Genomic DNA, 105,125 nt, shown 5'->3' with positions numbered 1-105,125 from the left:
TGGCATCAGCCGTGTGGAGCCAGGGGCTGGCTGCTCCCTTTCCGGCTCACTCCGCTCGGGCACCCCATGTGCCTGGCCCGCACGTGCCTCTGAGCTTTAGATCCCACATCAAACCTACAGTTACTCTCCAAGATTTAGACCCAGGGCCACGTCTGAGATGTTGCCTTTCCCCTGGGATAAGTTATCTGTTGACTAAAATATATCAGGTAAGTTTGGGAGATCATGGATCCAGATGTAGCCATAATTTTATACAGCACATGGAACCCAGTAGGTGTCCCACACAGCAGCCACGTTACTAGCGTGCGGAGCTATACGTGCCATCAGGGTGATGATAACTAGGTCCATCAGTGAGGTCTGCAGTTTGTCCTCATTTGAGATTTGTCTTTATTCTCAACCAACATATTGTAGAACCCCAAAGTTGCATAAAGTCAGATTTCGTACTAGATTGTTTCTTTTAAGGATGACGTACCGTATTTTGCCGTGTATAATGTGCTGCCGTGTATACCGTGCACCCATGGTTTTGGCCCAAACCTTCAGGATAAAAATCTTTTAATTTTTTAAATTCAATTATTTCTTTCTTTCCTCTCTCCTTCCTTCCTTCCTTCCTTCCTTCCTTTCATTTAGATACTTGTTTTTTGTAGTATAAAAGAATTTCAGCATTTGTTTTTTAACATTATAGTACCAGAAATTATATATATATATAAAAAGAAATTATATATATCAGTTACAAAATACAAGAACAAGTAGAAGGTATTTCAGGTACTACCCATGTATAATGTGCATCCTTGTTTTTCCCTAAAAAATTTGGACAAAAACGTGTGCATTATACACAGCAAAATATGGTCTCCTTGTGCCTGGTCTGAGCCCTAGGCTCCCGCCGATACCGTTATAACTATGGTATTTCCTAGTAGTCAGACTTGGCTTATTTTTAGCGTTCATTCAATATAATTGCTACAGATAAGAGCTTTGAGAGCTTATTACGTGTGATGCTGTATATACAACACAGTTGAGCAAATGTTAGCTATTGTCTTTTGGGGGAGAATGGAAGTGGGTTTGTCTGCAGGTGCAGAGGGACAAGTTTTTCTCAGGGGAGTTCAGACAAAGCCGGTGCTTGCATGGAGGGGAGGGTCAAGGGCGGCAGTATTGTGTTCTGGCTGCCACAGGAAATGGGGCCCGGGGAATGCCAGCTGGGTGGGCCTGCCTCGCCTGGGCATTAGCACGTTTCCCGGGATGACTGGAGTAGGCAGTTTCCTACCGACCTTTTCGTCAGGTCTGCAGTTGTCCGTTCACTTGAGTGAGTCCCCTTGGGCCATTTCTGGGAAGACGCCCAGCTTGGAAACTTCGGAGGACTGCTTCTGAAGGTCTGCTTGCATGTCGGGCTCACACGTGGATGTTCAGCCACGGGGCTGTCCATGAAAGTTGGGGAGGCAAGAATTGGCTCCTCCGACAACCAGACGGACCTCTGCTTGCCAAGAGTCCACCGGCCTCCAGTGAAGCTGCAGACGACCAACAGTTCCCATCTGGGGGTGGCCTGGGTCTTTCTTCGTTGTTCGTTTAAACTGGTATTTTTTAAATGTTTTATTTATTTATTTTCAGACATACGGGAAGGGAGGGAGAAAGAGAGGGAGAGAAACATCAATGTGTGGTTGCCTCCCATGCGTCCCCCACTGGGGACCTGGTCTGCAACCTGGGCACGTGCCCCAACTGGGAATCCAACCAGTAACCCTTTGGTTCACAGGCCAGTGCTCAATCAGTTAAGCCACACCAGCCAGGGCTAAACTGGTATTTTTTTTTAAGGAAGTGATAACCTACATATGGTGCGACGGTACAAAAGGTACAAAAGGTACAAAAGGTACACGGTGAAAAGTAAGCTTCCTCGTCCATCACCTTCACTCCCTGTCCCTCAGGTCTCCCCCGAAGCAGTCACTGTTTCCAGCCTCTTTTGTGTCCTTCCGTAAATAGTCTCTGCATCTGTGACCGGGTGTTGACTGAAAGTTTCACCCATGAGGATGTCTTCATGAGCAAGGCAGGTCATCCAGATTGAAACTGGGGTGTGAGGTTGATTTATTGCTTAAACACCTTAATTACCATGTAAACATGCACAAATATTAAATAAAATACTCTCTCCCTGGCTGGTGTGGCTCAGTGGATTGAGGGCCCGCCTGCAAACCAAAGGGTCACGGACTCAATGCGCAATCAGGGCACTTGGCTGGGTTGCGCGGCCAGGTCCCCAGTAGGGGGCGTGTGAGAGGCAGCCAATCAAACGATGTTTCCCTCTCTCCCTCCCTTCACCTCTCTCTGAAAATGAATAAATAAGATCTTTTAAATAAACTATTCTTAGCCCAACAGAAATAGCTCAAACAACCACATCCCAATTCTACAGCAGGTTTTCAGAGGTCTCCTCTTATGCAGTAGAAGTCTCTATTTTGTTAGTACTGTATAATTTAGGGGGTTTGCTGACTTCCTCTTTGAAACAGGAGCTATGAATGAAGACTTGCAAGCAAACCCCAGTCCTCCCACTTAAAACAGCCAGACTTTGGGCAGGTTGCTAACATGAGCCTCTTTTCCCCACCATGGAAAATGGGTTTAATCTCTGTGTGAGGTATTGTGAGCGCTGCAGGAGATCGACAGGTGACTCAAAGCACCTAGTTCAATGGCGCGCGGGCGTCACGCATTGGTGGCTGCCCACAGCCCACGTTCCACACACCCCTGCTGAGCAAACAGATAGGGCAGCGGCTTCTCCGGTAACTTCCAACCTCAGATCAGCTTAGAAGGAGCTTTACGGCTCCGTGGCTTTGTGATTCTGCGTGCCAGTTTTTATTCACAGGGCTGGGCTTGGGAAAAGGGGGTTCCTTGGGGGTTGCACTGTAGCGGCTCAGTCAGCTCTTATTAACTTCACCCCACAACAGGGGTGGCCTCTGAGGCTTTTCCTGGAGGAGTGGTTCTCACACTTTTGGGGCTGAACACCCTGTTTGCACAGGAAAAAATCACTGAGGACCCCAAAAGCTTACATGTATATGGAGTTTATCTATCACATAATTTACCATATTGGAAATTAAAATAAAATCTCAGCATGTAATAAATCCAAAACAGGTTAACAGAACTAACATTTTATAGAAAATTACTTCTTTTCCAAAATAAAAGAATGTAGTGAGAAAAGGGAGAGTGAGTTACATTGTTGCAAAATGTCTTGATGTCTGACCAATGGATTCCTACCACGCTTCTGCATTCAATCTGCAGCGAGATCCTGTTTTAGGGTAAGCGGAGGAAGAAAGTTCAGCATCACACACATTGGTGGTTAGGAAAGGTGGGCCCTCACGGAGGGCAGAGAGAGTCTCAGGGACTCCCCAGGGGTCCTTAGTCCATGGCCTGGGGTCTGGTTTATTCCCTGAAGTAGAGTTTAAGCGCCTTGCAGGCAGATATTTCTTTCTTTGGTGGATCACGGAATCCTAGTTCCTGGCTTTCCCTACAGTTTTCATTTGGACAGTGTGATAAAATGTTTTTGACAGATTCACTGATAGAGGGAGCTATTGGCCAATACTAGATCACAACTATGATTCTGAGAGTAAGAATTTTTCTCATTTCACAGAGGACAAAATAGAACTAGTGCCTGAACAGCCACTTCCCTGTGCACCCTAGCATCTGCTTCTCCAAAAGGCTGCCAAGAAGGCAAGACAAAACTTAAGACTTAATGGGATCGACTTAAAATAAAATATTTGCATCGATTTAAGAAACGGGAAAAAATCCACAATCGTTAAAAAAATGAAAGCGACACAAATATCCATTGATAGATGAACGAGAAAACAAAATATGGTATATACGGAAAGCAGAATATTATTCAGCCCTGTGACATGCGCTACAACATGGATGAAACTGCAGGACATTATGCTAAGTGTATTAAGCCAGACACAGAAAGACAAATGCTGTATGATTCCACTTACATCCGGTATCTAGAGTAGTCAAACGGATAGCAATGAAAGGTTGGCTGGTGGTTGCCAGGACTAGGGGAGGGGAAGCGGGGAGCTGCTTGGTGGGTCTGGAAAGTTCTACAGACAGTGCGCGCAGCGCTGCGAATGTACAAAACACCACTGAACTGTACACTTAGAAGAGTTAAGATGGTAAAATTTAGGTACCCTATGTTTTACCGCAATTCAAAATAAATTTTAAAAAAGAAATGGGAAGAAAGTAGGGGCAAACTTTTCTCTCTGCTTTAGCGCTGGCTGACCTCCCCTCTTCTTTACTATTCCATTCCGTTCCGTAGTACAAGCAAGTGCTCATTGAGCACGTTCTGCATATACGCGCAGGTCAGCTAAACAGCGCCTGTTCTCAGGAGTTTGCCCTCGGTTAGAGGGCTGGCGAAGACACACACACAAACAAGTCCGATGCCACGAAAGATGCACTAACAGAATGAAACCGGTCTTGGAGAAGGAGGGGCTTGGACTGGAATTTGAGGACGATGGAATTTCTGCTGAGGCTGAGTTATTGGGGAGCAGTATGAGCACAAAGGTGACTGACTAGTTTCCTACCTTGTCAGTCAGGTCAAGGCTTGGGATCATGTTTGAAGAGTTGGTACTGATGTTAAAGATGGTCGGTCCAACTTCGTGTGTAATTCAAGAACCCATTTGACCTGATGAAGACAGAAATCAGGGGTAATGGGAGGGGAGAAAGTGTGACTACTGCAGGGAAGCATTGGATTTGGATTATAGATCAATCTGCTTTCCTTCCTTCTGCCTGTGAGCTTTGTCAAGCTCCTTAACCTCCCTGAGGATTGGTTTACTCTTCCTTTCCAAGGTTGTCTCCAAGGTTGCTGCATGCCGGTCATTAACATATGTGAGAATTCTTGGTAAGCAGTAGGTACTCCAAGTTCACTTCATTATTCTGGCTAATTCCTCTTTCAAGGCTCAGCTCCGGACTGGCTGGGGGTAGGGGAAAGTCCGACACCACTGTCCGCTGTACCTTCACGCTGCATTGCGTGCCCCACGCAAGCCCATCTCCTCACCAGCCTGTGAATTCCCGAGGGGGATCTGATTGGTCTCTGCAACCCCAGGCCCTGGCACAGTGCAGGAGACATGCAACAGTGCAGCAGATAAGAGCTCCAGCTTTGAACATCACACCATAGGCGTGGGTATTAACGGTTCTGGCCCTTACTAGCTTTGTGGCTTTGGGCAAGATCCTTAACCTCTTCCCTGGGTCCTCGTTTCTTCAACTGCAAAGTGGGGGTAACAGTTAAAACTACCCGATGGGCTATAGTGAGGTTTCCAAACTGAAAACTCATACAGGAATTTGTAACAGTAACTTACTATTGTTAAGAGCTGCTGCATAAAAAGAAGATAACGCTGTAAATAGCTACAGTCTTTTCCTAAAGGGTCTCGTTCTTATCAGAAAACTTTGCTGAGCCCCTGGTGACTTGACCCCTAGCTCCGGGGCTCTGGGGTGAGTGACGTCCCTCAAAGGAGCAGTAGCCCCAAGACCCGCCAGGTGGGGGCGGAGCTCTGTCTCTAGGCCCTTGGAGGGGCGGGGTCCAGACGCAGGTCACGTGGGGGCGCGGGAGGCGGGTCCTTGCGCGCGCTGGTCACGCGGCCCGGTGTTGACACTTCCGGGTGGGACCAAAGTACGACGGTGGGACAGGGGCTGGCAGCCATGGCGTACAACGGCCTGACAGTGCCTTTGATCGTGATGAGTGTATTCTGGAGCTTCGTCGGCCTCCTGGTCCCCTGGTTCATCCCTAAGGGTCCCAACCGGGGGTAAGTGCGCCAGGCCCGTCTGCGGAGCGGCCGGGAGGGGGAGGGGGAGGGGACGACCCCGTACCGCGGGGACCTTGCGGGGTGGCCCCGACCCGTCTGCAGCCCCCGATTTCCTAAAGGCAGCAGCTTCAGTGACCCCTGGCCGGAGCGCGAGGAGGGTGACCTCCGGCGGACCATTCTTGGGAAGGAGTTTTAGGGGAGCATTTTTTTTATCACGTTCTGTGTGGGGACGGTGTAGTCGGAAATGGGTTTATACCAACCCAAGGAGAAGTTGGGGTTCGGCTTTAGACGATCTAGCCTTGCTCTCCACCCAAATGAGGCCACATCTGCCTAAAGGAACGGGCCGAATAAATAGAAGAGAAATTGCTCTCTGCACTTCACATGTTGTCGCAGTTGCACAGGACCAGGTCGTGCAGCGACGCACAGCTCAGGCCTTGCGTCTGGTGGGCGCCCGGAGGTAGCTGGGGCGCGATCTAAAGCGAGCTGACGACCCAGGAGCAGGAGGTGTTGTTTAGAAACCCCTGCGTCATTCCGTTTGGAGGGCGCTGCTGCCCTGGAGTGTGAGTGTGGTGAGCTCTTAAAATGATAGGTTAAGATACTTTTTCCCATGTTAAATAGAGCTTAATCTATTTTGTAGGTCAACTTTTATAGATATCTTCAAAGGGGCTTGAGCACACTTTTTCTTTTCCTTTTTTTTTGCCTTTTAGTTCCTCTTTTGCCTTTTAGTCATTTTTTCTCAGTGCAAGATCATGTGGGGTGAAGCTTAAACTGAAGTCACAGATTGTCAGAAACACCCTTTTTTATTCTGACATTAATTGGTGGCCTCACAGCGCCTTGCCTGCAGAGTAGACATCCAGCAAATATCTGTTGAGTGGACAACTCTGTTGCCTTGAGTAAAAGAAAGAAATTGCTCTTATTTCCTGAACCCCTTTTGCTCTCTGAAGTAAACTTTTATCGGACCTGTTATTTCCAACTAGTTTAAAAAATAAAATGCAAGTTGTTTAAAAAGGAAAAATGGTGCATGAATTTCTGTCACTTGGTAGCACTAGCTCCCCCTTACCTCCCTCCTTCCCATAAAACAGCAGTCATGTAGGGCCATCTTTCCAGCCTGTCATGGACAAAACAGTCAGAATTCAGGGGCTGGTGAAACGATTTGTGTGAACCCAGTGTAATGCCTTAGACTTGCTTCTCATCGTGGAGTCAGAGAACAATGAAGTACTTCTTTGCTGTGTTTCTGTCTTCAAGTATTTCATTACCTTACTGTCCGCCTTTTTTTAAGCATTTATTAAGGTGCTGGGAGCACTGACCCCCTCCTTTCTTAAAGACCCCCATCTGGGGCCCAGCCTGGCAGCCTTGGGACTGGCAGCCACTGCTGTCACCCAGGCTAACGAGTGCCTCCTGTGGAGGGTGGCTGCTCAGCTTCTGGCCCCGGTGTTACGATTCAGGTTTGACCTGCTTGTGATATGTTATCCAGGTCTAAGCCACAGCCTCCACCCTGGTCCTCATATTTCCTGTTCTTGGCAGGATCAAGCAGGTCTTAAAACGCAGTGTCTCCTAGGAGTTCCTGTATTACACTTGGAGGAACACTGCCCCTAGCTGGGTGTTCCCTGTGACCTTGGACAAGTTAGTTAACTTTCCCACATTCCCGTTTCCTCATTGTAAAATAGGAACATTAGTGCTAGTTTCCCTTTACCTCCCAGAAGGACTGCAAAAAAAATTTTTTTGAAGTACATGAAGGAGCTGAATTGCCTCAAGGACTATTGTGAATTTTCCAAACAGGAGAGCCTTTTTGATTTGAAGGATTAAAGCACCTTCCCTGAGGAGGTAGTGAAGCACCTTCGTGAAGGTGCTGCAGGGGAAGGGGAGAAGCAGGACTCTGCTGTTCCTTCCTCCTCCCTGCGAGAGCCCTGCACATGCGCAGGCAGACCTTGGGGCGATGAGGTGTTCAGGACCTGTGAGGCCGGGAGAAGGGAAGGGCAAAAGGGAAAACTTCTGAACCTTCGTGTAACCCAGCGCCCCTTTCTCTCTCGTTCTTCCCTGTGCCTGGAAGAAAGGAGGGTGAATCCGTGCCGGATGCCGCTTTCCTGGCCCTCCCTGTTTTTTGTGATTTCCCTCATTTCTCTTTAGGGATCCACACATCTCTCAAAGCCTCCGGTTTTTGACAGGGGCTCTCCTGGCAGTAGACGGACTGAGGGGCTGCAGAGAGGCGCAGGGATGGGTGGGCCAGGAGCGGGCAGCTCCTTTCTTCAAACGGGCAGAACATTGTCAGACATAGAAGAGCGGAGAGGGTGGTACAACTGCTGTACACCACCACGGAGGTCCAGTAATGGTTACAAGTGCGTAGTTGCTTTACCTTTGCGCACACGAGTGCGTGTGCACACACATCACACAGCACACCCTTATCCTCCTGTCCTGCTGTATTTTCCCATCTGCACTGGCTGACTCTCTGCATACGGACGGACGGTAGATCGATCGACCCGCACACCTTGTGTCTTTACTGTTCTCGTTCGTTGACCGTCTTCGCCACCGCCCGCAGACTTCACCGGGGCAGGGGTTTCCATCCGTTCCCTTCACTCCCGTCTCCCCAGAGCCTGGGACGTACTGGGCACTTAACGGAAATCTGTTGAGTGAATGAATGGACGTGCCAGTATATGAACCATAGAAAATGCGCACACTGAACTTCTAAAGGAGGAGTTAAAAATGGAAATAGGAGTTCTGATATTTGCTTAGGGCATGGACACGTCTCCTTGGACACCGCCCTTACTGATGGTGGAGGCCCCGAGAGGTGGTGAGCTGCAGAGCGGTGGGTGAAGGGAGCATTTTAGGAAGACTGGTTCAGGGTCATTGTGCGTAGAAAGGAAGGACGGAGGTTTTGACTTTGCTGGCAGTCAGCCGGGCAAACCTGGTACATTTCGGTGCTACGGGTGGGACTGGGAGGGAAGAACTCCACGCAGGGAAGGGTGCTCGAAGGACTACCCACAGCATTCGTGACTCAGGGTGCAGCGGGGGCTTGAGCAGAAGATGACCGATTTGGGGGTGGGCTGGGTGGGTGGAGCGGCAGAGCTGCTTCTGGGGAGCAGGAGGTGCCGGGGGGAGCCTTTGGAAGGAGAGAGGGGAAGAGATTAGCATGGGTCCAGTTCTAGAAATGTTGACATTCACTGGGTCCGAGACCCAGGCTTACCCGGAGATGGGGAGAGGTCAGCACTAGAGAGTCACGTTTTTGGAAGTGTCATGTCGTTTTATGGTGGTTACCCATGAAATGGGTAGTTATTTGGGTGTCAGAACTAGTTGTCACTGCAGCTTTTGTGTGTTCGGTTTCAGATGGGATTGGATCAGACCACTAAGCTGTGGCATAACCATGTAACCCTTTAAATACAAATAAATGTGTAATCATTTACTCAGACCCCTACCAAATGCACCCCAGGGTGCGCTGCAGCCTGCGGGTGGGTGCCGGGACAGAGTCAGGGGCATTTTCTGGGGGCACAGTCCCTGCTGGTTTGATCACTTGGGAAGAGGACTTGCACCGTCCTGCAGTGTCCACACAGTTTGCGAGTTACCTCATCTCTTTTTTTTTCCAGAGTTATCATCACCATGTTGGTGACCTGTTCGGTTTGCTGCTATCTCTTGTAAGTATGTTTCTCTCGTAAGTAGTTTTTTCCCCAACACCTTAAGCATTGTCGTTGGCATTTACAATGGGCCTGATGGAAAATGAAGTCAGCGGAGCGTGATGGTTGTGAAACTCTGCAGCTTTGTTTTTCGAAGCTTGTTCCTCGTGTAGCATCTAGAACTGGGGTCCGGAGAGGGACAATGGCACACTTTTCCTGTGGTCACTAGTTATATAACTAAATGTACAGACGGTACAGATACTCTCTCCCCTGTCGACGCTAGTACCGTGTGTCTGGCACAAGGTTAGAGCTCATCATCAGCCAGAGACTGTCACCGCAGTGCTTTGTATTCCACTGTGGTGCGGTGTTTGGCCTCCTCGCTTCACGCAAACATCTGACACCGCAAAGCCATTCTCTGTTACGACGTTCGTTCATCAGGTCAACAGAAGTTGAGCTAGAATGCTAATCAAGTAGAATAAGAAGAGTTTTTTAAATTAAAAAAGTTTTTAATTTAAAAGTATAATGATCAGCATCTGTTGGCATAGATTATGTCATTTACACAAACGGTGGAGTGAAAACTGTTTAAGGTCATCCCCCGCGGCTGTTTTGGGGATACCGTTCTTCCCCCTAACAGAGGTCAGAACTGCGTGGGACTGTTGGAAAGCTGCCTCCAGCTCTTGTCCACTCTGCCCGCTTCCGTGGAGAGTGGGGTCAGTCCCACTCCGGGGAAAGACTGAGCGCCATTCCAGGAATGGTCAGTGTGTCAGGGAGAGAGCCGTTTCAGAGAATTTGAAAGCCTTATGATTTTTCTTTCTTTTTAAATTGTGGTCTATTTCACACACCATAAAATACATCCTTCTAGGGATTTCTTTTCAGGGTTTTGGACCAGTGATTCTTTCCTCAAAGAGAGCTTTCTAGCTTCCTGAGACTCCCTTGCAGGAAGGTACTGGTGTCGGCCAAACTAGCGTTCGGTGTGCGCACGAGGCAGGAAGCGGCGGTCCGGCCCCATGGAGAGAGGCCGCGGCTCTCTGCGCCTCCGCACCTGTGAATTCCTCTACCTGCAGACTTTTCGCCGAGGTTTTTTTATTTTTATTTTTTTCAAGATCTTACTCATTTTCAGAGAGGGGGGAAAGGAGGGAGAAAGAGGGAGAGAAGCATCAATGTGCAAGAGCATTGCCTCTCGCACGCCCCCAGCTGGGGACCAGGCTCACGACCCGCGCGTGTGCCCTGACCAGGGATCAAACCAGCAACCTTTCGGTTCTCAGGCCGGCACTCAGCCCACTGAGCCACGCCAGCCAGGGCTCACTGAGGTTTTTTTTTTAAAACATGAGGGTGAGCCACTCCAGTTTTGGGCATAAATCAAAATCCACCCGCAGTGGTTATTACCGTGCATGTTGACTCTGCGGCCAGCCCTCAGCCACTCGTTCAGGTGTGACCCGGGGTGTTCAGAGCGGAGTCCCAGTGGCCCGGCGTGGCTGACTGATGGTGGGGTGTGCCTGCTCAGCACCAGCACTAGCGGATGAGACTCCAGTTGGCTGGGTGAGGCTTTTGTGCTGACGGGAGAGGGAAAGAGGCTCCCGGGGGAGATAGGTCAGCCTCCGGAACGGGAGCGTGGCGGGTGGCGTGTGGAGGGAACCGGTGAGTGTTCATGCTCACACCCGCTGTGTTCAGCTCTGACGAGTAGGTGGGAGGGAGGGAGTGCCTCGTCGGGACTCTGTCGTGTTGGGAGGGGCGGCTGAGTGCCGAGTCCCGGCCCCACGACTCATGCTGCGATCCCAGCTCGGGAGCCACGGACTAGCCCTGCCGCTGAAAAGGCTTTCGTTTTTATTTCTCTGAAGATCTCTGCCCCCTGAGCAGTAAGGTTGGTGGTAGGGCCTTAAAAACAGGAAAAAAAACCCCACTCATTGTACAGAGGAACGATTTCTGAGCAAGGCAAGATGGGACAAAAATGTTTTCTGACTTTCTCTTTCTCCATCCTTGACATTAGTTAACTTTCATGATAGCCTCTTCAGGACAACAACAAAAACACTTTTCCAATCGGCCTCATACCTCTCGTTTTCATTTTCAAGTGTAAAACAAGTATCTCTTTGCACCTTTGTGACTCGGGGGGGAACTGTCCATGAGGCCGTACCCCTCGCTGTCGAGATGCTAGACCATTTTTGTCTGCGTTCCAGTGAGCTCACGCCGGCCGTGTTGACAGTGGGTTGGTGTTGGCATCGGCGGCATCGGTGTATCCGTGAGGGCAGCGCCCGGGGCCCCGACACGGGCCGCGCTCCTGGAGGCCGCGCATGGGGCAACGAGCTGGACCATATAGACTTCCTGGACTAGTTTTTTCCTTGAAACCCGATCGATCATATATCCTGCTTAGCAAGGTATCCGTCCGAAACATATGGGCGGAATTCAAGCCCTTTTACATACTTGATTCCACAAAGGGGTGAGATTCTATAATAAATTAAGTTAGAAACTCAAAAGGAAACTTCACTGTTTGGTAGTAAGTATACGGGTATTTTCTTGAAAATGCCTCTTTTGAAGGAAGATACCCCCCAAAACTGGATATCCTAAACAAAGTCATATTTTGAAGTACATTCATGGCCTTTTTTTAAAGAAAAAGATTTTGTTCATTTATTTTTAGGGAGAGGGAAAGGGAGGGAGAAAGAGAGGGAGAGAAACATCGATTGGTTGCCCTTTGTACACACCTCAGCTGGCGACTGACCCCACAACCCAGGCGTGTGCCCTGACCAGGAATCGAACTGGTGACCTTTTGGTTTACGGAACGACGCCCAACCAGCGAAGCCACACTGGCCAGGACTACGTTCATGGACTTTTAAATTGCCTTCTGTTCGTGGCAGGGGTTTTTTTGTCTGTTTTCAGTTTGTTCTAGCTGAAGGTCAGAGTCTGTGGGGCGTGACATGTTTGAGCTCTGAATAGGCCGGGATCTCTGCCAGTGTGACCGGTTTGTGTTAATAGTTGAGCAGAGGAAAGTCAGTTTCAAAACAAAAATCCACTGGGGGACAGGCCGCGATTGGCATGCTGGTAAAACTTCTCAGAGATGTCACGTGAGGGACTGGACACCTAAGGGGAGGTCTCTGAGGCCAGGGGACTGCCGTGTCCTATGGCAGTGGTGGTCTACTGGGGCAGAGGCTGGGTGCTGCTGTGCATCCTACAATGGCGGGGGGGCAGCCCCTCCTCCCAGCAAAGAACCATTCAGCCCCAAATGCCAGTATTGCCGTGGCTGAGAAACGTGCCCTAAAGGAAGGCTGGAGCGAGGAGAGAGGACGGCCAGCACTTAGGTGCACAGATGAGGAGGGGCCAGGAAAGGGCACCCCTGACCTTCCCCTGGTGAATGAGGGGGAGTGGCCAGAACAGATGAAGGGGTCAGAGGGCAGTGACACCAGCAAGCGCACCCCCCACAGGGGGGGTCAGTGCTCCCCAGGAGGGGGAGAGAAGTGTCGGGAGGCGGCACGGGGTGGGGGGGGCCAGAAGTCAGTGCCCCCACGTGCAGAGCCCGAGTTCCTGGACTTGCAGGAGTGAGTGGCGACTGTCTGAGCAGCGACAGAGCGTCCAGCGGACGGCGGAGGAGAGGGAAGGGCGGGATGTTGGGTCAAGCGGTGGGATGAGCAGAGCACGTGGGGGAGGAATTAGGGTCATAGTAGATGGCCCTGGGAGGTTTGGGAAATTTTTTTTTTTTTCTGGAAAACATCGAGGTAAACGAAGACCTGAGATGTGTTGAGCTGAGTGCTTATAGTCCTTCCTGTTAGGAGGCTTCCCACCGCGGCGGGACAGTTGGAGGCCCTGGCCGTTAGGTGCCTGCTTCCCCGGGCCACCAGCACTGGAATGGTGGGGTCGGGCCTCGTTTTGTTTCAGCAGTTTCGTTTCCCAGGACACTGCACCATTGATTGCTGCGCCATTGATCGAAGACTTTGCTTTTCTCCATTGAATGGCTTTGGCATCTTTGTTCGAAATGACTTGACCGCAGATGAGTGCGTCTATTTCCAGACTGACTCTTCTGTTCATTCATCTCTTTGTCCAGCCTTATGACACTGCCGTACTCTCTTGGCTGTGGTGGCTGTGTATTGAAGTCAGGGAGTCTAAGTCCTCTGGGTTTGCTCTTCAAGATTATCTGGCTGTCCTAAAATAGCCGTATCAATTTTAGAATCAACTTGTCAGTTTTTGCCAAAAAAAAAAAAGCCTGTTGAGATTTTAACTGGGATCGTGTTCAGTCTATAGGTTGATTTGGAGAGAAGTGATATTTAAACAGTACTGAGTCTTCTGCTCATGAGCACGGCGTAGCTCTATTTAGGTTCTCTTCGTTTCCTTCCTTCTCCTACTTGGGGCTTAACTTGCTCTTTCCCCAGCTTCTTGAAGTAGAAACTTAGATCACGTATTTTATATCTCTGTTCTTTTTAAATGTAAGAAGTTAATGAAATCCCCCTCAAGCGTTTCTTTAGCTACAGCCTACAAATTTTGATGCTGCTGTGTTTTCATACTTAGCAGTGTGGTGTTTAATTTCCAATATATGGAGCTTTTCTAGATATCTTATCAGAAGGTACACTCTGTAAGATTCTACCCCTGACAACTGGAACGTACTCACGGCTCAGCCTTTGGTGTACCTCGATGACTGTGTCACGTGCACTTGAAAAGATCGTATATTATGGAATTGTTGAGTTTTGTGTTGTGTAAACGTCGGGCCAGGGAAGTTCAAGTCCTCTATATCCTCATTGGGTTTTTTGGTCTACTTTTCATTAATTACTGAGAGGGGGTGTTCAAATCATCAGTTATTGTGGATCTTTTCTGTTTCTCATTTTAGTTATTTTTATTTTGTTTTCATATGTTCTGAAGCTCTGTTATTAGGAGCATACACATTTGTGATTGTTTTGTCTTCTGGGATGAATTGGTATTTTTATCATTATAAAATGTCCCTCTTTAATATAAGTTAAAGGTAACCTTTACTTGATTTTTGTTTTGTTTGATATTAATAATCATACTACCTATCTTATGCTCATTGCATCTGTATCCTTATATAATTAGAGTGTGCCTTTTTGCTATAGCTCAGTTTTAGTTTTTTATCCATTCTGAAGGCCTTTGCCTTTTAATTGACCAATAGATATTCATATACAATGAATACAATCATTGATACAGCTAGGTTTGGGTCTACTATTTTGTCAGTTGTTCTGCTCGTCTCATCTGTTTTTTGTTCCTGTGTTCTTCATTCTATGCCTTATTTTGGGTTATTTGATGAATATTTTTAGTATTCTACCTCTATTCTTCTAAGGGCTTTTTAGCAAACCTTTTTTATATTTTTCTTTTTAATCTTTGCCCTAGTGATTACAATGCTCCTTCTTAACTCTTCAAATCTGCTTAGACCTAATACTGCGCTACTTTAGGTAAACGTAACAACCTTGCCTGAATGTAATTCTGTTTACTCCCCATCTTTTGTGCTGTTGGGGTCATATGTTTTACGTCTGTGTATGTTGTAAAACGCCTACTGCAGTGTGTCAGTTTCTACCTCGAGGAATCATATGTCTTATAAAGTAATTGAGAGAAAGCATATTTTCTATTTGCCTACCTATTTACCCCTTTTTAGTGTTCCTCGTTTGTGTTTTTGTAGATCTGAATTTCCGTCTGGTGTCCCGTAGCCTAAAGAAAAGAACCTTCTGTGGGATTTGTTGTTGCAGGGCAGACAGGTCTGGGGCAAGTCCTCTCGGCTGTCACACGCCCGAAATTGCCTCTGCCGCACTTTTACTTTCCAAGGGTCTTCCTCCTGAATGCAGAATTATGGTTGGCAGGAATTTTTCACGCATTCACACAGTGTTGAGATGCTTTCCAGTGGTCTTCTGGCCTTACTGTTCCTGCTGAGCACTCAGCTCTCATCTGAGTGTTTTGCGTTCTTTTCCCCCTGGATGTCCTTCAGGTTCTCTCTTTGTGTTCGATTTTCAGCAGCCTGACTGCCGTGTGTGGGGGCATGGTTTCACTGGAGTTTAGTCTAATGCGGATCTGCTGAGCTGCTTGGGTCCGTGAGTCAGTATTTCCCTCCAAATTTGAGAAAATGGCAGCCTGGTTTTTTTCCTTCTTTTTTTCCTGCTGTTCTTTTTCTCCTTCTCGGACTTCAGTTACATGTATAGTCGGCTTTTTTTCTTCTTTCCTCAGATTGGATGGTTTCCGTTGACCGGTCTTCAGGTTTACGGACTGCTCCTCTGTCCGCTCCGATCTGTCAGTGAGCCCAACCCAAAGGTTTTTTCCAGTTTGTATATTACACCTTTTAGCTCTAAAATTTCCATTGGGTTCTTTTTGTAAAGTTTTATTGTTTGAGATCCCCAGTCTCTAGCACCACCGCGTAGCTGGTGCTCCTGTTCTGTTCAGAGTTTATTGTTACCGTCTACAGGGCGAGTTTGCTGTCAGCTCCTCTGCTGTCACCGGAACCAGAACCAGGACCAGGACCTCACCGATTGGCTATGTCATTTTCAGGTCCTACAGTTTTCATTTCTGTAGAAGTTCTCTTGCTTGTCTTACAGTTTTGTGCGCCTCCTCCCTTCTTCCATCCCTCACTCCTTCCCTCTCTTAATTCTGTCTCCCTGCACGTATTGTAAGCTTATCTTACTTCTTAAGACAAAGTTTAGTTATAATCTGTGTCCGATAATTCCATGTCCAGACTCCTTACATGCCCGTGTCTGCTCTCTGCTGCCTCTCACTTCGTGTGCCTGGTTTCCACTTGTGTTTGGCTGCAGCCGACCGCCCGCGGTTCATTTCCCCTCTAGTTTTACACGCGTGCCTTCTTCCAGGTCGGTGTGCAGGGGGCTCCTCCCAGAAGGGATTCCCGTCGCTCTGGTGGAGGCCCAAGGCCATCACTGAGGTCCCACAGCCGTACTGGCAGTTGGTCGGGGGCTACCCTGGGCCCCCAGAGGCCACCACATGTGCTGTGTGGTCCCCTAGCTGTCAGAGCCAGTAGTCCTCTTGTCCTCCAGCAGTCTGAGTCTAATGAGGAAATAGAGACCACATGGTTTATATAAACTGTGGGGAAAGAGTGGAAGATACAAGGGAGCTCTCTAAGGTGCTCCGGGGCCAAGGGAGACCCGGGGCAGGACAGGCTTGGAAAGGATTCAGGCCTCCTTGGAGAAGGCGTGGTTCGCCTGCCTGACATTCCAGAGGCTTGCTGGCCTGGCTGGGGTGGGTCTGGAGGTGCTGGACGAGCAGGAGGCCACCTTCCGGAGTGCAGGCAGGAGAGCAGGTGGCCAGTGACATGGCTGTGTAGCGGAGTCCCTGTGTGCAGGAGGCCTTCGGGGCACGTGAGCCGTGCAGGGACTGGCTCTGGTGTCGAAAGGGCTGCAGGAAGGTCATTTCCAGGCTGAGCCCACAGGACCCAAAAGCAACCTGGTCTGGGCCCGAGCCTGCCCAGGCCTCACCAGACGTCCTCACACCCACTCCGCCAACTCCCTGTCCCCGCCTGCAGGGTCCCTCCAGCTCCCTCTGCTGAGACCGCCTAACAGCACGCTCTCCTTAAGGAGAGAAGAAGGAGTTCAGTTGTTTATCGTAGAGCATGTACTAAAGGGGACGTTCTGAGCCAATCAGCAGGAAATTCGTAAGTGACACACACACTCCCAAGGCCTTTGTCGGGGAGAGCCCTGTCCCTTTTAGGGGCTCAGCCAGTTGGGTCACATCTACTCCGGAGGGCTTCCCGTTCCCGAAGCCAGCTGTGTGTTACACACTGACCACGGGGTGGCCGTCCTGCTCACTGTCTCAGGTTCAGGCAGGGTGTGTACGCCAGGGGATGGGTATCTCGGGGGACACAGGGGAGGGGGTCTGCCTGCCCCAGCAGGGCGGGGCGGGGTGGGAGAGGAGGTGGAGACGAGGCTGACTCAGAATCACATGAGGAATTGGTTTGCAGAGGACACAGGTTGTATTTCATTCTGTGCTTGACTGCATGTCAGCTGGCCCACGAGAAAGAGAAGGAATAACTAGTATTTGTGAGGTTTCTATTTGTAACTACTCCACAGAGTGCTTTCATAATTCGGTCTTTATTTCTTCACATTTTGAGGCAGGGACTATGACCTCATTTTACAAAAGGGGAAATTGAGGCTTGGGGCTGCGAGGCCACTTGTGTGGAGACAGACAACTGATATTTGAGGGGCTGGAATTAAAGCCCAGCCCTGCCTAGTGTGGAGCCCCATATTTTCCAGGAGCGTCTGATAACACGTGGCCTTGGAAGCATGTGTGTCTTGGATTGGGAGGAGGGCGGATGACCGAGATCATCTCGGTGGAGAGAGGGCCAGTTGCCTTCAGCATCTCAGCTGTCTCTGAAGGAGTCCACTGACAGAGGTCACTCCTGTCACGGCCCTCCCTGGAGGGACAGTGGGTCAGAGGAGAAGTCCTTGCCAGACTTCCCCATTCCAGCAGGGAAGCTGGGCCTGTGTCCGCGTGAGCTGTGTGTCACTGGGAAGTAACCACACCTCTGGTCCCTGTTCTCACATCTGAATGTGAAACTAAAGAACAAGGCAAGATTTGAGCCCTGGCTGGTGTGGCTCAGTGAATTCAGTGCCGGCCTACGATCCAAAGGGTTGCTGGTTCGATTCCCAGTTGGGGCACATGCCTGGGTTGTGGGCCAGGTCCCCAGTAGGGGGCGTGCAAAAAGCAAGCACACGCTGATATTTCTCTCCCTCTCTTTCTCCCTCCCTTCCCCATTCTCTAAAAATAAATAAATAAAAATCTTGAAAATGAAAAAAAAAGGCAAGACTGAGAGATCCAGGGATAGCCTTTTTGGTGGTGGTGGGGTGCTTTATGCTTGGAGAGTTCTCATAGCCAAGAGCTGAGCTCATCACGAGTGGCCAGAGAGTGTGCGTAGAATGAACCCCCTGCCCCATGCGTGTCTCTCCCAAAGCACAGGCCACTGCTGCCTGGTCTGTCTGTCCCAGTCTTGGGAGCCCCTCGGGGGCTGGCCTCGCTTCTGATCCCTCTTGTGCATCCCCAGAGCCTGACGTGGAGTGTGGCGTTGGTGATGGTTGTGGGATAAATCAGGACATTTGTTTCAGCCTGGTCTAGTGGGACTCGGGAGCCCTGGGTCCCCACCCAGCCCTATCACTGATTCGCTCTCGGGGTGTTATGCTCCCTAGGGCCCAGTTACCTCGTCTTTAGAATGAGGAACGTGGGCTTGACTTGGGGCCATTCCAGCGCTGCAGACAGATGTCACCACGCCTCAGCAGCCCCGGGCGCTTGAATGATCTCAGACGGTTGGTTAGTAGGCTCGGCCTCAGGTTATGGGGACGTGTGGAACAGTGTGGGCGAATTGGAAGGGTACATTTCGTTCTCTGCCCTTGGACACATGAGGTAATAGATTCGTTGGAGTATGACCTCTTCCTCCACCCATTTCCATCAATTCAGACTGGATTTTCCCCCCTCCCAGTTCTCCACCGTGTTTCTCTGCCTTGAAGGGAACTTTCAAGTCAGAGCGGGGTCAGGAGGGCAGGCACACAGCTCAGCTGCTCGGAGGGGACAGTTCCTCCCTGAAATTTCAGAAGAACTGGCCGGGGCTGTTTCCCAAGGAACTTAGTTGAACTGTGGTTTGTGAGTGTTTTTAAGTGAGATGTTTTGCTTGAATCGAACCATTAAAAATAGTGTGTAAAATTTAATTCAAAAAAGTTTCTCAATATTAATCTGAGCAAGCCCAGTGGACTTCCTTCTAGATATTTTCCCCCTCGGGTACCCAGTGAGTATCATGGGTTTAAGCAATAATCAGCAGATGGATTCCTTACTTCCTTAACCCCCAGATGAGTTTAGATTTTGCTAAAAGAAATGTCAGTACTTTGGAAGGTAACTTCTGTTGTGGAAACATTAGTTTGAGGGGATTCCTGGGTCAGGAGCTCCTACCACCTGATTAGCGTTGGGACCACAGGCAGGTCACCGAGCCTCTCTCTGTCTCAGTTTCCGTAACTGTACTGTGGGGGAATTCAGAGGAAGGTCACCTGTTTTGAAGCAGAGCACCAGCAGTTGTGCAAAGCTCCCAGGTGGTCAGCGAGCCGTCGGGGTTGGGAACTGCTGCTATGCAGCGTCTGAGAAAGGGCGGGGAGCTGGTATCTCGGGCAGGACTGTACATTTTTGGTGAAGACAGGGGACAGAGTCTAGTCCAGGTTTAACCTGTTTTTTATTTCAATGTCTGAGCAGCAGCCAGCTCTCTCAGACTCTCATGAAGGGATGGGCGACGGCTGTGCAGCCAGCTTCCCTCGTCTGCTGTGATTGGGGAAGTCCTGGGTCTGTGGAATTTTCCATGACTCGCAGCTCTGCACCGTGAGTGTCCGCCACGGTCACAGAGCTTTCCAGTGTGTCTGCCCGCGCCGCCCCCCTTTCTGTCACTGCGGTGTCAGATGGCTGTCAAACCCCAGCTCCACGCCTGGGGATTTTGCTGGTGTTTACCCCTCTAGTCCTCGGGCTGGATCAGAGGATCTCATCTGAATTAGCTTTTTGTTTATAAAGTGAGTCGGCCAGAGGTATCTTTTTTGGCCCGGTTTCCTCGGGTGTCGTGTTCCCTGTCACAGAACCCCCTTCTGTGGGGCGGGGTGGGGAGAGCGGGTGCACTGTTAGTGGAGGCGCGAGCTTCTGGTGTGGTGCTGGCCACTGGCGATCAGAGTCGGCTTTTTGATCCTTTGTTGCACAGGTTCCAGAAATGACAGCAAATGAAAGAACAGAGATCCAACCAGACGATGCCCCGGCTCTGTTTGGCCAGTTCCCTCCTTTAGGGGAATTCAAGGTCCTAAAATTTCTCTGCTTCGGCTATAGCTCGGCAGTCCTCAGACTTCATGGAGTATGTGAGTGACTATGTCAGGTGTAAAGCCCCTTGTGAGCAGAACAAGCAAGCGTTAAAGACCGTCTGTGTGCCGTTTTTCGCATCTGACCCTGCAGTACGTGTGACACAGTGGGGCTTCCTGTGGAACTGTCCGTAGATTCTGAAGTGGGCAGGGGGGTGAATGCCCGTTTGGTTCGGCGCGTCTGTGGCCCGAGTTTGCGTGGCGATGGTGGTAGGAAAGGGGCACTCCATTCAGTGGGAGAGTCTGACGGGGGGCGGGGGAGCTGGAGTGTCACCTGGCTGTGCCAGTGAAAACACGGGTGTCCCATGGGCCGCGGGCCTCGGCATTTGGAGAACGGGGAAGGCGACAGCTGTTTTCCCTGAGCGTGGGAGCTGTGACGATAAACTGAGATTGGGTAAAAACACTCTAAGGTAAAGATACGCATATGAGTTTGGGAAATCTTGGCTACTCAGAAGGAAGGAAGTGGGAAAAGACAGAGAGAGCAGCGGTCCTGGGACGAAGCCTCGCCGCTTTGCAGCGGGTCGGAACCGCTGGGCGTGCCGGGGGGACGCCGGCTCCCGGTCGCACAGTGTGTCACGAACTCGCGTTGAAGGCCGGACCGAGCAGTTTTACTGAAGCTCTTTTCTTTCGCTCTAATTGCAAATGGTCCTGTTCCCACATGATTTCACCACTTTCTGTTGTCGTTCCTCCCCCACGATTCTTCCAGCTGGCTGATTGCAATTCTGGCCCAGCTCAACCCTCTCTTCGGACCGCAGCTGAAGAACGACACCATCTGGTATCTCAAGCACCACTGGCCTTGAGGAGGGAGACCCGCAGCCCAGGGCTCAGCCACCGAGGTGACTATACACCCTTGACCTTGCACGTCGTGTCGTCAGTCACTCACCGAGAGCTCGCCGTGACTCTTTCCCAGAATTTTTGTGGCATTTTAACACTGGGCGAGGGCAGGCTGCCGGAAGCCATCGTGGTCTGAAGAGCAGAAGCAGATTTGGAAGTTAGGTTGGTTATTTACTGAGGGACTTGTCCACGAGATTCTTTTAAATTCTGCTCTTCCCCTGCCACTTCAAACACACTTTGATGTACAAGGTTAAGTTCCCATGCCGTCTTCCAGACACAGCTTGGGAAAGGGACCGCTAGGGTTGATGTCACAAGACTCAGCAGCCTCAAGAAGTGGCTGGCAGGTTTGAAACTGAGTGCGTTTCTGAATGCTCTGGATAGAGAGCGAAGGGTGCTTTCCTGAAAACTGGTCTTGAAATTGCAGCTTTGATTTGGTTCTGAGGATTGGAGGGGTGAGGAGTGCTGCGGTGGACAGACTCGGTCACTGGCCGAGGTCGGACACCCTGTCGTGTAGTCTGCTCCTCTGTTGCCGTCATTTCGATACAGGGAACACAGCGCTACGTGCTTGGCTAGGTTCTGGGCAGCTTTTGGGCAGGGACCCCCTTTGGGGCTGCCGCCCACGAGCCTCGCGCTGCCTGTCAGGGACACGCGTGTGCCTGGCCCTCCTCTCTCTAGTGGTGCTGGGGTGTTGGTGGTTTCAGGTGGTGACGGCCCGGCGCTCCATTGCAAAGGGCTCTGTCAGCCTTTCATCCGGGGATTCGATCCTGTGATGAGCATAGCCTGAATTGGGAGTTTCTGTAGAAACTGCAAACTGGTGATTTTCTAGTTTTGTTGTGGCTTCTCCATTTGAGTAGATGAGCTCTCTCTAATAAAGATGAACTTGCCCCCGTCAACTAGGGTTATTTAGTAACCTTGAAATATAGGTCATACAGGAAAAGCAGAATACATATTTATTTTTTTTATTTTAATTTTCAGAGTAAATTATTGGTGCTCAAGTTCCTTCTAGGGTGTCCAGTGAGGTTTTCTTTTCTTTCCTTTGTAGTTGTGATCGGTTACATTCATTGTCCTTTTTGTGTTTAGTTGTTTTTCTTCGGCCTGTGGGAGCCTGTCTAGACCGGCTTCTGTGTCCATCGGGTGCTAGTCTTTCTGTACTTTCCGGCAGCGTCAGGTGTCCCCGACCCCTCGTGTGTGTTTCCTGGCCCCGGCTTGGAATCAGCTGGCCCTCCAGTTGCTTTCTGATTGCCTTCTGGAAGGACCCTGGCTCCCTTGTCGGTTCCCCGGCCCCGCTGGCCCTGGTCTCTCTCAGTGGGGATGGCATTTAAAAACCAGGAGCCGACTTCTGTGTGCGCCTGTTCCAGCTGGGGGTCGTTGCTCCTAAGCCTTTACACTGGACAGAGCTGGGATAGTTGTAGGAAGAGAAAGAATCATGTGTGCGTGTCAGTCTTTCTAATTCAAACTTAACATTATAGGTTTTTTACTTCTTTGGTTTTATACTTGGTGTCCTTCACATATGCTGACAATCATGGTCCCTAACGCAGTCACTTGATTACTTACTTTCATTGTCCTACAGGACATGTAAAAGAGTTTTTCCAAGTAGCCCCAGTGTAACGACCAACTGTAGCTTTACTGGGTGCAGTTTGGCGAATCTTTCCTGCTTTATCTGTCCCTAGAATGAGGGAAGAGCAGAACGCTGTTTTCCGAGGTCACTTGAAACAATTTTTTCTGGTGGTTATCAATGTGAGATGTAGTTAGATTAAGTGTTATTTTGTGTTCAGTTCATAGTGGTTTTTATTTATTTGTTTGTTTTTATTGCTGATCTGTTACGGTTGTCCCAATTTTCCCCCGTTGCTCTCCCCTGCCCCCCCCACCCCCTTGTTCCCATAATCAGTCCCCACCCTGTTGTCCATGTCCACGGGTCATTTCATTGCAATTTTTTAATTTATTGCTATTTTTGAATATGTAAAACATATTCCCAAAGTCAAAATTATGAACAAGATATATTCAAAGAAGCCTGTCCTTCCTTCCTTCCGGTATTTCATTTTGCCTAGGATAAGCAAATCCATGCACCCTTGTGTGTGTGTGTGTGTGTGTGTGTGTGTGTGTGTGTGTGTGTCCCACACACACACAGCTGGCACGGGAAAGATACATAACGCATACTGCTCTACGGCTGGCTTTCCCGTGAACCCCGTAGCCTGGAGATCGCTCCCGTCAGTGGGTAGAGATCTTCCTGATTCTTTTTGTAGCTACTGCTGTCCTTCTGGACTGTTTCTGGTCCTTTGCTATTGTTAGTAAAGCCACAGTGCCGTCCTGTGCATATGACATTTTATATTTTTGCTAACGATCTTCAGGTTAGATTCCCTGAAGATGAAATCTCTGGTTAGAGGTAAAACTGCTTCTACTAGAGGTTACCACATTTCCTTCTCCAGGGAGTGTGCCATTTTTGTATTCCCACCAACAGTGTATCAGAATGCCTGGTACCTCACAGCTGGATATTTGCCAATCTGATAGGTAAGTAGTCAGCTATTTTTCCCCTCTTTGCCCAGGGTGTTTTGATTTCCCTCTTACATAACTTTTTTAATCTGATGCATAAGATTTTTTCCACAACGTCTCCTGATTTCTCTCCTTCCTTTTAGTCGTAGTGAGTGTTAGGGAGGGGTGTTGCTTGGGCTTTAAAGCCGAGGACTTCAGCATTGCCTCTCACGTCACGTCTCCGAGCCTCACTTCCTCGCCTTCTGATTGGACGGGTGGGCCCTTTGGTCCTGTGTAACCCCGGGTGTGTGGGTCTTCTCTGTCTCCTGTGTATGCTGACCTAACTGGTGGAGTCCTAACGTTTGCATTCTGGTCCACAGCACCTACTGGGGCTGCTGCTTACCACCCCGTGTTAAAGGTTGTTCCTTTAAAAGCGAAAGGCGAGGAAGTAGGAGGGCACCACCAGGTGAACCCTAATTCTGAGCACCATGGCACGTTTATTCCCCGTTTGAGGTGGTGACCCCAGAAGCGCCAGGACTCGGAGCCTTTGGAGTCACCCCACCCCGTCAGGACATCTCAGGTGTGCGTAGCACTGGAACACGCCCGCACCTCACTCTTCTTGGTGGTTAGCTCAAGACACTGAGCTAAATCCCCCTTTGAACTCGGAGCTTTTACACAACCGTGGGATGATCAGGGGTGCAGAGCCCAGGTGTAGGCCTGTCTTCGTCCGGTAAGGAAAAGCGTGTGATTTTATACGCGATTTGATGAAGCGCCCGGGTTTGGAAAGTAGGAGACGCGGCGTTCCGCAAGAGGGAAAGGAGGCACGGTGGTTGGGAGCTTTAGACGAGTTTGATACGGGTGAAATCGACTTGGTCTGGACAACACAGTTAAACACCCACCTCATGCTTCTCTCCCTTCATCACCTTACCTGCCGCGGTTTTCTTCCACGCGTGAGGGTCGGTAGGCTGCGTGCTGGCACTCGGCCGTCACGGGCGGGGAGCCTCGTGCGTACCTCTCCGAAGGGGGCTCGCGCCATCTTGGCCCCCGCCAGCCTTGGTCCCCTCGCTGCGGGACTGTCACATCAAGGCGACTGTTCTTGTCAGTGTCCTGCTTTCCTGCAGCCTTGGGGATGTCACGCTGGCGTGTCGTCTCCTTGGAGATGTCTGGCCCCAGAGCCAGTGTCCTGTAAGCTGGCTGGTTTGCCACGTCATCGTAGTGTGTCGCATGAGCTCACGTGGTTGCCACGGTTCCGAAAGGCAGACGCTCTGTTTTCTGCAGAGTCTGGACGGGGGGTGGGAGGGAATAGAGGGTGTTGGGAGTTGGGCTTCTGCCCTGGGGGAGCTGTTTTTCTCTGCATTCCAGAAATGTCTGAGTGCTCACAGCGGGCACAGTCCTGAGTGGAAATTTTAAGGAAGGCCCCGAAGGGGTTTCCGATATGGCCGAGGTTGAAATTAAGCCATGCTTGTGACAAGTTCAGCGGTGCAAGGTGTTTCTGGTTGGAAAGCTTGTTTTGTACCCTGACTTGGGACTGGAGAGCCTGCTGCCACTTCAGGCCCAGTCCTGTCCCCACTGCAGTGCCTGGTGGCACAGCTTTCCCGCCACTTCGGGTCAGAGCCTGTCGATCGCTTCTTTCTCCACGCCCTGGAACCCAGTTGACCCTGGTGACGTCTCTGTGTCCGCTTCTCCTGCCGACACCCTCGTTCCTGACCCCCGTCGCTGCAGCCCCGAGTCGCCCCAGCGGCTCCTCGGCAGGCCGCCCTGCCCTTCGGTCGGTGTGTCTGCGAAACCCCGGCCTGTCTCCCTCCCTGCCGGAGCGCTGCCTGGAGCGGCCGCGGCTGGCCCTGCACCCGCGTCCTTCTCCGCGGGCTCCAGCAGGGCTTCGTGCCCAAGGCTCCTGAGTTCAGCGGGTGCGGCCCCTGGAAATGCTGTGTCACGTGTCGTAGGCACAACCCACAGGAGATAAGAATGACTCATCTGCGGGTTCTGTCAGCTTCTAACTGGCGGTCAAGGCCTTCCCAGGCGGCCCTCAGACTCGTTTGCTGCCTGTTCACTCCTGCGGGCCCTGTGGGTTCCAGCCTCACTGTTTTCGTGTTCTTGACCTAGTTAGCTTTACTTACCTTTTCCTGCCTCTCGCCACCTGCAGTGTTCATTCATTTAGAGAGTAGATTAGTAAACACTCTTATTTCCCAAACATTCTTCTGCCCTATTCCACTCCCCGTTCCCTTCCCTCGGAAGTCTTCCAGGTGCTTTCCCTGAGCAGCTAGCTTGCAGGGCCTGGCGCTTCCTTTCCCGGCCACTTGGTTTCACAGTGATTTCTTCTCTCCCCGAAGGGGTTTACCTCCCCAGTTTTTGCCCTTCATTCGATGCCCTGCCTTGTCTCGTTAAATGCACATCTTAGATTGCTTAAATACCCTGGTAGTTCATCTGCTACAGGAAGTACGTGCCCTACACATAACAACAGATAAGAAATTATTTTGTGAATTTGTCTCAAATGAAAAAATAAAGATAAAAATAACATCTATCTTTGAGTGAAAAATACATCCACTCATTCTTCCCTGCAAAGATTTCCTGGCTCTGGACTTCATGTTTCCATGTTGTCCGCATTCCCAGTTTCATCGGAAAGTAGCCTCAGTGACTCCCTTGTTGTACAAAGTAGGAACATAGACCCTTTGTTGAGCTGCCCTCCCCGACCCCCGTCCAGCCAGAGAGGTGACTGGAACGTGCATCTGCTCAGTTCACTCCAGAGTCAAATGGCAGGTCTGTGCAGTTTAGCGTAAGGCTCACTCACGTTTATTTTACACTGGGCGTCGTCGCGCTGGAGGGAAAATTGTCCCCAGTTTCCATGTGGCTTTTCAGAAGGGAAGGCCTGTGCTTTTCGTTTTGTGATATTTATTTGTCCAAAGAGGCCTAAACGATGAGGAAGCCTAACCCGTATGTTCTTCACTGAAAACTGCCACACAGAACATCTGTGTTCACCAGCCAGGCTTCTCGAGTGAAATTCAGAAGGGCCGGCACTGGCGTCTGCAGAGAGGCGCTGTCCGCTGGCCGCAGCGGGGGGAGAGGAGCGGGTCACCGGGTTAGGGGGAAGGTCTGTGAAGCTGAGGGCTCGCTCCAGGGACCGCCCCTCTGCGGCCTGGGTGTACGCATGGTCCCCTGGTCACATCTTGAGCTGAATGTACCTTGTTTGCAGTGTCCCGCCTTAGGGTCCCAGCAGCCGGTGCTTTCCACACCGAGGGCGGTCGGGCTGCCCCGGCTTGCACCAGTCCCGTCCACTGCTGGGCACCTGGACACTGGGCCTGGGGGACCTTTTGTCACATTGCACTGGGGCTTCTGCTGCCTCTGCCCACTGACCTGGAAAACCTCGAGGGCCCATCAGATCTCTCTGCCTGCTCTTCAACCATCGGTCTTGGCAGACCTGCCTGCCACAGACCAGTCTCCTCCGAATTTAGCCCATCCCACCTGCACTTAACCCTCGACACGCTGGCACTGTGCGTCCCCCCCAGCGTGTTATCTGGTCTGTCAGCTCAAGGCTCGTGTGGAAATTGCCTTTGAAAGACATTTTCTCTTTATTGGCTTTTTACCTTCAGGAGCAGCGCACGTGGCCTTATTTCCATAGGTGTCCGTAGAGGACTCACGCGACCTCTGGTAGCAGCTGGCTGGGTGCAGACGCCTGTGCTAAGTGCTTGCCAGCGCTGCGGAGGGGGTGCTGCAGCTCGAAGTGTCCAGCGAAGAAACTCACGTGTGTCACCTACACTTGTGGTGGCAAGAACAGGGAGCAAACTAGGAGCAACTTCGAGTACCAGGGGCAAAGAGTCAGCTCTCTAGGAGTGTGACAGAAAAGCTTGCCACACCTGGGGGACCCTCGCTCCTCGCTGTGAGCGGCGAAGGGAAACAGGCGTTCTTGACACTGAAGTGGCTCCCCAGATTCCTGTGTGACCGGTCTTAGTCACTCCGCTCTTCCTCTTTCTACGACACAGTCAGACCTGCTTTTGATCTACAGTTTAGCGTGTCCTTGGTCACGGGACCTCTTGTCGCCGCCCTGCAAAGCCTGCCCAACGTGCATGTTAATCGAGCCCACTTTGCACCCCAGCGTTTATTGAGTGGCTATATAGTTTAAGGGACTGGCCTCGTTGGGTTTCTTGAGGCTCACCTCTTGCCCTCGCAGGGGCGGTGTGAGGGCCAGTTACTAGAACGGCTTTGTTTTGCAGGTCGCGGAGAGAACTCCTCTAGACGCAAAGCCACCTCCACACCCAGACTGCCTTCCTTGACCCGCCTGTGTTGGCCACCAGCTGCCTTAAACACTCGCCCCACAGTTGAATACCTTATTCTACAGCGCAGTATTTTTTCTTGTACCTTTTTTACACTTTGATGAATTACGTGCCTCCGTGATCTCAGCTGTGCCGACGACATAAAATGTGCATGCACTCTCCTGAGATAGAAGGTGCTAGCCTTCTGAGGAACACGCCCTCGCCCCTCGGAACCTGTGGATTTGAAGGCGGCTCCTGCCCGCTCACGACGTGGGAACCCGCGCCGTGTTTAAGACTGTCTCGGGGCAGTGAGGTCGCAGGGCAGCAGCCAGCAGGAGCGCATGCTCCAGGGGGGCTGTGTCCCAACAGACCGCACCAAAGTCTATTTTCAGGATAAATTTCTTCTGCCATCTTTTGGAATAAATTATTTTCCTGCTTTCTATGGAAATGTGGTGTTTGTGTTTGTTAAGCTCATTTTTATAAGCTTTTCTTCTCTAAACAATGCCTTAAAAAAAAAAAAAAGGCACCGCATTTCAAACTCAGGTTGGATGAAGGAAACCGGCCGTGTAGTTTGAGGTGCCCGAGGAGACTGGTAAGTACTCGCCTGGACCGTTCAGTAAGCACTTGAGTGCCTGCTGCAGCCCAGGCACTGGGGGGTCGGGCATGTGGAAATGGGGTCCGTGCAAGTTCAAGAGCCATTACACTATTTGGAGAGGAAGGTCAGTCTACGTAGAACTATAGAACAAGTTCATGTTTGTCCATAACAAGTGTTACGATGGTGTGAGCAGGTGGGTCAGTACCAGCCACAGGGACAATTTGGAACCAGTGGCTCATTGTACCTCCCGCCCTCGGACCCGGGACTGGAGAAACCCAGGGACTGAAAAAGCCTGGGGCAGGGGGCGGTAATTCTTGATAGCAAGCCTCTCAGTAGCTCGCTGTTTGGGGGACTTCATTCGTTTTAAGAAATTGAAAATTAAAATAGACCTACATTTCTGCCGGCCCACGGCTCTTTGACAGCCAGCCAAGAATGGATTTCCTGTTTTGCAGTTCGCACTTTTCTGTCCCTCCCGAACTCTCTGAGCTCAGAGCCCTGCTGTTCTCACGAGCAGAGAGAGTTTCGAGTTGAGGTGACTTCACTTCTTCCAGTCTCTGCTTTCGTTCTGAACGTGAGGCTCTGCTGAGCGTTAAGGTGTCCCGTACTTCACTCTTCCAGCAAAGGGGCTGCTCAGCTAAGGTCACGGAATCCATAAAGCAGTGACAGCTTGGCCCCAGAGGGACCCTAGTGATGCGTGCTAACTAAGCCCACTATGTGCGGACAAGAGATCTGTACCTTCAGTGCAGCTGGTCAGAGGCGGGCGGGGGAGTGGGACCCATTCTCTAATTCCCACTCTGGAGTGCTTCCTGCTCGCCACCCTGCCTGGCTCAGAGTTGCACTGGCCCGGAGCCAGCTCCGGGTCTTGGGCAGGAGGGGGGAGTTCTGCCTTTGTGGGTGCAGGCTGTCTCACATTAGAGCACCTTGCTTGGCCCTTAATTGATACTTGTCATCCAAGAAAGCAGTGCCGGTGTTTACTGTGGCTACGTAGGATGCCATGGTCTTTGACCCGGGCCGCCGAGGGAGGGGTGGGGGTTGGCTGAGACTCCAGCACAGCTGTGTACCTGGATTTTCAAGTCAGGCCTGCAGTCCATTGTTGCCGGGGATCAGTCTGAAAGCTTCCCCACTCGCACCCTGCACCACACCACCGTGGTTTGGGGGCTGTGCCTCGAGATGTCCCCAGTGCAGTGGTGCTCCCTCTGAGTGCGGCTGCTGCCTGTCCTGAGTCCCGTGCACGACAGTAGCTGCTGAGGAGCCCACAGACGTGTGACCCGGCAGACCTCAGCTGCGGCCTGCTTTCAGCAGAGTGGACGGCCGCTCGGGGACTCTTCTCACTCGTGATCGTGGAGTGGCACGTTTCCAATGTAATGGCATCGTTGAAGGCAGAGGTCACCATCTTGGCTGATCCAAATCCCTGGGTTCCGCCTCTCTCTGGCACCTTGTACTAATCCATTTGTCTACCTCTCCCTTGCTCTAAGTTGGACCTCGGGAAGTAAACTGGATTACGTTGCTTTTCTCTCTCGGGCCCGCTTGCCGTTTGCCAGGATCTGGTTCCCATGAGAGTGTCAGGTGTCGTAGGAATCACGGTGGGAAACACAGGCCTGGTGCTGCACCGGGGAGGTTTGACCGTCCCCCAGAAGGGGACATCTGGCTCAGCGAGCCCTCGAGGGAGGGAAGAGTCCCTAATGATTCAGCAGCAGCTCAGGCCTGAACCCGGAAGGTTCCCTCCAGACCCTGCTGGAACTGACTCCCATGACGACTGAAGGGACTCAGCACAAGGCCTGTGAAGAAGAGCTCGTTTTCCAGCCAACTTGATAGATCAAAGACCTTCCAGAAAGACGGATCGCAAGCCCTTCAAGGCCAGCTGCAGCGTCACCACCTGGCCACCTTGCTGTTGTTGAAATGAGGGGCTGGTGAAATCCACTCAGGTGTTGTGCAGGAGGCTCAGGAAGCTCCCTTTGCCCAGGGCCACTTAGTCCTTGAGCCTGTTTTCTTCCTCATCTAGGACATTCTTGAGACTGTGAAGTGCACTGAGCAGGTAAATTCAGATACATGTGTTCTCCTCACCTCATCCTTGAGAACTGGACCATGTTGATACAACATGACCCAGCCTCTGAGGTGGGTGCTTGTGAATCGTTTCCTCTGACAGTCCCCTTGCTCCGAGTTCGCCAGGGCTCAGGTCGGGGGCCCAGGTCGGGAGGTGCCCCACCCAGCCCTTGCAAAGGATGCTGGAAAGATCCCTCCCCTTCAGAGCCTCCCCAGGTGAACGTGGTGTGGCCTGGTCCGGTGATCCTGGTCCGGTGATCCTTAGACTCGGAGAAGCCCTGGCTTTGCAGTCTCCTTCCATCTCTCGGCAGCTTACGTAACTCGGGGCAAGTCATTTCCTTACTGAGCCTTCGCTTTTTCATGTGTGAAATGGGGATGATACCTGCACTTTCTGCTACACTAGGTTGTTACCAAATGAGATGTTGGTGGTGAAGATGCCTTGTAAATTATAATAATAAACAAAGTGTATTTTCCAAACAAATTATAAAATCCCTTGGACCTATTGACGGTACTTTTATTTCTTTTTTTTTAATTTTTTTTCTTGAATGTACTTTTCTATAAAGATAGGCCCCGGAGGGACAGCCAACTGATCTTTTTCTCCCCCTGCATCTGCTTTCCCTTTTGATTAGCCGGTTGTAATTGGGTTACAAGAAAAGCAGAGGTGCATCCCCAGCTCCGGGCCTGAGCTCTGACAGGGCGGTGGATCTCCTAGAAACAATCACAGATCCAGTGTCTGGACCACATCCTTCCAGGTTCCACCAGCTCTTTTGCCAGAAGTGGGAGTATTTCCGGCATGCTTTCGAAGATGTAGTTTGCTGGGTCATAGGTTTCTTACGTGTTTTTTTGTTGTTTTCTTTAAACGTACAGTGATGTCTGTGCCCTTGTCACTGGCCTAACGATTATGACATCTTTCTTCGGTGTTGCTTCAGAAGGAGCACCTTTTTGGTTCATTCCTTCTAGCCACTTTCTCTCTCTCTCTCTCTTTTTTTTTTTAAAGCAACGGCAAGAGTCCTGCCATGCTGAAGCAAATTTAGAACTGGGGAATTATTTTAAATTGTTGCTCAGGCATGAAAGAGCTGGCTCTGGATTTCATCTTCCACAAATTGGAAGAGTCGATCGCTCCTTTATTAACTTTATTTAAGTTATATTTTTAAATACGGATCTGGGCATTTTAGAATGGTTTCATTACCCCATTCATCGAGGCAAGAGCTCTCCCTGTTTGGAGGACAAGTGTGTTTAAAAGGGAGATGCTTCTTAAAAGTTATGTTGCCTTCTGCCCTGTCCTTCTATTTCAGCTTCCTCTCAAGAGTTCAGTGGCTGCAATTAATTGTAGAAAACCCATATTTTTCAAAGGAAAAAAGCACAATGAAAATACCATTGTGAAAGATAGTTGTCATAGTGCAATGAATGGAAAGCACCCTTCGTGCCCAACATAAGGAAATGCTGGAAGAAGTCACGCCACACCCAAATGAAGGAGTCTCGTGGGGCCTTTAATGACTTTTCCCCCAGAATACGTACCTACAGAAGAGATCAAAGAGACAACAAAACCATTAACATTGCCTGTAGATGGTAACTACAAATGATTTTAATAATTTTTTTTTGGCAGTTTCTCCCATGGAAATGTAATACTTCAGTAAAAACAAGCAACAGTAAGAGTTACTTTACTAATGATATCGTGCTTGCTTCTGCAGCACGTATACTTTGCATGGCTCCTGCACAAGGGTGACAAAAAAAAAGGGAGGGAAAGAGATAATAGAATAAAACAGGAAAGAAAAAGGGGTTTTAAACTTGTGTACATAGCAAAAATCCTGGGAGGAAATAGACCAAAATGTTATGATGATTATTTCTTTTGCAACTTTGTGTGTTTTCCAAAATTTCCACAAAGAGTGTGTAGTATTGTACTATTATAATGTACTATTATAAAACACCATCCCCCCCGATGGTGTTTTTTTTGGGGGGGGAGGTTGGGGGAGACCATTGTCAGAACAGTGTTAGTACTTCCTTCAAACATTATATAACACACCACACACATCCTTTTTTAAAAAGAGTAATTCAGGGTCAGGGGAAGTGAAGTCAGCTAGATTTGTTAAAACACTGAAGCTATTCTGAGTCAATGAAGATTAGCGCGTCCACACAGCAATTCCGATTAACTGTTTCCATTGTGCAGGGCGGAGCGGCAGCACCCAGCGTGTAAAACTGGCCTCCTTTTGCATAGGTGCTCATAGGGACAGCCCCGTGCAATGAGAAGGGAGCATTGATTTGGATTCTACCCACATGGAAAAGTGGAAGCCTGGGATATTAATGCTCTGGGGTGCCGCATGGGTCAGAAAAAGCCCCACTGTTCTTCCACTCCCAGCTGCTGCAAGCAAGTCTTTCATTCAGGCTGTGCCGCTGCTTCGCTTAAAACCCCTTGTGAAATGTATTGGCCCTTTTTTTTTAAACCAAATTCTCCCTGCTTTCCAGGCTAACTCCAAGCAGGAGTATGCTAGTGGCTGAGAATGCTCTGCCACTAATCCCTCCTTCTACCCAGAACTCCTCGCCCCCTTCTCAATTCAGCCCTCTGATCCCAGACAGCCTGGAGGCACTGTCTCACCAACTCCCTCCGCACGTGGTGACCCCGAGTTCCTGCAGCACCCTTTATTTGTAATCGCTACTGTAATTCATAGGGTGTTTTCCCCTGAGGCTGCAGAAACCTTTGCTGGGCAAGATCTCCGGCTTATTCAAGCGTTTGATCCCTGCAGCCTTGCGCAGAGTAGGTGCTCAATGAGTGTTAATTCGCTGCAAGTCCTGTGGGAGGCCAGGCCTTCCTGTGGAGCTGACTGTTGGTAAGGGCGGCAGGCAGGAGCTGCAGCCAGCTCGCCAGGACTCCTGCAGCCAGCATCCGCCGGGCTTGAGCCTCAGTGGCACCGCCCAGGATGGCAGGGAACAGATGCCCTCAGGTGTGTGTGGAAAGGCAGGCAGCCTTGCAGGAGCCCAGGTGGGTGCGGAGTTACAGGGGCTCAGAGACAAACAGGGCTTCCCCCTGCTACTGCCCCTCTAACGGGAGAGGATCCACAGGCGGCACTCGGGTTTGTCCCTGTGCTTTATGTGGCACTGGGACTGGCCGAGGAACGCAGGTGCAGCGTATCGCACTCTTGGGCTGGGCCTTGTGAAAACAAGACACCTCACAGCTGGGGGGCCCCTCCCTGGTTTTGCTGTAGCAGGAGGGAAATTGATGACCTTGCGAATTTCTGGGGTGAAAAAAACCTTGGATACAAAGGGCCCTCCAACTACAATTTTCTGAGTGTTTTTTTTTTTAATTCTTTACTTTAGTATTCTCTCTAAACTGTTGCCTTCCTTGCATGGAAACCCAGCTTCACAGTTCTACCCGGGATCGGGCCCTTTGGAGTGTGTGTCCATTTATTTGTACTTCAGCAAACTGTTATCATGGCTGCACGTCTTGGTTCCTGCTTCTTATCAGTCTGTTTCTCCACTTTCTGTTTTTATCTTCTCCTTCTGGCCAAACCAACAAGAATGTCTTATGGTACCTGCCCTCCGGGAGTCTGTCCTACAACAAATGCTAGATTGTTCTCCCTTGGCTTCCTGGTTTGCTATCAGTCAGAGCTGCTGATACTAACAGTGTACTTTCAGCTCCGCGCTGACAAAAAAACAAACCAAATCAAACAACAAGAACCCACAGGAACCATTAGTTGTCCTAGAAGTGTTCAGTCTTAGTGAGGTGGACAAAACAACTTGGACAGGAACGGGATCACAAAGCAGTCTGAGTGGTTCGCTGCCTTCGCCAGCCAAGGCCGGTTTCCCTTTTCCGCTGCTTCTCTTCTCAGACAGCCCCGCCCCGGGAGGCGGAGGGGAGGCGGAGGGGAGCAGGCACCGACGCCGCATCAGCCCCTGCACAGATCCTCAAAATCCACCCGGGCGGCAGGTCAGGACAGAGACCAAGGAAAAGCCAGTTAGTAACTTACCCACAAAAAGTTGGGAAGAAAAGGGCCCTGAAATACCTGTATCGCGTTCTTGATGACCGCCAGGGCCACCCTTTAGAGACTCTCGTTGTATTGTGGGCTTTCCACAGCAGTCTGCTTCACCAGGCTGAGTTCCCCCGGGGCAAGGACTGCGTCTTCGAGTACCCATTAGACACTCAAGAAATGTCGGTGTTTTTATACCTCTCTCTCCCCTCCCCCTAGTCATCACTGAACACGGGCTTGAGCGTGCTGTCTGATGATGTGCCCCGCATCCTCCATAATTCACGGATTTATTTGTGTTCAGGCTACTCGATTTAATTGAGGAAACAATATCGCCACACGACATGAAGAACACGAAGCAATGCGTGCATTAAGGGCTCGGTTGTATGGCAGAGGAAAGGGGACGATTAACAAGAGCAGAAATAGACGTGGTAGCAGTAGATTCATCTCACAAGGGATTCGGGATCTCGAGTCAAAGAGGAGGAATAGGATTTGGATGTTAATCTGTACGTTCAGACCACAAGCAGTTACTAAGCTCTCGTCTCATAGCAGGCCTGGTTCTGGGTATGGAGACTGAGGAATCAGGTTAATAAGTAAGCGGTAGGCTAGGGAAGGGCATTTGGGACCGAACTTGGTACTTTCTGAGAGAAGGAGGAAACCAAAGCTCATAACCATCTCATAAAGAACACTTATCCTCGAGATGTTAAGGCAATGGGAAGAAGAGATCTTTCTTTTTCCTGCAATTCCCCTCCTCAAACATCTTCTAGAAGAGATGAATGAGGGATCGGTGCCAACTGCCCAGCATCTGTCCGTATGTCTTAGATTCACTCTCAGCAAAGCTCCAGTCTGGTCCGGAAAAAAAAAAAAAAAAACACAACTCAGTTTTTACAAGTATCAGAAGGACACAGCTTTTCCTGGAGATCTTCCAGCTTTGAGTGGATTACTCTCAGTTCTGAAGCTGTGAAATCTGAACAGGTCCAGCAGGGTCCGGAAAGAAATCACTTAGATGTAAAAAGATGATGCTCATTTAGAAGGCGCGTACGTGAATAGCAGACAGGGCTCAGTTGGTGCTGTGATGAAGAAGGCCACCCATAAAGCACGAACTTTAGGACATTGAAAAAGTTAGGACCTGTGGCAACTGCTTTAATTATTTTCAGGAGCTCAATGTTCAGGTTAGAAGGGTTGTAGAGAACAGCCCGTTCCGGTCCAGATTCCTGCTGGTGAAGAAAGCGGGCCACAGAGAGGGCCAGCCCCCACCCCGGATCTCACAGCTGGACGCCCTCAGACTGGGGTCTTGGGTCCAAGAACAATGTTCCAAATACATCAAGGTTTAAAGTGGGAGAAATGTCTGCGTGTACAAAGAATATCTCTGGAAGGGTACACAGAGTGTGGGTAACTGTGGTTGCTTCTGGGAAGGGGCACATGGGTGGGAGGGAAATTTAATAGTCACTGAATATCTTTTCAAACCTTTTGCATTTTGTGGTATGTGTGTGTTACCAAATCAAAAAGGAAATTATTTTGAAGAATTCATTGGAGTCCTAGGTATTGCTTTATTTCCCCCATAGTCTCATGTTTGCGTAAAACATTTTCCTGCCTCAGAGAGTCCGCCCAGTATGTAAATGGTTCTGTAGGAGCAAGGTTAAGCAGCACCTCGGAAGCGGCGATGGCGCTCGGTTACTACTTTGTGGCTAAAACAAGAGCCTCCTGAACCTCAAGCCAATGCTCTTCCAGAGGCTCCACTTCCTGCCAACTTTGACTGTGACACAATCTGGCAGAATAAGCCCCAGAGAAACACAAATCAATGAGCTGTCAGTGATTTCATTCAGTTCAGAGCAGGATATAGCCATTAACAAACCTTGATGGAAAGGTCTGTGTTAGCCAAAACTCTTGCCCTTTCCAAGACAACGGAAGATGCAAAGGCGGGAATCCAATGTAATTCACTAGTAAGCGCCCTCAAGAATGTGCTAGAAGAATCGAGCTGCCCCTTGACCCCAAGGGACTGCTGCCCGGTAGAGGCGGTGAAACTGCCTGTGTCCGGAGGGCTGTGTAAAAATGGAATAGCTAACCATCTGCTGGAGTTTTTCCAAAAACAGTATTACAAGAGAGGAGAGTGTGTGATGTGTTCCAAGGAGATTTAATGCGTGAATCTCATTGAATGAATGAGAGGATATGGTTCCAACTTCCCAAGCTAGTTTTTCAGTTGGGGTTTCAACGGAAACTCGAGTTGGTATGGAAAATTAGAATGTATATTCGAGACATAATACAATGCTACTTTCTGTGCAGTAGGGAAAACCCTCATGCCTTCATTGGGTTTTGAGACCCTTTGGCATTTTGAAGGACACAGAGGTGAGACAGACCTTCCTCTTCGGTTTCTACATATACCTTCCTATTAATATTGGGTACAAAAAGTATTATTTTAGTAGCTGTTAAACTGCTAAAGTCTGGAGTTATCCTTATTGCTATTTAATCCATGGTAGGTCTTCTAAATGATGTCCTTGGAAAAAATCTAATAATACCATTCATCAATAGTTCACTATTTGCTAAGCACTATGCTAAGTGCTTTATATGAATTTTTCACTCAGTTCTCACATCTATCAGACACTTACATAGGAGCCTCACAGAGCTCGAATAATTTGTGTTGGGTCATGGGTAGTAGAGCAAGGATTCAAATCCAGGTTGTTATTCAAACAGTGTTTAAGGACTGCCTACCTGCCAGGCATGAAATGTAGAGTAAACAGCACAGCTAGTCCCCGCTCTCTGGAAGCCTGTGATCTATAGAAGTCTTTCTGATTCCAAAGTCCATACTTTTGACATTGACATTATACTACTTCCCTAGATCTGTGCAAAGACGAGCCACATTTTCAAAGGCAATTACTCCGAAGAGAAAACTGGCATCCGGATGGAATCTGGCCAGGCATTTCTGCTCCCTAATGATCAATTCCCTGTGGTTACTAAAATGAGATTTCTGTTCTGTGCTCAAAAGATAAATTCTGAGACTTTAAGAAGTATAAAGAGCACTCTGGAAGCACAGGCTATGATAGCTGGGTCATTTACTAGCTCCCTGACCTTAACCAAGTAACTTGACCCTTCTGAGCTTTAATTCCCCCCTGTGAAAATCGGTCTATTACCATTGCATGTGCTTGTAAGGATAACTAAATGAGGCGATAAGCCCATCCCAGAGTACTCGTTCAATAATAAAGCATTGCTATTATTATTGATAGGATTAGCGAGCACAAGAAAACCTCAAGTCCATGAGTTACGAGGGTTTAAAGTTGTGTACAGGTCTTCCCTCTTAAAAGCGCACACAATCTGATCCCTCTGCCCGGGGCATCCGTGCGCAATGAATACCAATTGAATGAATGAACGAAAGAATGACTGAAGGCAAGGTCAGTCTCTGTGAATTAAGACGTTCATTCAGACGGATAGGCCATTCATAAATACAAAGTCGATACAAGCTCTCAAATTAAAATGCCCTCTGTTCCCGCAGACCCCTTCAAGTTTCAGTGAACTTAAACTGAAAACGGGCATGCCGACACTTCAGGCCCTACCGCGAAGTTGTGAGGTCAGAAACAACGTTGGGGGACGGTAAAGCCTTTGTAAACGAACACGCTCCACAACGTGAGTGTGGCTGGATATCTTAGATGACCCTCGCCCACGCTGCCTTGGCAAGCGCTGAGCCCCCGGTCCGCCCCCTCTTCCGGGTTTTTCCCGGCAACCCGCCCCTCCGGCATCACGTGACAGGGGTGCCCTGCCAGGACAAGCTCCTGATTGGCGGGGCTGCAGAACGCCTTGTGATTGGCCCGAAGCCGGCGGGCCCCCGCCTCCCTCCACCTCCTCGCCGCGGCCCACGTGAGGGGGGCGAGTCACGCGATTTCCGGGAACCCGTCAGAAAGGACATAAACAAAACAAACCCGAGGCAGCATGGAGAGGGGCCGCGGCCCCTGCAGCAGAACCGGACCCAGTCCCTGAGCCGCCCCACAAGCACAGGTGAGCGCCGCTGCCTGCTGCCCGGAGCCCGCAGGGGCCTGGGCTGGAGGACAAGCCGGCTGGGGGGCGGAGGAGGGCCGCTGGCCTAGGAGGCGGCAGCGCCGGAGCTCTGGGCCGGGCGGGCGCGGGCCGGGGCCGGGACCAGGGCAGAGTCTGGGGGCACGCGGGCCGCGGGCTGCCGCCTGCCGGTCACGGGGGCTCCGGCCTCCCCTCCCCCACCCCTGGCCCCGGACGGTTATGTAAAAGCGCGGGGCGGCGGTAGAAGGGGCCCACGGGCGGGAAGCAGGCTAGGTCAGGGGTGGGCAGTGCCGGGCGTCTGCCCTGCCGGGCCGCCCGGCCCTTCGCCGCTGCCTCGGAGCCTGGGGCCGTGGCTGCCGGCAACCGGCCTGTCAGAGAAGCGAGCGGGTGGGAGGGGCCGGGGAAGGGAGGGGAGGCAAGGCCGGCGGGGGAGGAGGAGGAGAGAGAGAGAGGGGCGTGTGAGGAAGGGCCGGGGCCAAGGAGGTTGTAACTGGGCTGGCAGGAGTCGAGGAGGCGCTGGCTGGGGCTGGGGGGGTACAGGCAGGGGTGCCTCGGGGGTAGCCGCTCCCCCTTTCCGTCCCCGCCCCAGCGACAGGCAAGAGGGGCCTCCCTCCGGGGATTTGTTTATATGTTTTCTCAAAGCAGCTTGAAGAGGACCGGGGGCGGAGCCCTCGGCGTGGAGTGGCAGGCCGTGCAGCCCAATGGAGAAGGCGGGCGGGGGCAGCGCAGCCAATGGGCGTGGGGGAGGCGGTGTATGGGTTTCCCAATTTGTTAGGTTGTGTCTGGGGTGGGACGGGGGCTGCGGCCATGTTGGATGGGAGGGGACCGGTGGTGGTGGGTCACTGAGAGGGGAGGAGACAGGGCAAAGGGCGAGGGAGTCGGGCTGGGGGCGTTTCGGGTGTCCGAAGGGGAGTCGGATCGGACCAGGAAGTAGCTCAGGGGAGTCTGACCCCGACCCGCCGCTCTCCCCACCCGAGCAGAGGAGGCAGGGAAGTACCGAGGGTAGTCCAGCCGGCCCTGGGGGTGGTTCCTGGGACTAGAAGGAGCTCAGTCTCTGGATTCTCCCTCTTTCTCGGCCCTAGGCTTCCTGGCAAACCCGGCCGCCAAACCCTGTAATTGTCCCTCTTGAACCCAAGAAAGCAAACCTTTCGCTGTTTCTGAGCGGGCTTGAGCCTTAAGACTACCTTAAGAAGGTACTTGGGTAAACTAGCGGTCTGAATTTCTGCACCAGGCCTCGGGTAGAGGCAGGCAGGGCGAAGGAAGTTCTGCTTTTCTGGGTTTTTCACAGAGAAGACGAGGACTAGAAAAGCAAAGAAAGTTAAGGGCTCCGCGGGGTTTCCATGTTTTCATCAGGCTACCCGCTCAAGATCAGGCCCTCTCGTGCTTACTCCTTCCCACACTGGTAGCTTCCGTAAATGAACTTCATGAGAAAACTGAGCCTTGAGAAAAGTCTTTAGAGTTGAAGGTTCTTTAGGATTTTGTCTTGCGAATACCCTTCAGGTGAGAAATAGGATCAAGATCTGACTTAATTCTTTTAAAACAGCAGAAATTAAGACTTCTGTGTAAACCTTGTCATCTGTGGTAACCTGGTTGTCACTTGATTGTACTTTTAAATATTTTCCCCCATTGTCTTTTAATCCAGAATAGCCAGGAGAAACACCAGAGGTGAAGGGGGAAATGCTGTGCAAAATTACAAAATCACTAATTGTACTTGCTTCATGATTATATTGACATCATGCTGGCCTTACGAAATGCTTAATTTAGCTTTATGTTAACATAAACTTACAACCTGTGGCTACAGTGGTATTGTCAAGGGTACCAGGTTGTGGATGCATCTTTGGTTAAGCACTGAGGGGTGGTAGTAACACGCCTTAGCTACATCATGCAGGGGCTATTCAAGAGTTGACTGCATTTAGGGATTTGCATTATTTCCTATTTTGTTGACTGGAGAAAAATAGTAATTGGTAAATAAATGATTTATCGATTCTGTATTAATTTGACTCAGTTCTGTTAGGAATGATATGTAAAAATATAATCCGCTCATTTGATAGACTTCAGTTGTTAAGTATAACTAACAGCAAATGAAAATATTAGCTTGTTTTTTCTCTTATTGTAAGAATGGCAAGTATATCCAACGGGACTAAGTTGGATATCATTTTTTTATACAACTCATACAGCAACTTCGGGATTTTTTTAGGCTAGTAAGCATAGAAGAGACTAGATACATCCAGAAAAGATTTTGGATGCTTCACTTGCCATCCCCGTCTCTATCTGTCATGGCAGGTGAAACAAACTTTTACGAAGACTATGCCCTACTTAGTTTACCTAGTTCATGGTGTGTGGGTTCTTGGATGTGGTTGTAAGGGTGTGTAGGAATAACTAGTGTGGCTCCTGGTGGTGCTTAACTAAGTACAAGTGACAATAAAAATACATTGAACTTGTATGTTGACTTTAACACGGCACAGTGTTTAAAAGATTAAGAGAACTAAATTCACCATTTGCTTTTAAAGTTTAGTTTTTAATTAAGATTGACAATTGTGTGACTTTGAATGAGTCAGCAGAAGTTGTTTCATGTGGGTTTCTACTTGGATGCGTTGGGGGAGATTTCTCTTTCACTGTATTGAGTAGTTCGCGTTCCAGGGCAGATAAACTTTTAGGCGAGGCATACATTTGTCAGATCATCTATTTTGATGATTCTAATAAAGGGATCATTGTATGCCATATAGTTTCTGTCACAACGATTCAACTCTGCATACTGTAGCATGAAAACAGCCATAGACCATGTATTTGGGGCTATATTCCAATAAAACTTTATTTACAAGAACAGCCTGGGGTCGAAGGCTGTAATTTGTCAGCCTCTGTTTCAAGACGTTAGTCACTGGGCTCTGAGAACTTAGATGTTCGGATATTGCAGAATGTATAAACATGCACTTGTGCTAGTATTTGAGCACTTGCATAATGTACATATCTCCTGCCTTGAAGGATTTTTAGAATTAGAGCACATGACACTGTGGTCTATATTTTTATTTCATTTGCAAATAGATGTGTTCCTGAAAAAACATTTAAACAAATGTTGAATATTCTGTTTAAGAAGTGCATTCTGATTGAAAAAACTTTGGGTTTAAGATATGATACCTAAGAACCTCAGTGTATGCAAGGGCACAGTCCAGCTGAGGTTTAAAAGTGCATTTAGCATATCATTCCTTACAAAACCATATGTAGCTGTTTTAAGAGATGTTAGTCAAGTAACTAGTTAACACACTTAGCTCATCTGTATATATGTCATACAGTTAATTTGAAAGCCACATTGATTATGCCAGTGCCTGAGATGTTTGTAGATTTGCCGAATAGGGTAGAATACTTTTTTAAACAAGACTCAAAAAGATACAGCTTGCCGCCCCTCCCATTCTCTGGAACATGTCAAGTGGTGCTAAGTGCCCACTGAAGCAGAGATCCACAGGCAAATTTTTTCCATGTGTAGCTTTCCACTTTGCTTTAATGTGATATTTTTGTCAGTTTTGTTGATATGAATTGGGCTTCTGGATTTCAGGTGCAAATTTGAGAGTTTAGAAAGAAGAATATATTGACCTTTTAAAACTGTTTCATCATGTGGTCTGTAACCTTATTTCTAGTTAACCTATTATTTGTCTGGGTGACTGGATAACACAGTTATTTAATTTGTAATGGTAGGGATTAATGATGTTCTGTATCTCACAGATACTGGGCAGTTTGTTATTGTGTCCTCAAGCTCTTATACTTCGAATATGCTAATACTGGGGGCTGCACATACTTCAGGCTGATTGGAACCACCTCTCAAATCTGGATTCGCTTCTCCTAGCTTATTTTGCCTCTCCGTACTAATCTCTTTAGCACTTGCCCCTGTCGACAATATTTCTCTACCCATTTAACAGCTCAAGGTCAGAGTCCTCGTCCTATTTCTGTGCCCCCAGTGCCTGACACTGTGCCTGACAATTTTTAGTGCTCCTGAACCGTTTAAATAAACGATGCTAAAAACTGCTTATCTGGTGCTCGCTTCGGCAGCGCACGCACTAAGATTGGAACGTACTAAGATTGGAACGATACAGAGAGATGAGCACAGCCCCTGTGCAAGGAGGACACGCAAATTCGTGAAGCATTCCATATTTTTTTAAAAAGGAATAAAAACAAAAAGAAAAACTGCTTATCTGGGAGGTAATGGAAGTCAGTCTATTAGTAGAGACGTTAGGCTTTTCTTGCTTGGAGGGGAGGAATTAATCACCATCTGCTCAAATATTCACTAAAAAGCCTTTATTTAAAAATTCGCCCTTTCTTTTAAGAAAGTTTATGTGGAAGCTATTTGGATGATGTCTGAAAATCCCTTGAATGCTTTTGTTACCTTTTTTTCAGATCAATTCTGTTAGTTAAATTTGTTGAATACTTCTTCCAGGTACAATAAACCTTGTCCTTTGTCCTTTGGGTTTGTCTTTAGCTCTGCATACTAGATCTCTGGGTGTTTGGCAGATGTGAGTGGAATCTCCTTTCTTAGTGGTTTGAGATCATTGTTCATCTCTGTACCAGGGACCCTTTTGTGGGGAAAGCACTGTAAAATCATTCTTAATAGTAACCCTGATTCACCCCGGTGGTGAGGGCTGGACTTGGGGAGCAAGGGGTGCAGGCGACTTCAGTGGTACTTTGTGAATGCAGCGCCGTCCCATTCCACCTCCAAGCCTGGTTTGCCTTCTCACCAGTTCATGACCTTTTCCCCAACGTCAGTATCAGAACTGTCCTCCCTGAACAGCGCTCTGAACTAGTCATCTCCCTGCTGATTCTCAGCAACTCGGATCGTGTTATCATTCTGTTCTTTTAACACCAAAACCACTTTTACATCTTTTGTTACAAAGTCATGTTGTCACTTACCTTCAGGTATTGTTAACTTTAAGTTTCCCATGAAAACTTCACGAGCTTGCTGGCTTTTTATCCTGCTCCAGTTTTCTTCAGATTCCTGTTGTACAAGATCTTCTATCTGCGAGAGTTGAAGGAGCTCCTTTTATTTTATAGAGGGAGTTCCTCCTTTGACTGCTATATGCTATCCCTGATGCAATTTGCTTTCTTCTGTATTATGTGTTTGCCATTCACTGAGAAATTTAAAGCATTACAGAAATCAAACTTCAATAAAGGTGGGGCAGTGCCCTGGCCAGTTAGCTCATTTGGTTAAAGGTTAGAACATTGTCCAGATGAACCAAGGATGTGGGTTCCATCTCCGTAAGGGCACATAAAGCAACAAATCAATGTTCCTCTTTCTTTCTGGCCCTTACTGTCTCTCTCTAAAATCAATTTTTTAATAAAAGGTAGGGCAGATGTGCTGTTGTTCAAGTGATTCATTGTAGAATCCCTTCAAACAGCAAGGCTTCTAGCATCCTATTTGTGTTGGTAGGAGGAGGGACTTCACATTTTTAAAATGTATTTATATTTAGACAGGGGAGAAGGGAGGGAGAAAGAGAGGGAAACATGGATATGAAAAAGAAACATCTATTGGTTGCCTCTTGTATGTGCCCTGACTAGGGATCGAACCCACAACCCAGGCGTGTGTCCTGACCAGGAATGAACCAGCAACTCTTTGCTCTGCAGGATGACACCCAACCAACTGAGCCACACTGGTTAGGGCACTTGACATTTTTGAACTGCTTTTTAGTAAGGGCTTTTGTTTTTATTACTGAATCCTCTGTTGGAGTTGCCTGTAGACTAGTAGAGGAGACAGACATTGCAGTTCAACATTAAGATAATATTTAGAACAACGTGTTCTGAAAATAAGGAAGAGGGACTACTAACAATGCATAGGAAAGTTGGAGAGGCTTCACAGGAAAGGCAGTATTCGAACTGGGTTTTGAAGACCAGTGAAGGAAGCATTCTAGTCCAGACAAGGAGTGTGAACGGTGCACAAGCTGTGTGGGCCGGGGTTGGGTATGAGAAGGCTCCGGCTGAGGCAGGCGTGGAAGAGACTGCTTGGTGAGATTTAGGAGAAAAGAACTTGCTTGTTTCCTCTTGTCCTCGAATTCTCCAGGGCCTGCTGTCAGGTCTTTGGTCTCTCTTTTCTGTAGCTCTGGCTTTTGGTTGCTTGGTCTCTATTTTCCCCTAGTTTTTAGTTTTACTTTTAGTCCCTCATCAAGGTCCAACGCACCTCCCTTCTCTCTTCTGATCTGTCAGTATCAAGGCCCCTTTGATTCTGACTGTGTGTGTCTATTGTCTTCATTTCACCCCCTCGCCTCTGTTCTCCTACCTTTATATCCTTTGGGTTTGTTTCTTTTTTGACTTCTTCTTTTGCTTTGTTTAAAACAAAAGAAAATAAAAATTATTTTACACTGTCTGCTTATTTTTCATATGAACAGTAATGTATGTCTGAATTGATTCCCTCTTGGGAAATCTTGTAAGATCAACTTGTCTTTGATACCTATCCAAGTACTCAATATTCATCTCATTGAATTTCCTTTTATGAAACATTTTCCTTTGTATTCACTTCTTCTAGGCTGCAGTGCAGAGTATGACTACTTATCTCATGAGTTTTCTACTTCTTTTGCACCTTAAAATTGTGCTATGCTGAGATCCAATTCAAATCTCACCTTTTCCTGAAACTTTCCTAGGTAGAGATATAGTACTCTCTTTTGTAGTTTCATAGTATTTTGTAAAGACCTCTTTTTAAAATCAGCTTTATTGAGGTTTAATTTACATAAAATTTGCTCAGTTTTTAGTTTTGGCAAATTTGTGCAGTCGTCCATTCACCTCTGCAGTCGTGATAGGGAACATGTCCACCAGCACGAAAAGCTCCTTCATGCCCCTTCACCCCTGACCACAAGTACTGATTTACCGTCTTTCTCTACAGTTGTGTCTTTTCTGGAATTTCATATAAATGCATCCAAGAATGTGTTGTCTTTTGCTTCTGACTTCTTTTATTTAACATGATGCTTTTACTTAACATGATGGATATTTGAGTTGTTTCCAGATTGTAGGCTGCTGTGAACGAAGCTGCAGTAAACATGCATGTGTAGTCTTTTAAACACGTCCTTTAACATTAGCTGCCTTTTGTTTGGAGGGCAAGTTGCGGAACGGGTAAGAGCGAGAGCCCTGCAGTTAGCTGTAATATATTCACAAATATATTGTGGTTTTGAGACGTTCTCAGCTTTGATTCCCCGTCTGCAGATTGGTGGTACTGGGTGGAGATGGGAGCAGCTGCAGAGCACAGGCCAGTTAGAGGGCCCACTCCGACTTCAGGGCAGGTGATGCAGCTCCAGTGATCTTGTCGGGACTGTGTGCCCATCGTTGATCAGATTTAATAACCACCCCCAAGACAGTGGCATTCAATAATAGGATTTAAAAATTTTATGCGAAATTTCCAATTTAAGTGCTGGCAGTTAAAATTTAACTTTTTAAAAGATTTTATTTCTTTTGAGACACAGGAGAAGGAGGGAGAAACAGAGGGAGAGAAACATCAATGTGCGGTTGCCTCTCACACACACACAACAGGGGGTCTGGCCCACGACCCAGGCATGTGCCTTGACTGGGGATTGAACCAGAAACCCTTTGGTCCACAGGCTGGCACTCAGTCCTCTGAGCCACACCAGCCAGGGCTGAAATTTAATTTTTTTAGCAGCACTAATGTGCGGCTTGAACAAAACCCATGTGTAGGCTGCAGGACAGTTTGAGTTGTTTTGCTTTAAATCTTCAGCTAATTTCTGTCTTTTGTTTTAAAATGTCCATATTCCTAGTAGAGTGAATTTGAACTTTTTAGGACTGTGTCATCATTATTTTGTAAATCAGCATAATAATTTCCTGGCTGTCCAAACTCCCAATTTAAAAACTAGTGAATTACTGCAAGTGAATTATATTCTTTTCCTATATTGGAGAAATATAAGAATTCTGAGTGTCCGATGGGAGGGTGGGACCAAGTTCTTGTTACACTTTGTACTTCTCTGATAGCTGCTGATTCTGTTCAAAGTTACCCTCTTCCAGCAGTTGGGATAGTCACCTTCCTTTGTCTGACTTATTCAGAACCCGGTTGAGACAAGTATGGCATAGGTTAAACTCCGTGAGTGTTTATTAGAAACCATTTAAGATGTTATGGATATAAAGATAAGTTTTATTTAAGTCCATTCCCTCGAGTTGCCCAGAATCTCTGGCAAAGCCATTATAACTCACTATAAAAAAAGTTAAACTGTATGTCATTGTTGGAACAGTAAGAACAAGTATCTCTCCGAAGAAGTCCTTTCCCCTTGTAATGTATCTGCCAGTTCTTTATTGTGTATAGAGACTTGTTTGCAGCTTTATGAATTACTTCATGAACCCAAAGATCTTGTGCTGATTAAACCAGCATAATTGACATTCACCCTCATAAAGCTGGGACAAGGGTGTTAAATGACCCATGTTGCCTCTGTGTTCCTTATTCACTCTTGTTCCAGGTAGTTGGGTTTTTGTGATAATTAAGTGAGGAATTTAGATAATCTAGGATCCTAAGTTGAGTTTGGGTTTGTATCTTCAGTAGCAGCAGCACCCCAGGATCATCTACCAAGGAAGGAATCTGAGAATAAAAATGGCTGTCATTTATTGAGTGGGTTTTTGTGTGTGTGTGTGTGTGTGCGCCAGAGCTAGATACTTAACATAGTATCATGAATCACAATATCCCTGCAAAGAAAGAAGGGGAATTCTTTTATTTACAAATAAATGGAGGCAAGTGAGAATCAGGAATGAAGTTCCAAATATTCAGTTATAAAACAGAACCCTTTATCTTGAATCTAGAGTTTGTTTCTCATCAAGCAAGCCTTTTTAGGAGTATTAGAGTCAAAGAGGCAGTCAGCCTTTCTCAGTGTTGAAAGAAATGACTTAAGAACAGTATCAGCAATCTCTTTGTAGCCCTGTGCCCATAACCTGTGTACCAGCTGTTCTGTAGCCTTAGCATGTGGTTTTGTCCTGTTTCACAGAGTAGGGAGGAATTGAAGGGAATTTCAGTGTAGTGTCTAGTCTGTGTTCATGCTATGTTTGAGAAGGAGACAGTACATCTTGAGGGAAGAGCCCAGACCCTTGCTGACAGCAGGGGAGTATGGAGGTGGTTAGGGTATGTCCAGAGATTCCTGTGATGGATATTTCCGTGGAACCTTGCTGTATGGCTCCAATGAGTTCTCATCTGCACCACTGTCTTTTCGTGCTGCTGACTTCCATTGTACTGTTCCTTTTTTACATTTTGTAGATTACTGCAGAACAGCCCATAAAATGAAATGATTCTCTAAAGCTCCAATCTCAACCCACATTAAATATTTTATTTTAATTAAAAATTGTGTGTGTGGGTGTGGGTGAGAGAGAGAGAGAGCGAGACAGAGTGGAAGGGGGAGGGAGGGATAGAGGGAGGGAACAGTGTAATAGGTGCAATCCATCGGTTTAAAGAAGTTCTCACCCCCTCCTTCCTCTGCCCTCTCCTCCCTGGATGAGAATCATCCCAGGTCTTTAAAACTGGCTGAAATTCAGACAGCACTCTTCCTGGAAATTTAAACAAAAGGGGTACAATTTTAAATATTTTTACTATATGATACTACAGTGGTTCAAGCCTCAATTAACAAGCTACTACAAGATACTTCAGAGCACATAAGAGATGGTCAATAAATATATATTGAATGGCTGACTGACTTGTAATGCCCTCTTTGTATATGAAGAACATGGAGCCCCCTTACCCAGAAGGACCTGTGGTCTCAGGATTTCCCGTCCATTGTTGGTCAGCTTTTGTCTGGGTGCCTGTGCTGGGCAAGACATTGCTTTTGGCACTGTGGCGAGATAGACATGAAATATGATGGTCATCAAAGGTTTGACAGTCTGGTGGTGGAGACAAAGGGTTGGAGAGGAGGGTGAGGAAAAACACAAGCCAGGCCATAAAAGGCCAGGGTCTCACTGTTGGAGCTCCTTAGTGGAGTGAAGTGGGATTTTACGTACCTCAAGGATTTGGGGGAAATGTTAAGATCAAGAGAATGTTAATTAGCATTATATTTATAGAAAGAGTAGTGGAAGATGGAGTTGGAAAGATAGTTTCATTGTGTCTGAGTATCATGAACATTATCCCAGAGATGTCTGGGAGTGCTAAAGTGATGTGGGAGTTTAGGGAGAATAATTTTATAATGGGACATGATAACTGCAGGGAGGGGGAAGATCTGTAGGTCAGATATTGGATTGATCAGTAGAAAATGATGAGGCAAGTAAGGGTTGAGAACGTGGGAAGGGCCAACTCAAACCTGTGCTTGCTACAAGAGAAGTTGTCGGTATATCTTTGTTCAGGACTGGAGAGTGAGGAGGAGGAACTGAAAATGAAGGCTGAGATAGGTGCCGGCGCCTGCGTGGCTGGGAGTGCTGGTACTATAGACAGAACAGGAGTGTTGTGTGGGAGGTGGTATGTTGTGTCTAAGTTATGAGATGTGAATGAGCACAGAAATACCTGCTCTCAGGTGGCAGGGTTTGTGCACTCGGGTGTTGAAGGTAAAGATGTAGATTTACCTGTCCTCTAGGTGTGATCTTTGAGAGTGTAGGAGTAGAGGTGGTCTCTGAGATGGAGGGTTTGCACAGGGGCATCATTTCCTGAGTGACCTGGACAAATCCCTTATCCTTGCTGAACTTTTTTTCCTAAGGTAAAAATGGTTGGACAGAGGGTCGAGGATGGTAGTTACGCTAATACTTACCCTAACTACTTTGTCAAGTTGTTGTATGAAATGACAGGATATAGCTGTGTGCTTTGTAATCTGTTAACAGCTACACAAATATAAATTTGTGAATATTGTGTTGCCAGTAGTAACCAAGTATGGCTGGAGTTAGAAATGTGTTCTTTGGTTTTGTCTAAAACTGTCCCACACTCTTACTCTTACTCTCTGAGCAACTTAATTGACAGGTATCAAGGCTTCAGAAAGCCCCTAATGTTTTATAGTTACAGAAATAAAAAGTAGCTGTTCCTATTCAACTCACATTGGTCCAGAAACCTGTTTTTTTATGGCCTTTCTTATTGGTTCCCAAAGCATTTTAAGCAAACTTCCGTATGTTGTCTCTGTAGTCCAAAGATTAAAGTCGAGAGAAGCCTTTGGGAAGGAATTGAATACAATTCTGAAAGGTCTTATGTCTTCCTCCAAGACAGCATTCCAGAGAGAGATAATTTTTGAGCTATGGTGTCTTAGCTCCTTAGGGTCCTCAGTAGAATTACTTTGTTTAATTAAGTTTTGGTGGTAAAACTAATTTAAACCCTGTAGTTTTTGAATTCCTGGAGTGGGAGGATAAAAGGAGACTCTTGGATTGACCCAGGGACAGAGTTCACTAGGCGTCGGGTCACATCTGCCTAGTGGCAGATGAAATCACATCTGCTTATAAGGTCATAAGTACTCCTTGGCTAGGAAAATGCTGTTTTCCTCACCTGATTTGAGGGGGGAAAATATGTCTTCTCCCTCCTTACTCTCCTCTTCCCCCTGTTTTCTGTCCTTAAAGACCAGCAGCAGCAGGATGTAGAAAATAAATAATGCGGGTCTTTTGCTGATAACTCCTGACATAAACTGTCATCATCCAGCTCGACGTTTACTTGGCTGTTTTCTATATTTTGGAGTTCGGAGAACTGCTGTTGAAGGGCAGGCAAGCGCTCTTCGCCTGCACTCTGGTCACGGGATTTCTATTACATAATAAAGGGAGAGCTTGGCCCCACCTTTCTTCCAGTGTGTTCCTGGCTTAGGCAGCCTCTGCTTCCTCAGTGGTGTGGAGATTTGGGGATCTCTGACGGCTGCTGCACCGTAAAGCAGGTAGCAGCCTGATTTAGTAAGCACTGGGGGGACTGTTTGGTTCAACGTCTGCTGAACTGTTTTCAAAAGAATTACTGAATGGAACATACGAGGTATAGCAGAATGGCTGGGATGTGTGGTGGATGGGTCCTGGTCTGTTAAAGAGCTTGGGCAGTGGAATAAACCGTTTTTCTCGCCAAACAAGGGAGTCCATGGGGTAGAAACCTTTAAATTACCAAGTCAGTAGTCCTTTCTTCTTCCCACCGTCCCATCCCTCCACTTTCTTCCCTTTCTCTGAGCTTTAATCAGGGGATTAAGAGCCAAATGATTTGCTTAAATTGTGGGTCAGGACAGTTACCCTCTCTTAGAATTGTGAATCCGGCACAGCTGAAAGAAACAGAGACCCCAAGAACTCTGCCTTCCTGAAGGAAATGAGCACGAACCAGCAAAAATTAGTCAAGATCCAAATAAACCGTGGAGTATGAATTGTGTAACAATGTAAATGTGTTGGCACTTCTTACCTCAAAAATTTTTTCAAAATATTTTTCATTTTGGTAAACAAATTTTTCTATTTAAGCCATTTTTAAATGTGCAATTCAGTGGCATTAAGTACACTGACAGTCTTGTGTAACTATCACCACTGTCTATTTCCAGAATATTTTCATCATTGTAAACTGGAACTCTACCCATTAAACACTAACTCTCCCAGCCTCTGGTAACGTCTATTTTGCTTTCTATCTCTCTGTGTTTGCCTGTCCCGACACCTCACATAAGTCATACAATGTTTGTCCTTTTGCGTCTGGTTCAGTTTATGTAGCACAATGTTTTCACTGTTCATCCATGATGTGGCATGTATCAGCATTTCATTCCTTTTTATGGATGAACAATGTTTTGTTGACTGTAGGGACCGCATTTTGCTTACCTGCCCATCTGTTGATGGCCACTAGGGCTGTTTCCACCTTTCGGCTGCAGCGAAGAGCGCTGCTGTGGACATGGGGGTGTCTGTGTTCGTCCCTGCTTTCCATTCTTGGGGTGTATCTCCAGGTGTGGAATCGCTGGATCGTACGGTAACTTCTCTGTGTAACTTGGTGAGGAACTGCTCAACTGCTTCGCAGCTGCATCGGTTCACGTTTCCACTGGCAACGTGCACATGGGTTCTGATTTTTCCATATCTTCGCCAACACTTGTTATTTTTCTTTTTTTTTTTTTTTTGGATAATAGCCATCCTAATGGGTGTGTCAGAAATTTTTGACCATCTGCTCTGATGAATGTTGGATGACTCAGAAGTGCTGCTCACCATTGTGAGGAACCAGTTCCCTCCAGTTACTGCAAGGGGGCGGTGGCCTGAGCCAGTGCCCTCTAAGGGGAGCTGCAGGGACGCCGGCCACGTGGACTGACGCTGCTTGTCCAGAAGACATTCTCATTTTCAGAGAGGTGTGTGTTTTTCCTGGTGTCAACCTTGTTTCTGTGCCTGGACCGTCAGGGGTCAGCTGAAACCCTCAGATTCGGAAGGGGCATAAATGAGAAGCTCTTGGATATGCGTGAGCTGCCTGGGGCACACCAGTCAGCCCTAGGGTTTGGCTTTTAAAGATTGGATCAGTGGTTTGAGCAGTCCCAGGGAGGAGGAGCTTTTGTAAGATGTCCTTTGACTTACTTCCCTTACATTCCATCCCCCTTGCCTGAGGTGCATAGTAAGCCTCGCGTATTTTCCGGGGAGAACCAAAAAAACCTGGGGTAGGACTTGGTGGGAAGGGCTGTTACGAAAGAGATCGAAACTCGGGGTGTCTTTAAGTGGCACCATCACTGCTCATAAATCAGACATTTGCCCCATCTCATTGCTTCACAGGGCTGGTTCACGGTTACTAGAATATTTTCCTGTGCCGAGAAGTTGCTGTTGAGCCCTGGTAGAGAAAAATCTGTTGGTAAATACCATTTCTGATGGACCATAGTCTTTTCCCTTGAAAAACAAAACTGTATTGGGAACTGTGAATAAAAGGAAGTAAGGTGACATAATTTAGTCTTTCAGCTGCTTTTTTTTTTTTTTTTTTTTTTAAGAAATGCTCGTCTTGAGTTCAGCTTGAGGGTAGCGTGGAGGATTTTATGATCAAATAAGTTTGGGACGTGACATCTGTCCTCTTCACCTATTGGTGATTTATAATGTGCACTGGAACCTGGCACACCTAGCACCGGAAGGTTTCCAGGAAGTCCTGCACAACGGCGGTGTAACAGTCGTGTTGAATGTGTTTTCCAAAGCTCACAACCCTTCTGTTGAGTACCCGTTCTGACATTCCTGGGGATAAATATTCTTCAGGTCGCACATCAGGAAATTAGACTATTGCTTTTCAAGGACTTGAATATTAAAGCTTGAGTAAAATAGGGATTTTCTTGAGCCTAGAAAAGTGTGCAGGCATCCTGGAAAGCAAGCTTTTACACCGTCCTCTTCAGCATTACTTGGCCACCCAGGCACTCACGTCCCCTTAGCGTGTGGCTCCCTGGTGTAGGTGATAGTTCTGGAGCGGTGTATCGCGATGGGAGAGTCTCTGTAATGGTAACTGCTGTAAAAGTGCTTTTTTTCCTTCCACTTTTGGGTGGGGGATTTTATTCTTCATGGTTGTTTCTCAATATATGTCTGGAATGGGACCAAGCATTTCTGGGTAATGGATGCCAAACATGGGGGTGAGGATTGTTTGTTGTGAACTTGGGTCATTAGTTTTAGAGATTACAAGAGTTGATCACTGAAAAGAAGTCCTACTGCTTGGTGAAGAGGTGGCCCTTCCCTCACTCCTGCTTGCTGCTCCTTGAGAGACTAGGAGAGGCAACTAAGGACCTTGAACTATCCCAGGTGAAGGAGCTCAATCCTTTCCGTAGTGGACACTCTCACTCAAGAATAGGTATCTTTAAAACAGTCAGCCTTGCTTACAACAGTGGTCCCAGAGGTTGAGTTTCTGAGCTGGGCTAGCTGTGGGACAACAAAAAAAGCATTGGCAACATTATACCTATTGATAAGAATCCCCTTTCAGATTTATTTTATTACTGTATCCTAATTTAATATCTCATTTAATTCTCATAACATCCCTATTACATAGTTAAGAGAGAATAATTGTTAATTCCTCAGTCTGGGAGCTAAGGCAGAAAAATTTAAGCTCTAATTCCTGAGTCTGCTTAGTTTTGATTATGGGATCAAAACTGGAATCCAAGTCTTGTTTTTCTAAAACAAGTGGTCTTTTTGCTAACTGCATTGCTTCACTGCATTGCTTTTGCTGACTGACGTTTGCTTCAAGGCCAAGTGTTTAAATGAATTTTAGATACTTGTGTTTGTATGGCAGTATTATGGCATAGAAAGTTCAGTCGCCAGAGAAATGAGAAAAGTGAGGCTTAGAAAGATAGACCTACTCAGTGTTGCATAGTTTGCAAGTGAAAGCTGCAACCAGCATTTAGCCCCATTGTTGATCTAGTGTTTCCTGATAAACCACGCTGTTGGGAGATGGTGTCTTGAGTAGATGCTAATAAAAATATGTGGAATACAACTCAATCTCTTCTTGAGTCATCGACCCTTGCTAGGAAGGGTAAGTTTCAGGTTTTACAGAATATCAGACTTTTCTCCCAGACCCACATTGTAGAGGAGGGTTGCACTGGTACCCTTTGTTGAATGCATCCCTTAGAATCTCATGTCTTTTTGGCGTCTGCATAATAGGTCCAGAAAATGCACCTGACCTGTTTCTCACAGGAATCAGGGGAAGAGTTTGGGAGACTACATATCAGCAGTGGGGCCAACCATGAAGCCACATAAGCAGAAGCTGGGTCAGAACTGGTCTTTGGAAAGAGCAGGCAGGGTTCAGTCCACTTAGACTGTAGCCCTGGATTGAGGTGCATTAACTAATTCTGTTTCTAGGCCCAGGCTGGGTGGGCACTTGGTGGTGTCTCCTAGGCTAGAAGAAAGAGCTCAGAATGACAACCAGCCAGAGGGAAGGGCCCCGCAATGAGCCAGGAAATACAAATGGTAGTCGATTTATTAATCTAATTAAGTAGAGAAATGACTGACTCCCTTGTTGCCTATGTTTTATTTATTCAGCAACAGACCTTTGAAATAATGTACCACTCTAACCTTCTAGCCCAGAGAGTGTGCTAATGATAGAGGCAGCTCCGCTTAAATTGGCTCTTACATCAATCTAAGAAATGATACTGCATCTGGACTGAAAGAGCAAGGAGTAGGCAGTGGCTCTCAGCTTTTAGGGAGGGTCAGAATCACCTAGATGGCTCCTTGAGACATGTATCTGGGCCCCACTTCCAGAATTCCTGCTTCAGTAGTTCTGGGCGGGGGATCCAAGCTTTTGTACTCCTGACGAATTTTCAGGTTGACACTGATGGTGCTGGTCCTGGGATCACACTTCGAGGCCCACTGATCTAGGAAAGATGACGAAATGCGTACCGCTGATCAGTTCTGACGATGAAGGCTTTCACAGGAAGGAGGGACAAGGGAACTCACGTTTAAGTCTTGCACAGTTAAGACCTTGAGCCAAGCGATTTGCAATCATTGTTTAATTTAACCCTAAAAACCACTCTGCAAAGTAGTCCTCATCCCTGTTTCCCCCACTCAGCATACACACATTTAAAAACGTACTTGAATAATTTTTACTTCAAGGTCAGCTTTCACTTCCAACTGAAAGAATAATGCTGCACATACCATTATGAACGTGATTTTATTTAATGTGGAGGATATGTCAAATTACATCGTTCACTGTTATGTATTCGTTGCTCTTGTATCTTTATGAGTGATTTGAAATATAGATTAATTTAGCATTAATGATTATATAATAGGTGGAATTAAAAGTTGCAACGTATTTTCTCATACAGAACATAAAGTGAGCAGGAACTTTAATGTTAAGTATAATACATCTTTCAGATCACACGAAAAATCAGCTTTTGTTAATTTTTCAGGGTTTTCTTTTTAATCCTCACCTTAGGATATGTATATCATTTGAGAGAGAGAGAGAAACGTTGAACAGTTGCCTCCCCTATGCACCTCGACTGGGGATCACACCCCCTGCAACTTTTTGGTGTGGGGGACAACGTTCCAGCCAACCGAACCACCCGGTGAGGGCTCAGGGCTCTTTTGTTTGGTTTAATGTGGTTCACTTCTTATTGACTGATTTCTGTTTTAGAAGCAAATAAAGGAAAGAATGGTGAATTTTAGAATAGTTGGTATTAAGAAAGAACCAAATTCTTGATATTGCAACCGCAAGACTTACTCCTTTAAAGGGTTCTTTGTTAAGGTCATTTTAAAAGGTCAGCTTGTTTTTAATGGTGCTCGGTGAAGTTACTGTGTGTTGTCGTCTGACAGGTTCGCACAGAAAAGAAAAGCAGCGACCCAAGCAATCTAAGTGAAGGCATTCCAGGGAACCCTGCCGTTTATTGTGAAAACCATCTTTAATTCTGAAATTAAAAGTAAAGCTGGAAAGGAATTTACAAACGAGAAAAAAAAGAAGTTTGGGAGCGGACTCACGGGACCTGGGCTTGGAAATGCCTCAGGTAAGTCGTACAGAGCGGCACGAGGTTTCGCGCTCTCCCGCGGCAGAAAGTCAGCGCCGTGGGTTCTGTGAGTTCTCCAGTCCTTGACGCAGCCTGACGTACGACCCTTCTTTCTAAGACATTTGCCTTCTGCTCTCAGCCAGTTTCGAATACATGTCCTTCCTTCCATTGCTTCTGTTTTCTGCTGTGCTGTACAGCTTTGAAGTTTATGAGCTTGGCACAGGGAACATGGTAAGTGAAAAAGTTAGAACTTGGACAGATCTGCTGGCTTTATGGGGGCTAAACCTACTCCCATGAAAATGAATCTGCCACAGAAAGCCTGTTTTCGTCTTCTCTGTCTTCTGTTTCCCAATTGTTCCTTTCCAGTCATGCCTGTTGAATTTAAAGGTAATTAAGAGGAAATGGAGTATGTCTTTCGTATACATATATGTGTAAAAACACACACCTCCCATAAAACATGTCTAAGAATGGTTATATGCATTTATATTACTTTAATTGATCGGTTCTGGTTTCAGGTAATCACTGAAACCATGAACAAAGCCCGTTAGACCCCACTCTACATAGCCAGACTTCTTTCTTTCCTCCTCATCATTGGCTTTTTACCCTGACCCCTCTGTGTGTTCAGTTCTGGGGAGAAGTCTAGAAACAATGAGAGGGCGGGCTGCTTGGGTGGCTTCAGTGAGGCCGGCGGAACTCCGCCCCGAGCACAGCACGAGGGAAACTTGCCGGGGCTGTGCAGTGCCTCGGAGACAGGCCGCGGAGGTGAGGAAAGGGGATTTGCTCGCTGCTGTTGGAAAGGCCAGTGGCCCACCTCACCTCGACCCCCTGCCAAGTGGGCTGCGCGTGCCCATTCAGAGTTCTTTCCCACCCACGGGTTAACTTGCCGCTTATTGAATGCTTGAATTAGGGCTGTAAAGCACTTACTTTGAGCTTGCCAGTCTGGGAGGCTTGGGGAAAGTCAGAGAAGGAAAAGCATGGGATGGGGAATACCAACGAAGGGAACATGATGAGAGTGTGTGTGAGCCTGTGGTCGGTGGAAGGTATATGAACACAAAAATGTAAGCAAACAGTCTAATAATTTTTTAGAGTTTCAGCAGGAACTTGCAGAAGGAGAACAAAAAGGTGGAGAGGAAATTTGTATTTTTTCCCATCCTCTTCCTTCATGCAAGTTCAATGTCAAAGGGAGACCTCTCTCTTGTTTGGGCCACTTAAGGAGCGTGAGCCCCCCCTTCACTCTGGAGTGATTTGTAGAGATGCTGCAATGGGAAAGGGGGATTAACTCTGGGTGCCAAGTCTTTTTTCCCTTTCTTATTTATTATAGAATGAATTGTACCGTTTTCAGGAACCAGGATTTAAGCTACTGAGCTCATGTCCAAGGTAGTCCCACCCAGGAGATTTTTGAATGTTTGACTGATTGTATCTCCATCATGGTCCTGGAGGCATTTGTTGATCGGAGACGCCCAAATTCCCTTCCAGCTTGCGCTGGGAAATTAGACAGTGGACTCAGGAGTATGGAGTTAGACTGACTCGCTCCCTTTGAGACCCCAGAAGTGGCAGGGAGTTCTCCTCTTCAGGGAGTTAGTGCAGGGAGTATCAGTACAGATGGATTTGAAGAATATCAGTAACCCAGTAAAAGTACTCCTTAAGTGCTGTATGCTGATTCTGGTGTCTAAATAAACTTTCGTTTTTAGAGGTTAGGTATTTTGAACACTTGCCACTCTATTTCTTCTTTTTTTATGCATCTTATTTCCCTAATATAAGCCCACAGTGTAATGCTAGTTAAGTTTCTGAAATGTACTAAACAGTAGGAAAGATTCTGAATTGTCTTCTGAAAATAGTCAGTGGGTGTGGGGTAGGGTGTGTGTGTCATAAATTGGTCTTGAAGTAGTCTTTCAGGTTCTAAAGCTAAGATCTCTCTGTGATAGCCCAGTGTAAGCGGAATGGATCCGCCTTTCGGGGATGCCTTTCGAAGCCACACCTTTTCGGAACAGACTCTGATGAGCACAGATCTCTTAGCAAACAGCTCAGACCCAGATTTCATGTATGAACTGGTGAGTAACGTTTTCTTGGGTTCTTCTCTGATTTATGGTACGAGTGTTGTGGTAGAGTTCTTTATTTATAAATGACGGAAAGAATAAAGGATGCGATTAGGCCTAATTCGATACTTGTGACTGTCACTCTAGTAACTTTAGAAGAATGTATGAACTCACTGGAAACTGTAGGATGAAAGGTTTTCTAAATGTCTTTGGTCTGATTTTTGATGACGAGGGTGGGAAGCTGTCTTCTTTAATATGCCTGAATGCTAAAGAAGTTCTCAACTGGGAAAGTTAGGAATAACATTGAGCAAGGTGTATGACACAGAGAATGTGAGACAAAGAGCAATATCTTATATACTTATCATTTATTCTTGAGGTGAATTGACACTTAAGATTCCTAAGAGAAACATTTAAAAAATAATTATAACTATATATAAGCATCACAGAAGTATATAAAAACTGGAAAACTAAGAATACAAATTGGCTAATTCACTAAAAACCATTGATTTGTACACTTAATATTGGTGAATTTTATGGTATATAAATTATATACTTCAATAAAGATGTTAAGACACACACACACGCACACACAAAAGAAAAAATTTCAAACAAATACAAAAGTCAAAACAATAAAATACTGGGAAACTGAAACTTTCTCGTTTCCTTCCTGAGCCTCTCCTCTCCAAACCTCCCCAAGGGGAACTACTACTGACATAGTTTTTCTATGCCTACAGAATTATATGGATATTTTAATTGGTTGACATATTTATAAGTGCAGTATTCTGTCACCTTTTTAACAAAAATATATGGGGAGCAGCCTTTCATGTTAGTTCATTGGAATTTAACTGCATTCTTTGTAACGGCTGCATAGTCTTACTCCCATTTTTAAAATTACATCTCTGCTTGTGAGGAGTACTTTATTCCCAAGCCCAAGTGTTGTTACAAGGTCTTACTAAAGATCTGATTGTTCTGTGGCTGAGTTCCAACTCTCTTTGAATTGCTCTTTGCCTGTAACTTCGAGTTCTCATTTAAGAAGACACTTTGTTCTGTGGTGAAGGTAAGGTCTTCGCTGTTGCTTTGTAATTGAAGCTTACTTCTAAGGAGGTCCCAAAATCCTTCTAGGTCAAAGATCAGGAAATGTAAACTTTTTTTTTCAGGAAGAGTGTTTGTAGTAAAGTTCAAGAGGCCTTGATATCTGGACCATACTTAAACCTCTCAAAGGACATATTTTCCCTCCTTTTTTTTCTTGCCCAAGAAAATGATGTTATATGGAATGGTAAAGTTTCATGTAAGTAGCCTTTATCTTAAAATAAAACAGACCAGAAGTCAAGCACTGGTTTTTATCAATTTGATATGTGGAAGTGGATGGAGGTGAGTATTTCCTGAAGCAGAGCATGTAATCCTGTCTTGAACCTTTCTCAGGACAGAGAGATGAACTACCAGCAGAACCCCAGAGACAACTCCCCCTCTCTGGAGGACTGCAAGGACATCGAGAACCTGGAGTCCTTCACAGACGTCCTGGAGAACGAGGGCGCTTTCACCTCGAACTGGGAGCAGTGGGACACGTACTGTGAGGACCTGACCAAGTACACCAAGCTGACCAGCTGCGACATCTGGGGGACAAAAGAGGTGGACTACCTGGGTCTCGATGACTTTTCTAGCCCTTACCAGGACGAAGAGGTCATAAGTAAAACTCCAACTTTGGCCCAGCTCAATAGCGAAGACTCTCAGTCTGTTTCTGACTCCCTGTATTACCCGGATTCGCTTTTCAGTGTCAAACAAAATCCTTTGCCTTCTTCATTCCCTGGTAAGAAGATCGCAAGCAGAGCAGCCGCCCCTCTGTGTTCTTCTAAGACTCTTCAGGCTGAGGTCCCTTTGTCAGACTGCGTCCAGAAAGCAAGTAAACCCACTTCAAGCACACAGATCATGGTGAAGACCAACATGCATCACACTGAGAAGGTGAACTTCCATGTGGAGTGTAAAGACTACGTAAAAAAGGCAAAAGTAAAGATCAACCCAGTGCAGCAGAGCCGGCCCTCGCTGAGCCAGGTGCACGCCGACGCCGCAAAGGAGAACACCTGCTACTGTGGGGCGGTAGCAAAGAGGCCGGAGAAGAAAGGGATGGAGCCTCTTCAGGGTCATGCCACTCCAGCTTTGCCTTTCAAAGAAACCCAGGAACTATTGCTCAGCCCCCTGCCCCAGGAGGGCCCGGGGGCAGCTGCAGCAGGAGAAAGTAGCAGCCTTTCTGCCAGCACATCTGTCTCAGATTCATCCCAGAAAAAAGAAGAGCACAATTATTCCCTCTTTGTCTCCGACAACTTGGGTGAGCAGCCAACCAAACACAGTCCCGAGGAAGAGGAGGAGGACGAGGAGGATGTCGACGACGAGGACCATGACGAAGGATTTGGCAGCGAGCACGAACTTTCTGAAAACGAGGAGGAGGAGGAAGAGGAAGAGGATTATGAAGATGACAAAGATGACGATATTAGTGACACTTTCTCCGAACCAGGTATTGTAAAGCTTGGGTACTGTAATGCAGGCTTACCAGACTGGCCTTTCTCCTCCTGTCTGGAAATAGAACGTTTTGCTATGGATGCTTTCTTTGTCTTAGTTTGAGGATTAAATGGCTTAATGTCTTGGCTTCAATATGTAATTGCTTTTTTTTCTATTCAGACAGCTCTAAAATAATTACTTTTGCTCATATAGTGTTTCATGTGCTGATTCCTCGAGGGCTACTTCTTAATTTATTTTATGCTAAGTGACCTGATTTATCACTCTTGAGCAGCTGTGCAAAGATGCCAAGAATTGATTGGCTTGAAAAAACATTCCTATTTATGCACGAGTCCCTCCATTAAGTTATGAGTTTATAGAATGGTGAACCAAGAGATGATGGTTTATATTATTCATACATATAACCAACAAAGCCTACTTAATGAATAATGTAAAAAAGAGCTTTTTCTTTGTGTCTGCTGCATCTTTCATGTGCTCAGTATTTTTCCACTTAAGAAAAATATATGCTGTAATTTCATGAGCGTGAAAGAGATTCTATTTTATTTCTGTGCAGTGCTTACAAACAAAAGTGAGAAAGAAAGTGAAACCTGCAGGGGCTGGTCCACTTCAGCATTTACATGCTTGGGCTGTCGCCACTGTTGGCTTGCGCAGTTTCCTTATGAAAATGATATTGCCAAGTGGAACACAGTTAATACGCAAAGAAATGGAGATCTTCAAGTTTAAGCAGAAGTTTTCTTCAGAAATAATGTTGATACTATAAGGCCTACATAAAAAAAACTTAAGTTATTAAAAAACCTAACAAATTGCCAAAAAACACCCATCCCTGTTTGTTATGATGATTGCTGGAATTTCCGGCAGTATAAACATTGGTATTTAATTTTTGGAAAGGTTTTTAAGGCATAGTAGCTGTACTGTGGGCACTGGAGCACTGTTCCTGCTGAAAGACTCCTTTTATTGCAGTCCTCCTATTACACAAATGCTTAGAGGGATGTGTTTGATACAACCAAGTTGTTTGACTTGGGCGGGGTTGCAAGTAAGGAAAAGGTACTTTCAGTTTAATGTGGAGGAAAGGGAGTTTACGCTTTTCTTTGGTTTACTTTAGAACTCCGTAGAGTCTAGATAGTACAGTTGTCTTTCCTACTTAGCAGGAAAATTTTTCAACAAACTAATACTGTCTGCTTGTAGGCGTTTCAAGGAAAGTCCTCTTTGTAGCCCGTAGGGAGACCAGAGTGGGCCTTACGGTCTGGGAGGCCAGCCCTGTTGCTTTGAGTCCACATTTAGAATTAGGTTAGGAGGCTGGGGGAAGGGTGAGGTCAGAGGGAACCAGGTAGTAACTAAGGGAAATGGAAAGTGTGGGGAAGTAAGTGCCTCTGCCAGCTGGTGCTTAAAGGGATAGATAAACCAGGAAGCAAATCTCCCCACCGCCAGCCAGGACTAGACTGCACTGGTTTACATTTTGCTCTTCATTGACTTTTCACTCCACTTTAAATTTATTTTTGATCTTTTGACTTGGTTTCCTTTTGAGAGGTGAGTGGGTCCATGAAGAGATACCACTTGGCAGGTTGACCCTTGTTTCCATGTTCTCAGCCTTTGACCCTGATATGGAGGAGGAGCCAGTGTCGGGGTTGGTCCTGCCCTTTTAACAGGCCACATCCCCCAGATGGTGTTGAGTGAGCAGCACCACTTTAAAGCAGAGATGGGCTAGTGGGCACTCTGGGGGGGGCAGCCCTCCTCCTGGGGCTGTTGGACAATGTCACAAGTTTGGGTGGCATTTAATTCACTCATTTCCAGTTGACTTTAAGTAAAATCTCCTTGGTTGGTATCACTGGTACAATTTTCACAAGCTTTAATGAATGACATTCTTCAACCACAAAAGCAGCACAATTTTGTGGTTGTAATTTGGGCTTCATTCACATTCACTAATGAAAATGTTCCTTTTTCTTGAAGGAAAGAGCTAAACAAGAAACTTTAGGAATGCATGAGTGAATTATTGCTGAGAAGCAGGAAGAAACTGTTTGAAGATGAAAAGTGGGGACAGTTGTAGTTCCTTTAGAGCACGAGTTTTAGAGTGGGTCGACGGGTGTAACTTGCAGCGGATGGTGTACAAAGGCCCTTTTGTGACGACTGGCTCCCTTGATGCTGGTTCTTGGCAGTTCGCTGCAACAGTGCCCGAGCCTACAGAGCTCCAGGAAAGGTGTAAAATGGAGTTTCAGTCCCTGTTCTGGACTGGCTCCCAAGTTCTAATAGAGCCTGTTCTGTGGACAGGCTACAACAGTTTGGGATCATGGAGTTACTTGGTTGTAAGACTGAGAACTGGGCCCCCAGAATGAGACTTTATTTTGTAATCCTCACTGAGCATTTTTACAATTGACTTTACCAGCTCGATGGCAGTAGCCCTTACCAAAGATGTGGGATTGAAGTTTTAGGCAATAATAAGCTTTTGTGATTTTCTTTTGATTATCATGTCAGGAAGGAATGAGTTGGATCAGTATGGTGAACCATCAGATGGGAAAAGGCTTGGTTGGAAATGTTGCATTAAACAAACCATTGGTTGGTTAAAAAAATGTTTTGAGTGCTTCCTTTCGTATCAGGCGCTGTACGGAGATGAGCGGAGCGGACGTGGTCCTCGTGCCCGCGGGGCCTGGAGTTGCGTGGGCTCACTCACGGTCGCCGTCTCTATCTCCTGATCTGCCTGTGTGCCCTGTGACTTGGCTGGAGAGAGGTGCAGGACGAGTTTCTTAAGACTTTTTGGACCACAGAACCCACTTGGGGATGAAGGCATATCTGACAGTGATAGTGTTTCTCAGAACATACTTGGAGAAATATTTAGTGACCTTGAATGCCAGCCCAGTGGTCTGAGAATGTAACTCGTCTGCATTTGCTGGGTCATGGTGCACTCCGTGCTGAAAGGTGGGCAACTTCAGCTCACGGGTCCGTTGTGTGCATGCGCTGTGGTGGGTTTACCGTGTGCACTCTTAGACAATGTTAAAAATACTTGGACAGAGAAACTGATGGCCCTTTAAATACTTATTTTAAAAGACTGACCATATTTAACCAATATGTTCAGGCCAGATAATTTAGGGGGTACCTGGTTTAGGTGGGACAGAAGAAACAAAAATCTTCATGGCCCTTTGAATTGAATGTGGAATGTCTGTGGGGAAAACCCCATTTAGACCATTTCACTGGGGCGGCGCAGGAAGCATGGGAAGCCCAGGGGGACCCAGACTCCGGGAGTCATGGGGTCTGCATCAGTCCGGGCTCTGTCCAGTCACTGAGCTTGTGCGTCATTTCTTAAGAACCTGAGGTTCATGGTCACTGTGCTGGCCACATTGTCTAAATGAACCACAGATGCACGCTAATGCTGTAAAAGCTTGGCCTGACTATTGCTTCGAAATCATTCTGCTCTCCGAACTGGTTCTCCTTTCAAAGGTTACATTTACTGGGGTCTGATCGTCACACAGTAAAACTCACTCTCTTCGAGTGCACGGGGCTGGGAGTTTTGACAAGTGCGTGCGGTCGTGTAACCACTGCAGTCAAGACGCGGAGAAGTTGATCGCCGTCCCCAAGTTTCCCTCAGGTTCCTTTCTAGTCAGCCCCTCTCTCCACCCTCAACTCCTGGCAACCACTTTGCCTCTGTAATTTTGCCTTTCCTAGAACGTCATATAAATGGAATCATATTCCTAGTTAGCTCTTAATCTGAAGAAAATCTGGTAAAATTCTAACTTTTCCCTAAATGCTCAGATGTCATCACTTTGTGTCAGTTTCAGAGGAGTTCAGTGTTTTGGGAGGAAAAGTGGTCGTTGTACTTGGCCAGTGCCGCCCAGTTTTCCCTGGCCACCTCAGGTTGTGTGCGTCCTGTGCGTGGGCAACCCCACTACCCCGTGCATCTGGCCCTAGCTGCGTGAGTGCGTACGGGGTGGCGCTCTCGGAAGGGACCCGAGGGCTGTGAGTCGTCCTGTCCGAGGACTGGCCAGACGGAAGCTGCCCCACAGTTCTGCCGCAGGGCATCCCCCAGCACCCCCGCCCCCGCTACCCCGGAAGGCGCAAGGCAGCTGTCCGTGGGGGGGGTTTCAGAGGCATCCACATCAAAAAGAAGACATGTAAGATCACAGCGTAGTGGCCAAGCACCATTATCTAATAGGCTCGTGACATTCCTGTTGCTCTCCTTCCTTACTCTCTGAGTCCTGTGTGAGGATACGAAGTGTCATATACTGCCTTATACAAACCAAAGAGAAACCATAGGAAGATAGTGTGGTTGTCTTTGATTTTGATCGCTGAATATTTTATGAGTCAGATTTCTACATTAAAACTTACTTTATGGACCTGGTTTATTATCTTTGACATGCCAGTGATAAACAAGGATATTTTCAGGTGAAAGGAAATGTATCAAACAACAGATAGAAGGATCTTTTTGTTTGTCACAATTGGTGTATTGAAATTTATGGAACTTCAAAATTGGGGTGGCGGGGCTTTTTTTTTTTTTTTTTTTTTGAAGGTTATGAAAATGATTCTGTGGAAGACTTGAAGGAGATGACTTCAATATCCTCTCGGAAGAGAGGCAAAAGAAGGTACTTCTGGGAGTACAGTGAACAGCTCACGCCGTCGCAGCAAGACAGGATGCTCAGGCCCTCTGAGTGGAACCGGGACACCTTGCCGAGTAACATGTACCAGAAAAACGGCTTGCATCATGGTGAGAGGGCGTTGTGGTCAACTATTCATTGCCCTTTAACTAGAGATACTGAGCGGTAATGTTTAATCGTCGCACGTGGGTGTTCCGCCCCTCCTGGCGGACTGGAGAGGGGCGCAGCGGAGCTGCCGTGTTTGCTGTGGCTGCTGTCGCTCGCAGCCAGCTTTACCAGGGCTGGGAGCCGTTACCTGCGCAGGCGGGGAGGCCCCCCTAAAAACGATTTCTTGTCTAGTCACTTCCAGGAAGTGCTCGGGAGACCGCCCATCACGGCCTGCCCCAGTTGCCGTGAACCCAGAAGGGCTGCCGAGGAGGAGAGTGGGCCCTGGTGCTCGCTGCCATTCTCACCTGGTCTTCAGGCCCGAGATAGCCGGGGGAGTGGGGGGGGGGTGGGGGGGGGGTGGGGGGGGGGTGGGTGTCGGGCTCCAGAAGGGGGGGGGGTCGGGCTCCAGACAGTGGTGGGAGGAAGGAGGAGAGCGCGGAAGAGACCGGGATAGCTGTAAGAAAGGGAGTGGAAAGAGAAAAGGAGAAAATAGGGGTCAGGAGAAGCTTATCCTCTTAGGTAGGTCAGTTTTTGAATTGTGAACCCCGGCCAATGTCATTAAATAGAATTTCTTCTGCACAAATGTTATTTTTCCATTAATCCAAAGTGGAGGGCACTAGTAAGTTTGGTGCTCAATGATCCACAGATTTAAGTTGCTAAGTGTTTCTGATGCTGGAATTGTACCAGAAGTATGTTTGTGCCTCATTTTCCCTTTCCTCTGGTACCCAGGTCTGTGCTTTACTGTCCCTCAATGAGTAAAAACCTAGTTTTTGCCTTAAGATTGTTTTTTTTACCCGAAGTGAAAAGGCAGGACTGATAGCTAGGTTCACAGAGCATGTGGAAAGTACTAAGAAAGTTGTGTGGTGCATTGTAATTTGAGGACAGAGCTGTGCCTCTTGCCTGCAGTGATAAGGCAAGACCCCTAGAGTCTTCTGTGATGTCATGTACCAAATGAACCAAAGAAAAACTTTCAGAAAAGGCGGCCTGAACTTGGTGGACTTTTGAGTCCAGCATGTATGACAATTCCAATTTAGAGAATCAAACTTGGTTTGGGTAAAATCTCCACAATCTTTTTCTGACTGTATTTTTACCCTAGCCCTGATTTTTTCTTTTTCTTTCTTTCTTTTTTTTTTTTTTTAAGATTTTATTTATTTATGTTTAGAGAGGGGGAAGGGAGGGAGAAGGAGAGGGAAAGAAACATCAATGTAAGAGAGAGACATTGATCAGTTGCCTCTCACACGCCCCCAACAAGGGACCTGGCCTGCAAACCTTGCATGTGCCCTGACCAGGGATCAAACTGGCAACCTCGCAGCTTGCAGGACGATGTCCAACCCACTGAGCCCTGTTGGCCAGGACCTGATTTTTGTGTGCACGTGAACTTGCACTTTGGTCCTAAAGTCTGAGATGCTTATTACTGCCATGCAAAAATAATAAGACTCTTTCTATCAGGGCTAGAAACCATAAGCTGAGAAGGCTTGGAAAAGGCTGGAGCTGTCACATTCCCCAACTCCTTGAGTCACTACACGGGGAGGAGAGAAGGCCAGTGCTTCTCGCATGGGCTGTGATTGTGAGACTTCTGAAACATGCCAAGACTTCTGAATGAGGAAAGGGAGTTGGGTGGGGAAATGCGATCTTAAAATACGGCTGTAGAAAATGTATCTTTTGGTAAAGAAAATGATGTATCTTACACTTCTTTTAAACCACCTGTAGGGAAATATGCAGTAAAGAAGTCACGGAGAACTGATGTAGAAGACTTGACTCCAAATCCTAAAAAACTACTGCAGATAGGCAATGAACTACGGAAACTGAATAAGGTGATCAGTGACCTGACTCCGGTCAGCGAGCTTCCCTTAACTGCTCGGCCAAGGTCAAGGAAGGAAAAAAATAAGCTGGCTTCCAGGTAAATACTAATCATGGCTGCTTGTGTGAATGAAGTTAGGAGGTGAGGTTAGACTTGCTGTGAGTTTTATAGAAACTCACCCAACCCTCAACCATTTATTCAGAAATAATACTCATAAATACTGCAATGAGAGTATTATAAACTTTCCTTTGAAAGTAAAAGTTAGTATTTATGCTATTTTTATCCTTATCTGAGGACATTTTTTTTCATTGCTTCTAGAGAGAGAAGAAGGGAGAGAGAGAAACATCAGTGTGAGAGAGAAACATTGATTGGTTGCCTCCTGTACGTGCCCAGATGGGGTTGTTTGTGCCTGGACCACCGGGGACTGGACCCGCAACCTAGGTATGTGCCCTGACTGGGGCTCAAACCAACAACCTTTCAGTCATGAGACAACACTCCAACCAACAACCAATTGAGCCACATCAGCCAGGCAAAAGACAGATTTTATGCTTGATGAAAACTTTTTAAAGGGTAGAGCTGAGCCCTAGCTTGGTGGCTGAGTTGGTTGGAGCATTGTCCCATATACCAAAAGGTTGAGGGTTCGATTCCCAGCCAGGGCCCATGACTAGGTTGTAGGTTTGATTCCCAGTTAGGGTGTATATGGGAGGCAACTGATTGATGTTTCTCTCTCCCTCTGTCCCTTCCTAAAATCAATAAAAAACCTATCCATGGGTGAGGATTAAAAAAAGGTTGGTGGGGGATGTGAACACACTCAAGTCTAGTATAACACCAAAAATTTTTATCAGAGTTTTGGTTTTTGTTGGTTTTATAGTAATTAAAATTTGTCCCTTTTAATGTACACTTCTGTGAGTTTTGACATACTCAGTCATATAACCACCCCTACAATCAAGATATTGAACATTTTCATCACTTTAAAAAGTTTCATGGTGCCCCATTATAGAAGTAAACCTCTTCTCCCGCCCCTGACCCCTCACCACTACTGACCTTTCCCGCCCCTGCAGGCGCGTTCTCTGGAGTAGCGTACAGGTGGGGTCCCACTGCTTACAGCCTTTCTGCTCGGAGTCCTTTGATTTAACTCCGTGTTTGAGATTCATCCATGTTGTTGTGAGGGGTAGTGAGCGTTTGTTCCTCTCTTTGTTGAGTGGTGTTCCTTTGTGGGGACACACTGCAGTTTACCCGTTCACCAGGTGAAGGACGTTTGGGCTGTTTCCAGTTCTTGGCAATTACGAGTAAAGCCACCATAAACATTTACTTAAGAGATGTTTGTGTGAACATAGTTTTTTGTTTCTCTGGGTATATACCCAGCAGTGTAGGATTTGATTTTTTAAGAAACTGCCAAAATGACTATTTCCAAAGTAATAAAGCAAAACTTTTAAGAAATTGCTCTTTTCCAAAGTAGCCGCATGCGCTGCTTTCCACCCCCACTGGCCGTGCGCGAGGGCCGCCCTCACTCCCCAGCTCTCTCTCGCCAGTTTTGTTTGCTTATTCTGGGGCGCTGGGCATAGCTTCATTTTTTAATGTGCTTGCAATTTTTAAAAAATCATTTTGGATAAATTATTATATTGTGGCTTTTTTGTTAGATGGGTTACTTAATACAAAAATATTGTTAGGCAGTGGTTTCTGGTTGCTATTAGAAAATGTTGGACAGCAACAAAGAGAAGTATATATTGAATGTTCATTTTTAGAAAGTAAATTAATTGCTCCTTCCTTTCACAGGGCTTGTCGGTTAAAGAAAAAAGCCCAGTATGAAGCTAATAAAGTGAAATTGTGGGGCCTCAACACAGAATATGGTAAGCTTAAACTTTTAATAATTTGATTAACCTCCTGTTATTTGCTAACCACTCTTTTTCTTTGGTGTTGTTATTTTCTCTCCCTGTATCCTGCCCACGTTTAGGCCAGCCTTATTTTCGTTAATCCACCCAGTAAGTGACTTGCTCTTACTCATTCGTGTCCTTCTAGTGTGAGTGTCTCTATCTGTGGCTCCCCGGCCAGATCTCATTCTGCCCTGAGGAGCTCATCTACTTGTGAGCATAGTAAGTGCTTACTTTCATTTTACAGTGGTGTGACTGGGGTAGCCACATTTATGGACCACTGTTCATTTAGCCTTCGAGGGGGTAGTTTAGATCTCTGGTTTACAACTGGTTTGCTCTTTGGAATCATCTGTGCACATGTTGAAATACAGATTTGTAGGCCCCCCTCCAGCTCCTCTGAATCTGTGCAAGTAGAACCCAGTAATTTATATTTGTTACACTGCCCTGGTTACTTGCATGCAACCATCCTAGCATGTATGTGGGAATTGTTGGTTCAGATCCCGAGCTGTCACGTGATGGCACATGTAGAGAAGTACCGTCTCTGAGGTACTCTGGACTATAACCAAGTAGGCTGCTCGTGAGGGAAGGCCCCCGTGGGCGGAGGGGACCCTTCTCGTGCACCCGTAACTCTTCCCAGCACACCAGAGGGTGGGAAAGCTCTGGTTTGAGGTGTGTCCCTCCTCCCCCCCCCCCCCCCGCTTAAAGCTTGGCATCCTAAGCGTTTGCACGTTCCTTTACCCCTAAAATTGGACACATCACCGTGTACCTATTGGGCTAAGTTGAATCAGAAAGTGAAATGGTGGCAAAATGATCGATTATGGCTGGCTTCTGAAGGTTTTCTGAAGGCCAGCATGACGTCTGGCACACAGGTGCTCACAAACTTCCTGGAGTTTTTCTTAATCCTTGATCTGGATTATCTTGTTTCCATTTGTGAGAGCAGAAAGAGGCTTTCCAATTGCGAAGTTTACAGTTTGTTAAATGAACTGTTGTGTTATTTATTAATGGCCACTCTGGAACTCTAATCAAGGTAAAATATATTAGGTAAAACAATAGTTGGCTTCTTGGAATGGAAATCTACCCCATTTTCCTATCATCCTTTCTTGCTGCTGAAGCATTTTGATCTTGAGCTCTGAGAAGTACATATAAACACAGTGATTGCAAAGGTGCTGGCATTTGTATTACTTTCAGATCCCAGCTGGCTCACACTGCAGGGCGACATGGTGGGCCACTGGGAGCCTCTGGGTCTGTGTTTCTTCAGACACGTGTTGGCATCTCTGTGTGCTGTCAGTTAAGTCACTTATCTGCGATGATGTGTGTTTTGCGTTTGTGTATATGCACCTCTGTTAAACCAGTTGACCATGTGTATGTGGTTCTGCTGTGGACTCTGTGTTCTGTTCCATTGATCGATTTGTGTATCTTTATATAAACTGTGCCCTGATTACTGTATTTTATAGTAAATCCTAAAGTCGGAGTTTTAGTCCTTGCTCGTCTTCCAATTTTGTTCTTTCCTTTCAAAGTAGTTTTGACTATTCTAGGTCCTTTGCATGACCACATAAATTTTAGAATTAGTTTATCCCCTTTAAAAAAACTTACTGAAATTTGGTATTGCTTTGAATCTGTAGATCAGTTTGGTAAGAATTACCATGTTAACAAAAGGGAACCTTCTAGTCCCTGCACTTGGTATCTCTTTCCATCTAGTTACATTGTCTTTAATTTCTCTTCACCTTGTTTTACAGTTTTCAGTATTAGAGTGCTTGAACATCTTTTGTGAGGTTTATTCCTGGATATTTTATGTTTTTTGGTACTGCTGTATATGGAATTGCTTTTGAAATTTTACTTTCAAACTCTTTCCTGCTTATAAATGCATACAAAATGGATTTTTTAGTATTGCTCTATATCTTGTTATCTTGCTAAATTTATCAGTTCTAGTAGTAGGCATGGAGATGCCGTGGGATTTTCTATTTAAGCAATTATCACCTTCAAATAGAAGAGGTTTTATTTGTTCCTTTCTGATTTTTATGCCTTTTATTTATTTATTTTATTGCCTTATTGCAATGTCCTGGACATCAAACATGAGTGATGATTGCCTTGTTTGCTATCTTGGGGAGGGGGCATCTTTCCCTTTCACGATGTTGGCTGTTTCTGTGCATGGGATGATGCCCTCTGTCATTTTGAGTAAGTTCTCTTCTTTTCCTAGTTTCTTTTATCATGAATGGGTATTGAGTGTTGTCATATAGGCTTTTTTTTTGTTTTTTGCATTTATGGGGATAATTGTTTTGTTATTCTTTTTATCTGTTATTATTTCACAGTAACACCTATAAATATGGTGAATTACATTAACTGATTTTTGAATATTAAATCAACTTTGTATTCCTAATAAACTCTACTTGGTTATGATGTATTTTCCTTTCTTTATTAGAATCTTTTGCAAATGCTCAGTTAAAGATTTTTGTGTCTATACTCAAGAGGGATATTAGTGTATGATTTTCTTTTTTTGTAGTGTCTTTGTCAGGTTTTGTAATTTGGGCTATATTGGTCTTATGGAATGAATTTAGCTATAATCTTTATCATTTAAAAAATTGTAAGATTTGTTTTTATTTCTCCATTGTCTGTTTGGTAGAATTTGCCATTAAAACCATCTAGGTTTTCTTAAAGGAATATTTTTGGGTAAATTCAGCTCCTTATTTGGGAATAGGCTGTTCAGGTTTTCTATTTCTTCTTGTGTCAGTTTTAAGTTGCATTTTCAAGAAAATTGTCCATTTCATCCAAGTTGTTGAATTTTTTGGCATAGCATTTTCTTATGATCCTTTTAATGGCTCTAGATTGTGAAGTGATAACCCCTTTTTCATTCTAGATATAAATGATCAATCAGTCTAGCTGTGGATGGAGGTAGGACGGGGTATCAATTTTGATGATGTTTTCAAAGAACCAGCTTTTGGTTTGTTAACTTTCTCTAGTATGTGTTTGTGTTCAGTTTATTTCCCTCCTCCTATTTACTTTTGGTTAATTCTGCTCACTCTTTTTAAGCTTCTTAAGGTGGGGAAATTTTTCTCAAAGCTTTTCTATTTGAAGGACTTTGTTCGGTTTATTTAATAAACTCTTGCTAAGATCTTGTGAATCGACATACCAGGCACTGTCCTAGTCCTAAAGCTACGAGGACAAGTGAGGCAAGTTGCTGGCAGGGCCGCGGACACTGGTGCAGGTCTGCAGCGTGCTCTCGAAAGGCTCATCGTGTGAAATTAGTCTGTTTGGGTAGGAAAGCTTAAAACTACCACAGCTTAATGTTTTCTCACACATGCTCCATTTTAAATCGAATGTTTGTTACTATATAATTAAATGCAAATTCTTCCATGTTTGCAACACATTCCAAGTGCTTTCTTCTGTCTTGCAGATAATTTATTGTTTGTAATCAACTCCATCAAGCAAGAGATTGTAAACCGAGTACAGAGCCCAAGAGAGGACAGAGGACCCAACATGGGGCAGAAGCTTGAAATCCTCATTAAAGATACTCTTGGTAAGAAGAATATTGGATAATTAAGGACGAAATAATAACATGTTGTATAAAATACGTGACTTCAAAAGGATAAGGAAAAACTCAAGTGCTCTCATTGTGGTTACTCTCCATTATAAGTAGTTTTGTCTTTTGAGATTGAGCATTCATAAACATGCACTGCTGGTTACCACATGTTGCGTTTAGACCTCATCGCTGAACTATTTAACTCTTAGGGAAGATAAACTTCTGGCAACTTTAACTTTCTCCGGGGAGAAGGAAAATAAAGATCTCTGAGCTGTGGAGCCTGCAGCTTACACTCTAGTTGAGGTGCTTACCTACTCATTTTACACTTCACAGGATCCCAACAAACTCGACTGCCTGGCTTTCCCTTCCTGAGCAGACTATGCAGTGTGGGGCGGAGCAGGCATCCTGAAGTCAGGCACAGTGCGACCCTAGAGCAGAGGCAGCTAGGACACTGGAGGCCAGGAGCCTAGCTGCCCTGGGAGCAGATTGCTCACAGACCAGGCGCACCCCTAGGGCACCGCTGCAGAGTGCAATTGGTGAAGACCCTGTGAGGCGTCCAGAAATTGCTTCGGCTGTGCTACCTGTTGTTTAACAGCATTTGTTTTGTATTCTTTCCGTGCATTTCTGTCTTTTGTTTCTTCTTCTTTAAAATAATTTTCTGCCTTAGCTGGTGTGATTCAGTGGGTTGAGCACCAGACTGCAAACCAAAACGTCGCTGGTTGGATTCTGGGTCAGGGCACATGCCCGGGTTGCGGGCCAGGTCCCCACTTGGGGCGTGTGAGGGGCAGCTGATCGGTTTCTCTCACACACTGATGTGTCCTTTTCTCTTTCCCCCTCCCTTCTTCTCTCTCTCAAAATAAATAAAATCTTTTAAAAAATAATTTTCTGTCTTGCTTTGTTAGGTAGAGGGAGGAATTTAATATTCTAAGAAAAGAAAAATTTCTTTTTGCCTCCTTTTAATTTAAAGGATTTCTATGTTGAAAAGCTTGTCTATTCCTTTTATATCTGAAAGTCTGTTTCATCAGATACAAAATCCTTGACTCATATTTTCTTTCCTCGAGTATTTTAAATGTGTTTCTTCATTTTCTCTAGCACTAAGAGTTGCTATTGAAAAGGTAGTAATTGCTTAATTTTTTTCCTTATAAGCCATTTGCTGTTTTTGCTTAAGGTTTTTTTTTTGTTTTGTTTTGTTTTGTTTTTTTTACCTTTAAATCCCAGTAAACTTTACTGGACTGTGTCTTGGTATCGGTCATTTAAGGTCGATACTCTCATGTGTTCACTGTGCTCTTTCAGTGCGTAGTTTTAAATCTTTTTAGGGCTTGACTTGTTCCCTTGCATTGGCTTTCTTCTTCAGGGACTCAACTATTCTTCTCCTTTGCCTGTCTTTAATGCTGAAATTCTTTTGCCTTTCACTTGGGTTTCTCTTAAAAGTGTTATCTGTTACATTTATTAGCTCTTGCTCCTGTGTTTGTTTTAGTTTTGCCTTCATTTCAAGAGTTAATTTTTTCTTTTATTTCTAATTCTTTTCTGAGTTCTGTCACCTTATTTCTGAGTTTTTTCCTCATTATGTTACTCCTTCATATCTTGTATCATTTTCTGTAATGTCTTCTAGTTTATTTTGAAATAAAAATGGATTAAGGTTTTCATTAATTTTCATGTCTTTTGGGCATACTTTTATTATTTGTAGGAATTTCCTTGTTTTCGTCTTACAATAACTTACTGGGGTTTTTGACCTTGATGCTTTTCTGTTACTAATTTGTATATGAAATCAGGTATTTTTGAACTTTCAAAAGACAGTTTCATTCATAACTTTTCTAACTTTGAAACTTCACAGAATCCCCTGTTTTCAGTTAATGTGGAAAGTGTCCTGTATTTGTGCGTGAAGTGGTCATTCCCGGGCATCCACGAGAGAGGCCCCGGGGAGGGCAGGGAGAGCGAGCTTGCCCTGGGGAGACCACGTCCTGCCCGCCGCAGCGAGGCCGCGTGGGGGAGCGTCTAGGAAACGGGCGCAGCCAGGCAGGTGGAGAGGAGACAGAAACACACCATCCGGGGCGAGTGCCTTCCATGGGAGCGAGGTGGGGTGCGGAAACAAGGTCTGGGGGGTTTGATGCAGCTGAATGTCACTGGGCCGCAGTCAGGTGAGGGCGAGAAGAGGACCTGGTGGCAGGGCCAGCGGTGCCACACTGGTGCTCACGGCAGCTTGCTTTCTCAGACGTCTGGTGCTGCACCCCGCCCGCCCCCATTCTGTCCAGACCGTGCCTCCCTTTCCTGTCTGTTGTCCCTCCCCGGCCCAGGTGGGGTTCTTACCAGTCTTGGCCCCTGTCCTGCAGGGGAGTCCTGGCGGTCGGTTTCCCGGGTTCACAGAGGCCAGCCTGCGGCAGCCCCTCCACAGCGCGCTCCCTGTGGGCTCCCTGCACCCACGCTGTACTCGCGGGGCGGCCGGGCGGCTGGGCGGAAACGCTCATTGCTTCGGGGCCCTCCGGGCCGGCCTGCTGGCTGGTTCAGACCTGCGTCGTCCACTGCTTCCTTAGGACTCAGCCCGCGCAGGCAGTGACATTGCTAATACTATTTAGGCTTTACAGCTTTTCGTAGTTTCTTCCCATCCTCTGGCATGTTGGGATCGGGGTGATACCATGTCACTTGTTAACGCTTTCCATGGGTTTATGGTTTTGCTATCTAATTGTTCTGGGGAATTCAGGAGATTAAAAATCTATGATGTCATAGAACTGTCTTCCCAGAATTATCCTCTGGAGCAGTTTATAATACATTGGAATTTTTTTTCTTTCTTAAAGGTTTGGTAGAACACTCTTCAAAACTATTTCGCCCAGTGGTTTTTGTGATCAACTCTTTAAAAACATCTTCAGTGTCCTCTGTGATAATTTATCAGATTATAACATCTTCTGGACTCAGTTTTGATAATTTATATATTCCCAGAAAATAATTCCCTTCCTCCAGGCCCTCAAATTTATTAAAATTGTTTTTTAATCTCCCCTATATCAGTGGCTAGTATTCCATTTTCATTTTTTTTTAAATTATTTATTTACTTTTAGAGACAGGAGAAGGGAGGGAGAAAGAGAGGGAGAGAAACATCAGTGTGAGTATATCAGTGAGTTGCTGCTCACACACCCCCAACTGGGGACCCGGCCAACCCAGGCACATGCCCTGGCTGGGGTCAGACCGGTGACCTTGTGGTTCGCAGGCCAAGGCTCAGTCCACTGCACCACAGCAGCCAGGGCCGTCTTCATTTTTCATTTTATATTGTGTTCTTCTTTATTTTTGGAGTTCAGAGCGTGTCTTATCCCCCCGCCCAAAGAAGCAGCTCTTGAATTTATCAGTTACTCTCATTTCTTCAGTTAAATGCTTGATTCATTTGTTATTTTCTTGTTTATTAATTATAATTAAAAGCCTTGGGAATTTCTATCAAGTTCTACTTTAGCTATATTTAATAAATTCTGATATGTCCTACTTTAATTGTTTTCTGAATACTTTGAAATTTTAGTTTGATTTACTTTTTGACCTAAGAATGGTTTGAGATTTAAAATTTTCCAGAAGGTAGGGATTACTATTTTCTAGTTTTATTATTAACTTCTATTTTGTTATGATTTATTGAGATTTTTTTAGCTACCTAGTATATGTTTTGTGGGCTTCTGAAAAGAATGTACATTTTCTGTTTTATAATAAGACTCTAATATACATATGTCAGTGAGATATTCTTAATTAGGTCTTGTCTTCATTTCCTTTTCACTTTTGTAGGGGGTGTCCATCTGCATTAGGTAGCGCTGAGAGTTTCCCCTTGAATGCGTTTCACTGTTTTCTCATGTTTTCTGCAGTTTTGCTTTTGAATGCTGGAGTATTTGAATGGGATTCATTACTACTGATCTTCATAATGGAATGTAATCTTGATCATCATGGATTAAATCTTGTCTGATACTGCAATCCTGAATGCAGCTTTCTTACTTGTATTTGCTTGGTGTCCCTTGCCTGCCCTTTTATTTTCAATTTTTTCCAAATCACTTAACATTAGATACATCTCTTTTAAAAAACATTTTTAAATTTAATTTTTGATTTGCATACCACAAAGTTCATTGTTAGATGAACTTTGATTTTGCATGATGAATTTTTGATTTGCATACCACAAAGTTCATTTTTACATTATAATACATAGTGGAATTTTCTTTAATAGTCAATCTGGGAGTTTTTCTTCAATAGGTGAATTTAGCTCATTTTTATTCTTGGTATAAGTTCAGTTTTAGTTCTGTCATAAAAAGATCTGTTAGGATTTGTTCATATGGCTTTTTTTCCCTTTTCATGTCATTCACTATATGATTCATTTTCATGGTTTGTTTTTTGTATGTGTTATAATGTGCAAGCTCTGCATTTCTGTCTTTTGGACTGCTATTGTCGTCTGCCCCACTTTGTAAGGTTGATTAACCATTTCTTTATGGTTATTCTTGATTTGGCCCTTCTGATCTTAAAATTGTCAGCTCTAATCTAGTGGGTGGAATTATTTTCTGGGCTGCAGTAGCAAGGAGCAGAGGATGCATCTGGGACCAGTATCAAGCTGAGGGCCACCCCTCCTCCACTCATGCGCCCTCCATTTCTGCGTCTAAGTGTGCCTTTGATTCTTTCTGCAGGTCTCCCAGTTGCTGGGCAAACCTCAGAATTTGTTAACCAAGTGTTAGAGAAGACCGCAGAAGGCAACCCCACCGGAGGCCTTGTAGGACTGAGGATACCAACGTCAAAAGTGTAATCAGCCTCATTGGACCACTGGTCAGAACTGTCTGAGTTTGTCATGTTATCCGTTGTAAATTTTCATTCTGTTTTGCATGTCAGTTTAGCATTATGTAAACATTTGCAATTAGGTTACATTGTTTTAAGAACTAAGTAGCATAAGTGAAGCATGATCCAAAACACTTGATTATTGCATTTTCAGAGCGTAAACCATGGTTACAACTGCTACTGGCATCAAAATTGAAACTCACACATCTAACTAAATGTTTAGATACAGATCGCAAAAATCTGTTAAAGCAGAACATTTTGGGGGGTGAAGATTTTTTTAGTAAATGCCAAATATCGTGGCAGGTTTATGTTCTGAACTACAAAAAAATCGAGGAAGCAGTTTTTTAAAGCAGTTTAGATTGTTTTTAGAATTATTGCTTTTTGTTCTAATTTCCCACACCCATCAGTCTCTCTTGTCCGCGGCACAGCCCAGCACTCAGGCCGTGCGCCGTGTCCGATGTTCGCGTTCCGAGCTCAATGCGGCATATATAAATATATAAATATATATATAATGTCTGTGCGAGTCAGAAAAAAAGCATATTCTTTGTGCCTTGTATTTTGGGGAAACTATAAAACTGGTAATATTTTGTATGATGAAAACCCTAATGAGGAAAAACAAGATATATAGATGGAAAAATTATGGGGTTTAAATGTTTTTTTGTTCCAACTCTTTTTCAGAATTTTTGAATGTATATAGGACTATGTTGAAATGTAGATATATGCCACAGAGTCTGTGTATTGTATAAAAAAAAACAAAACAAAAAACAAACAAAAAAAAGATGGCTCTAGAAAACTCATATTTCGGTACTTGACCGGAAGAAGACAAATACTTGCACATTATTGCGATTGTTTTATTTTTTGTACCAAAGACAAATGCAACTGATATGGCAAACTGCCAGTCTAAGTAAAGTTTTGCACAGCTTACATGATACTGTATGAATGTATGAATAAAAGGAGAAAAAAGAAAACGAAAAGGTCAGGGTTAGGGATCTTACTGAACTGTGAATTTTATTTCTGTTTGGGTCCAATTATCTACAGAAGGAGCACCCACATGTACAACTATGATTTCGCTGTTCCTCTAGTTCGCTTCCACGGTAGATAAGTTGGTGGCCATTTAGGTGTCTCGTCTTTTTATTTCTGCACTTATTGTAGAAAAATTTAATATATTTCATTTTAGTAAGCTATTGATAAAATAGTTTTTGACCTTGAAAATTTAAAGTTTATTTAGCTTATTGTAGTATACTTCCACCAAACAACCAAAATACAGATTATTTTTATTGTATTATGTATATATATGTAAAGAAAGAGAAAAGCTAAAAATATCTAATTCTTTAGTTGCCACTTTTCCAATGGATGTATTATTGTGCATGTGATATTTTCAAAGATCAACACAAGCTTAAAACAAAAACAAAAAAATTTATAGATTTTTATATTTTTGTACAGGTATTTTCAAACTAGCTTCTTCAGACTTACATGTGACTTCTTCTATAGTTTCTAGAACTGAGAAATACTAACACATTTAGTTTTTAGGTGCTCTGTTTTGCTCACATGAAACAGCTTCATTAGTCAGTGTTTTAACTGTGTTTAAGCTTTACCTCTCGATGAGAAGTTTCTGTGTCAAGGCAGCATTGTAACCCTTCCCCCAGACCTTTCCAGCTTGTCTCTCTCTCTTACTGTGTGATTCTCAAATCTTGTGGTTTGAATTCTGAAAACTGGTAGCTTAAAACTATATGTTAAAAAAAAAATTCCTACCTAGCCAGAAAAAAAATACCAAAAATTTCAGACCTAGCTGCTGAGAGAGTATCTATTTCTCCATTACCCATTGGAGAATGTATTCTTTAATTATAGTTTGTCTGTATCGTGTATTTCCTTTCTTTTACTCCTCCCACCCCCAGGCATTTGTAAGCGATTGCACACGAAGCTCTAGCTTACAAAGGTTTGATTCTAAAACACACAGTAACACCCGAGCGATGCTTCACACGCTTCTTTGACTTCGTGCACTGTGACACACCCGAGCCTGTGGTGTGCTTGGTGGAAATGTGCCTGGTTAGTGTGTTCACACCGAACAGATGATAAGCTCAGATCTGTTGGTTGAATAGAATGTGAGCTCATTGTTTAAAGTGTTTCCTTTTTAGGTGGGAGAATGCAAAGCACAGGTTTGTAACTTGGAAGTATGTAAAGTTTTGACAGAATGTATCTGGCAAATTAAGACGTATTCCAAAATACAGCAGTTTTGCAATCAGGGGAAAGTCATTTTATGATAGAGATTCAGCTGATGAGATTTCTAAAATTGCCCCTTTCTAGCTGCTCTGTTAGGAATTCTGGTTTTTGATACCTTTTTCCTCTCTGCAAACCAGAATTTGATTTTTTGGTCTTGCATTTCAAAAAAGACTTTGAATCTGTTTAGTAGATTCCATATCCTTGCATTTCAGTGTTTTATATGTACTACTTAAGTTAAATAGTTAAAAGCTTTTAAATAGTTGAGCTTTTTAATGTTGACACTTTATTTTGTACCTATTTATATACGTATGTATATCTTAGAAAAGCACTTTGTTAAAAAAATTTGCATTTTATATGATTCCTGCCATTTGCTGCTAAATCTGGGCTGGTCAGAATGCTGCAGCGATACTTGATCTAAACAAAAACCTGGCGGTAAAATGTAGAGTGCGAGTTAAACCCTCTTGCTGTTTTAACTTGATCATAGAGATGACATAGGCAAGCTGTGCAGCTTTACATTTTAACCAGGGGACTCTGTGGCATTTAAAACCGTCTAGAAATGGTTGTACTTTAATGCCAGTAATAATCTGCTTCCTCTATTGTCATTAAATATATATGTTTAATGTATCACACAAACAAATCTTATAAGGGTAATGTAAAAACCCCAACAATTGTACATGTTCTGTTTTTGAAATTGTGGCATGTATTTTTGGGCGAAGATCCTTAGAGAAGAGCTCTCTAAAGGTTTTCCGTGTTGCTCATACATGGTATACAGATCACTCATAATGACGTCCAGACTCTGTCTTTAAGTGAAGGCATTGTGAACTCACCTCAGATGAACCCATTGTTCCAAAAGCAATTATAGAGACTCTGACTCTAGTAGTACTATGATTTCAAAACAAAACAAAACAAAAAAAAAACAAAAAAAAAAACAAAAAACGTTCTTCCTCGTTTCAGATACACTGGATTCTTTATAGAGTTTGTCTCCATAATGAAAGCATGCTGTCCAGTTGTTCTTGTTAAGATCTTGTCTGAGTTTTGAACTGGGTGCCACACTTCTCCAGTCAGTATGATTGCCTGTTCTATTGTACCATGTATGATCTTGTCCCTTCCTGTATTCTTCATGACAGATTATGATGTGGCTTTATATTGTGCCTTACTTGTACATGAAAACAAACCGTCTCATTCCCTTCCACTTCCTAAATCTTTCACTTCGACCTTTTTGGTAAGAGAATCAAAGCTATTCTACAAACATCATGAAGGATTTCAGATGGGTATGGTTTCAGATTCCCTCTGTCTCTCTCTCTAGTGATTTTATATTTGTCCGGAAGACCGGCTTTGAGAGGTTTCCGAACAGGAGGTGGGGGGGCAAGCGGTGGTTCCACTACGCCCCTCTGTCCTGATTCTCATCAGTTGGTCGTACATCTTCTTTCTGATGCTTGACTTCATTTGCTTCATCGCAGTAGTCTGCATTTAAAGAAAGGTGTGTCCTGTTCATCAGCTTGAAGTTGACTATTTCATTTTTCCAGAATTTTTTAGAAGAGTATCCGTTTTGTTTGTTTTATAAAACAGATGACAAGTCTCTTTAAAAGAAACAGAAGTACAGTACTTTTGAAATACAATGCTGTTAGTTTGGATTTCTTTTTTATATATATAATATTCATACAATTATCTGATGTTTGCCTTCATTAATAAAGCTGTTAGTTTATTCACCAAAATGTCAAGAATGGATGTGCTTTTCTTTATTCCCACACGTGTAAAAATATTTTAGCTGCTAAGATTTAGTTAACTTTCTAAGAGACGAATTCCAGTTGCCTTCAGCGGACATTAACCCTTTTGTTCCCTTTCTTTATATAGTCTTCCTGAAGTTTTGTTTAAGTATTTTCTGGTTAAGTGTGTAACAGAATGTTAGCATCTCTCCAAATCTTGAAACTTGAATTTTGAGGATGCATCGAATCGTGCTCCAGTGTTCGGCGTCCTAGTGAAGTCCGTTGTGGAATAGCGTTTCCCGTGGGACCGAGGCCGTGGCCACAACTCCGCACAAAACTCCAGTCTCGTTCTTCCCTCGAATCATGACAGACCCGTCTCACCCAGTGCCGTAATACTTGTGGATTCTTTTGTAATCTTTGTACTCTCAATAAGGGCATTACGAGAAGATGACTCCATGTTTTTTTACTACTTCACACACGTCGGGGTGTAACCGCGAACGTCCCCGGTAGGGATGGTTGTTTCGTTTTAAGGAATAAGCGCACAGGGGCGAGACGGTGAAATGCACTACTGAACGCTTTACACTCCGCAGGCGCGTGGGGTCATGTGTTGAAGCATAGCCCTCCTGCTTAGTAAACTGACTGAAGCTGTAGAACTTACACCTAGGGACCGAATTCTGCCAAATTGCCATTTCTGTTCAGAAAAGAGAGATTTGGGGGTAGTCATGAGGGAACGGAACCTTAAAGCTACTTCCAGATAGTGTTTCGGAGACGTGGTGACCTGCCCAGAACACCAGAGTTGGGGTGTCAGGTGCCAAGTTGGGGCGAACTGCTTTTGCCTCTTTCATCACAGGGGTGTCGTCGGTTAAACCCCGGGGGTGGGGTGGGAGCGGGACTGACTGCTGTGTCTTGCCCTTGGTTTTCCTCCCAGAACCAAATAACAGAAATGTGTATGCGTGTGTTGTATCTGCCTTCCGACCGCATTTTTTATGACGCTGTATTCCACTGCCTGCCTTTTCTGCCTTCTCTCCCTGGGATTTGTCCTGCAATGCAGCATTTGTGGCTGGCAGTCACGCGACGGCTGACCTCGCACGAGAAGTCACAAGAGAAGAGCCAGAAGGGCAAGAATTCAGAGCATTTGTCCATACAATGCGCGACCTCTCTTGCATAGCTGCGTAGGATCCTCTTTGTCATGCTGTCATCTTCTGTCGTCTTGTTCCTCCGCCCCCCCTCCCCACCCCACCCCACCCCCCAACTGGAGCTATGAAACTTTTAATTGGATTCAGTCTTGTCTTTTGTCTAGAAAGAATTTTATCTTGTTGACGCATGAGCTGTTTAAAAATTATTCTATTAAATGTTGGTTAATAGTTGTGCAGTTTTTCTTTTCCGGAGAAAAGGCGATTCACACGTTGCCTTTGTTTTCTGTCCCCTTCCAGTCCCCTCAGCACTTCTAGTCACAGATTTCATCCGTGTATGCAACGTCCTTTGTAATTTAAAATAAAAAAAGATGGAAAGAAAAGGTTTTGACTTGCCTGCCTCGTGTGTTCGCCGTCCTGTCTCCGTGGCTTCCCCGTGGCTCACCAAGGCAGCCATCCGCTTTTCGGACAACCCACTGCCAAGAAATTCCAAACGGAAGACGGCAGAGAACTACGAAGAAATTTAGCTATTAGGCAGAATTATTAATTGATAAACGTTTGCATTCTTTATAGCTTGGAGCACAGCGTATACTTATTTCTCCCCTTCGATGCTTTGAGCAAGCGGGCTTTCTGAGAGAGAGGAAATGTTTTGAGTCCCTTAAGTAAGAATACTTAGAGTCGGGAAATCCTTTAGTGTCCTGGCTGGAAGGTTCAGAACAGCAAGGAGGAGTTAGAAAGTCCTAGAAAGCTAGGGTGGCATTCAGGAAGCCCCTGCTAGCTGCTGTCCTGTCAGGGAACCCTGCTGCTGCGCTCAGGGGTCCAGTGAGGTGGGCAGTCATCAGACAAGGCTTGGAGGAGGGCACTCGCCGCAGACCCAGCTCGTGTGATGTGGAACTCCGGTGCAGACAACTCCAGTCTGCTTGCTGGGCTCGGAGACCACCCACCCTCACTTCTAAGGGACCGGGCCCGGGCCCGGGCAGTGTTGGGATGGATGTCTGTGTAGGAGAGAACCAGGGGGCTTAGACTCAGAAAACCAGAAGGAACTAAAGCCAACACCTAGCAGATGTAGGAACCAAAAGATGGTCTCAGGATCAGTGGCTAAAGGCGATGGGAACCAAACAGCGTTGGCAGTTGGGGAGTGTGGGTCACCGTATTGTGTACCTATCCCTCAAAGAGGACCTCTAGCTTAGAGTTGGGTCATTTTGTTAGACGGGACTGTGTTGAAGGGTGGAGAAAAGGGGAGCTGTGTTTTCTTCTTTAATTGCAGAGAGATGCATTTGGGGACTGTTGATGACATAGGAATTTCCAGTGAGTGGAAGCAGGATGTTAAAAGAGGCCCGAGGTCACGTGGGCAGCTCTGCCGCTTGCAGACTTGGGGCTTCTTCATTGCCCTGTAGCTTCCGTTTGAAGAGCCGGGGTTTTTGACCTGAATAATGTGGACTTCCATTTCTTGAAGAAATTTTCATCTTAGAATCAACACAATGTGTAAGGTCTAAGGAAATCTTGAAAATACTATGAAGGATATAGAAAACTTGAGCAAATGCAAAGGTAGACCAAGTGCCTTAACAGGAGCAGTCAATAAAGCTGTCAGTCCTACATTAAATAAAAAAAATGTAATGCCATCCCAATAAGGACATACCAATAGAGTTAAAAAAAAATGTGTTCACATGGGGAAAATAATAGGTGGGAGATGCTGGGGGGGAGGGGGTGTTTAATCCCTAACAGATACTAAAACATATAAAACTATAATAATTAAAAGTGTCATTTTAGCCCCGGCTGGTGTGGCTCAGTGGATTGAGCACGGGCCTGCAAAACGAAGGGTCGCCAGTTCGATTCCCAGTGAGGGCACGTGCCTGGGTTGCAGGCCAGGTCCCCAACAAGGGGCACATGAGGGGCAACCACACATTGATGTTTCTCTCCCTCTTTTTCTCCCTCCCCCTCTCTAAAATAAATAAATAAAATCTTGGAAAAAAAGTCATTTTGGTGCATGAATGACTGGGCCAACAGAACAGAAATACATCCAGCATAAGAATTTAGCACGATAAATGCGGCACCCTGAGCCAGCAAGAAAAAGGTGGATTCTTCAGAAAATAGTGTTGGAACAATCGGGTAGCTGGAGAAAGTCAAGTTGGCTCTATACCTCACATTCTCTGCCACCATACTTTTCAAAATGGGTAAAGATCTAGATGTTAAAAAAAGAAAGAAAAGAAACAATTCCTGTTGCTGGTGGGAGGGCTTCCAAATGTGGATCCCAAATCCGGAAGTCGTAAGTGGAGATCGGTAAATTCTACGTGAAACAAAAAGCAAAAAAATAAAATAAACTTTTGAAGCCCAAAAAACACTAAGCCAACTCAACATTCAAAATTCTATAGACTAAGGAAAGTTCATGGCCAAGGGCTAATCCTATTATAGAAAGAGCCCTTGGGAATTGACAGACCAACAACCCTATAGAGGAACCAGCAGACAATAAATACAAATAACTCTCAACCTCATTCATGGTGAGAGAAATGCAAATTTAAAAAATGGCATTTTTCACTTAATCAGATTGGCAAAAATCCCAGCGTTGAACACGCCAGGTTGCCAAGGCCGTGGGAAGCAGGCATTGGTAACGCATGCGGGTGGGAGTGTGAACTCCCACAGACAGAACCTCTGTGGAGAGCAGTTGGGTGGCATGGGTCGGAACGCTTAAACGGCCATGTCCTTGGGCCTGGCGATTCCATTCGCGCCGAGCAATGATCGAGCCCTGTGCCGGTTCCCTCGTGTGTGAAAGGGGGGTGATTCTATCTCATGGGGCGGTTGTGGGAGTTAAATTAGATGGTGCACATGTAGTAGTTAGTACAAAGTGCTTGGCACATAGGAAGTGCTTCTAAAATGTCAGTAACATAATAATAGCAGCCGTAGGCCACTGCGCTCTTCCCAGAGGCCACCTCCCCACACTGTGCTGGGGCCTTTGCGCGTCTTACTGAATCCTCCAGCCGACCCCGTGCGTACCACCAGGTGGCCTCTGAGGGCACTGAGGCACGGAGACGTGATGTGGGTTCACTGTACAATATGAAACATGCAAGACAACTTAAAGAAATATAAAAATGTGTCAGTGCCACCTTCCAGAGATATCCCGGTTGGGACTTTTCTTTGAGTCTCCCCTCCGACCCCAAACCTCAATGCAAAAAATCTGTAATCGTTAGAATGGCCGATCGGCGGGAGACGGAGAGAGGACATTGTGAAAGCATTCTTGATATTCTCTCTTCTCTTCCTCTCCGTTTTTTGGGGGCCTCAACAAGAGCTGCGAGAACGATTTCACCGCGACATGCTGGGGAAAGTCCCCACGACTTGGCGCCGCCAATCTCGCTGGCCTTAGGCCAGTCTCTAGGGGGCGCTGTAGCAAGACGGGGAAGCGAGAAAACGCGTTTGAAATTGGCCACCGCCGCTGCCCGTAGCCGGCGTCTCAAACATGGCGGCTACCCAAGATGTCCACGTCCGAATCTGCAACCAAGAGATTGTCAAATTCGACTTGGAGGTGAAGGCACTTATCCAGGTACTGATTCTCGGGGCCCCTGCTGGGCTCCCACTGCCCCAAACCCGGGCTCTGCTCGTCTCCTGTGAACTTCGCGGTGTCATCCGAGCTTTACCTACTTGGTCAAGTCTCCCTGGTCGTTGGCCCCGCTGTATGGCCGGCTACCTTCTCTCTAGCCGCTTTTGGACCCTTCCCCTAGACCTTTAGCCTTGAGCCTGCATCCAGGTGCCGTTGGCTCGCCCTTTCCCGGGACACCCCTTTCCTCGCCCCTGACCAGGGGTCGCCTTTGTGGCCCCGCTTGGTCCCTCCCATCCGGACCCCAGGGTATCGCCTTGCCCTGGACCACCTCTCAAGGTACCCGTCACCCTGTTGAACTTCTGATACGGCGCTCCCCACCGTTCGGTAGAGTTCTGGAGGCATTAGCCCCGCCCCCTGCTGGCCAGCTCCAACGGGTCTGGTGCCAGGTGGCACCCAAGGCCACCTGGCACGGGAGGGACCGGGTGAAATGAACGTCACCGGGACGTAGTTGTGGTTTTGTAAATGAGGAAATCGAGTGAACCGGCAGAGACTGAACCTGAAGGCAGATAGTGGCAGAACTGGGAGTTAGCCTAGAGAAGGGACTTAGGTCATTGAGGTGCTTCGGCTTACTGAAGCCACGTAAGGGCGGGAGGAAGTAGTGCAATAAACCTATTGCCATAGTCAAGAGTTAGGAATGTAGTGATGGTTCCTTAAGTTTAGCAAAAAGAAGCCAAGCGTTTCAGACCTTGGTTTTGGGCAGATCGTTGCCATTTCCAGCAAATGTTTTTAAACATTAGATATGGATTCAGAGTTTGCAACTAGCTGGGGCAAAGAGTGAAGGACAGTAGGGCCACCACGGAGACGAGATGCAAAATAAACCAAATTAGTGGTTTACCATCTGGTGCCAGGGAGCGTGATTTAATGAGTAAGCCAAGGGGCAAGTGAGGAAACGATGCAATCATTTAAACTTCTTGAACTTTCCTTCTCCCGTGTGCAAGCTACAAAACATCGGGCTGTTTCTAAAATCTAATGAAAAGGGTCGACGACAGCTGGATTCAGTACGCTCTGTGTCCCAGCTCCTCGGCTGCATGCTTTACGTACATACGTGGTCTGTGAAGTGGGTAATGTGATGAGGAAACTGAGGCAGAGAGAAATCAAGTGATTCCTTTCCCCAAGGTTGCACAGCTAGTAAATACACAGCCAGAACCTGAATCCGCATAGTCCGTCCCCAGGGCCTGCTCTAAAACCTGGCTCCAATAATTCCGACCATCCAGAAACAAACTTGAAAGGTGTTCTTGAATATATCTGTAACCACAGCGATTTGTAATAGAGGGTTTGTCAAATCAGATTGAAGTTAATCTTGTCATATGATGCCAGGAATTTAGCACCCCAGTTTTCAAAGACCTAAAGTCATGAGTATCAGTTTGGGATTTCTGTTAGTTGGACCCACAGGTTACTTTAACTCTTTCATACTCACCAGGGGGTGTTTCTTTAAACTGCAGGAACTAGTAAGTCAGGGTAGAGTTGTGTTTCTTCTCTCTAGGCTTTTATATTACCTACTCAAACCTAATTTAGAGAGGGAGGAGAAACGTGTAAACAGTAATGTGTTTGCTTGTGTTGCACAGGGAGACAGCACAGATCAGGATGAACTGCAGTCAGGGGCCAGCCGGGGTTGCGGTCCCTGTGCAGCTGGTGTCCATGTCACGGCATTGCCTCGAGAAAGCCCCTCACCTCTTCCATGTCTCCTAGGATATTCGGGATTGTCCGGGACCATTAAGCGCACTCACTGAACTGAACACTAGCGTGAAAGAGAAGTTCCGAGAGCTGCGGCACCGGATACAGGTGAGCGGCAGCGGAACAGGTCCAGGAGAGGGTACAGGGACGGGGCCTGGCTCTGGGGCTGACCTCGGCCTGGGAGCTGTCCGCATTCTTTGCCGAGCGTTTCAATGGTGGGGGTGGCTGTCCTGACCAGCCGTCCAGGTTAAAACTGGACACTCCGGAGTGCAGAGCACTGCCAGCTGTGCTCGGTGGGTGGCAGGGACATCGTTGCCCTCGGAATTTCCGACTTAAAAACTCTAAGGTCACTTGAACTACCTCCTTTTCTGCACCACTCTCTCCAGCCCGCCCACCCCAATCTATCACCAGTGCGGCCTGGGTTTTTTTTTTTTTCAGGCTGTCGCTTTGCCCAGTTTCTTCCTTTCTGTTTTGTCATCACCAGTCACATCATATGCACACACAGCGCTCCTGTGTACGTGGTACGTGAGGAACTCTGGTACGTGAGGTCTGTCTGGAAAGAGTCCAGCCATTGCTAATACAAGGAGGACAGCTTGCAGACATCTGTGCAACCCGGCAGCTGAGGAGAGCGGACTGGAATGCGCATGTGTGAACAATGACAACTTCACTGTACTAGTCAGTGGGACAGTAGAAGCTGTTGAGTGAGCCTGTGTGCTGTGTGGCGTCACATTCAAAATGACTGAGCGAGTAGAGCAACGGATCTGCGTCAGAGTTTGCATTAAGCTTGCACATTCCTGTGTGGAAACAATTTGGATGAGTCAGAAGACCGCTGCTGTGGGCAGCCGGTGACTGGCAGCTGCATCACGACAGTGTCCCGCTCATGCGTCACGTCTGGTGCCCATTTTTGGGGGAAACATCAAATCACCCAGGTGACTCAGCCCTGCTACAGCCCAGAGTTGGCTCCCTGCAACTTCTGTTTTCCCAAAACTAAAATCACCTTTGAGAGGGAAGAGATCTCAGACCATCGATGAGATTCAGGAAAATATGCCAGGGAAGCTGATGGCAATTGGGAGAACTGTGTGAGGTCCCAAGGTGCCTGCTCTGAAGGGGACTGAGGCGTCACTGTCCTGCGTACAGTGTCTCTGGTATCTTCTTCAGTAAATGCCTGTATTTTTCATATTGCGTGGCTGGATACTTTCTGGACAGACCTCGTCTGTGCCGTCCCAAAAAACACCCGGGTGAGAAGCACCGGGTTGGATAGTGTAGGTGCCCCTGCTGCTGTGCCTTCAGTGGGGATAACGTGGGTGGCAGGGGCCTGCCCGGCTCCGGGTGAGTGTTGGGCCCCCAGCCCCCCTGCACGTGCAGATGGAGCGGAAAGACTCGTGCCTTTCGTGTTGCGTGGCCCCAGGTGCCAAGCCAGCAACCGTTGCTGCTTCTTAGCCCAGGGAGACAGCCCGCTCTGCAGCCGGAGAAAGACGGGCCACGGGCCCCTCCGAGCGGCGTGCCTGTGTCCTGCATGTTCCTTCCCCGGGGGACGCTCGAGGGCCCTTTGGGAAGCAGGCAGTTCTCGGAGTTCCCGAGCCGTCTCAGAACAGGGTCCGTCTCCCGTGCACTGCCTTTGTGCCTCTTCTCCTCTCGGGCCTGCGCCGCGTGCGTCACCCGAGGCCCCCCCGCTCCCGGGCGGCTGCGCCCCTCACAGGCCGACTGCGCCGGCCCGGTCCCCTCCTCGCCGTGGGGTCTTGGGCTTGTCCTAACTTTCCTGCCAGCTCAGCCATGTGTTGGTTAAAAGGACCTTTGCAGCGTGTCACCTGGCATTCCGGGTGCTCTGCTCAGGGAGGGTTTCCAAGGGCTGGCTCTGACCCGGCTACCAAGGGAAGTGCCCTCTGGTTTCTGTATCGGCTTTAGAGTCATTGTAATGCGGAGCCGTTGTCCCCCACAGGAGCTGGAGCAGTTGGCCAAAGAGCAAGACAAAGAGTCGGAGAAGCAGGCGCTGCTGCAAGAGGTGGAGAACCACAAGAAGCAGATGCTCAGGTGGGCGGCCTGGCCTCCTGCCAGCGGCCTCTGCTGGCTCACGAGCCCCCTGGGAGCCTCGTGCCTGGGTTTGCCTGTGGAACCTGGGTCTAGCGACCTAACTGTCTTTTGTACACGGACTGAATGTTCTCTCCAGAGCAGTACTTTCCAAAGAAAAGGGCAAGCAGGAGCTGTTGCGTAGGTGGAACTGGGCATAGTTTCACAAAAGCATATTAATTATGTAGTGTAACATTAATGTTACACTGTATTTTATATTTTTAAAACAAAACCAAAAAAAATGGTTGCTATTGTAATACAGGACTTTTTTCTTTTTTTTTTTTTATTTTTACAGAGATAGGGGAAGGGAGGGAGAAAGAAAGGGAGAGAAACATCACTGTGGTTGCCTCTTGCACGCCCCCTACTGGGGACCTGGCCTGCAACCCAGGCACGTGCCCTGACCAGGAATTGAACCTGTGACCATTTGCTTCGCAGTCTGGCACTCAATCCATTGAGCTATACCAGCCAGGGCAATACAGGACGTTTTTATCTAAGGAGAATTGGTACCAGAAGACGTCCATTAAAAGTGAACACATTTAAGATGGACCAGCCCTGACCTGTGGGGTTCAGTTGGTTGCAGCTTTGTCCTATAAACCAAAACATCATGGGTTCGATTCCTGGTCAGGGCATATACCTGAGTTGTGGGTTCAGTCCCTGGTCAAAGGTGCGGGCAAGAGGCAACCGATCGATGTTTCTCTCTCACTTTGATGTTTCTCTCCCTCTCTCTTTCCCTCTCTTCCCCTCTCAAATCAGTGAGCATGTCCTCAGGTGAGGATTAGTAATAATAATACATTATTTTAAAAAGATGGACCAAAATTGAGAAAACTGTGAATGGGACTTTATCTTAGGAAGTGAAACCAGAGAATGCACCTAAGCTCATGTTCTACGAAACCGAGGTGGTCGTGGCCATGGGCCATGCTCGACGGTGTGATTGACAGTCGTGCCGTTTCTTGGCATTGCATTGGGGGGCTTTCCAACAAAATTGTCGGGCGGCATGAACTCGTGCCTGGCCCTCCACATCGGACTCTTGCGCCAGGATCCTGGAGGGTCTTTATTGCAGAGCTGCCTGCAGGCTCTGTCACCTCTCCCAGCCCTCTGGTCGGGTGCCCGGTCATTCTCCTTAAAGCCCCCCCTCGCCCAGGCCACCCTCTTCCGGGGCCTTCTCTTCGTCCTCGGCAGTTGTCTCTGAACTCGGCCACTTCCGTGCTGGTCTGAGGCTCTGCTTCTGGCTCGAGTGGCGCTCTTCCCGGCTGACGGCAGCCGTGTGCATAACGCCCGCCACTCCGGAGGGGACGGGCCGACCCAGGCGTGGGCGTGCGGGGGGCCGGTCCAGGTCTGGAGGGAGGCGTGCGTGCCACCAGCGTTCCAGTGCCCGGCTCAGTGGTGACGCTTTGTGTCGTGAGGACCTGCGCTTCCCAAGGCCACCACCGAGGGCGCTTCAGTTCTAAACGCTGAGTGAGGGGGACACCCGCTGCCGAGTGTAGCAGGCGTGCTGGACGCAGTCGGCTCAGCGCGGGTTTAAAGCTGAGAATGGCCGCTCGTGCCGGGAGCTCGAGGGCAGGGGAGGGAGGGCCGTAAACCGAGGCTTCGGCCACCGTGTGCGGAAGCAGTGGCCGCGCTCGCTGGGCCGCACGGTGACCACACGGGCTCGCCGTCTTCCCTTCCGGGGAGGGTGGGCCCAGGGCCCACCCCGCCCCCGTGCAGGGCCCAGCAGACCTGCCCTGATGACAGCTGGGACATGTCACTGATTCTTTTTATCTTTTTCTTTTGAAGATTTTATTTATTAATTCTTAGAGGGGAATGAATGGAGCGAGAAAGAAAGGGAGAGAAACATGGATAGTTGCCTCTCACACGCCCTCAAGTGGGGAACCGGCTTGCGACCCAGGGCTGTAAACAGCCGCTCTGGGGCCGGCTGCCCCCTGAGGCTGCCCGGGGCTCAGAGACAGCGGCGGGCGGTAGGAGGACGTCCTGGAGGCGGCCAGGGTCCAGAGGTGCCAGGGCAGCCCACGGGAGGAAGGGGTGGGGGCGGGGGGACTGGAGCTGCCCGTCAGCCCGGCGGGGTCCGCAGAAGCTCATGTGTGCCCCTTCTGATTCCAGCAACCAGACGTCCTGGAGGAAGGCGAATCTCACTTGCAAAATCGCAATCGACAACCTAGAGAAGGCAGAACTTCTCCAGGGAGGGGACCCCTTGAGGCAAAGGTAATGGCCTTTGTTCCAGAAAGCAGCGCTGTGGACATCCCCCTGCCCCTCCCCCCACCCCGGGTCTGTAAGAGTGTGGGCTCGGCACGCCCTGGCCGGTGCTGGCCGTGAACATTGAGAAACGTGTTGATCTGAGAGGTGAAAACACAGGGCCTCTGCATGCATGTGGGACTGACTCTCTTGCAGCCGGGCTCTCGTTAACACTCCTCCTCCCCCTACCCCGGACTTCTAGGAAAACCACCAAGGAGAGCCTGGCCCAGACGTCCAGCAGCATCACGGAGAGCCTCATGGGGATCAGCAGGATGATGTCCCAGCAGGTGCAGCAGAGCGAGGAGGCCATGCAGTCGCTAGGTACAGCCCGGCTGGGAGCAGGACATGTCTCCTGGGGGCGGGCTGTGGAGTCCCTGGCCCAGTACCCGCCTGCTGCAGGCCCCTGCGCCTCTGCTGCCCGCCACAGCCTCCTGACCTGTGTGGCCTCTCACTTCTGTGGCAGCTGGTTTTCCCCAGAGCAAGACGTGCTGCTCCGGCCGCTCCCCAGTTCCTGCAGCTGCGCACCCCCATTGGAAGGTTTCCCCGCAGCCGCACTCCCAGGGGCTCGTGGGCAAAATGAGAGACCTGCAGTGTGGGCGGCAGCGAGCAGGGCCGCCGGGGCTGGGGGTGGGGTCTGTTCTTCCCCAGGGCCCTCGGGACTGGTCAGGCTGCTGTTTGGGGCCCATGGCCCAGGGAGATGGGCGGCCGGCTTGTCTGCTAGGACTCGGGTGTACAGGCACACGCCCCGGTGCGGTGTTCGCCGGGCGCGCCCTGTAATGGCACAGCCGGAGGGCGCCGAAGAAGCCGTTGGGACCGTCCGGTCCCCCCCAGAGCTCTCCGGTGGCGTCTGCCTGGGGATGCAGAAGAGGGTCGGTCCCCTCCAGTGCCCCCCGTGTGGGGAGCAGAGGACGAGGGTTTGCTCCTTGAGGCGCTTCTGGAAGACCTCGCACAGAGACAGGAGCAGGGCGTGTGGTGCTCGAGCCCCACGGAGCCGGCACCCAGCCTCAGCGGCTGTCACCGCACGGCCGGTCTCGTCTCAGCCGCGTCCTCGCTGGGCCCCGTCGGGATGACCTGGGGCAAATCCTAGGCATCAAAAATACCTCGCTATGTCTCTCTAAAGGACTCTTGAAACAGAAAACAAAGAAAAACCAAAACCACAGTACTGTTACCGCCCCTAAAAGGTATCCGAGATGTGGAACCACCTTTTTTCAGTGCGCCGCGCAAACAGGCAGAAGCAGCAGGAAACCCAGCAGCCCGTCCCCGGGGTCACTCCCTGTGTTTGAAGCTTATCTGGGCCCTTAGGCTCAGAACCGGCTGGGCGCGCATCTCCGTGTGGGCACTCACCTACGCGTGCGCACTCACCTCACCTACGCATGCACAGTGGCGGGGACTGAGCCTTGGGGGAGGTCTTGGGGACATGGGGGAGGGGACACATCTGGGCTCTGAGTTGAGGCTTTTCGCTCCGAGGCAGGTGACGCCCAGCCTCTCCCGACACGACACGGGCGCCGGAAGCAGACGGTGTATTTCGGGGGGAGGCGGGGAGCACAGGTGCTGAGGATTTTTGGGGTGCTGAGGACTTCTCTTGGGGCACATTCTGTAGGAGAGAGAGCTGTTGGAAAATAAGAATGCAATTCTTCCTCTTTTCTTTATGGCTCACGAATTCAGCTTGACCTAAAAGCTGGGGGGAGCTGCGGTGTTCTTTGAAAAAGCCGGTTAGGGATGCGATATCCAGGGTCGCTGGCGGGGGCGGCGAGCGGGCGGGATTGCGGGGGAGTCGGCGGTGCTGGGGTGCTGGCGTAGGGGTGACGGGCGCGTAGGGAGGGGCCTGTCGGGCTCGTGCTTGACAGGTTTTCACGTGGGCGCGTTTGAAACGCCAAGGCCTGGGGACAGAGGGCCGAGGCGGGGCTTTCTCAGTCAGTGTTCCTTTCCTCCCCAGATCTGCTTTCTCAGGGTGCTTCTCTGCTTCTTCCCGCAGTTTCTGTTGTTTTGCTTTTCATTGTGCGGGAAGGTGGTCCACGCTGGGTGGGCAAGGAGAGGTCCGCCAGGCCGCCGTGTCCGAGAGAAGCAGCGTGAGCTGCGGAGGGGGCGCAGAGGGGCCACGGGGGGTGGGCGCGTCAGGGGCGGTGAAACGGAGCGTGAGGGTGACGTTAACCGCGTGTTTCCTTCAGCCCACCGCGCGCCAGATGAGATGCACGCCATCTCAGTGAGCCAGCGACAGGGCAAGTCCCGAGACACTCCGCCCGCCTCTGTCCTCCACGCCGAGGCTTCGGGACCATCCCACGCGCAGACACACCGCTGTCCGGGTGGGCCGCGCCTCGCGCACAGGCGCCCGTGGGTCCGGTGGCGGCCCTGTTGGACAGCACGGTCCTGGGCGTCCGAGAGGGAAGCGGAAAGACAGCCGCCCCCCCCCCGCCACCACCTCCTGAGCCCTGACCCCCAGGCCCGCCCCCCCAGAGGGCCCCGCTGTCCCCGGTGCCCCCTGTGTCCTCCCGAGGCCCCCCAGCGCGCGGGGCACGCACACCCGACTGCCGCCCTGCTCTCCCTTCTCACCGGGACGCGCGCACCCCCACCGAGTTCCCGCCTGGCCGTTCCACATAACACGTCTCCCTTCGGGGTGTCCGGACAGCGGCATGTCTTCCTTTGTGGGAGAGTCTCGCCGGGCAGCCCGCCTGCCCCAGGGTCAGGCCCGGAGACCCCCACTCGGAGGCAGAGCAGGTGCCTGGGCACAGCGGGCCCCGAGGGACTCAGGCCTCCTCTGAGGTCGCACACGGCGTCCAGCGCGCAGCTGCCCGTCCTGGGCTGAAGGGCGTGTTTGTGGGAGGCGTGTGGCAGGGCCGAACCCGGCGGTTAGCGACCCCTCGGAGAGCAGCCCTGGCGGCCAGGGCTCCTGGCAGGGGGCCTCTGCCCCCACGCAGCCCTCACGGCCGGTCCACGGTTGTCCAGGCCGGTCCGTTTTTCCGGAGCACCACCTGCTCCGGAAAGCCGAGGTCGGTGTGGAGGGAGAACCTCTCCCTGCCCTTTCCCCTGGGGGCGCCCACTGCGGGGGACCCCGGGTTACGGCCTGTGACTGTGTGTACACAGGGAGAGCTGCCCTCCCTGAGCTGGATGGGACCCAGGGAAGTGCCTTCCTCGCTCTGTCCCTGTGTGCTGCCACTCCTCAGACGGTCGGTCGGTCGGGGCGCCTGCAGCTGCGGAGCAGGCTCTGAGTCGGGCCCCTCCCTCCCTCTTATGTTTCAGTCAACTCTTCCCGGACTATCCTGGACGCCAACGAGGAGTTCAAGTCCATGTCGGGGACCATCCAGCTGGGACGGAAGCTCATCACAAAGTATAACCGCCGAGAACTGACGGACAAACTTCTTATTTTCCTCGCTTTGGCCCTTTTCCTTGCGACGGTTCTCTATATTATAAAAAAGCGGCTCTTCCCGTTTTTGTAGCGTCTCAGAGCCGCCGGCGTGTGCCTTCTGCGTGCCAGTGTCGGCATCCAGCCACGCTCCTGAACTTGGGCCCCGGCTGCCACCGCCCCGCCTCCCGCAGGCGGCTCCGGTTGCGGTTGCGCGGGAGGTCGGTGGAGACAGGCCGCAGGCTGTTGCCCGAGGCCGCCTGCAGGTTGTTGCCCGAGGCCGCCCTGACAGGGCGAGCGGGGCACGAGGGGGCCCCGTCGTCGGGGCACCTGTGGGGACACAGGGCCTCCGGGAGCCGGCGTGCACCGCAGGGGTGGCTATGCCGGGCACTCAGAGGCCACCCTCTGGTGTGGGACGTGATGTCCCTCCTCCCTCTCTCCCGCCGCCACACCAGATCTGGTGGAGGGAAGGGACACGGGAGGAGGAGGAGGAGGAGGATGAAAACTCGTGTCCATTCCCTGAATAAACTTGACTGTATCTAACAGAGTGAGTTGCGTCTGGGTTTACGAGGTGTCTCTCCAGCCCCGCTGGAGGTGCTCACCCAGCACCCGAGGAGGCTGAGGCAGCCTGCTCTCTCCTCGTCTGGCACAGTGCTGGCTGGGGGCTGCTGGGGGGTGCGGCCTCGCAGGGGCTGGCCCACACCTTTCTCTGTGAGGTCTGGGGCTAAATATAACCGAGGAGAGCGAAGCTCGTGATAAGTGGAGGCCTGTCTGGGCCTGAGGCCTGTGGGGGCCGAGGGGGTGGGCCCTTGGCTCGGCCAGGCCAGGGATGCCAGTGTCTCTCTGTGCCGCCGGCCGGGCCCACCTCACACCCGAGTCTCCGCCTCCCCCACTGTGGAAGCCCCGGGGGCCCTGGGAAGGACAGTGTGGGGGCCAAGGGGACAGAGGGCTTGGAGGCTTGGTTCTGAGTCTTCGCCCTGCTCCTTACTTACTAGTCGGCCCCATGGTTCTGGGCAAGTCCCTTCATGTCACTAAGCTTCAGTGTCCCCGCCTGTGCCATAGGGCCGTCGTTCTTGGAGACACTCGCAGTCGATGTGAGAACCAAGCGAGAATGTAAAGTAGCGAGAGCCGCTTCTGCGGGACTGAGCAGATGCAGAACCCTGGGCCCCGTGGCGCTGGCCGGGGTGTCCCGACTTCTGTGTGGGTCTGTTGGAGCAGCAGGGTCACGGTCAAGGCCTCCAGTCTGAAGTGCCAGCTGGCCACGGGGCCGGGCCACGGGGCCGGCTGCACACGGCAGACTCGCTAGTTCAGTGGGGGGCTCTGAGTTAAAGTGTGTGTGTGCGTGTGCACTCTCTGCGTATCACCCTTACACAGCGTCTGGCCCCCGGAGACGCCGGGTGCAAACTGGGCCTGCGTGCGTCCTGGGCACGGTCCAGGGAAGCTGAGAGCGAGACCCAGGTGGCAGCTCCCGCTCGCGTTCCGGCTGGAAGGGCGGCAGGTGGGCGTCATCGGGTCAGGATTTTCCCGTGTCCACACTTCCCTTCGCTGCGTCCCGCTGATTGCCAGCGTCCTCCTCACAGTACGGAAGGGTGTGGGCTCTGTGCTCCGGAAGATTCTCCCTTTGGCGCTTTATTTCTCTTTTACTCGCCTCCTGAAAAGAGTGTTGAATGTGCCCCATTTTGAAGTGCCACCCATGACCTTGATCTCACAGCCCCACTCAGACGCGGGGGTTAAAAGTCTCCCCTGGCTGGCCGGCTGGCTGTGCAGGCTGTGGCTGGCTCCACGTCCCACCAGGAGGGGGCACTGTTCTCATTCGCTCCTTGGACTTGGCCGCTGGAGGACTAACCAACCCGTCAGTCCGTGTGAAATGCTCTTAGGGATTTTTTTTTTTTTTTTAACAGATACCAGGTTTAGAAAATCACATGCACAAAGACATTTCATGAAGCCCTTTGATTTTCACTGTTACCCTGGGAGGCGAGCTGGCATTCTACCGTTCCAGGAGCTGCCGGTCCGGGAATTCGGAGGAGGGAGCCGGCCAGAGCTGAGATCTCCCGCCCGGCGTGCGCCCCGCGCCGGCCTCGTGCCGGGCACCGCGCCAGGGAACCCCCCGCGAACAGGACTCAGACTCCCGTCGCAGGGGACTCAGAGGGAACGCCAGGCGGCTGGCGAACAGTTAACGCACCGAACCGGCCGGTCCCTGCGTTAGGAAACAAGTGTGTTCGGGAAAGCGGAGCGGGCTCACGGGGGGGGGGGGGGTGCAGGCCTGGTCGTGAGTGGGGTGGGCAGCGCGGGCTCTTTGAGGAGGGGAGGCCTGAGCCAAGGCTCGGGGGTGGTGGGGTGGGGGCGGGGCAGAGACACACCTCACCCACGCACACCCGAACGGGCGGCGGGGGAGAGGGCCAGCCGGAGCAGGGGCCCGCGGTGGACGCACCTCCGGTACTGTGACTGACGCTAAGAAGGAAGAAATATCTATTTGGTCTTCGTCCTGATTCTGGCACACAGCGCCCAAAGCCCTTGGAATTTCCTGCGAGGAGAGTGAGAAATACGTCTTTTGTGATGTTAATGCGGCGACTCTGGGACCCGCCCCCAGGATGGGGGCCGGTTGCCAGAGAACCGGACCCTGTGGATAGGGGGTTGGAGCTTTCGGTTCCGACCCCCACCTCTGGGGAGGGGGACACTGACTGGGGACGGGATTCCGTCGCGATGGCCAGTGGGTTAAGCCACCGGGCCCCTGTGACGAGGCCTCCATGGAGTCCCCAAACGACAGGTTCCGTGAGCTGCTGGGGCGGGGCACAGCCGAGACTCCGCAGCGGCGTCGGGAGAGTGCCCGCCCGGAGAGCGAGTGCACGGAAGCCCCGCCCCCTTCCCCACCCCCTGCCCTACGCACCCCGGTTCTCCCTGGCTGCTCCGGACCTGCAGGCTCTCCCGTACCCAGCGACCGGGCGAGCACTGCCTCCGAGTGCCGGGAGCCGCCGACCTCCAGCCTGTTGGTTGGAGGCCCAGGGCGCACCCTGGATCTGAGGCTGGCCTCTGACCTGCAGGGCAGGGCCGGTCTCCGGGGACTGACCCTTCGACCTGCGGGATGGGATGCTCTCTCCAGGTGGCTCGTGTCAGAATGGAGGGGAATCGCAGGACATCCAGCTGGCATCCGAGACTTGCTTGGTGATGTGGGAAACACCCACCGTGCCATCTGGTCCAGGAGCTAGGCATGCCTGGTTTACCTGGGGAGTAGCAGGGAAGCCGCCGCGTCTACATCAGAGTGTGGGGTGGGGCGCGGAGAGGTAACCCCGGAGGTCACACAGGCAGACAGTGCGGGGCAGGACCATGAAAGGGCATGTAGGGAGGAATGGCCTTGTGCTCTGAGAGACCCAGGGAACCCAGAGAAGGCTTTGCGCAGAAGAGCGACTTACTGTGATTTAGGGGTTCACAACAAGGTGAAGGGGACAAGGGCAGAGCAGAGACGCCAGTTAGGATGACGACTGCCACCGCCCAGGGGGCAGACGTCGGTGGCTTGCACCCGGCTGACAGCAGGAGACACAGAGGCAGGTCATCCTGTCCTGGGTATATTCTGAAGGCAGCACTGAGTGGGTAGGGTTTCCGGAAGGAATAGGGGTCATTCTCGAAGAAATGAGAGCAGAACACGAGATTTTTGGCTTAAGCAACCAAAGGGGAAAGAAGATCGGGAGCTGGGTTTTGGACACGTGGGGTTTGGGGTGTCTGTTGGACGTCCGCTTTGAGGGGACCGGTGGGCAGGTGGCTGTGTCAGTCTGAAGTCTGGGAGACCAGTCGGGGCAGGAGCTGTGAGTGCGGAAGCCTCTGGCCTGTGGAACTCCGAGTCCCGAGGTTGGAGGGGACCGCCCGGGATGCGGGTGCAGACGGGGGCGAGGTCAGGACCAAGAGAGGAGACGAGCCAGCCAGCGTGACGGAGCGGGTGGCCAGGGCCTGAGGAGGCCCCCTGACTTCAAATTTGGGGGGAGCCTAACTGTTCTTTTAATCCCCAAAACAAGAGACCTTAGCTTCAAGAGTCCATACTTGTCATCACCGTCTTCCTCATCGTCATCGTCCCTGCTATGGTCATCAAAAGTGGACCGCACACGGGCAGAGCGGAGTTTCCGGACACATGGAGTCACCGTCGGCCATGACACTTGTGTCGAGTGCTGTGGCACTTGGCTGAGGAAGGGGTGTCACAGGAACGCCCTTAGGAGGGGCCCTGAATGGCCACAGCCCCAAGTCCGGACACCTGGGTAAGGACCCGACTGGGTGGGACCCGTCTGCCCGCCGTGGGCTGTGAGAACTCAGCGCTCCGACCGCCCACACCCGAGCTTGGCTGTACCAGGGGGCACGCTGGGGGCCCTGCTGGACTTCCACCGCACCGGACGCGGGCCGCCTCCGCAGCCACGTGGCTTGAGACCGATGCCCACTCTCCACCCACGGACGCCGCCAGTGACCGGGACACCGGACGCTCCCTCCACTCACTTCTGTCACATAAGCTGCCCCCTCGGTGTGTAACCTGCGTGTGCCTCCACAGGCTCACTGGGGGTCTCCCCGAACACGCCTGGCCTCCTGGGAAGACACGGACGTGCGTGACTCCTTCCAGGGACGCTCCCTCGCTCCTGACAATAGTTGTCTCGTTCCCACTGCGTGTTGGGCGCCTGGAAACCACACGGAAACCCAAGGCCCCGCCCTTCGGAACAGCACAGGGGACAGCGGTGCCTGTGTCCTGCCGCCGCTGAGGCTCTGGAGGGAGAGCGCGGCTCTGGGATGGGACGCGGCTCCGTCCCCTCCCCTCCCACACCCCATCGGCTTCAGTCGGCCTTCTGCCACCATCACTGTCCCCGAGACACAAGTCTTGCCCAGGTCTTCGGTGGCCTCCAGGCTGCCCATCTGGAGGACGGTTCCCCCGTCTTCCTCCTCTCCCGGCAGTGGCGGGCCCTGCTGGCCACCGGCTCTGCCCAGCGACCTGTGGCAACCACACTCTCTCATGTGCCTCTTGCTCCTCCACCCACTCCTGGGCTCACCCCCCCTTCTTCATCTCCTGCCCAGCCCTCAGCGCTGGCTGCCACAGACCTCCCCTCTTCTCCCCTGCATAGTCTCTCAAGGGCAAGGCCACCGTGTCCCCGTTGCTTTGACCTCTAGGGGGTCAGCGTCCATAGCTCCAAAGTGGGGTGTCCACTGCAGACCCCTCCCCACCCCCATTCAGATGTCTGAGTCTCCTGACCCGCACCAGCCCCGGCTCCCCCCGCCCCCACTCACAGCGGAGGGGAGCTGGCTCTCTGCCCCCTTTCCCTTCACAGAGCCCGTCTCCGTGACACCTCCTGCCACCGCCCCCAAAGGGGACACTTCAACAGAGACAGGTCAACCACGTCCTGAACAGAAGGTGACTGTGCTTGGCTTTGGGGAGTGCGGGGAGCCGAAGGACCCCCCCTGCTCACGGCGATGCGGCAGACAACTCCATTTGGTCAGAGATGCTCCGAAGGAGGGAAAAAAAGACAGGAACTCAGCTCTGTTCTCTTCCTTGGCTCCCGGCGGGCTCCCTGGGGCCCTGCCTGGGGGTTCGCCCAAGCTGCGTGTCTTCCCCGAGCAAGGGCAGAATAAAAATAGCTGGGGGCTAATCTAAGAGATACCGGGATAGACGCTGTCAGGAATGAGGGCTGGGGTGAGGGGAGGGCTGGGTGTTAACCCCTGCCCTCAGCCCCCAGCAGCCAAGCCCTGGGGCCTGGGGTATCAGCCCGCTTGCATTTTCCATGGGCCGCAGGACCCAGTGGTCAAAATGCGGCCTTTGCTGGCGGAGAGGCCAGGGTTCGAATTGCACCCTTCCTGGCCATCTGCCCCTGGCCGGGGCTCCTCTGTCGCTTCCTCATCTGGAACACAGGGACAGCCCGTGGCATTGACCTCTTGGGGGTGCTGGGATGATTCAAGGACAGAGCTCACGCCTGGAGCTCCCACGGGGGGCTCTTGCAGAGAGTGTGGGAAGAGAAGGCTCGGTGTCTGACTCTGGTCGCAGCTATGCTGGAGGGCGGCTGTGGGGGAAGGAACCGGCAGACAAGAACCGCGGGGGCGCGGGCGAGGAGCACTGGCGAGGGTGCCGGGCCCAGGGGGCCAAGGTGTGGAAGAGACCTGGCTGCCCGGCTGACCCACCAGCGTGGTTTCTGGGGGTGGAGGGCAGAAGGCGGGTGGTGAATGCGGACCCTTCCATCAGGAGGTCTGGCCGAGGCGGGCAGGAGAGAGAGACTGGTAGAGAGGGGGCTGCTGAGACAGGAGACTTGCATCTTGCAAAGCAATAAAAAGGATTTACTGGGAAAGACCGTACGGCAGTTCCTCAAAAAAAAAAAAATTAAACAGAATTGCATATGATCCAGCAACCCCCCCTTCTGGGTTTTCAGTCCCCGAAGGGACTGAAAGTGGGGACTCGGGTGTTTGCACCCCCGTGTTCAGAGCCCGAACTCCCCGGGCCGGGAGAGAGACAGCAAACATCTTCCCTCCCGAAAACGGATTTGCATAGCAAGGTGAGCTCCCAGGGATCACATCTGCAGCCATCTTTCAGTCGCACGCTCATGTTACCCAGCGGCACCCCGACTTCAAACACTTGCCCGCAGAAGCGCAGGCGTGGCCGCGGGCCCCTCTCAGGGACAGACGGGGACGTGTAATCCCAGGGCCTTCCAGGAATGCAGCGGCGACCGACCGAGTCCTTAACCATTTTCTGGGCCCCAAACCCTGTAAGCAGGGAGCAGAGACGCCCTGGAGCAGGTAGCGTCAGCAGCCCAGGATCTGACCAACCCTCCCGCCAAAACCCATCCACTTGCTCCGACCTGAAAGACGCCCCTCCCCGGCCAGCGTGTCACCCGTGCGCTCTGGCGCACTGGAAGCGCTTTCTCTCGCTGGCGTTTTCCGGGGAAGAAACTGGGAGGAAGAGATGCAGCAGACTGTGAGGGAGCCCCTGGCCCTGGAGTCCCCCTCTCCTTCCTGTAGGGATGGGGGCGACTTGGCCGTGTTAGGGACCGTCTGGGAGATGGACCCGCACCCCCTTCCCTTGAGCGGGGAAGCAATGTCCCTCAGCCCTCAGCGGAGAGGCAAACGTCCTGTGGTGGACACCCGCCATGTCTGCCTGTCCAGCACCCCTTCTCCTTCCTCTGGGAATAGCTGTCCCCCTGGTCTCCTCTGGGGGGCCACCCTGCCCCACCCCGTCCACATGGGGAGGGTGGAGCTGACCCAACCGCAGTGCCAGGGCTGGAGATGTGACCAGGATAGTCAGGGCCAGAGGGATCGGCCCGCCGATTATTTGTTCCCATGACCGAGCGTCAGGCCTGGGATGCCTGCTGCCTTTCTCTGGGAGGGAGCATTCGTCTGCGATCCAAAACCTCAGAGGGAAGGGTCCTGGCGCTACTGGGGAGCTGTCTTTGTGGCAGCAGGGGGCTTCACAGGAGGAGAGCTGAGAGACAGAGGAACAGAGAGGCAGCTTCCTTTGAGTCCCTGGATCCAGCCATACCTGAAACGAGCACTATCTTTGGTTTTCTAATTTCGGTCAGCCAAAAATTAACTTTTTTCACTTTGGGTTTCCCTTACTGCGCCCACAGTGTCCTGACCAGAGCAGCCCCTGTGCGCTGAGGAGGAGAGACTAAGAGGGAGGGACCTGGCAAGGCAGCCCCCCCCCAGCAGGCTTCCGGAGCAGAGCCGCCCACATCAGTATGGCCAACAGCGGAACCGCTTCCGTCCCGACTTCTCCCTGCAGAGGCCCCAGACCCCCGTGCAGGTGGTGGACCCTTGTGACTTCATTTTACCTTCGCCACCAGTGGTCCAGCTGACCGTGACCTAGCCTTGCCCCGAGCTGGGAGTAGTAGCATTGCCCCAAAGTCTGGGATTTGACCCCCCTTGGCAGGTAGTCGGACTGACCCTGGGCTTCCGCACGGGGCTCTGCCCAGAGACCAGGCGCCACCTGAGCACAGCAGGGGGTGAGGGACGCCGGATGACACCCAGGAGCAAAGGAGCTGAGGGCCAGAACCTCTGCCAACCTCAGCATTCTCCGTTTGGTGCAGCCCCCGAAGGGGTGGGCACAGCGACAGCCTTCCCCGGGGGCTCGTGGGCTCCCTAGGGGCACCGTTCAGCGTGAGGGCACATTGCGAGAGAAACAAACCACCTTCGTTGTTCATTTTGTTTTATTTGTGGACACTTGGATCGGCCCTATGGAAAAGTCCAATGAGCCTATTATTATTATTATTGCTATTATCATCATCATCATCATCATCATCACTCAGCAGGGTTTCTGGGTATAAGATCAATACAGAAAAAATTGCATTCCTGATACAAGCAGCACCCTGGAAACATATCTAAAAGGTTGCACGTACAACAACAACAACAAAAAAAGGAGCTCGGGGATGAGTCAGACGGGCCTTGGGCTGGGCCTGAACTTCACGGAGAAAGTGATAAAAATGTGTTTAGAAAGACAATAGAGTGTTCGAAAACACAGTGCCCTCCAGCGTGTTCAAGGGACCCATGGATAGGATGGGACTGTCTGCGCTAACAGTGCCAACTTTTCTCCCAAATTCGTCTCTCAGCCCCACGCAGCTCCCAAAACAAATAAATCACGTCCTGGTAGGAATTTTTGTAGAACTTGGCCATTTAATCTAACATGTAAAGGGAATAGCAGAATCAACAAGACAATTTCAAAGATGAGGCTGGGAGCATGCCCCGCCCCCCCACCCTGGGGCAGTTCCCAAGAGAGATCAGAAACCACAGCGATTCTGACGGGGCAGTGGGCACCCGCGCACCGGGGCTTGTGCGGGGCGTGCAGAGCGCCCCCTGTGGGCAGGAGTTGCACACATCCCCTGAGTGTGGGCTGGGGCCCCAGGGCCGGATCTGCATTTCTTACTCTAAACCCTGGGGCTCCAGTGGGGTTGGCAGCAGTCTGCTTCCTGCGAAGGAAGGAAGCGAGAGCTCCCGCCTCCCAAGAGCGAGGGCCCTTTCCCTTCCAGCCGTCACTGTCCGCCTGCCCGGGGAAGGCCTGGCTGCAGCCTGTCAAAGGGAGGGAGAAGCAGCTTCCAGACCCTCAGGCCCCTCCGGTCCCACGGTCATCCATTTCGTGGGGGAGCAGAGGTCACGGACGACGGGAGCACGTCCTTCCTGTCTCTCCTCCCGCCCCCCTGGCTGTGCTCACGGGTCCTTTTAACACCGTGGCCCTTCCAGGTGTGGCCCCTGCCTCCCCCTCGCTCTGCACCCCGCCCCTCCCCCCCCCCCCGCTGGCTTCAAAGGCGGCCCTTCAAGGGAGCAGACGGGGCTCAGCTGTCCGTGCCCACGCATAGTTGTGAATTTGGGCGGGAACGCCACAAAAATGCAAGCGGCTCTGATTCCCGTGCTTAGGGCCGCTCAATCCTCCCGGCTTTGAAGCCCCAGCTGGGGCGTCTGTGCAGCCTCCAGTGGAGCAGGGTTCAGGGGTAGGAGACAGATGGCCACGTCGTTAGCAGAAGACGAGGGGACAGCGGCCTCGGGCAGGAATCCACGGTTCCAGGGGGGTCTCTGCACTTCCTCCGGGGAGCTCTGCGCCTTCGGAGGAGTGATTCCGGCAGGCCATCCGCCTTGACGGTGCCTTTGGGAGTTAGGAAAGGGCGGCCCCCTGGGTGTCCCGGGTCCTCGGGCCCACAGCCGGCCAGTGCCGGCACCCTTGTGTGTGAGAGTACCCCGCCCTGTTGGGGAAAGCTCGAGTGGCCACAGAAAGCCGGGACGCAGGCGTATCTTGGGCTGGAGAGGAGGACCAGGCGTGGTCGGTCAAGGGCGGTGCACCCAAAACCCCGGCCTGCCTGCGGAAGCCCAGTTTCCGGAGGGCTAGCGGGGGTCCTTGGCCGTGGAGGTTTGGGAACTCGGCTGCAGAACCTCTGACTCTGGCTTGTCCCCCCCGAGGCAGGGTCTGTGTCGGTGCCCAGGAGCTCCATGTCCCTCCTCTGGAAGAGGGGAGGGCTTGGGACTGCTCCGGCCGACCGAGAGCGCGCAGGGGAGGTGGTTCTGCCCGACTCCCCAGGCTCACCGACACAGGCCGCACCGCCTCCAGAGACTGTTGCCCTCTGTAAGGAGCTCACCGCGCTGTGAGGAAGTCCAAGCCCGCAGGAGCCAGTGCAGGGTTGTTGGGTCGGCCGGGCCACCGCAGCCCCAGCACCTGACGAGCGAGCACAGAAAGCTCCGGAGGGTTCTAGCCTCCGCCCGGTCCTGCCTCCCAGCTGAGGCCCCAGACATCTTCGTGGAGCTGAGACAGGTCACCCAGCTGGCCCTCCTCGGAATTTCTGACCCACAGAAGCGCTAAGTGGTTGCTTTATGCCGCTAAGTTCAGGGTGGTTTGTTACAATAGCAGTTGG

At 48.9% G+C, this 105,125-nt stretch overlaps 3 protein-coding genes and 1 pseudogene across 8 annotated transcripts; all 4 read left to right on the top strand.

Moving 5' to 3' along the window:
• Positions 1-5,571: 5,571 nt before the first annotated feature.
• On the top strand, positions 5,572-28,140 carry ATP6V0E1 (ATPase H+ transporting V0 subunit e1). The gene is made up of 4 exons (XM_045827578.1): positions 5,572-5,744; positions 9,323-9,370; positions 20,849-20,978; positions 27,654-28,140. The coding sequence occupies exons 1-3, from the start codon at positions 5,641-5,643 to the stop codon at positions 20,940-20,942; spliced, it is 246 nt and encodes an 81-aa protein (XP_045683534.1). The 5' UTR covers positions 5,572-5,640; the 3' UTR covers positions 20,943-20,978; positions 27,654-28,140.
• A 10,013-nt stretch (positions 28,141-38,153) lies between these two features.
• On the top strand, positions 38,154-82,266 carry CREBRF (CREB3 regulatory factor). Of its 6 annotated transcripts, none has more exons than XM_045819680.1 (10): positions 38,156-38,276; positions 51,275-51,487; positions 55,395-55,582; positions 57,508-57,633; positions 59,041-60,127; positions 64,625-64,819; positions 66,567-66,756; positions 68,434-68,507; positions 71,920-72,042; positions 76,680-82,266. In XM_045819680.1, the coding sequence occupies exons 3-10, from the start codon at positions 55,574-55,576 to the stop codon at positions 76,793-76,795; spliced, it is 1,920 nt and encodes a 639-aa protein (XP_045675636.1). In that variant the 5' UTR covers positions 38,156-38,276; positions 51,275-51,487; positions 55,395-55,573; the 3' UTR covers positions 76,796-82,266. The 6 variants fall into 6 exon arrangements, with proteins under 6 accessions (XP_045675629.1, XP_045675636.1, XP_045675619.1 ...); XM_045819663.1 differs by lacking the exon at positions 38,156-38,276 and adding an exon at positions 39,778-39,794; XM_045819673.1 differs by lacking the exon at positions 51,275-51,487 and having other exon boundaries at positions 38,154-38,276.
• LOC123813290 lies at positions 42,343-42,441 on the top strand (annotated as a pseudogene).
• A 3,040-nt stretch (positions 82,267-85,306) lies between the features above and the next one.
• Positions 85,307-95,328, top strand: BNIP1 (BCL2 interacting protein 1). Its single transcript, XM_045825860.1, has 6 exons — positions 85,307-85,418; positions 87,165-87,257; positions 89,089-89,180; positions 91,314-91,415; positions 91,648-91,766; positions 94,683-95,328. Exons 1-6 carry the CDS (start codon positions 85,335-85,337, stop codon positions 94,877-94,879), a joined length of 687 nt encoding a protein of 228 aa, XP_045681816.1. The 5' UTR covers positions 85,307-85,334; the 3' UTR covers positions 94,880-95,328.
• The last annotated feature ends 9,797 nt before the right edge of the window (positions 95,329-105,125 follow it).

This window comes from Phyllostomus hastatus, unplaced genomic scaffold (genome assembly GCF_019186645.2).
Source record: "Phyllostomus hastatus isolate PE091 unplaced genomic scaffold, TTU_PhHast_1.1 phas_contig_150, whole genome shotgun sequence".
Classification (NCBI taxonomy): Eukaryota; Metazoa; Chordata; class Mammalia; order Chiroptera; family Phyllostomidae; genus Phyllostomus; species Phyllostomus hastatus.
This window is presented reverse-complemented; position numbering and strand designations above follow the sequence as displayed.

Coding starts and splice junctions, on each gene's coding strand:
- ATP6V0E1 (XM_045827578.1), top strand. CDS start 5,641: ATGGCGTACAACGGCCTGACAGTGCCTTTGATCGTGATGAGTGTATTC. Junction 5,745..9,322: donor CCTAAGGGTCCCAACCGGGG/GTAAGTGCGCCA, acceptor TTTTTTTTCCAG/AGTTATCATCACCATGTTGG. Junction 9,371..20,848: donor TCGGTTTGCTGCTATCTCTT/GTAAGTATGTTT, acceptor CGATTCTTCCAG/CTGGCTGATTGCAATTCTGG.
- CREBRF (XM_045819673.1), top strand. Junction 60,128..64,624: donor TGACACTTTCTCCGAACCAG/GTATTGTAAAGC, acceptor TTTTTTTTGAAG/GTTATGAAAATGATTCTGTG. Junction 72,043..76,679: donor CCTCATTAAAGATACTCTTG/GTAAGAAGAATA, acceptor TTCTTTCTGCAG/GTCTCCCAGTTGCTGGGCAA.
- BNIP1 (XM_045825860.1), top strand. CDS start 85,335: ATGGCGGCTACCCAAGATGTCCACGTCCGAATCTGCAACCAAGAGATT. Junction 85,419..87,164: donor AGGTGAAGGCACTTATCCAG/GTACTGATTCTC, acceptor CATGTCTCCTAG/GATATTCGGGATTGTCCGGG. Junction 89,181..91,313: donor CACAAGAAGCAGATGCTCAG/GTGGGCGGCCTG, acceptor TTCTGATTCCAG/CAACCAGACGTCCTGGAGGA.